Genomic DNA, 144,179 nt, shown 5'->3' on the forward strand with positions numbered 1-144,179 from the left:
TTCCATTTCCATGCAATTTCCCTCCTCTCTCCCTTTCCCTCCCACCTCTCATCCCAGTTTAATGTTAATCTTCTTCTCATGCTCTTCCTCCCTGCTCTGTTCTTAGTTGTTCTCCTTATATCAAAGAAGACATTTGGCATTTGTTTTTTAGGGATTGGCTAGCTTCACTTAGCATAATCTGCTCTAATGCCATCCATTTCCCTGCAAATTCCATGATTTTGTCATTTTAGTTCAGAGTAATAGTCCATTGTATATAAATGCCACATTTTTTAATCCATTCATCTATTGAAGGGCATCTAGGTTGGTTCCACAGTCTAGCTATTGTGAATTGCGCTGCTATAAACATCAATGTAGCAGTATCTCTGTAGTACGCTCTTTTAAGGTCTTTAGGGAATAGTCCGAGAAGGGCAATAGCTGGGTCAAATGGTAGTTCCATTCCCAGCTTTCCAAGGAATCTCCATACTGCTTTCCAAATTGGCCGCACCAATTTGCAGTCCCACCAGCAAAGTACAAGTGTACCCTTTTCCCCACATCCTTGCCAGCACACCCTTTTCCCCACATCCTTGCCAGCACTTGTTGTTGTTTGACTTCATAATGGCTGCCAATCTTACTGGAGTGAGATGGTATCTTAGGGTGGTTTTGATTTGCATTTCTCTGACTGCAAGAGATGGTGAGCATTTTTTTATGTACTTGTTGATTGATTGTATGTCCTCCTCTGAGAAGTGTCTGTTCAGGTCCTTGGCCCATTGGTTGATTGGGTTATTTGTTTTCTTATTGTTTAACTTAGGTTTGAAGTTGATTTTATTCGATATGAGTATGGCCACTCCTGCTTGCTTCCGAGGATCATGTGAGTGGTATGATTTTTCCCAATTTTTCACTTTCAACCTGTGTATGTCTTTTCCTATCATATGAGTCTCCTAAAGGCAGCATATTGTTGGATTTGTTTTTTTTTAATCCAGGTTACTAGCCTTTGTCTCTTGATTGGTGAATTTAAGCCATTAAAGTTTAAGGTTACTATTGATATATTGTTTGTACTTCTAGTCATGCTTATTTATTTATTTATTTTAATATGGCTCGTTTTTCCTTTTTGGTTATTTTTTTTCTTCCCTTTACTGAGTTACCTCCCAGTAACTGTTAGTTTGGGGTGCTGTTTTTCAATTCCTCTTCATGTAGTGTTTTGCTCAAAATGCCTTGCAGTGCTGGTTTTCTGGCTACGAATTCTTTTAACTTTTGTTTATCGTGAAATATTTTAATTTCATTGTCAAATCTGAAGCTTAATTTTGCTGGATACAGTATTCTTGGTTGGAATCCATTATTTTTCAGCATTTGAAATACATTGTTCCAGGATCTTCTTGCTTTCAATGTCTGTGATGAAAAATCAGCTGTTAACCTAATTGGTTTACCCCTGAATGTAATTTGCCTTCTTTCTCCCGTAGCTTTTAATATTCTCTCCTTGTTCTGTATGTTGGATATCTTAATAATTATGTGTTTTGGAGTTGGTCTATTATGGTTTTGTATGTTTGGGGTCCTGTAGGCTTTCAGGATTTGGCAATCCATTCCATCTTTCATATCTGGGTAGTTTTCTAGGATTATTTCATTCAGTAGATTGTTCATTCCTTTGGTTTGAACCTCTATACCTTCTTCTATCCCAATGACTCTCAAGTTTGGTTTTTTTTATGACATCCCATATCTCTTGGATAGATTGCTGGTGATTTCTTAGCATCCTTTCTGTGTTGACTATATTCTTTTCATGTTGATAAACTTTGTCTTCATTATCTGATGTTCTGACTTCTATTTGATCTAGTCTATTTGTAATATTCTCGTTTGAGTTTTTCATTTGGTTTATGGTTTCCTTCATTTCTAGGATTACTGTTTGATTTTTTTAAAAATCTCTATCTCCTGGTAGAGCTCATTCTTTGCCATTTGAATTTGCCTATTTAACTCGTTTCCAAAGTATTCTTTCATTGTTTGGACTTGCTGTCTAATGTCTTCTCTAAGATTCCGTTCCATCTGAGTTAGGTATGCCTTGAGTTCTTTCTCTGTCCATTTTTCTGATTCCTCTAGGTTCTCCTGTGAATTTAAGTTGCCCTGCATTGTTTATAATCCTTTTTTCCCTTGTTTTTTCATGGTGCTCATGTTACTTTCCAACTCTGTTTGACTGCTGTGTTTCTGTTTTCTTCTTTAAATTTGTTTTGGTTTTTATAGTTCCAATATCTCTCCTTTGTGTTGGGAGACAATGTATAGAAATATTGGATTTAATTGTTATTTAAAGTAAATTCATTAGTTTCATTAAAGGCCTACAGAATTTGATGGCATGTATAGAATTGAGGTTTGAACTTAGGATTTTATTTTGAGGTCGGGCGATTTGATGGTATGGAGGTTAGTATATGTTAGCTTCTTTGGGGGGTTGCTCAAATGCAGGCGGATATTAACAAGAGAATAGACAGGAGTACTTGGGAGTAGTTAAGGGCTTAGGCAGACTATGGACCAATTCGTAGTATTCATCTATTTGCATTTAGTAAGTTGTACGTAATCTGGGTGGTCATGCTTAAGAGGAAAGATGGGGAAAAGGTAAGGAAGCAAACCAAGAAAGAGAGAGGGAGAGAGGAAAGAAAAATAAAAGAATAGAAAAGAAAAAGAAATGATAATAAAAAAATAATAATAAAATGCAGTAAAATAAAAATTACATTTAAAAAATAATAATATAATTATAGAAAAAAAATTAAAATTAAAAATTTTTTTTAAAAAAATTTAAAAAAGAAAGAAAAAAGGGATACTGTTAGACTTCTATTTTCTTCGCTTCCAGTAGGTGGTGCTCTGCCCTCTGGGCCAAGATTTTGCCCTCCGGCTGTAGGAAACAATCCATGTGAGGCTGCTCCCTCCTCCCCTCCCATGGTGTCTCTCAAAACCTGTTAGCTTAGGTTTATTCCTGGTTTCTATTCCCCAGCTTCTCCTGTCAGCCAGGCCTTTCCCAGTGTGATACCTCTCAGCAGTTCAAGCTACACTCTGTGCCTGCAGTTTCCTGGACGTGGAGCTCGGCTTTGGGGAACCGGCACCTTATTGTTTTGATTCCCTCTGCTAGCCCCTCCTCTGAGAGCTGGCGCTACAGGTTTTGTTTTCGCTGCTGGTGGGAGGGGGGAGTTGGAGGTCAGCTGCCTTTACCTTTCCCCACGTGTCTATTCACGTTCACTCTGTTATTCATGCCCCCAGAAAGCTGGGGAGAGATTTTATGTAATTTCCCCGCTGTATGGGAGATTGTCTAAATGACACAGACCTGTTGTATCGCTGAATGAGCTGCAATCTGTCGAAAACTGGCGATGGTGACGTCAGCTCTCCAAGATGGTGGCCGCTGGCTTCCTCCATGGGCTGCCAGGTGTGGAGGACAGAACTGGACCGCTTCCTTCCCGTCTCAAACCCAGAACTCAGCCCAGAGCACAGTGAGGGCATAGCCGGCAGGAGCCCACAGAATCTGCAGCACCATTTCTCTGCAGTTGCTAGCTCCCCGTTTCTAGGGACACCGTTTCCCAGCACGCCCGCAGTCTCTAGCAGCGGGGTGGGCCACTGAATAAACAGCTTGAATCTCCGGACTGACAGTTCACTTGTGGTTGAGCCCCAGTAACCGATCCTCGGGTGATAGAAATCCTTCCTCTAGGTTTCGGTGCACTCCAATTTTGCTGGAAATTCCTAACAAGATAACTTTTGGCCGTTCTAACTCGTCATTCACCAGTGCAATGATGTGGTACACGGGGGGGTGATGCATTCCATTCGCCGCCATCTTCCACATTCTGATAAACAGTGGAAATTTAAATTTTGCCTTTCCTGTTATCCATTGTATTTCCCTCTTTTGCCATATTGTTCTGGCTAGAATTTCTAATTCTATATAGAATAGGAGTGGTAGGAGTGGATACCCTTAACTTATATTGAATTTTAAAGAAAATTATTTTGGCTTTTCCCCATTCACTATAAGGCTTTGGGTTTGTCATATATAGTCTATAGTATGTTATGGTAAGTTCCTCCTACCCCTCATTCCTTTAGTGTTTTTTCTCATGAAAGAAAGTTGAACATTGTTGAAGATTTGTCTACATTTATGGAGATGATTTGGGATTTATATCCTTAATCCTATTTATGAAGTGAATTACATTTAATTGAATTGCAAATGTTAAACCATCCTTGTAACCTTGGGTTGAAATCAACTTGGTCAAGATATCTAATCTTCTCAATATATTGTTGAATATGATTTGCTAATATTTTATTGCAGATTTTTAAATATAATTTAATCAGTGATTTTGGTCTATGAGTTTTCTTTCTTTGGTATGTCCTTACCTGGTTCTGGTATTAGGATTATACTAGCTACATAGAATAAATTTTATTTTTTTATATTTTATGGAATAACTTGAAGAGTGTTGGCATTCTTTTTTCTTTTTTCCTACTTTTTCTTGAATCAGTTTTATAATATAATATTTCCTAGTAATTTAACAATTTTAACTAAATTTAAAACATATTAAAAATAAGTTTTCAATAACATCTTTTGTTCTATTTTCTACTATATCTGTAGTTGAAGTTTCCTTTTTATTCATAGTATTATGTACTTGGGTCTTTTAACCTTTTTATTGTTCAGTTTTGTCACATATATTTTTAGGAATTTATTTCAACCTTTCAGAAATGGGACTTCTGATTATTTTAATATTTGTTATCTATGTTATCAATTGTTGCTCTTTATTATTTCATCTAATTTCTCTCATTTTATTCTTCTAATTTTTAAAAAAATTAGATGTTTAACTCATTTACTATAAGACTTTTTACTTTTTTTATATGAACATTTTTTAAAGCTATAAATATCTAAGTTCAGCATTATCTAAAGCTGCAAGTTTGACATGTAGTTTATTGACATATATTCACTACTACATATGAAAAAAATTATGATTTCTTTTTGAATATGTGAGTAATTTACAACTTTTTTAAAAAGAACTTTACTAAAGTATCTTTGAAAGCAGTATCTCATACTTGGTTTCCTCCACAATTACAGTAGATGTATGGTGCAAGCATCATGTCATCAACATCGTGGTGAGGGGACTATGGCGGAGTCATAACATAGTGGGGAAATGGACCTAGGTGTGTATAGAAAGGGCCAATGCAAGGACTGGCCTCACCTTATGACAACCATCACTCCTGAGGTAGCATCAGTCCATTCATGAATGGTGGACTCCCATGACTTTGTAGTTTGGATCTTGAATGACCACTGGGAGGTTCATGTATTCAAGACTTGGTCTCCAGACTGTGGTGCTATTGGGAGGGGTTGAATCTTCTGAAGATGAGGCCTAATGGAAAAAACATGATTTGGGGTATGCGCTTGAAGGAGTTATTGAGACCCTGGGCCCTCCCTCCCCCCCCCCCGTTTCTTTTTCACCATGATGTTAACAGGCCTCCTCTAACATGTATTCCTACCATGATGCATTGTTGTGTCACAGACCCAAAGCAACATGGATTAAATTCTCTGAAATTGTGAGCCAAAACAAACTTTCCTCCTTGAAAAACTGTTTTTCTTGGGTATGTTGTCATAGCAATAGAAAACTGACTAACACACCTTCTACTAGGCTCTATCTCTTAAACAAAATGGGACTAAGCCTAATACCATCATACTGAGGATCAAGATGTCAGCATATGAACTTTTGAGGAAAAAATCCATATCCAAACCACAGCAGAATTCTCCCCTAGAAGCAGCAGAGAGAACATGGCCCCACATGTCTATGCCTAAATTTCAACTTGTATCCTCTAAATGTATAAAGGATAAGTTGTCACTGTTTTTTTCCTTGTCATTTTGGAACTGGGGATCAAACCCAGGGCTTTAGGAATGTGAGGAAAGTGCTTTGCCACCGAGCTATATCCCGCCCAATTTCTACTGTTTTAAGCCACTCGGTTTTGTGGTACTAAGCTACAGAAATCCAAGGAAAATAATATTTTTGATAAAATATTTTCAATATATTCCATGGCTTTTAAACTCTTCCTGCTATTTTTCTATCCTTACTTCCATTTTGGCCATTCATATTTGCTAAGAAATAAAGGTTCATGTCATCAGTATATTATAGCTCAGTAAACAGGTATTTCAAAAGGTAGTCTCATTTAATCATCTCTGTAACTGTGGTCATATAGCATACTATTTCCTGTTTGTGTTTTTTCATTTTAATGAGCTTACCAGGTTTTGTTCTTCACTTTTTCAGAAAAACAGAAGAATATGGAACACTTGTATTTATTGTCATTCCAATTGTTAGGCCATTTTGAAAATATTACTTTTAGTTTTTATCTTTGTCAACATCATCCTCTTTTCCCATTTTCCAGCTTCCTCAGAAAAAAAATGCTTAGTTCATTGCTCCCATTATTACATGTAAAAACTTAAAAGTTGCACATTTTAATTGAAACCATTCACCAGCAGGTCTCTCTCAAGTTAGGACCAGAAAAATCGATATAAGATGTTGTTATTTCTCTATACTCAGAATAACCATGTTTTTTTTTCAGGCAAATATGCATTAATGGGTAGGACCCCAGTGGGAACCCAGGATGCTATAGGATCCAAGAAAGATTCCCACAGTCCCTTCCTCACTCAGTTCTCCCAGCAGCTCCACTCTTCTCTACTTCACATTTGATCCCATACCTGTTGGTTACCTGAAGATACCTAGATTCTCAGAAGTCTTAACTCCTTTTTTGCTCTACTGAGCTTTGAAAATTACCTTTCCTGAGTGCATATTCTACCCGTCCCTGTCTCCTAAAGACCTAACTTTTGTGCCCTTTAAAGTCCCTGTTAATTATCAATCAAATACTCTGTATGCTTTTGAAACATACCCTTATCTTTTTGTTCTGAGTCAACAGTCCACCTTTTCCCAGCTTCTGAAACCCTATCTCTTATCCCTTTGAAATCTATAGTCAATTATCAACCAAATATTATATAATATCTATGTCCTCTGGGAACCTATCCTTCATCTATTTGCTCTAACTTGGCCAAATTTCTACACTTCCCCTGCTTCTGAAGCCCTATCTCTTATGCCTTTTGAAATCATGGGCAACTATCAACCAAATACTCTTTAAAATCAGCAACCTTCTGGGAACCTGTCCTTCAACTTTTTATTATAGGAAACATTTATCTTCCCTATGAAAATAATGCTCTCCTTGTAGTATTTTTTTTTTCCAATTGTGGCCATTTTCTGTCTCATGAGTGGTGTTTGACAGTCCTTTTTTATTGCTAACTTCATATAATTAGCCCATTGTCCTTCATGAAAGACTCAACCCAGTGTCGAATGTTACATTATGTCCACATATCACCCATTATCCATTCTTACTATAGAAATCAACCAACTTGATTCAATTCTCTCATTCATTGACGATTCCACCTCCTTGATAGCTGAATTGTTATTCCTATTATTTACAACTAGAAACTGATCAAAGCAACTATCAGATGATGTTGAAAGATGGAGAAAAAAAAAGATGATTTCCCAGAGATTAAGGACTTCAGTAGCTACCCAGGGTTAAGTTCTATCTGTTCCCCCTTTTACATATCCAAACCTGGATACAAGGACAATATATACCCAGAAATTTCAATGGGCACATACTTTAAAAATTTCTGAGCCTGGCGCAGTGGCACACGTCTGTAATCCCAGCAGCTCAGGAGGCTGAGACAGGAGGATAGTGAATTCAAAGCCAGCCTCAGCAATAGCGAGGTACTAAGCAACTCAGTAAGACCCTGTCTCTTAATAAAATACAAAATGGAGCTGGAGATGTAGCTCAGTGATTGAGTGTACTTGAGTTCAATCCCTAGTACAAAAAAAAAAAAAAATTCTGAGACAGGTCTGCTCTACCACGCGGCCTGCGCAGTGGTTTCATTAATGAGGTTCTGGCATTCAGTTAGTTAGAAGAGATCAAAATAAAACACACAGACAGTACCTTATTTTAATGCTAGGTCCAAGACGGCTCGCCTCTTTTCCCTGCCTCCAGCCGCCCAGCAGGGCAGCGAGGATTACTCTGGGCTAGCAGGAGAGAGAGAGAGCGAACACGCCGGGGATCAGCCTTTTATTTGGGGGAAACAAGAGATTCAGGGGAGAATTCCATCCAATGAAGGTTGAGGGGGGGCTGCACTCCAAGGTCAGGGTCAGTGATTGGGTCTCCAGGGTCAGTGGTTACGCACACCCCCACACGGATGGGCTCTCTCATCAGGAAAGGGTCGGGATAACTCCGACACAGCCAGAGTGCCTCAGGCCCTTAACGGGAGTCACCCAATCACGTGTCAGAATGGCTCCCCACATATTCCCCCTTTCTATTCTTAACAATGAGGCGGCGGTTCACTCTCTGGAGTCCCCGGATTCTTGATTGGAAGACTCGCCATCCTATAGTTACAATACAAAAGAGAATTAACAGCAAGGAGAATAATCCAATAAGGTACCAAGCGGAGTGTTTAAGAATATTTCCAGGGTTGAATCCATTTAATTCCTTCAATATTTGGTTAGCCAAAGAAGAAGGATCTGAAAAATCAGCTCTATTATTCTGAATGTCTTGGATATGGTGATGAAGTTCCAGAATATCTAAGCTATTATTACTATTTTGCCAAATACCTAATAAATGGTTTTTAATCTTCTCCCAATCCCAGAGAGAAGCATTGTACTTGGCAGCTGTAACACATACATACTTATAATTAGCATGGCATTTAAGCCTTTCCTTAAATTTTAAGGCTGAAAGTTCATTACCAATGTTTATAACAGTCGCCTCTAAGGCGTTTAATTTAGTTTCAATCCTTTCATCAATATTTACTTGATTACGCAGAGCCTTGGAAGTATTTTGAGCTAAATTATTAAGAAATTTTGCATGCTGAATATTCTGAGACAATGTCAGAGATGCAGAGACGGTTGAGGCAATAAATGAGACCAGTGCTAAGACACCAACAATTATGACTCCAATAGCACGTTTAGGTCTTGTTAGCTGGGCATGAATCTGCTGTAAAACTTGTAAACCAGCATCAGCATACCATGGCTCTGAAATATTAGCAGGTAATAAAACAAAAGAGGGCTGATGAAGTATCAGCACTCCTTTTCCTCCATTATACCTAGAAATACAATTGGTTAGGTTGCACTTATTACAAGTAACAAAATATCTATCATCTATCCATCTAACTTTTACATTTCCAATAATTAAAACATAAGGAGATTGGACACAGGCTCTTAGGCCATAGCAAGATCCCTCTTTACAGTTCTTGCCGACAAATTTTGGTAAAGGTTTATCTGTAAAATGTAAATATTCTGAGGCAGCAATTAAACGCCAAATATCTCTTTGAATGCCTCCTTCACTATAAGTCAAAATATTACTAACAAATCCTGCAGGTGTCATAGCAGAATTTCTTCGTAATTGTCTCTTATCAATTTTTGGAGACCAGTCTAAAATATACCCACTAGCTTTAGACACCTTATGTTGTACAGGAAAGGTATTTACACAATCCATCCATTTAGGAAAGGTGCCAATTTCAATTATAGAACTATTTGGACAGTGGGGTACCGGTGGAGGTTTTGCAGAAATGACTGGCTTGTTATGGGAAAGTCCCATCTTAATTACTGATCTAGTATTAGGTTTTAAGTCTCCATAAATAGAATTATTTGTCAGTCTAGGTTTACCAATTGCTGTCTTTTCTTCAAATGATACTTTCAGACAGCCAGCATGTTTATCATGTGACCAACATAAAGGTAATTGGGCACTGTAGCCAGAATAATTAAATCTAGTCACATGATTGGGAGTAATATGAGTATCTGTAAATCCTCCCATCATGAATGAGTCATTAGTAAATACTGGAATAGATTCTCCAGTCCACACAGCTGGGTGTACCAGGGGTGGATCTGGGAAATATGTCCAATAAGTGTCTACTTGATTCCCTTTTACCTGACAGCCCAGTAGGGCAATTACTGTCGCTACCATCAAGACTGGGGTCCTGTTCTTTCCTAGGCGTTGAAGTATTTGGGAAGCCTGGGTTGTCAGTTTCTTCACATCTTTCCATGAAATTAGCTTCTCGGCTGGTTCAATCTGGTCTTTCTTCATCTTTTTCCGATATCTCCTCCTTCTGGGTTCTATCTCCTCCATGTCTGATGGCACGTTCAGGCACCCAAATAGGACGAAAAGCACCTTCTGGAAAAATACAAGCATGCCCTCGGCCCCATGATATTACCGGATCTGGGCCCTTCCACTGACCAGTCTGTAAATCTTTCCACAGAACTCTGCCTAAAGGGCCTGTCACCGAGGGAGACATTTGCCTCTCAGCAGCAGTGTGACCTTCTGTGTCACAGTTTAAAAAATTTAAAACAAATAAGGCATGATTAAGGCTATTTTGGGGAGTCACAATCTTATCCCCCCTTTTTAATTTTTGTAATTGAAGCTTAATAGATAAATGAGCTCGTTCTACAATGGCTTGACCTTGGGGGTTATAAGGAATTCCTGTTTTATGATTAATTTTAAACTCTTGGCAAAATTGTTGAAAAGAAGAGCTTACATAAGCTGGAGCATTATCTGTTTTAATCTGCATAGGACACCCTAAAACGGAAAAAGCTGCTAAGCAATGAGAAATTACATGTTGAGTATTTTCCTTAGTACGTGCTGTGGCAAAAATAAATCTAGAATAAGTGTCCACTATGACATGCACATAACATTGCTTACCAAATTGAGGAATATGAGTTACATCCATTTGCCATATCTGATTTGGTTTTAATCCACGGGGATTTACCCCTGATGGCAGAGATGGAGTGTGAATAACACACTTAGGGCATTGGCTTACAATCTGACGAGCCTGTTCTCTGGTAATACTAAATTTTTTACGTAAGCTAGAAGCATTTTGATGATGCAAGGAATGGGAAGCTAGGGCACAGTCATATGAAGACATCTGTTGACAAAAAGCTACTAATTTATCAATATTATCATTACCTGCAACCAAAGGTCCAGGGAGGTTAGCATGTGCACGGATGTGTGTAATAAAACATGGGTACTTCCTCATTAGCACTGTCTTTTGTAAATTATGAAATAATTCAAATAACTCCTGTGATGAAGTAAACCCATGAATCATGAAAAGGAATTAATGTTTTTTGAGGAGAATGGGATAAATAAATCCATTCTATAACTCCTAATCTTTGCCATATGGCTCCTGTTGGGGTATGCTCAGTTGGAAATATTAATAAATACATTATTTCTTTAGGATCTATTTTAGTAAGCTGTGCATTTTTAATTGCAATTTCCACTTTCCTTAGAGCTGTCTTGGCCTCCAAAGTTAGTTGACGTGGAGAGGTTGGAGAAGGATTTCCTTGTAATATCTGAAATAAAGGACTTAACTCAGAAGTAGTTAGTTTTAAGGATGGTCTTAGCCAGTTAATATCTCCTAATAGTTTTTGAAAATCATTAAGGGTACGTAACTCCTTAACTCTTATCTGAAGATTTTGAGGACGGACTATACTTCCTTGAATTATCTGACCTAGATATTGAAAAGGAGATACCTTTTGAAATTTTTGAGGAGCTATACATAAACCCATTGCTGTAAGTGAAGTCTCTAACTGAGTAAAAATTTTTGAAAGTACCTCTGGATTAGCATGAGCCAATAATATATCATCCATAAAATGGATAATATATGCATCAGGAAAACTATTTCTTATGGGATGTATTGCCTGATCAACATACTTTTGGCACAGTGTAGGACTATTACGCATTCCCTGGGGAAGTACCTTCTAGCAGTATCTTTTAACAGGTTCCTTAAAATTAATTGCTGAGACAGTGAAAGCAAATCTTTCACAATCTTCAGGATGTAACCTTATAGAGAAAAAACAGTCTTTTAAATCTATTACCATCAAGCTATATTCTAAAGGAATGGCTGTGGGGGAGGGAAGTCCTGGCTGTAATGATCTCATAGGCTGAATTGCCTGATTTATTGCCCTTAAATCCTGTAGTAATCTCCAATTTCCTGACTTTTTTCTAATAACAAAAATAGGTGTATTCCAAGGGCTAAGTGTTGGTTCAATATGACCAGCCTGAAGTTGTTCCTCAACTAATCTATGAATTATTTTAAGCTTTTCCCCTGAGATGGGCCACTGAGAAATCCAAATAGGCTCTTCTGTGAGCCACGTAATTTTTTCAGCTGTCTTAAGGATCGGGGAAGTACTCAGTGCCCCTAATAAAAATTTTGTCCTGAAGTATTTACTAATCCTTGCCGTGGAAACTGGCTTGTAAACAGATATTTTTCCTGAAAGGTTTCCCTATCATCTCCAGGAAAATACCTCTGATTAATTTCTTCAACTGACCTTATAGAATTTGGGGTGACTAGTAGTAGTCCCATTTTGGCTAAGATATCTCTTCCCCATAGATTAGCTGGTAAAGACTCTAACACATAAGGCTTAAATACTCCACTGTTTCCATCAGAATCTTCCCAACGGAGATAGTTGGCACTTTGAGCAGGCTGTGAAATTTTTCCTATTCCTTCTAGATTAGCTGAGGCGTATGCAGAGGCCATGTCCTGGGCCAAAACCGGCTGGACAATATTGAGCTATCAGCCCCTGTGTCAATTATTCCTAGGAAATTTTTATTATTAATTTTAAGTTTTAATAAAGGGCGTTCTTGTCGCACTAACTGGGACCAATATACTCTGTCTGGCGGTTTAGAAACTGAATCTGCCGGCAGGTGCCTTTCTGAGACACAAGGCAATAATATTAATTGAGCAAAAATATCCTTTGGGGTGAGTCTTAGGGCATAATTGGATCTTACAGTAACATATAATTGCCCTTTAAATTCTGAATCTATCACACCAGGTATTACTTCAATAGCTCCCTTTAAATTATTATGCCCCAAAATTAAACCTACAGTATTCTCAGGAAGCGGCCCGAAAATCCCAGTAGGGATTTGTGTTGGTCCCGTTTCAGGATCTAATTCAACTGTCTCTGAAGGTCCTAAGAAAACTGTCTGTGATCCATGTCTCTGTTCCGGTAAAAATCGCGGACTGTCCTGGTCGGCGCCGCTAGTGACGTCACACTGTGCGACGTCTCCCCATATTGTTTCTGGGCCCGGGGAGGGGCCGAACGGAAGTTTTTTGTCCCCTCGCTAGGAGGAAATACTTGTGGCGAGAAGGCGGGCTCATCCGCGCCACCCGAATCAACCACGTGGCGCCGAGTCCTGCAATATCTATTATCGCCAGTAGATGGAGCCCTAAACCTAAATTTGCGTTGGCGACATTCGTGGGCGAAATGACCGGGTTTTCCGCAAACGTAACACCTGCCGCGGGACTTCTGAACTGAATTTTGTGGCCCCAAAGTTTCCTTTAATACTGTTGCTAAGGCCACCGTTTGTAACTGAGTGGAATCTAAGTCAGAACACAAGCGAATATACTCAGAAATTGTTCCTTTTTTACGATGGGGGCGGAGAACATCCTGGCAAATTTTGTTTGCGTTCTCAAAAGCCAATTGTCTAACAATAAATTCGCTAGCTCCTGGGTCCCCGATGGACCTGTTCGCAGCCTGATATAGTCGGGCTACGAAATCTGAATAAGTCTCACTGGCACCTTGTCTGATTTTGGTAAGAACTAAATTGGACTGGTCCTTGGGGACAATTTGTCTCCAGGCACGTTTTGCACAATCAGTTATTTGATTGTACACTACAAAATCATAATTTAACTGTCTTTCTAAATCAGCAAAATCTTCAGTCCCTAAAAACATCGTTACTGGCGTTTCTATGCCCTGTCTCCTGTTCCTTTCTGCTTGTTCATTACAAAAATCAGTCCAGTAAGTTTTCCAAAGCAAGTAATCTCCCCCGCTCAGACAAGATCTGGCTAAAAAAATCCAATCACTAGGAGGAAGGGGTTGTGAGCAAATATTTTCTATTAGACTCTGAACAAAAGGCGAATTTGGGCCGTACGTTTCACATGCATTTTTCAATTCCTTGATAGTTTTAAAAGGGATTACAGCATGAACTCTAACTCTCTGATCTTGTTCATTAGTTTGCTCAAAAACTGGAAAGAGGTGAAAACCAGTAGTATCCTCTCCCATCTCTTGAGCCTTCTTAATACCTTGCTGAACTGGGGTAAGAAAAGTCATCTTTAATTCAGCACACCTGTAAAATTTGGTCCTTCTAGCAGGTATCGGCCGAATTTTAAAAGCTTGGGCAGGTGGTGCTAAATGCAATCTATTAAAATTTCTCTCTAAGTCCTGAGTTTCTATGTCTAATTCTTCTTCCTCAGACTGTGAGCTGCTATCAGACTCTGTACTATCGCCATTTGGAATTTGGGTTTCTAACTCACGTGGCTGAGAAGAAACCTGAGCCTCACTAGGAGTTTCCTTTGTATTTTCCTCTCCAGGAAGATTGGTTACCACTTCTGGAGGGCTCTCCAAGATTAGAGATGCTTCTTCTTTATCATGCTGTTCTGTACAATCTGTCTGCGGGCTAGCTTGCACAATTCTAACCTTTGTTTTAGCTCCTAGCGCTTTTGTTTTAAAACGGCTCAAAGGAAAGGAAATTAATTTAGCTTCAGGCTGATTTTCCATTTGAATAGACCTAATGGCTCTTTGAATACCTCTCAGAAGCTCTTCTGGTGGCCACGGACTCTGGTCCATGTATTCAAAGAGACAAATTTCTAGGGCTGTCCAAGTTTTCTGTATATTCTCTATGCCTCCAGGTATTTCAGTAGAAAGACAAACTCTCTGTAACTTTCTTCCTAATTTCTCCCAAGTAAGTAAATTTGGAGACTCTTGGTCACAAAACCAAGGACAATATTCACCTACAATCTTTAAGAATTGCAATAACTGAGTTTTCTTTATCTGTTTTCCTTTCTGATTAATTATACTGTCTAAAATAGTTAGATACATTTCCTTATCCGAAGAAGTAGAATTTCCCATTTTAAGTAAATTAACGTCTCTTTCCTTCAATATCTCCCGGTACTTTTGTGACTCAAATGTCACTTTTTCCTTTCTCTTATCTTATTTCTTATTTTCCTTATCCTCTTTATTACTTTTGTGACCCAAATGTCACCTCTTTCTTTTCTTTATTCTTTATTCCTTACTTTCCTTTATTTTCTCTTTATTTCTTTTCCTTATCTTCCTTTTTATTTTTTCCCTTAATCTTTTTAGCGCGCGCTCCCACTCAATCTAACTAATTCAGAATGCCCCCCTCTTGGGCGCCAATTCTACCACGCGGCCTGCGCAGTGGTTTCATTAATGAGGTTCTGGCATTCAGTTAGTTAGAAGAGATCAAAATAAAACACACAGACAGTACCTTATTTTAATGCTAGGTCCAAGACGGCTCGCCTCTTTTCCCTGCCTCCAGCCGCCCAGCAGGGCAGCGAGGATTACTCTGGGCTAGCAGGAGAGAGAGAGAGCGAACACGCCGGGGATCAGCCTTTTATTTGGGGGAAACAAGAGATTCAGGGGAGAATTCCATCCAATGAAGGTTGAGGGGGGGCTGCACTCCAAGGTCAGGGTCAGTGATTGGGTCTCCAGGGTCAGTGGTTACGCACACCCCCACACGGATGGGCTCTCTCATCAGGAAAGGGTCGGGATAACTCCGACACAGCCAGAGTGCCTCAGGCCCTTAACGGGAGTCACCCAATCACGTGTCAGAATGGCTCCCCACAGTCTGCTCTCTCAACAAGTGGATGGCAGTAAAGAGATCTTGCAGAACAGAATCCTTTTCCACCCTTTCCCAATCTCTTCCAGGCAAATACTAAGGAAAAGCCACAGTGGGTTCTGCAGAGTCAGTGGGTTTCAGCCTACTTAACTAGAACTTCCCCATGAGCATAAGCAGAGGTGAAATCTATTCCCAGCCCTATTGAGTGCTGCATTTGCAGAAACTGCAAGGTAGAGTTCTGTCAATCATCCCCACTTTACATTAATAGGAGCAGAGGCAATACCTCTTTCCCTCCTCCCCTATCAATACTGCAAGGAGGAGAGTGGAACTTTGTCAACTACGTTCAACGTTCAACCAGCATTAAGTGAACAGTGACAAAAGAGTGGCCTCTGACCCCTTCCAATTGTAGAATAGGGTGGAATATGGAAAGGAGTCTTAAAATGGGGAGGATTCATTAAATTTTTTATTAGTTTCTAAGCAAAACCCAAGTACCCATGTTTAAGATTAATAAAAACAAAACCAAATTGTGATGAATGAATTAAGTGAATACTGATCACAGTTTACATAGACCTCTTCAGAGAACATAGAAGGCATACCAGAATTTTACTCATAGGTTTTGAAAAATAAGTTGACTTTGAAACTAGAGTTTCCATATCAGATCTATACATATGTTATGAATTAAGAAGGCCTATTGAGGGCAGGGGTCGTGGCTCAAAGGTAGAGTGCTCGCCTACCATATGTGAGGCACTGGGTTTGATTCTCAACACCACATAAAAATAAAGATACTGAAAAAAAGAAAAAAGAAGGCTTATTGACTTCCAAAGTAGAAGTTTATTATAAGAATCAGAGTCTCAAAATATAAACATATTGTAGGATACAATCCAAAATTATTAGTCATTTCAAGAACTAGGAATCCTCAATTTGAATGACAAAAAGACAATGGATTCAAACAACATGATGGCACAGTGTTAGAATTCTCTGACAAGAATTTTAAAGAAGTCACCATGCAAATGCTTTTAAGTAGCAATTGATAACACCCCTGAAAAATAAAGAAAAAATAGAAAGCTTCAGCAAAGAAATAATTATGTCAAATGAACAGAATAGAAATTTTAGAAATGAAAATATAATAAATGAAATAAAAACTCACTGGATAGGCTAATGCACAATGGAAACAACAGAAGAAATAAACAATTATATTGAGGTATATCAGATGGTGTATAATTGAACAATATAAGGAAAATAGTCCAGAAAAAGAAAATTACTAGAAACTCCAGGATATGTGGAACAATAATAAGAGATGTAACATTTGTAATTGCTGCAAAAAGAGAATGAGTGCAGGTTGGGGAAAAACAAGTTTTTAAAGAAATAATAGCTGAAAAGTTCTCAAATGTTTGAAAAGCATAAACATACAGATTTAAGAAGCTGTATGTTTCTTAAATGAATGAATTAAAAAACCTAAAATCTAATATTAACATAACAATAGTTCACAGGGTGTTTTTTTTTTCCTCACAATTTTAGAAGTTTTAGATTGTTTGGTCCTGCTCTTTGGAGGCCTGTTATGAGGCAGAACATCTTGACTAAAGAGTGTACAGAGAAAATTCCCAAGAAATAAAATAAAGAAAGAAAACTGGGTCCCAAAATCCCCTTCAATAGAATACCCCCTATGACTTAAAGACCTGCCACTAGGCTCTACTTCTTAATGGTTCTACTACCTTCCAATAGCACTTCCTCAGGACCAACCCTTTAACATGAAAGCATTTAGGGGTTTTCCATCTCTGGGTTACAAAATTCACATTCCATTAAATGAAGGAAAAATGCATTCATTCAATCATTAGAGTCTCCAAATCCTAACTGTTCCAACATTGCTTGAAAGTCTAAATCCAGTGTCTCTTTCAAGACTCAAGGCAAATTTTATCTGAAAAAAATATATATATAACTTAAAAAAGAAAAAAGAAAAACCCTATATATTTCTAAGATAAATTGGTAGGGCATAATGAGAGTAAACATTTTATTCCAAAATTTTATTCTCATGAGCTAAAATCAGCCTACAATACTCATGCTGTAGCCTGAATGCTGTGCTGCCTTGAAATTTCCTCTCCCAGGTAAACCAGTCCATCATCTTTAAGCTCAACCTCCCACAAAGTCTCTCACAAAGACATGGACAAAATGTTTCCAGATTTTTTTTAAACCATCATATAACAAGAGTGCCTTTTAGTCCAAATTTTCAATGCAATCCTCATTTCCATCTGAAACCTCATCAACATAGCCTTTACTATCCACATTCTTGTCTTCTGAGCACTCACCAGAATTATCTATTAAGTTCTGCATATGTATTTTAGACTGTTTCTATCCCGGTTCTCCAAACATTTCCAAACTTCTCCCTTAAGCAAATTCCAAAGGTTCTTTGCATATCAAAGATATGGAAAAGCTAGTTCCACTTCTTGTTAGTATTCTGTCACTATAATAAATAACTGAGGTAATCAATCTGTAAAGGAGACTTTGGTCCATTATCAGTTGGGCCTGTTGCTTTTGGGTTTATGGTGAGGCAGCATATCATGTCAAGAGTGCACAGTAGAGCAAAACCATTCACCTCATGACCATGAAATGCAAGAAAGAGGAAGGGTTTAATGTACCACAATCCCTTTTGAGGGCACTAACCCAGTGGCATAAAGACCTGCCACTAAGTCCTACCTCTTAAAGATTTCACCATCTACCAACAACACCTCCCTGGGAACCAATACGTGGGCCTTTGGGGGAAATTTAAGATCTAATATAGTAGATTCATAAATAATTTATGGATTAAAGAGAAAATATCAAAAGAAATTCAAAAATATATATTGAACTGAACCAATAGGAAATAGAATATATCATAATCTGTGTAAATCAGCTAATGGAGTGGTTCATGGAAATACAGAGAAAACAATGTTGCTAATAGAAAACAAAAAAAATGATATCTCAATCAATGATCCAATCTTCCATCTCAAGATACTATCAAAAGGAGAGCCTAATAAAACCAAAGTAAGAAGAAGAAAAGAAACAACTAAGAACAGGAATCAATTGTATTGTCATGAGCAACTAATAAAAAAAAGAAAACAAAAAAATAGAAAATAATAAAACACAAGGCTAGTTTATAAAATATGCAGTAAAGTTGATAAACTTCCAATAAGTCCAAGAAAAAAGTAGAGAAATTGTCATTATCAAGAATGAAAAAGGAAATAGTACTTCAGACTTAACAAAGTTTAAAAGAATAAGAAGAGAGCACTACAAAGAACACAAAATAACCTGCATAGTGGTGCATGCCCATAATCTCAGCAGCTCTGGAGCCTGAAACAGAAGGATCAGAAGGTCAAGGCTAGCCTCATCAACTTAGCAAGAACTTGTCAAAAAAATAAAATAAAAAGAGCTGGGGATGTCTTTTAAAATCCCAAACTACCAATATACATCCAAGATAAAAGTGATATTTGAACAGTCCTATAAATATACTATAAAAGAAATTTAATTTGCAATTTAAAACCGTCTGAAATACACTGGGCCTGGTGGTCCACACCTGTAATTGCAGTGGGTGGGGAGGCTGAGGCAGGCAGATTACGAGTTCAAAACCAGCCTCAGTAAAAGTGAGGCACTAAGAAAATCAGTGAGACCTTGTCTCTAAATAAAATACAAAAAAGGACTGGGGATGTGGCTCAGTGGTTGAGTGCTTCTGAGTTCAATCCCTGGTACCAAAAAAAAAAAAAAAGGAAATAAAGGAATCCATCTGCAATAGAAATCTCCAAACACAGAGTTTCCCTATAAATTTTATTAAACATTTAAAGAAATGGTGCCCCTACACAATCCACTTCAGAGAATGGGAGGGAGTGGTTCTCCATTCATTTTATGAGTCCAGAATCTATGAGAATTGCTCAAGATGAAGCGGGGAAGGTAAACAGGCTAAGAACTTTGAACTTTATTCTAAGAATGATGAGAAACAACTTTGGGATTATTTAGAGTTAAAGTCCAGATAGAATTTGGGACTGAAGCAAGAATAATAATGGACATTTTCTTAGATTGTTCCTTTCATTTGCTCTTTACTCCTCAAGTGGAATGATAAGCAAGATCTAAGTGTTTCTTCGTGTTTCCTTTCTCCTGACTTTACCATCCTGCTCTGTCTTGTTTTTCAAAGGAAAAAACCTTCATCATCTCTTGCCAGCTCTAAGGGAGAAGAAAAAAGATCCATGCAGGAGTAAAAGACTTACTCCAAACCTTGCACCAATTACATAGAAACTGGTTTATAGTTCTAATTTATCTTAACCTTTGGTTTCATTTTTAAAATTCTAAATGTTCTAAATCTAGAGTATCTAACTTTAAGGAGTCCCTGAATCAGCAAGAATTATACAGAACATTTTTTAAGTGTGCTTTACTGTGTATTTTGAAGGCAGTGCAGATCCACAGGGGAAAAGATCCACAGATATATCAAATTATTGAAGGATTTTTGATTTCCCCTCTAAACTGGGGGTGGAGGAGTAAATATTATGTTCTTACATGATGGTAGAATTTATCATCATTGTGAAATAAAAGTCATGTCATTGTAAAACATTAAACACCAAGTACTGTTTGGTTTATAAAAAAGAGCAATGTAGAATTAAAACTATTAAATTAATGTATGGTTAATAGTCAAGACAGGACAGTACAAGATATGGTCCAATCTTGTACACCTTCTCCATGTTGAAGACTATATACAAATAGTCATAATCATGATCTAAAATCATTTGCAAAATTATGAGTTGGTATTTATATTATCAGGTAAAGATTTATTATGTTGACAGATTTTAGGGTTAATTTTAATTTCAATTATTAGGCAATAGGTAATCCATAAACTGTATTATATAGGGTGATTTTCTGCACTGCCTTCTCCTTGAAGATAACATTCTGTGAACTCACATGCAGATTCCTAATAAAACAAAAGAGCAAAACTCAAGCCTTCTTTGTTTGTTCTCCAAAAGTCTCCAGAGTTGCTTGGTTGGCACAATGAGTCATCTTCTATGAGTTACAAATGTGAGTCTCAGACGAGACATCCATGCAGTCTATGTCTTGGAATCCCTCCGTCTACACTGCAGGGTCTCATTGTCACTTGCACCTACAGGATTCCCAAAGGCCCTCCTACCTTTCCTTTCCTTCCTCCCTCCTTCTCTGCCCCCCTAATTTCCTACCTTTCTTCCGTTCTCAGTCTCTCTCACGCATCCCTACTTACAGACTAAATGCAAGGTCTCTCTGCTAAAGCCTGTTAACTCCTCACAGTTATCAAACTATCAGACCTTAAAACCCTCCTTCCTGCAGGGCACCTTCAATCCTTTCATTAAACAATCGAGACACAGACGCTGGAGTTCTCGGGTTTCCAAACAGAGTCCAGGTCGGATTGGCTGAGCTAGATAGAGGGGCAGGGACTCCATCAAATCACAAACCTAGGATTTTCATGTTTCTTGGGCTCCTCCCTAGAATCCTGGCAACTGACTTGTATTGTTTTTCTTAAGGAACCCTGCCTGGGGTTGCTATGGAGACAGGACGCTGCAACTTACAGAGCAGCTATGACCCAGAGATCACATAAGAGACCTCAGCAAACACCAGCCTTGCATTGCCTTCTTCCAAATCTTCACACCCATTTCATCCAAACCTTTTTTTCTCTTGTCTCCTTCCATGGAAGACTCGACTTCCCTGAAGCAAGAAAAAGAAAACCACGAATTGAAGGAAGTAGAGGGGCCAGGGGAAGAAAAGACAGCAGCTTCTCCCCAAGACCCTGACCCTCAGTCATCTGAGCCTTTGGAGGCAGAGCAGGTACCAGAAACTGGACCCCAGACCAGCAAAAGCCCTCCTTGGAGCCCCCGGTCCAGAGCCAGCATAGTTCTGGGAGACCTCACAGAACCAGGGGCATTACCTCCCCATTCCCCTCCTCAGCAGCCTTCTTCCACTCCTCCCTTGACTCTGGGAGAGCAGGATCTTGGAACCCCACTGCAGTCAGACAGGGCCACTAGTATAATTCCTAATGCTGGGACACCTCTTTCTGATCCTTTGGAACAACCATCTGACAAGAGAGAATCAACTTTTCATGGCACAAGACAATTGGAGGAAAACACCTTTCCACAGTCTCAGCACTCCAAATCTGAACTGTATGGGCCAAAGGACCCAAGCTATGATACCTCTAAACAAAAAGAGCTGAGATTTGACATTTTTCAGGAAGAAGATTCAAACAGTAATTGTGATCTTCTGCAGCTGGAGCCTGGGGCCTCAGAAGTGGCCCCCAGCATGCTTGAGATTGCCATTCAGAATGCTAAGGCTTACCTACTGAGGACCAGTAGCAAGTCTGGCCTCAATCTGTAAGTTTCCAAGAGGAAAAAAAAAAAAGTTTTTCAAAGCAAAAGTGGGTGTGAGTATCTCTGTGTGAGAGTGTGTTTCTGTGAGTGAATGGAAATATACTTGAGAAGATTTTATACTAAAAGGGAGTTAGTGACATAGCTTTGTATCACAGGACTCAGAACAGGTCACCTGTCAGGATTCTTCAAATTTCTTTGAAGAACCTAGGCACACAGAAATAAAATGTAGGATTGTTGGTCATGGGCTTTGTCCGAAACAAACAAACAAAAAAGCAATATAGTGAAGTCTAAGCATCTTTCCAGGATTATTGTAATAAATAAATGTCTGCAGAGATACAGAGAGAACATGTCTGCAATCTAAGCATTCTAGTGCTTGCAAGGCTTGGCTTTTAGTTCCTTCCCAACACAGTTTTCCTGGGACTGTCCTGATTTGAACACTGAAAGTTCTTCATCCTAAGAAACTGCTCAATCCTGGCCAACTAGGAAAATTGGTCACCATAGGAGACCTTTAGGGCACATGCTATTTATCCACTTTTATCTTAAAATGTGATGGCCAAATAAGTTCTGGGAATCCCACTGTAGTTTGAATTTCAGAATTCATGACAGCAAAGCTCTGTAGAGGATCTCTGTAGAGGGTTACAGAATAATAGCTGAATTTTATGGCTAGAAAGGAGGTTAGAAAACATCAAATGAACTTATCTGCTTTTAAGTGGAGGAAATGACTGTGAGAGAACAGAATTTTCTCGTTTCCACTGGCTCACATCTCTCATATCTACCTCTCTATCACTGTGCTCCAGTCACACAGCCTGGTGAGTTTCATGTTTTTCTCTCTGCACAGAAGTTTCCTTCCTTTAGTCTTCTGGCAGACTCTGACCCTTCAGAATTCAGCTTCCATACAATTTTGTTATAATAATCTATTCTTTTCCTTCATTGGACTTAATGCCCATTATAATTTCATATACATTTATAGGCTTATTTTTTAAAATATTTTTTAGTTGTAGATGGACACAGTGACTTTATTTTATTTATTTAGTGTTTTTTTTTTTTAATGTGATGCTGAGAATTGAACCCAGTGCCTCTCATGTGCTAGCGCTCTACCACTGAGCCACAACCCCAGCCTCATGGGCTTACATCTTAATGTCTTCCTCTTCTACTGGAATGGAAACCCTAAGAGTGAAGGGATCATGTGAGTCTTGTACATCACAGTGTACTTAGTGCCTAGCACAATGCTGTCAACTGATTATTGAATGAGGATGTGTGAATGAATGGCAGCTCAGGACTACAGTCCACGCCCTCTGAATCAATTTCAGTTCTCATCATAATCTGTTGAGATGCCTCCGGTTTTGCCTGTAAATTCTGAGTGCTTACTGAACATACAATATGACAAATATTTGCAGCTGTTACTAAGCTTTAGAAAATGTAAAATATGATTTTAAGGTCTAATGAAAAAAAGTATTTGCTCTGAGAAATCTTCCACTAAACTTGAGATTGAACACTTTAAAATATTATTTATAATCTATCATTTTAGATACAACTTACTTATAGAGAATGTAATTTTGCAATTTAGTAGAAGATTATACTTGAATACCTAGGATAAATTTGTCATAACCTGCCAGGTTAAATAACAAGCATGAGTTGATAAATGTTTTACAATCACAAAAGAGCTTCATAAAAATACTTGTGAGTTTACTAACATTTAAAATTGAATACAAAAAGTAAAGTAAGAAAATTCTCTTAATGAATTATTTTCTAGCTGATATTACTTAATATTTAAATTTATTTTATTTTCAAATGCTGTTTCTGCATTAATTGAATACTTTCCAAAGTATTCACCATTATCCTCTTTAGAGCCTGCAGTTAAAAACTGCTTAGTACTGGGCGCAGTGGCACACGCCTGTTATCCCAGCTACTCAGGAGGCTGAGACAGGAGGATCGTGAGTTGAAAGCTAGCCTCAGCAAAAGTGAGGGCTAAACAACTTAGTGAGCCTTGTCTCTAAATAAAATACAAAATAGGGCACTAGAGATGTGGGTCAGTGGTTAAGTGCCCCTGAGTTCATTCCCTGGTACAAAAAAAAAAAAAAAAAAAACTTAGTAAAGATGCTTTTAATCCCCATCTTTCATGTGCAGATCCAATTTGGCAATCATAAAAACTGTTTTTGTAGCAATGAAAATCTGTTATTAAATACAGAATCTAATAATTTTTTTTTGCTATTGAACAAAAAGCCTAGAGTAAAAATTATTTCCTTTTTCAATCATTCTATCAAAACAAATTATTAATACTGCTTAACTGAAAAAATGCTGACACATGCCTGTAATCTCAGCAACTCAGGAAGCTGAGGCAGGAGGATCACAAATTTGAAGGCAACTTCAGCAATTTAGCAATACCCTAAACAATTTAGTGAGACTCTGTCTCAAAAAAAATAAATAAAAATAAAAAGACTGGGGATGTAGCTCAGTGGTAAATACTCCCCTAGTTCAATTCTCAGTTCAAAAAATATATATTTATTATATATTTAGATTTAATAAAAGCTGGGCCTGGTGGTGCTCACTTGTAATACCAGTGACTTGGGAGGCTGAGTCAGGAGGACTACAAGTTCAAAGCTAGCCTCAGCAACTTAGGAAGACCCTGTTTCAAAATAAAACATGAAAAAGGCTCAGTGATTAGTGCCCTGGGTTCAGGCATATGGCTCAGTGGTTAAGCACCTTGGGTTCAACCCCTGGAACAACAACAACAACAAAAAAGATCTAATAAAAGTACATCAGATATGTACTTAAAAATTTTTTGTAATACCTGACTGGGGAAATATGAATAAAACACTTATGGACATTATATTAAAACTTAAAACATTATATCGAAAAATAAAATGAAAATTTTGACTTGGATTCTGATTTCCCTAGCCCCTACTGGAGCAAATCAAACACTCTAGTTAAAAACCTGCTATTGCCCGGTAACAACCATCTTTTTAGTCTAGAGAGTTCTCCATGAGTTTCAAGACTAAATGGAAATTAGGCAAGCTTGATGAAGTTTTAAAGAAACTCCTAGTCAAAACAATCTTGTTCACTTACAAGAACAGCAACATTTGAGCACAGAATAACATATTCTCCAAACATAATATTTGTGAATGGCCTTTCACATTGGTTGTGCATAGCATCTACATGTTTTCTTGTGACATTCTTAAGGTCTAAGATAAATACATTAACAAAGAAAACTCAAAAAATATATCAATTAATAGGAACTATACACTTCTCGATTTATTGTGTTTCTTTCTAGCAAGGGAGAAAATAAATAAAAAATAAAACTCCAATCTTGGCCATGGAAAAACCTAATGCAGTTTCTAGATAGGAAATATATAATGTACAGTATTTCATGGCAGCATTTCAGTGTTCTCATAAAAGGCTCAGTATTGTTTGGGGAAATGTCTTAAAGTGGTGTGTCCTTGAGCATGAAAGGGATTTTATATTATTTTTTAAGAGGAATGATGTACTGGGTACAAACAAAGGCTCTCAGCTGGGACTTAACCACGTATGAAAGTGATTTCTGTTAGATTTATCTCACTAGACAAAAGGTCAAGTAATTAGAAACAAAATTTGAGAGATACATCCAGCAGAGAGGCAATTTATGCACCTTTCCACATTGAACAGGAAATTTTCTTTCCAATATGAAAGCAGTTTTGATCAGTTTTTGTCTTCTTAAAAATAAAGCCACACTGCAAATCTGCTATTAGAAAATCATACTCTAACAGTTATGAATAAAATGCAAAGAATTCCTGAGGGTAGGGATAGCTTCATTAATTTGGTTGTGAAATAAAAAGCAGGGTTTTTGATATAACAAGATATTAGATATGTCACTTTTGAATTAAGGGGTAATACTTGATGACAGTTGTCTTTTAGTTGTGTCTGAATGGAGATTGCAATATGAAATGCATTTCTTGTAGATTTGAAAACACTGAAGTAGATAATTGGCTTTAAAAACAAGGTAGAATCATTAGGATTTAAAAATTGGATTTAGTGAGGGCAGAGGAAGGGGACATGGAAAATAATTTAAGGTAAATCAGTGAAAAATGTTTATCACTTCAAAGTATATAACCAAGAGATTTCAGTTTCAGAAATGAAATGTAAAAAATGTACCTGATATAGAATATGTATCTTGTTACAATGTTTTTCTTTAATAACTTAAGCATCCAAATTGTATCAGAAGCATTTTCTAAGAAAGTTGTAGGATAGGTTCTTTCATGGTGTAAATTATCTTCACTGAAAAAATCTTTGAAGACTTGAAGTTGTTGAAATTCCCTAAAATGCATGTAATTTGGAATCTTCTCTCTTTGGGCAGATACGATCATCTTTCTAATGTGCTAACCAAGATATTAGATGAGCGTCCCGAAAATGCTGTTGACATCATTGAAAATATTAGCCAAGATGTGAAAATGGCTCATTTTAGTAAAAAATTAGATACACTCCAAAATGAGAATGAGCTGCTTCCAATGTATGAAATAGCTGAGATGCAGAAGACTCTTTTTCTCCAGGGAAATTTAGAAGGAGCTGATCAGGAATTAGAAGATGAAATAGTGAGTCACTATTTAATTTTTTAAAAACTTGTTCTAATTAGTTATACATGACAGTAGAATGCACTTTGATACATCATTCACATATGGAGGATAATTTCTCATTCTTCTGGTTGTACATGATGTAGAATCCCTCTGGTTTTATATATATATATATATATATATATATATATATACATATATATATATATATAGAGAGAGAGAGAGAGAGAGAGAGAGAGAGAGAGGGTAACAATGTCTGATTCATTCTACTATCCTTCCTACTATTATAACTTTTGATACTTATTTGGATTGAGTGTGGTATGGTTTCAAGTTTTTTTTTTTTTACTAATTATCTATTTTATAGTATTCACACATTATTTTTTCTTAAATCTCTTCAAGCTTTCTCCAATCAACCCCACTTCTCACCATGTTCTTCCTGAGTCATTTTTTACAGTTTCATGTCATGTTTTAGTGCTTTTCAATCCTCACATTTTGCTAAATGTTTGTGGGATACGTTTCTGGAAAGCAGAGTATAAAATAATTTCCTCCTATTTTTTGTTCTCCAAGTTGCTGTTTCTTATTAAATATTTGTTGAATAATAATCAATTTCAGATAGAGTTATGCACCAGGTAATGACATTTCAGAAAATAATAGGCTACATATATGACAGTGGTCCTTTAAAATTATAATGAGATGGATAATCTCATTATAGGGGTTGGGGAGAAACACAAATAAGCCTGAGACCCTGAGGTAGGATTAGTTTTAGAACCTGGAAGAGTTAAATCATCAGGTGCAGATGGAAAGCTCCATCTCAGAGTGGAAAGACTCCCGGAGGAAAGTCTCTGAAGCAATGAAATCTGAGCAACTCTGTCCCACATAAATGTTACAGTACTCATGGTTTTATTCCTGTTTGGGACCACACCATGATTCCTGTTCTTAGTTCTCAACTTTGATTTGTTCATTCACTGATTCACTTACCAACTCTGTGACTGTCTATTGCCTTCCAGGTCCAGAGATATACATGTGAAAAAGACTTCTGATTTTGAGTTGCTTAAAGTTTAGTGAAGGAGACAACAAAAACTGGATGAGTGCAGTAGATAGTTTAATATGATGGAAAAACTTGGGCTTTGGAGTTCCATCTGTGTAGCAATGCTGTATCATTCACTTTGTAGTTGTGTGACTTCGGCAGGTAACTAAACTTCTAAGTGTCGGGGATAATCACTCAGCAGTAGAGGTAGTCAAAAGGTATAAAATAGGTATAAAGTTTGGCATATACTAGAAATGTATTATAGCAGTTATTATTATATTTTTTTGACAGCAAGCTACAGGGTCAGACAGAATGGAACAAGTAACTCTGGTGTTGGAAATTAGGCAAGACTTTGTAGCGCAGGTGATATTTCATTTGTAACATGAAGGATAAGTAGAAGATTACCAAAATGAAGACCAAAAGAAATAAAATTCTGAGGGAAAAAGGGACACTAGTAAAGTCAGGAAAGAGTATTTGTTATGGTTTGGATATGCAGTGTCTCGCAAAAGCTCATGTATGAGACAATGCAGAAATGTTCAGAGGTTATATGATTAGATTATATAGCTATAGCCCAATCAGTGGATTAATCCACTTGATGTATTAATAATTTGAAAGAACTACTGTACGGGGTGGTAACTGTATGCAGGTTGAGTGTAACAGGAAGTAGATCACTGGGACCGTGTCTTTGGGGTTATGTTTTGTCCCTGGCAAGAGGAGTTCTCTCTCTGTTTCCTGGCTGTCATGTCCTGAGCAGCTTTCCTGTCACACCTTTCAGCCTCACCTGGAGCCCAGAGCTTTGGAGTCAACCAAACATAAACTCCCTATGAAACCATAAGCCCAAATAAACTTTTCCTCCTCTAACCTGTTCTTGTCCAGTATTTTGATCACAGCAATGAGAAGCTGACTAAAACATTATTCACATTTCAAACAACCACATATCACTTGAGTTAGATGGGTGAACTCCTGCAAGCAAAAGGCAATGAGTGACACAAAATGACTAAAAGGAGATTTTGAGAATAATAAATGTAGGGCTCAATAAAGAAAATGGGAACCATGGCAATAGGCTAAGAAGAAATTATATTTTGACATAGAGTAATAATACAAACGAAAGTAGATCATTTGTAAGAACAGCAAGTGCTCTGGATTTCTCTATCTTATGAGTCAACATTTTGTCTTACAAGTTATATTGATCTCAGAAAATGCTCTTGCTCTTTCTAACTTTCCTAAATTTTAGTAAATGTTTTACTATAGTATACTTGATATTCTGCTTGTTCATTTTTCTGTATTTCTATAATAGAATTATTTATTTATGTTATCTTCATTATTTAAGTCCAAAAGTATGTGTCATAAGTAGGGGCAAGCATCTGACTATATTATGTCTTTAAGTATAGGCAATGTCTGAGCACTTATGATGTTTTCTTTTTACTTATCCTGATTGTTACCCTAAATAGGTTAATGTATTATTTTTATTTAACACACACATACGTAAAACCATGTATTTAACAAGTATTTTTATGGCAATATAAGCATATATGTATATATATATATATAACTATGTTGTTTCTAAACACATGGGCACATAAGTTATATATATCTTATTTTAGGGTAGTAAGAGTTGCTTAAATATGTTTTATAAAACAAGGGTGTTGCATTTTTATCATTGATAGTAGTTATTAATTTTTTCTGCCTAAAAGCACACACAAAACAGGGCCACTGTAATATATTAGTGAGTATAAGACACAATGAATGTCTTAAGAGGTTACACTTACAAGTAAGGAGAAAAGAATTTAAATTCAGAATTATCATAGTTTGAGTTAAGTATTTGAAGAAATGTTGAAGAAGTGGTGGAGACATAAAGTAGCACTAATATCAAGATGTATAAGGAAGAAAGAGAAGTGAACATTCCCTTATTGATAAAATTTTAACCCCAGCATTTGTTTCCCAGGCAGAAAGCTCTCTTCCAAATGTAATGGAGTCAGCTTTTTATTTTGAACAAGCCGGAGTTGGTCTGGGCACTGATGAGACTTACCGCATCTTTCTTGCCCTCAAACAACTTACTGAAACCCACCCAATCCAAAGATGCCGTTTCTGGGGCAAGATCCTGGGTATAGAAAGAAATTATATTGTGGCTGAAGTGGAATTTCGTGAGGGGGAAGATGAAGAGGAGGTGGAGGAGGAAGACGTAGCTGAAGAAAGGGACAATGAAGCAATTGAAGCTGATGAAGAGGAGGAAGATGAATTACCAAAGGCCTTTTACAAGCCCCCACCAACTATACCCAAAGAAGAAAATAGAACAGGCGCCAACAAATATGTCTATTTTGTTTGCAACGAACCAGGAAGACCTTGGGTGAAGTTACCATCAGTTATGCCTGCACAAATTGTGATTGCAAGAAAAATCAAGAAATTTTTCACTGGGAGATTAGATGCTCCCATCCTAAGCTACCCGCCTTTCCCAGGAAATGAGAGCAATTACTTGCGAGCACAAATTGCCAGAATTTCAGCAGGAACTCACGTCAGCCCTCTAGGATTCTTCCAGTTTGGTGAAGAGGAAGGAGAGGAGGAGGAAGAAGTGGAGGGTGGGAGAGATAGCTTTGAGGAAAACCCTGATTTTGAAGGCATTCAAGTGATGGATCTAGTGGAATCTCTCTCCAATTGGGTTCATCATGTACAGCATATTCTTCCACAGGTAGGGGTATTTGCCAGGTGATGTACAAATTCAATATAGCTATATGCATTCATTTTAAAAACAGTTCTTTTACTCTATCTCCAAAAAACTTGAATCTTTATCCCAAGAACACTATAGGATTATAACAAAAATCGGGGGGGGGGGGAAGCAAACAGTGATATAGGACACTATTACATAGAACCTATTGTGCCAGGTGCTACTAAGAGAAATATATCTGCCAAGTATGGTGGAACACACCTGTGATCCCAGCATCCCAGCAGCTTGGGAAGCTGAGGCAGGAGGATCATGAGTTCAAAGCCAGCCTAAGCAACAGCAAGGGGCTAAGCAACTTAGTGAGACCCTGTCTCTAAATAAAATACAAAATAGGGCTGGGGTTGTGGCTCAGTGGTTGAGTGACCCTGTATTCAATCCCCAATACCTGCTCCAAAAGCATTTTATATATAATAAAATATAATTAAGGGGCTATATATAATCTCATATACATATATAATTTAATCTTCATAAAAACTCTATGAAAGATTGAATATTACTATCTTTATTTTATAGATGAGGAAATTGAAGCAGAGGGTTTAGGAAACATGACAAAGTAATATAGCTAATACATTACAGTCAGATAGATGTGAAGCTGTGCAGAATAGACCCAGAGTCCCCCTTCTTAATTACTCTGCTATACTTCCTTGTTTGTGGGTAGAAAAATCTTCATTATACTTTTAACTAGATAAGAGATACACTTAGAGAGCTCTAGATAAATTGAGAAATTATAACTGCCTACCTACCTTATTACCTCACTTAAAATTTTGTTGTTTAATAATCATACCATATTAGCTTTACTTCATTTATATAAATCACATATGACAAACCAACAAAAAACATTATTACCTTTTCACTGATACTTTTAAAGCATACATAAACCTTCAAGTTCTGCAACTTCAAGAAGTGGACAAATTACTGGAATAAATAATACATTTTATTCTTGAAATGACCTAAATGGAAATAGCCTTTGATAAATAACTATAGAATGAATGAATGGATAATAGACTGATGTCCCACACAATGAAAACTCATTCTGATAATTGCTTTAATAGGAACAAATATTCTGAAATGTTAAGGTCCTCATGAGACTATTAAATAATGCAAAATTCATTTCCAGGGTCGCTGTAATTGGTTCAATCCTGTGCAAAAAGATGAGGAAGAAGAAGAGGAAGAAGATGAGGAAAAAGAAGAAAAAGGCGAAGATCCTGACTACATAGAACAGGAAGTGGGGCCCCCTCTTTTGACACCAATCTCTGAAGATTTAGGTAATTTAGATGACTGTTAACGTCATATAAACTGCATAACGTATACATTCTGTGGCAAATCTCTAAAAGTGAACTGGAGCCATGGTTTCCTCCCCTTCCCCTTCATGTGTTCCAGAATGGCAGGAGAGAAGAATGCCGTTGTCCATGCCAATGTGCTCTGACAGAAGCTGAAAGAATGATGTAGGGAGGGAACACAGTGGGCCGTAGCTCTTGCTAAAAATGTTCACAGGGTCTTATGCTTCATTCTTGTCTTGCTTTCTGCAAACTTGAACACTGGTGCTGCTGTCTTTACAATCACTCTTGTCCCATGTTCTTGTTTTTCTCATCTGCTTTGCTTGTGCTTGCAACCCTTAGTCTCTTCCACAGTAACAATTTGACCTTTCATTTGGTTATGAATAGTACTCCCTCTACCACAGAAATCCCTTCTCTGTTAATAAAGCCTGTGTTGCAAAAATGAATATGTGTGTGCATATATGTACATATATTTGAAATTTTATTATTCCAAAACATTCATAAATTCTCTCCTGATTTTGTTAAGCTGCTGTCTTAACTTTTCCTTCTCTATCAAGTGTGCCTGTATCTATGTGTATAAGACTTATAAAAATTACTTTGGTTATATAGTATCTTCTTGTCTGTTTAGGAGTTAAGTTTTCAAATCTCTCCTTGGGTTCCAGAGATTCAGAATATGCCTGCTTGGACAACACGGCTGTCCTCAAATCTCATCCCACAGTATGCTATCGCAGTCCTCCGATCCAACCTCTGGCCTGGAGCATATGCCTTTTCCAATGGCAAGTAAGTATCTGACCACTTTACAAACTCATTGTTGTGACTGTTTAACTCTGGAAATTATGTTCTCACTAGCATATTAATCTACTATTGCTTTAACTCAACTTTGACATATTAGGTACGTTTGGCCTAAGATTTATTCAAATAGCATCTCTATTAAACAGTAAAAGATATTAGAACAATTCAGGCTTTTGCCCTTTTATCTTAGTTATCTAATTAATTGAATTAAAATATGTTTTTTCATCTATGATTACTGGGGTAATTTACTTATACATTCACTTAGATAAATGGAGATAATTGTAAGCAGTGTTTAAATTAGTTTAAGACTCAGATCATTTTTATTGAACATCTCAGTAAAAGATAATTTTAAATATGTTTTATGTAGGCTGTCACTCTCAAAGAAATTAAGATATAGAGGATACTAAAAATCCTTTAATCCCTCACCAACACGTACACCTCCATTTGTCTCATACTTCCACTTCTTTCCTAATAACCTAGTGTTTAAAGCTCAACAGAGCAGGAGAGCACTGAGCTGCCAGGTGTCAGAGTAGCTCTTGTGGCAGCAAGCCAACATCAGAGCTGACTAAGCCTTTCATCGTTACTGTGCTAGCATGAGTAAGAGTCATTTTTGTCTTCTCCTTGTTCCATTTTCTCCCATGTGATGGCCGCCAGTGGAGAGTCAGATAGGAAGGTGCCACAGATGTGGGGTTCTGGCATCATCTCATTGACAAGGGAGTCTCTGAAGAAAAGGCTTCTGCAATATGGATGGAAGACGGGGTGGGGGAACTAGGAAGGGATGGAAAAGGATGCCTTCAGGACTCAGCTCGAATCCTAGAAACAAGCTACCTGGGCTAGGAATGTGAACATGTGAAGAGCAAGACCAGCCAGAGGGGTCAGAGTCCTTGGCCACAACTCCCTTAGACAAGGCAACACATTGGTTGAGCCCCTGTCTGCTATGGGAAAGGCAGTTGTCCAGTGAGGGCAACCAGGTGAAGCTTTTGCAATTGCCTATGGTGAAACCTAAAAACATGACACATGAGTTTTTAATGACAAGTCTGACTCCTTGCACAAGCCATGAGCTTGCTGGGTTAGCAATGTTTTGAACTTCTTTAACTTTATGCAGGGTATTAAGTGTTTTTCTGAATAATTAAATAAGGCCTTTACTTGGGGTCTGGGTATAGTGTACATTTTGACAGGGTCTGGCCCCAGGGTTTCCTTAACCAGCTTAAGCAGTTGGATCAAAACAATTCCTTGTAGTAGAATTACTGAAGGATATTTTACTTCTAGCATTTAAAATGTATTGTTTTTTAAAATTATGGGACCATGATACAATAATAGCACTTCATTGCTATAGAATGGTCATTTTCTTACTGAACAGAATATACAGACTTATTTATATGTTTTTTTTTTACTTACAGAAAGTTTGAGAATTTCTACATAGGGTGGGGTCATAAGTATAGTGTGGACAATTACACACCCCCAGTTCCACCACCTGTCTATCAAGAATACCCTAGTGGACCAGAAATTACAGAAATGGATGACCCTGGTGTGGAAGAGGAGAAGGCTTTCAGGGCTGCACAAGAAGCAACTGTATTTGCAGCTGAGGAAAATGAAGAAACTGAGGAAGATGAAGATGAAGACTAGTAAGAATAAAATTAGCTGACACCTATGTTTCATGAATATAGACAAACCCCTTATGTGAGACTGATTATATACATGTATGCACATATATACATATATATAAATTGGCCATTATCCGTGTGCATGTTATTCTTTAGAAATAGGAAACTTGACATTTCATGTGTAGAACTATTAATGGGTATATAAAAAGATACTCAATGGATCTTCCAGAAGCTAAATAATGTGATCATATTACTCTTCTGACAACCCTGGCTAATAGAATATATGCTTATGTATTCTTGTTTTTAAAAGGTCTGATTTAATTTCTAATACGATAAACATTAAAAGTCTAATCCACCAGGTTCCTTGGAAACTTCTATACTTTTGAGTGTCAAGGAGTAAGGAGAACAAAAGCACTAGTAATCAGTAAATTTGAGCATGTATTTCTAACCTTTGTAAAAACTGACTCAGGGCATGTATTCTTAAACATTTGTAATTGCTGGTGGTCAAGCCTGTGATATTGAGTACAAATACCATTTATGTTCATTTTCTTTTTGTAGGGGAATGTTCATAATTTCATGACCTGCTCAAAGACTATTGGAACATTTTGAGTTCTTTGTATATTCTGGAAATTAATGAGCCAATCCCCAAAATCCAAAGGTCAAATGTTCTCTCTGATATGTGAATGCTAACACACAACAAAGGGGGTGGAGAATAAAAGTTCAGTGGATTAGATAAAGGAGAATGAAGGGAAGGAGTGGTAGGAATAGGAAAGACAGTGAAATAAATTTGACATAACTTTCCTACGTACATATATGAATACACCACAGTCAATCTCAATAATGCATATATCCACAAGACTGGGATCCTAATTGGAATAAAATATGCTTCATGTTCGTATAAATATGTCAAAATACTGTATAATACTGTCATACAATATATAACTGAAAAGAACAAACAAAAAAGACTATTGGAGTGCTCATGCAATTGCCCCTCTCCACCCCGTTTTTTGCTACTGGTGATTGAACTCAGACACTTCACCACTGAGCTACATTACCAAACCCCAGCCTTTTTTTTTTCTTTCTTTTTTTTTTTTTTAATTTGGAAATGGAGTCTAAGTTGTCAAAGCCAACCTCAAACTTGTGATCCTCCTGCATCAGTCTCCCAAGTCTCTAGGAATGTAGGTATGTGCTACCTACCAAGCTCAGCAAGTCCCTTTTGAACTTCTCAATTTCCTCAATTGTAGTCCTTGTTCATCCTATAGAAATTGATTTAAATTTGGAAAATATGATTTGAAAATATGGTAAACTGGCAGATCCAGACATTTCAAACTTACATTCTCTACCCCTACATTTCTAAAATATTATAAATCAATTAAAAAGGGGGGATTTTTTAAGTCCATCTGTATAAGTTACCCTGAATTATGAATAAGAACTAGGTGCTACTCCTGAAATCATGGCTTTCACTGAAGCAGAAATATGAAAAGGTAAATATAAAGTTAGAATAGACTGTAATTTAGCAAGTAGTATAATGTGACCATTACAGAGTCCCATAGAATAGTGTCTCTCAAATTGTGGTAAAGGACCAATTAAAAAATTAATTCCACTATTAATGCTGATGTTTGTAAAATTTTAAAAAAATCACAGCAATCCTTAATTTCTAAATTTAACTTGTCATAGACTGGAAGTTTATGGATCACTCATCTACACTAAGTTACACTGCTTCGAGGACCTAGAAAGTGCACTTACTCTAGATTTGAGCAGATTAAGAAGTACCATTAAGAGCCACCAGGTAGAGCAGTGTGGGCGAAGGGTTCTAGGCAGAAAGAGCTGGATTTTGGCAATAGTCTTGAGTCTGAGTGAACTTGCCTTGAAGGGATGAGAGAGGAACCTGGAGAGGTAAGCTGAGGCCAGAGGGTAAAAAGGATGGATTTTTACCCATGAACAATAGGGAGGATTAAACTAGAAAGTCAAACAACTCATTTGTATTTTAGAACACTTTAGCTTCAGTTTGGAAAACAAATAATAAAAAATGCATACAGGGAAACTAGGAGGTTATCAGATTACCTTGGTTAGAAAAAGTGATGGCATGAACCAGGACAATTGCAAGAGGATATAAAATAGAAAACTGGTTACTAGTCTGCAGGACAGAACATTAGAAAGGGTGGCTCCAGAATTCTCTAATTGTCAATACTATTTCATCGTTAGAGCACAAATTTCAGTCTTTGCTGGAATACCTAAAATTCATAAATCTTTATTCAGTAGATTTCTGTTCATTGTATGGTACACATTTGCATTATTGTTGTTTCTGCTTAATCTCCACTTCTTCATCCACCTTCATTTCGTTCTGAGGACCTCTGTCCTGTTAGATAGTCTCCTGTCAATCAAATCAGTCCTGTCTAGAATCTGAATTCCGAGCAGACAATGTACTGTGGCTCCTCATCAGATTGTTCCTGCTATAAATTTCACCATGTTAGCCTTCAATTGACTGATTCCAGCCCAGTTCTCTAGTTAACCATGGATTCTGAGAACTTATGATAATCTCTTGAATTCCCTTCTGCTGATGTTGACCAATGCAGCATTCTTGCTTGGAATCATACAAGACATTCAACCAGAATTTGGAAGTCCCTTTCCTATAGGACACATTAAACATAGGACTTGGAGACAACCTGTGTTTATATCTTGGATCACGATAATTTTCTTGGGCAAACTACTAACCTCTCTGAGCTTCAGCTTCCTTGTGGGCATAATAATAGTACTGTCTCAAAGAACTATTCTGAAGACTAACTAATTAATAGATTCAAATACTAAGAGCACCTAACAGAAGTAAAGACCTAATACATATTAGCTTATAACGATAATACAAAGTAGATTTCTGAAACATACATAAGAAAAACAAAACTCATAATGCAAACGAGACATTTTATTGAAATAATTACTAAATAAGAAAGCACTACAGGTATAATTTAATAAAGGCATTTTAGAAATTAAATTATATGTTGAGTACTTAGAGAATTCAGATTCTTAAATTTTATTAAGGAGTTCAATATCTGAATTAGGAAAACGAAGTATAATTCCACAATCATTAAAATACTCAATTCTTCAAGGAATCTTCTCTGCTGTGAAGACTTGAGAAGCTTGTCTCCTGGCCTTGAAAGGGAATTTTAAAATGTATTAATTGTAAGCTAGAAATTAACTAATTATATTATATATTAAGTATTATTCTAAGATAAAAATAAAATCTGAATCTTTTTCAAGTAATGAAAATTCCTAAGGAAAATTCCAGCCTCGAACTTATAAAATTAATAATCAACAGTTTTTTAAAAAGCCAAGCCATAAAGGAATTAAAGAACATTCAAATAAAGACAAAACAGAATGAAATAAAAAGAAAATGTAATTATTTAAGGCATAATGAGTTAAAAGTAAAAGTGCTGGCTCACAGCGGAAAAAAAACAGGATGAGGAGAGGGGAAGAGAACAACAAAAGAGGAGAGCAATAGGGAGTTATAGAACCAAGAAACTTTAAGAAAACCATCTCCCTCTACCAGGGGTAGATGAAAACTAGTATAGGTCTGTAATTCCAGCTACTTGGGAGACTAAGGAAGAAGGAGTACAAATTCAATGATACCCTAGGCAACTTAGTGAGACCTTGTCTCAAAATAAAAAATACAAAGGGTTAGGGTTAGGGTTGTAGCTTGGTGGTTGAGCCCCCTGAGTTCAACCCCCAGTAAAAATAAACATATATATATATATATATATATATATATATATATATATATATATATGCATATAGTAAAATAGGAAATACAAGGGGGTTATGTTCTTCTATAGTTCTCTGTCTCCTTTGCCTTGAAAGTGAAGTAAAACAACGTAAAGTACTCAAATAGGAGCACGTTTCTTAAGATGTGGCAAGTCTAAATTCTAGAACTGTGTATCAACAACAAGCTCAAGTGCATAAAACAGAGCCTCAGGAATCCTGCAAGTCATATTTTACTAAAGAAGAATTATAAAACCACTATGAATTAGGTCTACATATTAAGATATATTTTTACCATATTTATTGTTATGTTCATAACTCATATATTAAAAATTAAGCTAAATATTATGAAATTAAATATTTTTATGAAGTTGTATAAAGCAATTGAAAGTTGCTTTTAAGTTTAAAAGAGGGACTGAAGTTATAGCGCAGTGCTGGAGCATATGCCTTGCATGTGTGGGGCACTGGGTTCGATCCTCAACATCACATAAAAATAAATAAGGATACTGTATGTTTATCTACAACAACAACAAAGTGTAAAAGATATCCATTCCAGAAACTCAGTGATATAGAAACAAATGCTTTGTCTACTTAATGAAACAGAATGAGATGTTAGGAGATACAAAGGGATAATACTAATTTTAACTAGAAATTTTAAAGTTTTGCCCATTCAAGCATCATACTTACAACTTTCTCCTCTGAAGAAAGAGTACCCTCTACTGCCACTATCTGGTATTGCTTATGCTTTAAATTTCCCACAAATTTCCGAAGTTGCTTGAGACTGCTAGCCTCTATGTCTTGCTGTAATAGTTTCTGCATTTCTCGAGAAGGACATCCAGGATCAAATATCAATAAACATAATGTTCTGTTTTTTCTCTCTTCAATTCCAACAATTGTCCGACTATGACCTATTAAAATATAAAATAACCAATATATGTCACATCCACCTTCTGCTATACACACACAGATATTAATGTATATATATTCCTGTTCTCTGTATATATGAATATTATATGGACATATATGTGTGTGTTTAGAATATAAATACGGTCAGTCATTAACGTGTCTATACCTGAGACCTCTCCTAATGCACAAAGTAATTAGTTCAACTTGCTTGTTCTTTAGGGGTTTTTTGTTCAATTTTAGTTTTCTAAAGGCTTCATTACAAAAAAATTGTGCTTCCACTCCACCAATTTTCCTTTCCCTTTCCTAGTCTCTTGATCCCCTTTGCTTTCCCTCTTCTTTAATCAAATTATCTTAAATAAAATGGCTTGAAATTGACTTTCCCAGAACAAAAATATAGTTCCTAAAGGGAAACAGAAGTAAATTTATATATACTAGATATCAATGAGGAGGGCTTAATCTCCTATGGTTTGTATTCCTATTCAATGATTATGTCTCTTTATTCTGTCAATTCAAATCATCCATTTAACAAACTTGATCAAGTATCTCTATGCCAGGCACTATTTCAGCAGCAAAGAACATAACAGCAAACAAAATTGACAAAAATGTCTTACATAATAATAGACACTGTAAACAAGGTAAAGAAGCGAAGGAAATACCAGTAGTGGGTAGTTGGGAAAAGGAGTTGCAGTTTTAAATAAGGTGGGGTAAGAAAATGCTTCACTTAAGTGACATAAGTGATGAACAATCAAAGAAGAGTGAAGCAAAGAAAATGACGAGCTGAGAATATGGCTCAGTGGTAGAGTACTTGCTTAGCATGCACCAGGCCTTGGTTTCTACCAATGATACCAAACAACAATAACAACAAAAAGAAAAAAGAAAGGAAAGAAAAGAAACATAACCCAAGAAATGATGAGTTCAAAAGACCCTTAAAATGCCAGGAATATGATCCTTCATTACCCAAAATGTACTGTAATGACCCAGTAGCTCTGTATTGTCACAATATTCCCCCTCTTCCCTATTATCGGAAACTTAAATTGTCCAAAAGTGATAGACAATGTGTTGTCTTCCAAAGAACATTGTTTTATGAGTCATACTAACCTTGATGCTGGAGATAGATAGGAGGTTTAGATGTCCATACTACCTTGGAATTCCCTTCCCTCTCTGAAGAATAATAGTTCAGGATCCATTCAAATAAACGAGGGTGTGTACCTGAAGGACCAGTTGACTTGTGAAAATCAATAATACGGCACCTAATAAAAAAATTGACAAAATGGACTTTCACTGATGTAATTATCAAATACAAAAAAATTTTTAGATCTGCTAATTCTTTCTAGGAAGGAAGAAAGAAGATGATAAATTTTTATTATTTAACTGGAAAATTATTATCTTTGTGGGAGAAACAATTATTTAAATAACTATTCACAATAAGATTATGTCTGACCTAAAGGTTACAATATTTGCTGACATAAAATCTCCTTGAATAGTAAATGAATATCATGCTTGATTTTTAAGTAATCAACACATAATCAGGACACAGTTTTTATTCTAAATTCTTTAACCCTGATGATCAGTTTAAAGCTGACTTCTGATTTTACTTCCTCAATAGCCATTTGTATACACTAAAAATATACAGAATACTTTTAATTTTCTCAAATTCTAATAACAGACAAGAATATACGTAAAGATCATAGGAACCTGTGTGTAAACCTACATCTGTCCTTTTATCTATCTCCTACTTGGCACCAGTTAATGGTGGTGTGCCTCCTTCAAGAAAAGTCACCCTTGAGTAAATACTGGTTATAATATTCAACAACTATTTTACAGAGATCAAGTATAACCCAAAGCATTAACAGAATATCACTTCAAACAACAGCACAAGACAGCCTGTTCTTGTCTCTCTAGGCAATAAATTTCCAAAATATCCAAATTGTACTGGTTGCTAACCTCTGTCACATTAAATTTAATGCTAAGAACTTGCAGCTAATTACTGAGTTTCGGGTGCTCAAATAAACTTCTGGATAAACTGTTTAGATGTAGGAACAGGGCTTTAGGGTCAGCAGTCTGATTTCATGTTTAGATTTAAAATAGTGAATAGTACCCTACAGAGTATAATTTTATACAGAAGAAGACATTTAAACAGAAATTCAGAATATATTAATAAAAAGGAATATTTAACTCAAATAGTAAAAGGGAAAAGGAAAGGCAATGATTAAGAAAAATTTCAGAAATCTTTTCAGGAAGGGAAGAAAATCAGCAATCAGTAATATTTATGCAATTATAATGTAAACTCTGTCTTTAATAGAAACCGACTAAGTCATGTTAGACTGAGGGTGAGCAGGTAGAACAATTTTTTAAAACGCAATCGATACTGTCTACAACTGATAAACCAAGAAAGAGCTACAAATGCATGTTATTTAAAAACAATGGGAGTAAAAATTGCCTGTGAAAAATTGGACTTGAGAATACAGAGAGCATGAGACCTGAAATAAGGTGCTGGTTTCCCCTACCTATATATATCTCTTGGATAAAAACAAAATTTGGGGAAAAAACAAAACAAAAAACAAACTACCAAAAAACTAAAAGATATAGCAATGGCATTAAACTGAAATTTTCAGGTACATACTTTACCCTCAGGGAGGTCAGGAGTGTATATACTTCACATGCTCCAATCCAGGCCTTTGTTCCCTGTAACTTGTTATTAAGTTGAGAGGCCCCATGAGGATCAAAACCTTCCTTCCATGCATCTTCAATCATAGACTGAATTTTTGGAATGCAAGGAACTGACATACCTAAAATTATTTTAGCAAATAAAGTACATGACAGTTAATAAAGTACTGAACAATATCACTTGGCAGTATGTCATATACTGTGAAGGAGTCCACAATATGGATTTTAAGACAGTTATTCCTAATATCCACTACATAATTCTCTCCCTCCAATCAGATTTCAAGTTTCTTATGTAATATCCACTAAAGTACTACTTTGTTAAAGCTATTAATTATGTATGTTACATTTTAATTCAGTCCATTTCATATGTGTATTATATCAGAGACAAGCTCAGAGTTCAGTATTTTCATACCTTTCAAGCATTCATCATAGGCATCATTTTGTAATAATGATGAAAGTAGCATTTGGAAATTTCTGTAACCACAACCCCAACCTTTGTCTCCTAAAGATGAATGAAAGTGATCCACTGCCGAAGAAAGCCACACATGCCTCACATCTGTGGCAGCATTCTGATAATATCTATGAAGGGCTTCAATAATTCCTAAGAAAAGAGAGAAGATACAGAAGGATTTGTTTCCACCATTATATGGCTCTATACCAACCCCATCCTCAAACTACATAGCTAAATCCTAACCATTCCATCTCTTTCTTTGTAGCCTTAATTACGGCTACAACTTTAGTTCATGACCTTGCTTATTACTACAATCCAAGTTTCCTGACACTAGAAAATTATTTGTTACACTGAACTAAAGTTGTTTATATTTCATACCTCCACATCTGCAGGACTCAACACATAAAAGTAGAACCGTTGTATGAAAGCTTTCCTTGCCTCTTCATTTTATAATATATACTGTTGGAGACCATTCGGTTCTCAACAATTTGCTCCCAATCAAAAATAATACCTCTCTATAACCTACAAAATAGTATTAGTGGATGGTACATGAAGCCTACTGCAAGCAATCCTTAAATTTACCTTTATTTCAGTATATTCTCCTTGTGTTTAGAATCACACAGATCCTTCAAGGATCAAATCGTACTGTTCTCAAGGATCCTTTTTCTGTCTTGTTTTTCTGAATAATCACTGCATTTATTTTTTGTGCCCTCTAGGTACTAGTCACATTTTGTCACAGAATACTACAGTCCTGTGCATATATTTTACATACTGTAAGGACTCTATAAAGTTTATGGGCAGGGATATCTTACTTACATAGCCTATACTTTCTTGTTTTTTTCCCCATACTTTCTTATAACATGTGGCACCAAAATGACAATAGCCAAATGCTTTTTATTTGAATGATGGATATCCTGAAAGAAGATGGAATTTTGTCTTTAAGAAGGTAGATCAAAGGTTTAAGTGGTATAGAATTCATATAAGGAATACTATACTGCTGCTAAAATTAATGGAGTACAGCTATAAGAATCAATATACTTGATTAAAGCAATTTGGAGCATGCATTTTATATCACATTATTATGAAGATTAAATGCATGTAAAATAGTATGTAATATTTATGGGGAAGTACATATTTAGTAAGAGTAGTAAAACATCCATCAGATTAATAAGCACAAAATTAATGATAATGATTCCTTTTGTTGGGAGTAGGAATTAAAATCAGTGAGGGGTACACCAGGATTTAAAATACAATGAAAGATTTAACAGCTTTAAAAATGTTCAAGAATGTGACAAAACATTCAGATTAAAAAAAAAAAACACTGAGGGGAATAGCTCATATAAATATATTTTTATATAAATTTTTTTACTACCCTAACATATATACAAAAAGGCAATTTAAATAACCACTTGTCAGGAGAAAGACATGCTTTAGAATAAGGCTGACCTAATTATGAATACTGGCTGGGCCAATAACAACTATATAACCTTGCTTTCAGAAAATTATTTAACCTAAGCGAAATAATCTCATGCAGAATATTTAACAATACACAAGAGGATGTTTGTTTCAAGGTAAGTGACATAATGTATAAAAAACTTTTAGAATCCAAAAAAAATGTACTGAACAGACTAGCTATTAGCTACATGTGACTACTAAGCATTTGAAATGTGGCTCTTCTAATACAGGTGTGCTATAAAATAAAAAACACATACTGGATTCAAAAGAATGTAAAAAGAATGTTAAATATCTCATTAATAGTTCTTAATATTGATTGCATGTTACAATAATATTTTTGATACACTGGGTTTAAACTCTTAAAATGATAGAATTATGATGGTGCAACACAACTTTTTGACTACCATAGTACACTTTGAATTTTACATAGTGTACTTTAAATTTTGGTCTTTCCCTGAGCTGTGGATGTGGAGTAAGATATTCTCTCCAGATGCTGGGTAACAGCTGTGAGCTACAGTTCATAGTCAGTCATGACATTACAAAGATAAACTACTGACATCCTACAGGGTACTGTTTGCTAAGCTATGATGTTCGGCAACTTAGGTGTATAAAATGCATTTTCAACATAAGATATTTTCAACTTACAATTAGTTTGTCAGGCCACAACCCCACTGCAGGTCTAGGAACCTGGGCTTCTATAATTTTACCTGTGTCTTTTTACTTTTTTTTAACGTGGCTCTGAAATATTTAACTCTGTATATGGCTCCTACTAGGTTTCTATTAGCATTAGTCTACTAGATGATTAGCATACTATTTGAACTTATTCTCACCTCATACCATATAAACCTTGGATTGTGAAAATCAAACAAAATTAAATGATTTTATTACCTCAGTGGTATATGCAATAATAAAACTATGATTTTGATGTAAAAGTACCCACCAGAAGTTTTTGTTTTTCCATCATCAGTACCAAGAGCTAGCGATTCCATCATTTCAGCTCTTCTTCTATGAAATTCAGATGGAAGCATCCTACCCTTATTTACTTCAATCTCCATATTTCGTAATTGCTGTTGTTTGTATCCTCCAGAATTATCTAAACCGTATTGTCGCTATTGAACATAAAAACAAAGGTCATAATTTTTATGTTCCTGTACATTAATGAGATGGAAACTTGCCAGTTTTATTTATTTGGAAATATATATCAAAACATTCTGGTTTACAGGTTTTTACATAAATCAACTTAAAGATTTTTATGAGAACTATATATCATGTTACATAGTAGTTATATAAGAAACCTTCATAAATACTGGAAGTTTTTTTTGTACTGATAATGTTGAAAAGGCATTTTGCATTTTATATTATCCCCAAAAGACTTAGGAAAAGCCATTTTCCTTCCTCCTCCAAATCCTGGTGGAAAAATGTTTTGTGAATAAATGAATCACTAGTAGAAACAAAATCTGAAATTAGATTTTTCCAAAGCACATTTCATGGAAAAATAGCCATGCATGAGATATTGCAGAAAAAAGACAAGAGGTCAACAAATCTGGGAAAATGATATTTATAATGCATACTGGTATATTAAAGGCTTTAAGAGGTGTAGTCAAACTAGTTTAATTGAATATTTTCAAAACTATTTGATTATAAACACTTATTATTTATACATTATTCTATAATACATAGGAAAAAAACTCTGTGAGCATTATTAGCCCAAATAAAACTATGGTTCACAAATTAGAAATTAAAAAAAAACTATGAAAAATATAAATCCATTAAAAATGTAACAGTCTAGCTCAACAAATGTTAAATTCACCTAAGGTAAACACAGTTTCAATATCATTAAACTGCACTTTGTATTACAAATGGTTCTTTCTAAATGCCTAAAATTGCAACCTATAAAAAAAAATCTAGAACTCAAGAGGCATTTTTTCTAAGTTACCATTCATGTCTAAGTATTTATACAAGTATTTAAATTCTAAGTCTCAAGTCTCATAATTTCTCTATTGACCTACACAGGTTTGAATCAAGACTTTACCTCCTAATAACTGTCTAACTCTGGGCAAATTACTCAATCACTCTATTTCCATTTTTTTTTTTAATCTGGAAAGAAAATTGTGGTACTGAGAATTGAACCCAGTGCCTCCCACATGCTGGGCAAGCGCTCTACCACTGAGCCACAATCCCAGCCCAAAAAATGTTTTTAATAAGGGCAAAAATAATAGAATGAAGTGTTGAAAGCATATTTTAGAAATAAGAACTCTACCAAATCAAAATATTATAATTGTTATTAATCTTTGCACCTGCAGTTTCTGAAATTCTTCCATTTCTTGTCTTGATTCTTCAGATCTCCTCTTACTGTCTTCTTCTCGTTGAAGTTGGTGAGCCAATTCTAGATCACCAGAACACTGGACTCTATCCATGCCTATTAGATATTTAGTAAAATAATGTTAAGAATAAAATAACTGGCAGCTCGGAAGGCTGTGGGAGGAGGATTACGAGTTCAAAGCTAGCCTCAGCAAAAGTGAGGAACTAAGCAATTCAGTGAGACAGGGTCTCACTATATTAAAATACAATATAGGGCTGAGGATGTGGCTCAGTGGTCAACTGCCCTTGAGTTCAATCTCCAGTACTCCCCCAAAAAATAAAATAAAAAAATTGCCAAAATCAAAGCTTACTATCAATTAAGTATTTTTTAAAAAATTACTGATATTGTTTATCATTTATTCATGACTGTTATATTGAACCATGGAGTACAATTCTGGCAGAACTCAGAACTGCTTTTGCTAAGGAAATAACCTCTATTTCATCAATACCTAATATTCATTGACTGTTTAAGCTGTTTGTAACAGGTGTTTTTCATTATCTTTATGACAACCATATGAAGTAGGTTATTATCTACTGAGGAAACCAAAATTTGAAGAAGTAATACTCTTCATTAATGCTCCTTAATATAAACAAGGCAGATTGATTTTTCAAAGAAATAGTAAGGATAGGGAGAGAGGCAGTAATAAAGAGCATAAAAATTTACATTTTCAAAGTATAAGTGCTAAATAATAACTTACAGTTTGGCCTCAAACAAATTATATAACTTTTCAACATCTTGCCCTGCCTTCCTCTCTCCTAGTTTCCTTCAGATGCCTTGGAGCCAGTATCTTGTCACCTTGACCCATGTTTTTAGTCAGGGTTCTTGAGAGAAATGTAACCGGGGGGGGGGGGAAGGGAGGGAGACAGAATGAGAATATGTATGTGTATGTGTACATGAAGGGATTGATTACAGGATTAATTCATATGATCACAGAAACTGAAAAGTTCCACAATAGTCTGTAATCTGGAAAACTAGAAAATCCAGTAGTGTGGCTCAGTCTAAGAAGCCAAGAGGCCACCTGTTATGGTTCAGATCTGAAATGTCCTCCTAAGGCCATGGGCTAAAGACTTGGTAATATTAGTTGTGGTATTTGGAGGTAGAGCATGTCCCAGTTGGAACAGTAAGGAGGTCAATGGAGGTGGATCTTTGAAGGGTATGTTTTTGTCTCTGGCCCTTCCTTTCATGCTTTCTTTCTTTCCACTTCCTGGCAGCCAGGAGGTGAGCAGTTCTGCTTTACCTCGTGCTCCCCACTATGATGTTCTGCCTCATCTGAACAATAAAGCCAAGTGACCATAAACTGGAACATCTAACACTGAGCCAAAATAAATCTTTCCTCCTTTAAGTTGACTTTATTAGGTATTTTGTCACAGTGACGGAAAGCCGAGTAACCCATCATCAAACCTGGGAGACTAAGGGTGCAAGGTCAAGTTCAAGGCCAAAGGCTCAAGAACTCTAGAAAGGCCACTGGTGCAAATCTGAAATATGATAAACAAGGGCAGCAGATGGACAACTGGCTCCAATGAAGAAGAAAAAGGCAGAAAATTCCCCTTCTCCAGCTTTCCTGGTCCATCCAGGCCCATGGTCAATTAGATGGTGCTTGCCCACTTAGGAGGCAGGTGTTCCCCACTCAATTCAGACACATGCCGATCTCCTCTGGAAATATTCTCACAGACACACCAGAAGAAATGCTTCACCACTTGTCTGTGCATTCCTCAATCCAGATAAGTTACCATATCCCAACTTGATGGTTTAATTATGTAGCTGAAAAATTCTTTCTTTTCAAACCTCTCAGCCACTGCTATATCTTCCTATTTGGTTCCTCTTTCCATTCTTGGAATATGCACTTGGTGATTAATTTTTAGTCTACCTTAACAAAAGATACAGTGATTTTCTTGAATCATATCTTTATTTTATTACCCACAACAGGCTTACATAATATACATAATCATAGAAAGCCCATCGTAAACTCAGTAAGAATTACCAGATAGTCAACTTCAAAAGGGTATTTTTTTCCCAGTATTCCCTTACAATCTTGTCAAAGGGAATACAGATCACCAACTGAAATAAGTGGTACAGAACCATCAGGATAGAAGACTATTCTATCTGTACTCAACTAACTTGCACCTGGGGGCTGGGCTGACTGAACAGATTTTGCTGTGCATGGAAATCATTGATTCTGGTACTAGACTCATGATACTGGTTACTAAGAAATCTTCCCATTACTGGGAATTATCTAAAATCCTTTAGAAACAGAAATAGAGTAGAATACAATTGATTTCTTTTAGGGTCTACTTTATGTTTTCCTTCAGCAGGTTTGAGAAACTTATATAAGATACCTTCATGTCTAAGGCACCATAATAATTACTTAATGTCACAATTAAAATTGACAGAGAACAGAAGAAAACTTTTATAGAGTCATTATTAACCACTAAATAATTTTAGAAGCTGGGGTGAGCAGCTGTAAATGTACTGAAAATGACTTTCAGGTTACACAGTTCATAAACATGTTGAAAATTATTATGTGCCATGTGGCAGCTTCCTAGTTGACAATTTCTGGTGGCCAAATGCTAAGTTTATTACTTCTAGCTGATAAAAGAATGCCATCAACTTGTAAATGAAACACTTTCTAAAAATAACAAAGTTTAATATTCATTCTCTCAAATGTCTGCACCTTCTAAATATTATTGGCCCTGAGCAAAATCTAGGATGCACAATCCTAGTTTGGATGTTGGTCACCATGGTTCATTCATCCTTTACAACATTTTGTGACATATTTCTAAGGGAAAAGTTACAGATAGATAAAAATTATATAAAGGAACAAATTTATTTTTAAATACTATGATTTCCCCTCACCCTATATAACTAATATGAAAATTAGATGTGTCCCAGGAGGCAGAAGTTAAATCAAGACATTTTTATTGTTAGCACATAAACATACCTTGTCGAATGCTGCTTTCTTCTAAATGCAGGTCAACATGTTCCTGGAGAATATTGTAATTTGTACAAATGAGCCCACACATAGGGCAGTCATAGAATGGCTGAACACAGTCTGTATGAGAGACATAATCCAGTTTCCTTTTTAAAACTTCAAGATTTTTCATTCCATGTTAAAGACTATATACCACTTACTAACCATATAAGTAAAAGCACTTTGTGGTTAGGTTAAACATGTTTAAGTCTATTCCCTACTACTCTCATTGTATAAATAAAAACCATTTGTAACTGGATTTAAAAGTTATTTTTCCGCTCGCAGGGTCAAGATGAAGAACTGAGCATAGTACAAACCTTTTATCACTCCAAAAAAAGAAAAACAGTAATTAGCTCTAAGATCTTTAGTCAAAAGAAGAAACACTGAAAGGAAAACCAAAGCTTAAAGTAGGGCCAGTCTAGACATGGAATTTGGGGATAAATTCTCAGCACCAAAAGGTGAGATGCTGAACTCAAGCATCCAGCAGAAGGCTGGAAAATGGGATCATACTATCTACTTTGGAGGAGATTAAAGAAAAGGATCCACCTGACAGCACTGGAGATAGATAGGTCTAGCTTGCCCAGAAGAGATGTAGAAGAAGTACCTCTGTAAGACTCAGACCTAGAAGATAATGGGCACAAAAGAGGAGATGGATTTGTGTATACATAGAAAGAAATCACTAGGCAATCCATAAATATAAGGCCTGGTTTGAAAGTGGTGATTGTGAAATACCAAGGTGAAAGAACCATGAAGCTGCTTCATGGGGAGGGGATCACATGAGGGAAAACCCTCATTAAGTTGAATAATTAAATGTGAATTACAAAATATATTCATAGGTCCAACGTTATTAAGGTTTGGATATGAAGTGTCCCCCAAAAGCTCCTGTGATAATGCAGAAATGTTCAGAGGGGAAATGATTGAATGGTGAGAGCCATAGCCTAATTAGTCCATCCTAATTTGAATGGACTAGTCAGTAACTATAGGCTGGTAGGATGTGGCTAGAGGAGGTGATCCTTGAAGAGTTCATCTTCTTTGTGGCTCCTTACCCCTGCCCCCTTCCTGCTTGTCATGAGGTGAGTAGACTTTCTCTGCCATCCTCTTTGGCCATGATGTTCTGCCTCCTCTTAGGCCCAGCTCAATGGAATCAGCCATCTGAGACCTCTGAAACTGAAAGTCAATATAAACTCCCTCCTCTATGTTATTCCTATCAGATATTTAAGTAGACAGTAAAAAGCTAACACACAAAGATATTGATATCAAGAAGTGGGGCTTTTGCTGTTGACTCCCCAGAAAATGTGATTCAGAAGCCTTTGGAGCTGGTTTGCAGAAGGAATTTGGAAAAGTTTATAGAGATGCAGGCTGAAAAGAGAAGCCTTAGAATTTGTAAGCAGAGCTTAATGACTAATTCTGGTAGGAGCTAACACCACCAGAATGCCCATAGGAATGTAGAGTATGTCCATGAGATTTCAAAGAAAAGTGAGGACTCTTTTGGGAACTAGACTAGAAATCATTCATATTATATTCTGTCAAAGAACTTGTCTACATCTTGCCATGTCCTGACACTTTGAGTAAGACTGAATTTAAAGGTGACAGCCTAATTAATACTGTAATGGCCGAAGAAAATTTCAAGGCAGCACCACATTCAGGCCACGATGTGGATACTGCTGACAACTTTTAGCCCCGTTTACTGTGAAAATTGGGAACAGAAAGCAGAGCTAAATGATTTTTAAAACTTGCAGTTCAGCTAGAAAAGTGCATGTAAAAGTGGGGCCAAAGAAGGTGTGATGCTTATAGAAATTACAACCACTAAGAGATGCTAATTACTTTGCACAAAAACAAAAGGAAAAATGGCTTGAGGGGAACTTCAGAAATTTGCAAGACCACATCCACTGGAAGCTCAAGGATATAAAAGGGACTAATCCTTTGAGAAGAATCACAGGAATGTTCTGCTTGTACAGGGGGGCCTAGGAAGTTGCTGCACTGTGTTCAACCACCTGGGAGCCAGGCAAAGTGTAGTAGGGTTGGTATCTCATGGACTTCCCCTGGGGATGATAATGTGAAAGTGTGAAGGTGAAGCCAAAACCATTATAGAGACCCTGAGAAATAGGAGATGTTTTTATCTGCAGAGAAAAGCTGCAGTTGAGGTGACATCCAGGCTAAAAGAGAGACTATGGTCACTAAAAAAACCAAAGGTCAAAGAGGCAAGACTGTCCAAGCCCTCTGAAGAGCACATTACATTGTCATGTGTCCTACATGCTATGCCAGAAGTTCTGGGATATTTGCCTGGTTGGGTTTGCATTCTGGTTTGTCCATATTCCTTTCTATGCCTTTTGGAATGAGAATATTTACTGTGTCACTGTATATTCAATATATGTAACTTTCTTTTGAATTTTACAGGGGCTCATAGCCAAGAGTTTACCTTGAGTCTCAGATGAGACTCTGGACTTGGACTTTTGGGCAATGCTGGAACTGTAAAGACTACGGACTTCTTGGAGATAAACTAAATATATTTTGCATTGTGAGATGTTCATAAGCTTTTGGAGTCCAGGGAAGTAATGTTATAGGTTGGATATGTGGTGTCCACCAAAAGCTTGTGTTAATGCTGTAATGTCCACAGGTGAAATGATTGGACTGTGAGAGCTATAGCCTAATTAGTCCATCCTATTTTGAATGAACTGCATGGTAACTCTAGGCAGGTGGGGCACTATTAAGAGGTGTGACACTGTGGTTATACACTAAAAGAAGGGTACATCTTCCCTGTGGGGTGAGTCTCTCTCTGTCTGCTTCCTTGCTGCCATAGGTAAGTGGTTTTCCTCTGCCATGCCCTTTGGCCATAATGTTCTGCCTCAAGAGTGTAAAACAATGGAGTCAGCTGTTTATGGACTAAGACCTCTGAAACTGTGAGGCGAAATAAACTTTCCCTTCTTTAAGCTGTTGATCAGGTACTTTGGTCTCGGTGATGAAAAGGTCACTAACACAAATGCCATGAAAAACAATTTGGAAATCTACAAATTCAAGAAATTATCTGTGAAGAAATAGAGATACTACAGAGCAAAAATCTAATATAAGTATGTTTAACAGGAGGAAAGTCAATCTTTGAAAATATTCTCCAAAACAGCACTAAGAAATAAAAGTATACAGTTTCCATAAAGGACATTAAAAAGGTTGTAGCTAGGACATAAAAAAACTTTTTCTTTCAGTCAGTTCTCTACGATAAAATGTCTCAGAACCAATGCCCAAAGGAAGCTTTTGCTCATTTTTTGGGCATCACACTCATTATGGCAAGCCAATCTCTCCATTTCTTCTAGTTTGAACTCATCATGAATTTTTCTCAATGTGCAAGCACTACACTTCATATCCCTGTATACTAAACCACTAAAAGTCCATGTCCCACAGGTTAGCTGTCATTGGCCATCCAGGGCTGATAATACCTCTGTCACTGTTCTAACAATTAATTATTCAAATTAGTCAGAGGCTGTGCCTTAAGGCTTTAACCATTCTTAGTACATCCACTCATTTTACTGAACTATTATCATTTTTATTCCCTCAAAGTTTCCTATTATACCCTCCAGAAATCACATTCTGTCATCAGTCAACCTCTTATATCCACAATTTTTCTCTGAATATTCATTTTACCTTCTTGCATTAACTGAAATCTAGTTGGTTCATTTCCCTGACAGCTCCTGAACACACACATAAGCAATTTTTCTTTCACAATTCAGGGTCCCAGAAGTAGAAACAGTGTCTCTTTTGTTCCCTTTCATTATTTTCAAACCAGTTTTCTTCCTTGTTTCTTCAAAATCTCCATCTTTCACTAACTCATGTCACTAGAATATAGAATTCCATACCCCTTCTTAGTAAATATTTTCTAAAATTTTAGACATGTCTTTTAGTTAAAGATTTCAGCCCTTGAATGACAATCATCTTTTTCTAGCCCCTATATTGTGATTATTCTTAGCAACTTCAATATCCATAGGAATGGTTCTTTACCTTCATTCCCAATAATCTTTTTCTTTACCCTGACTGAGCCATTGATTAATAAGAATAGACACTTCATTTGTATCTCCAATAACTGACCCACCTTTGAAATCTCTATTCTAAATATTTCTCCTCTCATCCTCCCACCTTTTTTTTTTTTTTTTTTTTTTTTTTTTTTTTTTTAGTTCTACCAGTCTAAAGTCTTTGGCTTAATTAAAACTGCTAAAAAGAAGTTACATGCGGCCCTATGTTTTTGTCACTCATCACCTCTCTCTTGACTTTTTATTTTTTAGCCTAGATTCCATGCCTCCTTATATGACTATTGCTCCTTTAAACCAACATCAAACTCCCTTGTTTCATTTATTGTACCTGAATATTAGTTAAATCCAACTATCTAATTTTGCAAATTTTGTACCTTTAATGACAATCAGCTTGTTTTTCACTCAACTACACGTTCAAACTCATAAGGCTACCATAAAACAAACTTGGCACTAGCTTGCTGAGAAACTTGTAGGAAACAGTATACAACAGAGTAGTATCAGGCACTTATCATCAGTGGAGTCCTTGTCCTAGTCCTTAATTCTTTCATTAGTAGATAATAAAAGCATTTACTTAGAACACTGGCAGGAATCAACAGACAACTATCAAAATTAGTAAGATTTGAACAAGACTAGATACCTTAGAAACTGATGGTGCTTCTATAAATGGGCAAGAGTTAATTAGATAAGAGAAAAACTCCAATTTACAAAAGCAAAGGAAATTGAACTACAGGATAAAGCTAGCACAAATATGCAATGAAAAAACAAACAAAAAACTTTATTAAGGGATATAAGATGACCTAAATTCATGTGGAAATGTACTTTGATATAATTTCAAATATTTCAACAGAATTTTCAAAGAATTTGACAAAAAGATTCTAAAACTCAAAAGTAATGAGAATGTCTAAGTTAATAATGAAAACAAAGAGAAGAACTATCTTATCTGATATCAATAACATGTTATAAAGCCATAGTTATGAAAACAGTGAGAAAGTGAGGTCATAACAGTTAAGCAAATAAATAAAATAGCACTAAAAGAACAGATACTGAGCCATACATATATGAAAATTTAATAAAAAAGACAAGATAAAATCAGTGTTAAACCTGGTTTCTATAAAAGGAAAAACTCAAAACTTAGATCCCAAATTCTCACAGCATATACAGTACACTTGATACCTACATACACAATCCAGATGAAGTTTTAAAAAGGTGGGAAAAAAGAACAAAGAATTAAGAGTTTTAGGAGAAAATATACAGAATACATTTACAAACTCAAGTCAAGAGCATGTTTTTAGACAATACATGTAAAGTGTACATAAATAAAAGTTAAATTCTGAGCAAAATTAAATCATAACCAATAGCCTATTGAATACAGCTGCAGTAAAGAACTAGTACTGAGAATATATTTTAAAAGCAACTAAAAAAGACAACAGATAATTGGACAAGAATATAACACAGTTGGAGAATGCACTTAACTCAATTGAAAAGTATACAAAAAATGTAACATTACCTTGTAATAGAGAAAATTAAAATATATATGTGAAAAAGATATTAATTTCACTGACAATTAGGGAACACATAAAAGAGAATCTAGACACTGACTATGCCATTTACAAAACTAATTCAAATGGATCAGCAATCTAACTGTAAAATGCAAAAACTCTAAAACATTTAGAAACTGGCATTGTGTTGTTAGATATAGCACCACAAGCATGAGTCATAAACAAATCTTAAGTTCTGCTTAACACTTCCTTCTGTGAAAAACAAGCTATTAAAATTAAAAGCATCACACTGGGAGAAATAATCGCAAAATACATATAAAGGACCTGTATCCAAATACACAAATAAATCCTAAAGCTTGACAATAAGAAAAATGCATAAATTAGTATGTAAAACTATACCGCATCAATAAAAATATATGGGGAAAAAAGACAAAAGATCCTAACTGTATATGCACCAATGATAAAGCCTCAAAATACATAAGTAAAACCTGACAGAGCTGAAAGGAAAAATAAGCAAATTTACAATTATAAATGTGGATTTCAACAATTCCTTCTCAAAAATTTGGTAGACAATACTAGACAGGAAATCAGCAAGAAAATAGATAATCTAAACACAAACAATAGGATCTTAAGTAACATGTATAGTAAAGAAAGCAGAATATACTTTTTTCCTCAACCACCCATGAAACATGAGCCATAAAATAAGCCTCAAAAACTTCAAAAGAGCTGATATCATAATGTATTCCCTGATGATAATGTAGTCAAAGAAGAAATTAATACAAAATCAGAATCTAAGACAGTCTAGATGCCAATGGGCTGGGGGAAGTAAAACACAATTTCCAAAACTAATCTCAATGGAACGTTATATATAAATCTGCATCAAAATCCTTTTTCATAACTGTATTTTTGTATTTCAATAATGGCAATACACATAATTTTATACACATAAACCTGATTGTTTTAAAAGTAGTCATCTCACAAACCAACTTTAAGACCCTTCATATTAAACTGAGACTACTGTTACTTATAATAATTTATAATAAAATGAACACTTTACCTTCTAATGGAGTGTCTAAAAGACTGGCATGCTTTGTTTTCACATGAGTTTCCATATCTTGACCACATTCCTCTATTTTTCCACAAAATGGACATTCAGGAGGACTATACATTGTTTCATAAATTGGTTCTTTTATTTCAGATAAGCCAGACTGTTTTCCCCTACTTTTCTGGAATTTTCTAGATTCACTTAAGTTCTCTGAATAAACTTCTTTACGTTTTAAAGTATCATCCTCAGGCAAGCTTTGAGCTGAACCTTTTGGATTAGATGCACAAGCTGAATGAATACTTGAATTGACTTCCACTGTACTCTGTAGACTGTTGTCCTTGTTATTTGAAGTTCCATTCTGCATTGTATCTATCCTCTCAAAGTTTCTTTCCTCTAGTGTATTCTGCTCAAAATGAGCAGTTTCAATATGAAAACACATTTCATCATAATTTACACCTGACAACTTGCAAAAAGGACATATAACTTCATTTTCCATGTGAACAACTAGCAGGTGAGCCTTCATATCCGGTTCTGAGGTTACTGTTTCACCACAAATGTCACAGGAAAGCATGGTATGACAGTAGCTAGAATAAAGAACACAATATTGTTTTAGTATCAAAGTAGGAGTTGAAAAAAAATGCCTTTCATAAAATGATTTAGGACAATTCTCTGGTAGTTAGTGCTGTATTATTATGATGAAGAAATTTTCAATGTACTTACTGTTCCTCAAATACACAAACTTATTGACATCTCAATCAAAATTTCTTCACAGGTTGAGCATCCCTAATTCAAAACCCCAAAATCCTACACAATTGAAAACTTTGAGCATTGACATGTTGCCTCAGTTGAAAATTCTGCACCTGACATCAAAGGATGGGTGGCAATTAAAATACAAGCACATTAAAAACTTTCAGACTAGGTATATAAGTTGTTTCCTTTCAGACTGTGTATGTATGTGTGTGTGTGTGTGTGTGTGTATATATATATATATATATATATATATATATATATATATACACACACACATAAGTTGTTTATGAAACATAAACAAAGGTACACATGAAACAAAAATGAATTTAATGGTTAGGTTTGGGTTCCTTCCTCAAGATATCAATCTCATTATGCATTTGTAAGTAGTCCAAAATCCTAAAAAATTCCCAAATCTACAACATTTCCAGACCCAAGCACTTCAGATAGGAGATGTTCAATACGTACTCTGTTTCAAGCTGTCAAAGGTAATAACAATGAAAACAAATAATTTTAAAAATAAAATATTTCAAAAGGTATATCTGGTCCAAGGCAGTAGAAAAAAGTATGTTTAAGAAATTGTCTGGGGGAAAGGCTCAGTATTAGCCTAGCATGTGTGAAGCCTCAGCATAAACAACAACAACAAAAAATTTCAATTAAAAATAAATTTAATTTCCAGGTAAAACAAGTCAGGTAAAAGACAACAAAGAGAAGTAACCTAGGGGCTGTGGATTTAGCCCAGTGGCAGAGGGCTTGCAAGGAGGAGGGAGGGGAAGTCACCTATTTATTGAATGATTGACCTAAATATAGAACTTTAAGGTAGGTTATAATGGGAAGGAGAACTAAACATATCTTAATGGCATTTCAACAACTTTAGATATATCACACTAATTGAAGTATTATTTAATATCTTTCTACACATAAAGAAACCCACGATAGGACAAGGTAGCCAGGAAAAGGTGGAAGCCAAAATGCTAACCTGGTCATGCTCCACAGCCTGTATTCAACCCAAAGGAGAAAAGCCAAGAAGTTCTAATAGAAGCTTATTTCCAAGTCTAGAAAACTGTCTTACAGCTTCGGGTTTCACCATTAAGTGGTGTCATCTCCTTGAGGTTCGGTCTGTAAAATGGGTTGTATTAACAGTTACTTTTGGATTTTATGAAGTAATAAAGTACTGACAACGAATCAGGTAGTGTTAATAAGTAATTTGTAAACAATCACGGCCACCACCCTGCTACTACAGGCCATTGTTCAGCTTAGAACTATTCTATAACAAACAGGAAAAGAAAAATAAGGACATTATTTCCTTCATTTATATATATTTACAGGCCTCCCTACCCAGTCCTCCTTTTCCTCATTTCTCTACATGCAAGTGAAAACAAGTCTCTGATTTTAGAAGGAAGTTCTCTTGGTTCCCTAGTGCTAGGAACACCACACTAGAGTTTATTCTACCGGCTAGGACATGGCACCGGATACACTTGATGTAACAAGGCTCAGAAGTGAGAGACTGAAGGCCAGGGGCAGGAGTCTCCCAGGGTACCAGGTCAGGTTGGGGGCGGGGCAAGGTGCCAGGTCAGGGAGGGGGTGGGGCAGGATTTCCGCAAGGCGGAGTCTGTCCAAGTTCTGCGCCAAGGTCCCGAGCTAGAACACGAAACCGATCCAGACCCTAACTGGGTCACAACTTGAAGCCGGAGGAGTCAGAACGGGGCCGTCAGTTCTTACCGACCCGGGGTCCAGCAAGTGCCACACTGCGCTCCGCTCGGCTTCCTCTTCGGGTCGGCGCTGCAGTCCGGCCGTCGGTCCCGCCGGCAGAGGAGCGAGCACCGGGAGTCCACTACCTCTCCCGGCCTGATAGACAACGGCCAGACTCTCCAAATCTTCAAATACCAGACATTCACAGCCGAGAAATAATCAGCGACACCCCAAAATCCTAGCCCCAATACTGCATTCAAGGAAAAAAATAAAAAAGAAAACAATTCCTCATTGCCCGGGACGGAAGGAATCCCAGTGTGCCCCGCTCCGTGCCGGTCTGCGTTGCAGTGCATTCTGGGAGTTGTAGGCTTTGGAGATTTTGTTTGTTTGTTTGTTTTCTGTTTCGTTTTTGGATTTTTTGCATCTTTCCTTATAGCAGATTTGATCCTGTCATTAAGAGTTGAACACCTGATCCACTAAGAAGAGAAATAAGACCTAAGGATTTTAATACCACATTCAAGCAAATATATTGGGTGGGTCTTAAAGCAAATAGGAGCCTAACTTATTGTCTAGAGTAGTCCTCTATTCTAGTATCAATAAACGGTGGGTGTAGGTGTCAAGCTAAAAAATGTGTACCACAGTTTTGGAGAATAAGATTTTTTTTTCCTCATTGTAAAATATCACCCATAGCTAATATTTGTCTTTCAGACCATATTCAACAAATATTAAAAAGCTGTACCTTAAAAAGTTGTTCTATACTAATTTAAAAAATATGGGGGGAAAGGCATTTTGAAAGTAGAGCTGCAGCAGTAACCAAAATACACAACATCCGGAACAATCAATGTTTACATTCTGGTGAGTCATAGAAGATAAATAAGTAATAAACTAATCTTGACAACTGCTATGAAGATAACTAAAATTGGCTTAAAGAGAAATTAATGTTAGGTCTCTGTGAGGAGGGGAGGGTGCAGATGAACAAACCCATCAACAACATGCGAACATTTCAGTCAGATAAAATGACAACAATGAAGTTTTAAGGCTACAGTCAAAACAAAACACTTTGGACTTAGAGCAAAATGTGCTATAGAAAAGAATAATTACAAGATAAATCCAGAGTTGTAGATAGTGATCAGATCATTGTAGGACCTTAAAAAAGTTACTGGGATATTTAAATAGGTGGATACATTATGTCATATCCAAAGCCTAGTTGTGCCAGGGCAGCAGGATAGGTTTGTAACAGTGGTCCATTTTATGCTTTGAATATAGCCTTATTGCTCTGCCACTGTGACTTATTTTTAAAAGAACATGTTTCTCTTCCTTTCTTCTACACCTCCTCAATCCCTTCCTCCTCCCTAATCTCAGAGGAAATAGGATTACCTTTCTTTCCCATCTGTCCTTGAGTATATACCACCTCAGGAATGCAGTAATTCATATTTTTGTGGGTGGCACCAAAAAAGCTCCCAAATTAACAAATGAATTACAACTCTGGACAGAACACGTGAAATGTAGTTTTTGAATCACCTCTTTAAAAGTCTCCTGCTCCCCTTGAGGGACAGAATCATAGCCTCTGGGACAGGAGTCCTCTGTGTTTCTCCATTGATACCAAATCAATAAAACTTCTTTTCCCTTTTTCTCAAAACTGTGTCCTCATTGTTAGGTTGGCATTGAGGACAAGGACTGAACTTTTAGTAAAAAATTTGGCAACCCAGATGGAACTCAACAGCAACCTCTGTTTCTTGGGCAGGCCTGACTCTCCAAGCAGCCCCACTTTCATGTGCTGAGGATGCAAGGTGGTTGGAGAACTTGTTGAGGGCCAATTGCAGGAATTAGGAAAGTCTGCCTCAGGTGAAATCAGAGGAACTATTCCTGTGAGTAAGGGGAGGGACTGAGAGACTCTCCCAGCAGTTGCCTGAGCTTTTTCTGCATCAGAAACCCCAGCCTTCCTTCTCTCCTGAATTGTAGGGTTGCTCCATCTTGGGCCACTTTGAAAAAAAGGAAACTGAACTTAGTAAAGTAGCCACATCTTTGGCCAACTGGTGAGTTCCTCAGGCATTGAGACCCTCGATTCCACACATCTGGTTCCTCTTCATGAGAACATCTGATCCCTCTCTGTGGGGACATCTGTGATGCCACAGGTGTAGGAGACATGGTCAAGCAGGACTTGAGAACCTAGAGATATTTACTTATTTCAGGTCTGTTCTAGGTTCTCATTGGTTTGTTGGTCTTAAATTTGGGAATTCCTTCTATATGTCTATGTTTTTGTTTGTGTCTGTTACTACCTGTTTTAAGACATGTTGATTTTATGAGTAGTCTCTTGGGAAAGTTCTTCGCTGGTCTTTAAAAGGTTCCCATCTGTCAGTCAGATCCTTTCTGGTTGTCTGTTTCTTTTTTGTACAATCTTGCAATTGGAGTTGGTCTGTCAGAGTAAAGTGAGGTGAAGAAAGGGCCACCTATACTTATAAGCCTAAGAAAAAGATAATGTTTTACTGTAACAATCTGGCTTTGAATAGCTTTCCAAATTATACAGTCTTGCAGTTGGAGTTGAGCTGTCATATGTACTGTAAGCGGAAGAAATTCTGTATGAGCAGATCTGTCTGTTTTAAAGGTTCCCGTCTGTCAGCCATGGTTTCAGGGTTCCTCTGGTTCACTGTTTCTGAGTTTCTTTTTCTAGTATCTGTTACTGGCCCTTTAAGTATGGGCCATACTACATTGATCTTACCACCAGTGTCTCTTAGGAAGAAAGATCGTCCTGAATGGGCCACCTATTGATAGATATAAGCCTAATACCGGAGGACACAGGCATAAGGCTTTATTGATAAATGCTTAAGGGGAAGATCCAGAAGTGACAGACTGAACAGATAGCACCTGTCCCTGAAGGTGCTTTGCCAAGCAGTGCCTCTTCTCCCTCAGTTTTTTGTTCGGTGGTGACCAGTGGGTCGAATGATATGTGTCCTTTCCACAGTGCCTTCAGTTCTACCTCAGTCACGACTGAAAAAGGGGTTTTATATGTTACTCTGTAGAAGCAGTAATATAATCAGTATTAACTTGTTTAGTTTGTTTGTGTGACCAGCTTCCCAAGGAGCAACAGTCCTGATGTTAAAACAAGAAAATAACTTTATACAGATAACATTAACTTGCCCTAGTTCTCAGGGTATAAGAGAAAGGGTGAGCCAGTGTTCTGTGTGATAATAGGCATTTAGACATATTTAGCCCAGGTACTGTCATTGTTTCCATAATTTGGGAAGGTTTGGGGGAATTGATAGGGGGGCATTCAGGGACATGGTGTTGTGTTGTTCATTTTTCTTTAAGGATGGATGCATGATCTGATGATGAACAGTTTCTTTTTAAAAAAAGCATTCTGAGGATTTTGTGGGTAAATGTGGTAGATTGAACATGTACATTTACATTTCACTGCCTCTCCAAATCTAAAATGACAAGAATTTGCAGATATAATTAAGTTATGGATCTTAAAGTGGGGAGATTATTCTACTGGGTGAAATGTAGTCACAACAGTTTTATGATGAGGCAATTACCAGGTCTGTGTATTTTGTTTCTCTGGAGGGAGCAGAAAAAGGAAATAGAAAAGGGGGAGAGTTGCTAAGAGATTAAGGTAGATATAATCCTATTAATACTTCAAAAGCCCTGCCCATGTTTCATTTGTCAATCAAGCAGCTCTCTTTGTTTCTCAGCCACACATAAGCACAGTTAAATAATTTGCTTATTTTTCAACTGTTGAACATAGTAAACCTAACAATTTGTCATGTTCCCCTTCACCCTCCTAAAATATTGCAAATGTCTTCAGGATAGGAATTATTCCTATGTATCTTGTGAATTTTGTGCCTAGCATCACATCTAGAATTTAGTCTGTTTTCAATACTGGTTTTTGATCTACAGGGTGGTTTAAAGGCTGTGTATTTGGGATAGATTTCTAGAGCATTTGATCTGGAATTACTATTCATTACATACATCAGTGACTACATATTTGTCAAAACCTTGCAGATATTATAGAACCCCAGATTATATATGAATGGCCAATTAAGAAGCTTGAAACAAATGAGCATATAGGGAGAAGTTCATGAAGGTGAAAGACAAGGTGTAAATTTCATGCAGCTGGAATTTTTGCCGTTTTGTTTTGTTTTTAGTACTGGATCCCCAATACCTAAAACAGTGGCTGGCACAGATTAGGCTTTCAATCAATACTAGGTTGAAGGATGGATAGGTGAATGAATGAATTAATGAATGAATCAGAGCTCGTCTCCTTAACACGTGTTAAGCTATGGACAATAGCGCACAACCTGGTCACCGCAAGCGTGAAGAACCCTAGGCTTCCGTCAGGCCGCTTCTCCTTGAGTGGGCGTGGCTGAGGCGTGCACTTCACCCCGCCCCTCTGCTAGTTTGTGCGGCCACGCCTCCACCGCCGCCGCCGCCGCCGCCGCCGCCGCCGCCGCCGCCGCCGAGCGCAAGGGCTTCTGGGAGCCGAGCCTCGGGGTCTCGGGGAAGGGGCTCAGGTGGCCGCCATCTTGGAATGCGAACCGGGTCGCTACGCTCGCGCTAGGTTAGGAACGACCACCACTCTGTTACCTGAAGCCGACCTTAATCTCCGCCCGCACTGGAGTCAGGGCACCGGAGAATATCACATTAATGGGTAAGTGGGAGTGACACAGGCCAGTTTGGGGAAATCCAGGCTTGGTCCTTTTGAATTCCATTAGTTCTTGTGGCCACTGTTTTTATTGACTCGTTTCCTTGCGAAGGGTTCTGGACCTGGCCTTAACAGGGTGTTTCTCAGATTTTCCAGAGGGTGACAGCAGTCGTGGGGGCGTGGCAGCCCGACTTTCCCTTGTAGATAAGAAGGCGCGGTGAGAGATTCTTTCTGACAGCTAGGCTGGTCCTTGGAAGGAGCTTTAGGCAGCGGATCTGATCCTCACACCTCAATCGCTCACCGTTTCTGGGTGGTTCTTCTCAGTACGTAGTCTTGCCAAAGGTTGCTGCTCACACCTGGTAACTAGTGGCTGGGAGTTTATGGAAATACCACAGTGCAAGAGACAGGATCCTGGGGTTACCTACGTGAAGCAGCTCTACCTCCTCCAGCTGCCCTTCTTCTACCTGCTGGCCTGAGAGCGCTCAGTCCAGGGTTCCACACGTCTCCGTTCCAAGATGAAAAATTTAATAGTGTTTAATCGATAATGCGTGTAAGGATTTGAAAGCATTAGACGCCGGTGGTACTTCAAAAATATGGAACTGACATTAACTCTTGACCTTTTTGAATACATCGAAGAAAGATAAAAGACTTCTGACTTCGTCTCGCAATTTCGGTACTCAGTAATGACTCGTGTTTTATAGGAAAGAGGATTTCCTGGTGAGCAAGGAACTAAGTGTCTTCAGAACTAAGTACTGCTTGTTTGGTTGTAGGGGCGTCAGGTGGGTGCTTAGCTCTTTGTACAGTTTTGTAATTTTTCTAGTGAGAAGGTCAGATACGTGGAAATGAAGTCTTTACTGGCAGGAAAAATTCAATTGGCAGATATCAGAAAAAAAGAAAATACTAAGTTCAGATTCTAATTATTTGCTTAACTTAAACATGATTTTTCTAAGAACTGGGTAAAAAATTAAGCTTATGAGTGAAAAAAATTTCTCTTGTTTTGCAAATTTAACGCGTGATTATACAGCTTTTTTATGTATTTAAAGTAACTTATAATGCCCCAGCTTTTTTTTTTAAAGAATGATTGTTTTAAGTTGTTGATGGACCTTTATTTTATTTATTTATATGTGTTGCTGAGATTCGAATCCAGGGCTTCACACATGCCAGGCAAGTGCTCTATCGCTGAGCCACAACCCCATCCTCAAATGCCCCCAGCTTTTGAATCAGGCTTTTAAATTGTATTTTCCTGTGAACAAAACAATTTCATTGGATGGGACATCTTTAGAGATTATTTTCCTTGGCCTTCACATCACCTTTAAAGCAAGACAGGAAAACGAACGCAGGCATTAAGTAAGAAGCATACTATAGAAGAAAAAGGGAAAAGTGATATATGAATTTGGGGGCTATATTTTATTTGGATAACAAATTTATATTGAAACATTTCTGTTAAATGTTTTAGTCTGGTTGCCTAGGTTAGCGGTCTCAGAAGTAGCATGTAGATTGCGTGTATGTGGTAGTACCAGTTTGGGGACACAAAATGATCCAATTAAATGTGGAAAGAAAACATTAGAGCCATCTTTTTAAAAATTTCCGTTTTGGGGAGGATACTGGAGATTAAACTTAGGGCAGTCGACCACTGAGCCATATCCCCAGCCCTATTTTGTATTTTATTTAGAGACAGGGTCTCACCAAGTTGCTTAGCGCCTCACTGTTGCTGGGGCTGGCTTTGAACTCCTCCTGCCTCAGCCTCCCAAGCCACTGGGATTGCAGGCGTTTGCTATGGCACCCGCTAAAAATGTCCTTTTTAAAAAAATAAATTTTTTTGTAATTTTATGATGGGGTAGCATATTAGCATAGTAATAGATGTTTAGAAATAAATATTGAGGATGAATACACACACATTTTACATATGTAAAGATGTGTGATCAAAAAAGTTTAGAGGTTGTCTAGAAAATGTGATACATATAGGTGCTAAATATCTTGAGAGATTTATTGCCATGAATATTCTCATTACAATATTTTCCACTTGTTGGTCATATTTCAGCAACTAATGTTGAGGCCTAGTTTGCTTTGTAATAAACTCTGATTTCTCTTTTTCCTTTTGGAGCTTAAGCTCTTAGTGAGATAGAGGATTTCTTTATATATAAGATAATAAGAGTAATACTAAACATTTTTAAAAAGTTAAGATTGAATAGTTTCTAATGATGATTACTTACAAGTGCATGCAATATTGCTAAAATCCATTAAATATTTTTAAAAGGAATTTTGGTCAAATATAAATGCATTTTAATTTCCAGAATACACAGGGTTAATTTCAAAGACACAAACTAGCTTCTTTTCTTGGGTGCTATGAATTGAACCCGGGGCGGGCTGGGGATGTGGCTCAAGTGGTAGCGTGCTCGCCTGGCATGCGTGCTGCCCGGGTTCGATCCTCAGCACCACATACCAACAAAAATGTTGTGTCCGCCGAGAACTAACTAACTAACTAACTAACTAACTAAATAAATATTAAAAATTCTCTCTCTCTCTCTCTCTCTCTCTCTCTCTCTCTCTCCTCTCTCACTCTCTCTTTAAAAAAAAAAAAAAAAAAAGAAAGTATTGAATTGAACCCGGGGCACTGGATATGCTAACACACACACTCTACCACTGATCTATACCCACAGCCCACATTCTCAAATCTTTAGTCCATTCCATTCTACCTCTAGCTCTATCACTACTGAAATTTGTCAAACTTTAGTGGTGACCTCAAGTTTTCTCTGTTTTTCTGCTAAAATGTGAGTTTCCTCAAGAGTTCTCCTTTGATGATTTTTTTTTATAACTCTCCATGATATTAGATGATCAGTAAGGACCTATGTACTAGAGTCAGTATATAATTATTACAATGGCTACAATTAACAACAATACCAACAGTCTTGACAATACCAAGTGGAGACAGAATGCAGAACATTTGGAACTCTTTCTCATATATTGCCAATGAGAAGGCAATATGGTATTGTAGCTTTGAAAAGCAGTTTGGCAGTTTCTTATAAAGTGAAATACACACTTACCATATTATCCTTCAGTTCTACTCCTAAATATTTACTTGAGAGGAATCAAAAAACTTATGTTTACAGAAACACTTGTATGTGAATTTTTGTAGCAGATTTATTTATAACCTCCTAAAACTGGAAACAAATCAAATGCCCTTCAGCTGAAAACCAAATAGGTACGTGATATATCCCAACAGTGAAATGCTCCTTGGCAATAGGAACGGACTAACAATAATGCCAATAGCAGGGATGACGCAAATAGAAGGTGGATTCAGAAGACTGAATGCTATACAATTCCATTTATGTATAATTCAGGGAAAAGTATAAGTATACAGCTACAGAACAAATCAGTGGTTCCCAAGTATGAAGCATGGGAGCTGGGCTAGGGAGAGGGTTAATAGGAAAGGCATGAGGCAATTTTTTTAGGGGTAAAGGAACTCTTTTGTGTCTTGACTATGATGGTTTTATGGCTATGCATTTGTTCAATTTAAAGAACTACAAACCAAAGTGATCTTTACTGAATGTAATTTTAAAAATGAACTTAAAATAACTGAATTCATCATTATTCTCTCAGAAACAAGCAGGCAGACAAAATAACCACTCCTCTGATCCTCTTGATCCTTCAAGTTTATTCCCTGTTTGGGGTTATTTTATCATAATACTGAAATGGCTCAAGCTTAAAAACTATGAAGTCATACTCCAATTCCTTTTAGTCCTTACTACATATCTGTTAAATTTGGCTTCTAAATCTTACTGAATCTGTTTCAGAAATATTTCTGGAATCTAACTTATCTTCTATATTTTTATTTTACTAATATAGTTTAGGTCTTCAGCATCTCTCTTTTCTCTCCCTGTACTATTTGAGACAACTTTTTCCTTAATCTCTTTGATTTTATTCTTTAGGATCAAATCTAAATTTCCGAACTGGATTGCAAGAACCACATGTGTTTTACCCTTAAAGCTTTGTTTCTTGTCCCTTTTCTCTTGCATCCTTTTGTTCAGGTACACTGGATTTCTTCCTGTTCTGAGGCTGTACAAGGCTTCTTTTTATTATCATTATTATTAATTGGTACTGGGGATATTTTATTATTTGTATTTATTTAATTTTAAATTTTGAAACAGGATCTCGATAAGTTGCCCAGGCTGGCCTCAAAATTGTAATCCTTCTGTCTCAGCCTCCTGAATTGCCGGGATTATAGGCAAGCATCACAGCACCTGGCTATGCCAGGGTTCTTCCGAAAACATTGCTTTTGTGTATAGTCCTGTTTGAAATGCTTGTTGCTTCTCTTTCCTTTCTATCCTCTTCCCTGGAGAATTTGTCTCATCAAGATAGAATAACAGTGAAGCCATTCAGAGTGCCTCAAGATGTTCTTATAGGATTTAATGCATATGTATTTTGTATTTTATTATACAATAAAATCTTCCCCTTTGTTAGTCTGTCTACTCTATCTGGGATGCCAGATAGAAGCCAGCCTCTCCTTTTGTGTTTACTTCATAAGCTGATTGATAATATCATCAGGTTAGGCTTAGTTGTTAGCCTCTGAATTCATCAGAGTAACATACTAGGTAGTAACTGTCTCTCATATTTAACTTAAGTGAGAACACTGCTTTAAACTGATTTTTCTTCATATGTAAATCCAGAATAGGATACAGTATCATTATTTTAGTATTCATATCAGATAAAGCAAACTATCAATGTAATGTTTACTTATGCAATTCATTTTTAAAAGTACAAGTAGTACATATACTTCAAACATGAAATTTTTTTTAATTTGTTTAAAAATTTGTTTTGTAGTTGGAGAGAGACAGAATACCTTGATTTTATTTATTTATTTTTATGTGATGCTGAGGAGCAAACCCAGTGCCTCATGCATGCTAGGCATGCTACAGCCCCAGCCCATTTCATAATAGTACATATACTTCAGATATAAAATTTTATATTATATTTTTATATATACTTAAGTATATATATTTTGAAATACAGTTGTAGCAAAACTTTAAAGATAGAATGTATAAATATTGAGAAAGAACTAATTATTACTGGAGGACTGAGAACTGACATTGTAGTTATAACTAAGGTTATGAAGCTTATGGCCTTAGTATTTAATTTAAGACAGTACCTTAAGTAAGTGAAAGAAGCCAGACCCCAGTAAATATTTGAGGTATGCTTATTGAATCCTGCTACTGTATTTCATTGAAAATAAGACTATTTAGTGCTGGCTATTTCTTGATTTTGTCAGAAGCTATAATTTAGAAGTGTTTTTTTTCTTTTTTGATTACCTAAATAGTTCATTATTATTTCCTGACTTAACAGCAATTATAAGATACATCCTACTTCAGAAAGGTCAAAGTACCATGGGAGGTAAGAGAGTAAGGAAGGTTGTTGAATCTTAATGAAATAAGGGTAGTAACTTTGTATTTAGATTAAAATTTATTATTTGTCTAATACTGTTATGATTTGTACATGATTTGTCCCTGTTAAAACTCAATTTGGAAATTTGCCAATGTAACAGTGTTCAGAGTTGGGCCCATTAAGACGGATTAATGTCTTTTTTTGGAAATGCATTAGTTCTCACAAATGTGGATCTTATGAGCTAGTCAACATCTTTGTTCCCTTCCCCTCTGCACATGTCTAACTTCTTGCCCTATCCACAAGCCAAGAAGATTCCTTCCCAGCCTCCATAATTTTGAACTAAATAAACCTCTTTTAAAATAAATTACTCTGACTTCAGGTGTTTTGGTAAAGTAACAGAAAACAAACTTATGACAAACATGTAATTCCTAAAATATTTGCTCATTTTGCTCCTTGGACATGAGTTTCAGAATGATCTTTGAGATCTGTGTAATCTGTGAGCCTGAATTTAGTTGCTCTAGAGGAATTATCTTATGTTGTTTTATGTTGTTTTGAGAGTTATCCATGTGTGTTTTTTTTCTTTCTTTCTTTAAGATTCCATGGCTAGTCCAGGGAAAGATAATTATAGAATGAAAAGTTATAAGAATAAAGCCCTAAATCCTCAAGAGATGCGTAGAAGAAGAGAAGAAGAAGGAATACAGCTTCGAAAACAAAAAAGGGAAGAACAGGTCGGTATTTTTAAATATTTATTTTTGTTTGAGAAAATTTTTACAGAGGTTGAAAAGTTTAATTATTGCTGATTTTTAGGTAACTTTAAGTGGAAACTTAAAAATTGATTATAAGTAAATCCACTTTTTAATTTATTAGATTCCAGGAATAATATTTGCAAATTTATGAATTTAAATCCCTGTGCAATTTTTAGTCACTTATAGAAAGGATTTTTCATTTTATGGATAAACTTTTCATGTTATCATATTTCTACCCCACTTTATTTTTACTCTTGACTCATTTAGATCACTGCCATTTTTCATTTAAAATGTGCTTCCTAGAAAACATTAATTATGTTTATTTACTGCTTTGTGGTTTTCATCTTTTAAGTTAATTATAGTAATCTTCCATATTATTCATTCATCTGTTCCTCCTATAGTTTCATCAACCAGATCTCTTTAAGTTTCCTTTGTTTATATTTTGCAGATGTGACATAAAGAATAGAAAATCATTTAGAGAGCACTTCTCAGCATTTTTCATTCCAAGATCTACTTAGATTTAGAAATACATACAAATAAATAGGAGGGTCTGGCCCTCATATTTACAAATTAAAACTAGTTTTTTAAAAGATTGGTGAAGAAAGTAGAAAAAAATGTCAGTTGATGATATACTCTGTAATCCAGGCAATTTGGAAGGCTGAGACTGGAGAATGTAAGTTTGAAAACGGCCTGGACAACTTAGCAAGACCCTGTCTCAAAAAAAGAGAGAAAAAGAGTGGGAATGTAACTTAGTGATAGAGCTCCTTTGTGTTTAACCCCCAATATCACAATCAGTTAATCAATTAATAATATGATCTATCATTTCTCACTCTGTGGTGTCTTTCACATCTTAATATTTATAGTAGGCACTTAAAAAAAAATCCTGTTGAAGTGTGTACAGATTGAAGAACAGCAGTACTAGTTAGGAACCACAAAGACTATAGCCAGATTTCTTTCTTATTTTTGATTTAAGAAATGTAGCTATAAATCTACGTTCATGGCTTCACCATGTTTCTTTCTTCCTTTCTCCCCCCCTTCATTTTTATTCCTCAATTAATAAACGTAGGGATATTAACTCAGTTAATATGCCATCTGTTATCTCCCTATGAAATGGATTTGTTTTTACATTGATTTCTCTTTATTGCAGTTGTTCAAACGCAGAAATGTCTCTTTGCCCAGAAATGACGACTCTATGTTAGAAAGTCCTATCCAGGATCCAGATATCAGTTCTACTGTACCCATTCCAGAGGTATATTTTGAAAAAAAAAATGTATTTTTAATTATACCTCAACGATATTTCATAAACAGTGTTTGCAAAAGATACTAGTCATGCAAAAAATTAAATTTTCTTTTGTGTGTTTTAGGAAGAAGTTATTACCACAGATATGGTTCAAATGATTTTTTCTAATAATGCTGAACAACAGCTAACAGCAACACAGAAATTTAGAAAGCTGCTTTCTAAAGGCAAGAATTATTTTCAGTATGCTTATTTGATATTATAGGATTTTGTGGTAGAATTTTGTTTTAGTGGTTTCATTTTTTTTTATTTAAGATACCTTTGCTGGATATAGTAGGTCTTCATTTCTCTGTAAAGTATCTTTCAAAATAATATCTATTTTTTAAAAATATTATGAAAGTAACATTGATTGTGGAAAAATTGCAAAATATGAAAGAATTTTAAAAAGCAAATATAAAGCTGGGTTCAGTGACACACACTTGTAATCCCAGCAGCTCGGGAGGCTGAGGCAGGAGGAGCCTGAGTTCAAAACCAGCCTCAGCAAAAGTGAGGCACTTAGCTACTCAGTGAGACCCTGTCTCTAAATAAAATACAAAATAAGGCTGGGGATGTGGCTCAGTGGTTGAGTGCCCCTGAGTTCAATCCCTGGTAGGGCGCCCCCCCCCCCACCAAATAAAAGCAAATATAAAAATGATCTTGGTAGGGGCTGGGGTCATGGCTCAATGGTAGAATGCTTGCCTAGCATGTGTGAGGCACTGGATTCTATTCTCTGCACCACATATAAACAAAGGTCCATCAAAAATTAATAAAATATTTTTTAAAAAAAGAAAAAAGATCTTGGTACCAAGAAATAAGGTTGTATATTCTTATAAAAGTGTTTTTCAGACATGACTTTTTAAATGGTAACAGGACATTATAGAGTGTGAATGTTAAGTAGTAATTTAATCAGTCAGGCCTTACATTTTCCCAAAGTTTTTGGTTATCATAAATACTGCTATAAAAATCATTATACGATCTAAAATTTTCTGAACATATATTTACAAAGTGAAATAGTGGATGAAAGGGAATAAAGATTATTAATTTGCACTCTCGTTTTCAGTTTGTACATGTATTCTTTTTAATTTACTTTTACCAACATAATTATTTTTTAAAAGATATGTTAATGTAATAGCATTTTGTATGGTCTTTTTCTGATAGAATATTTTGCCTTATTTATTGACCCTTCATAATTCACAATAGCCTATATATTATTTATGCAATTTTATATTGTTTATAAGAATTTATCATTAAATAAAGATATGTCTTAATCTCTTGTTTTATATATGGAATTTATACAATTAGTAATTCTAATTAGAAATTATAGTTCTATAAATTCCATATATGTTGATAAGACTTTGAAAATGCCCTTGGATCAGCTATTTTATCTTCCTAATAGAGACAGAATTGAAAAGAAATCTCATGGTGAGGTCTACATAGAATCCATGGCTTTTACTTGTGCTTTCTACATTTGAGTTTTGTTTTCCATTCTTCTTCCAAGCTTTAGCTTAGCGATATTAAGAAATCCTTATACAATCAAGATTGACTTCTTTCTTTTTATACTCTTATATTATAACAGATTAATGAAATTTTTATAGTTTTGTATTTTGCCACTTTTTGTTTGTTTTGGTACTAAGGATTGAATCCAGGAACACTGTATCACTGACCCACATCCTCAGCCCTTTTATGTTTTGAGAAGATCTTCTAATTTCCCAGGCTGGCCTTGAATTTACACTTCTCTTGTCTTGGCCTCCAGAGTCACTGTGATTACAGCTGTGCACCACCTTATTTTTATAGTCAGCCACCAGCATTTTTATGCTACAACTTCACCATTACTGAATTCTGTAGTTTGATTCATTAAGCTAGGGCGTGGTTTGAAGGATTTTTTTCTCTACACTCCCTATATGTTTGCTTTGGTAAAAAATTCTTTTAAGCCTTGTGTGCCTATGTAATACCTTTCTGATGTTATTGAGCAAGTTGTCTGGATTCAGAATTCCTTGGTCAGAGGATTCTATCCTCATTCGCTCTAATTACTCAAAGGGTTCTGTTTTTGTTAATCTGTATTATCTTTTCCTTAGTGGGAATCACTGTTTCTTCTTGGTAGTGGGATTTTACTTGCACAGATTGGGTATACATCAGGAATTATAGATATTTTCTTTTACTGATTTTCTGTCAGGGCTATTAAAGTATTAGATTTAATACAGTTTCACTTGATCCACCAAGTGTAGGAGAAATGGGAAAGTAGAATAACTAGAACAAAAAGAGGCAAAAACAAGTGGAAACTTTGCCTCTTTTGGAAGCATTTATTTATTGTAATGAGTATTCTTACTCTTGATCTTAGAGACATCTAAGTATGTCTCTGGCTAATCCATAGGCTACCCGTAGCTCAAGTTTGTACCCCTTTAATTAAAGTCATAATAATGATCTTTTGCTAAAATCACCTTTTCCCCTAGAATGACCAGTCTTGTAGATGTAAATCACAAATCATCCTTTTTTCAAATTCATTTTTGTAGAAATTTGCGGAAGCAGATAAGTCCTCTATTTTGCTTATGTTTATATTGCCATAATGAATAAAGGTCTTATAGAGTTCATTAACCTTTACAAGTATAGAAACCATTATTCTGTCGATTCATTTAATACTGGTAACAGTTCATAATATGTTAGATTAGCTGCTGATCCAAGTGCACTTAAATTGTTTTATTTTAGATGAAAGTAACCATAAATGTGTTGGTTTTAATTCTCCAGGAAGAGACCATATTTAGGTTCTTATCCATGTATATGTTATATATCTATGTCTGTATTTAACTGTAGAGAGAGAGATAGCTGATTGTCTGGTACCTACCTCTCTCTACTCTCTAATCAAAAAATCCTGTTTTCTATTGCTCGGTGACTCGCACCTAAAATCCCAGCAACTCAGGAGGTAAAAGGATGGCAAGTTTAAAGCCAGCTTCAGCAACTTAATGAAGCCTTAAGCAACTTAGTGAGACTCTGTCTCAAAACATAGAAAGGGTTCAGCAAGTTAGTAAGGCCCTAAGCAATTTAATAGACTATCTCAAAATAAAACATAAAAAGGGTTGGGGATGGAGCTCAGAGGTAAAGCCCCCCTAAATTCAATCCCTAGTACCAAAAAAACAAAACAAAAACTTAAAACACAATTCCTTTTTTTTTTCTCCTAATCTCATTTCCCATGTACCCTCAAAAAAAGCAAAGCAAATTTTCTCATAAATTTAGGGAAAAAAGGATAGTAAAATTAGAATTTTCTTTTGGAAAAAGAGAAAAAACAAGAAAGGTGAAGGTGTAAACTATAACTGTATAATTTAGTTTTGATTTTTTTAATGTGAAGGGTAAAAGGATTAAAAATACATATTATTGTTTTATCCTATTGATATAAGTATAAAAACAGTTTAAGCTAGGGTCTCAAATTAATAATTAGAAGAACATTGTAGTGGGATTGGAGATATAGCCCAGTGGTGGACTGCTGCCTGGTTGACTCCCCAGCACCTAAATCAATCAATCAATCAAATTGCAATTATGAGAAAATTTGTCCTCAGTTATATCCAGTTAAAGTTATTTTATGTGCCCTGATAATTGAAACAGGGACCAGATAAGTGGCTTCTTGTGTCTATATATTAACTGATTTCTTTTTTTTTGATATTTAGAACCTAATCCACCAATAGATCAAGTTATACAGAAACCAGGAGTTGTACAGAGATTTGTGAAATTCCTTGAAAGAAATGAAAATTGTACCTTACAAGTGAGTCTGAAGTTTTCTTTCTTAATCTCTTGTAGAAATGACTTTGAAGTTTCCATATTAAAATTCTTCAATACTGACTATATTATAAGCATTCAGAAAGTACTTGGCAATTAAAGGAAAACATTCTTCTCATCTGTCTTGCCCTGGGCATGAAGATAATGCTTGTTTCCTCTAGGAATTGTTATTTTATTAAGCAATATTTTAAAAATATATAAGATTTAATTAATGTTAATAAAAATTCTATGGTTGTTATCCTTCAAAAAATATTTTTTGTTTTAGGAAACCTCAAACTAAAATGTTAACCCAATGGTTAAGTTAATTTTGTTTCTTAGTTAACCACAGTTATAATTTTTTCCTTTTAAACATTTTAACTAATCAATTAGTTCCTTTTTTGAAACAAAGAATAAATTAGTATAATCTAGTAAAAATGTGACTAAAGTTTGTTTTTTCCCAAAGAGCATTACTTTTCAACCATGTATGATTTAAGATGTGTTCTATATAATTTGCTACTAGTGGAAAATTACCAAAGTTTGCAAATATTTTAATTTTTAAAAGAACCAAACAGTTTATCCTCCCTGACTTTATTGTTAAGTAAATTCTTAAGTAGGAGTACAGGGTGGAATTCTGTCAGTTTGAGGAATTCCCTAAACCTTTACCTAACTGTCAGGTTTCTGTTCTTAAGACCAAATGGCTCAGGGATTACTCCAGTTGAACGGGGCTGACTGGGTGCGCAAAATAACCACACAAGAGACACAAGTACCTTTTTGTTTGGAGTCACTGTGACATCTCCTCTGACCTTAAGGGTCCGCAGAAAGAGAGAACGAGAGCATGCACTGACCCCTTTTATTGAAGAAAAGCTATTCAAATGAGGCAAAGGGTCAGGTTTTAGAGGGCTGAGTCTATCTTCATGATGTATAGTGTCAGCAGGTTGACTGACACCTGGGTAGGCCACACCCAAGGGCACAGTAAGAGAAGGGGACACACACAAGGCACTTCCATGGAAGATTCTATCCTAAACAGGGCAAGGGGTTATATTACAAAGGAACAGGTGAGCATAGCTTCACCCATGGGGCTGTAGCAAGACACATCCATGCACTGATCCTCGAACCCGAGAAGGAGGGAGAAAGCTCTGCCACATTTCTGTGACTGAGCGCCTCAGCACCTAGCTGTTTTTGTCACTAATGAGGGAATGTTATTTGACAGTTGTTGGATTTACAACTTAATTACCTGAATAATTACTTACCTGAATAATTTGGGAAAAGCTTCACATAAGCAGAGGAATATATAGCACATGTGAATGTGAAAAATTGTTGAGAATGTGTATAATAAGGGTCTTTGAGGAAAAGGCTACTTTATTTTCTGGTTTGATTTTTTACTCTTATTTATTTTTGGATCAGAAATCATGAGATCTAGTCTAATGACTTTATACAAAAGCCCAGATTCCAGACACCTGAGTATTCTGATATCTATTTTATTATATAGCTCTTTAATTGTAAGGGAGTGAAATGAATAAATCATTGATTGTGCTGGGTGTGGTAGTGCACGCCTATAATCCCAACAGGTCGGGAGGCTGAGACGTTTAAAGTCAGCTTCAACAACTTAGCAAGGCCCTAAGCATCTTAGGGAAACCCTGTCTCAAAATAAAAGATAGAAACTTCTGGGATGTGGTTCAATGGTTAAGTACCCTGAGTCTAATCCCTGGTATCAAAAAAAAAAAAATGACTAGCTTGAGTCAAATATTATATGAGATTATAGTTCCAAAATATTATATGATATGATAGTTCTCAAACACTGTGAACTTGGCAACTTATCCTGTATGGGGGGAATCAAGGAAGACTTCCCAAAATAGTCTTGAAGGCGAAGGAGAGTTTGGTGAACTGAGAGTAGGAAAATAGTTTTAGGTTGAGAGAATAGCATAGTGTATTCAAGACTTAGGGAACTTGATATTTATTAGTTACTATAATTAATACCTAATGAAATACAATAGTGTAACCTTGGGATAGCACCATACTATGTATGTGAATATTAGTTCAGGCTATTAGTCTGTCTAAAACCTGTGTGTGGTGTATAATCCAGAATGACCTGCAAACATGTTTTGTTTGCCTGCACACGTTTTAAAACATGTGAATTAGACTTTTTAAAAATTGGGAAATTTCAAATGAATATCCAGATTTCTTTTTTATTTCTTTGACAAATCAGAAGAGTTAGCATTATTGCCACATAGTAAAAGTGAAATTGAACTGAATAGAAGTTCTTTTTTCCTTTTTAGAAAGTTCCCATTTCTTTCTTTAATCATACATATGCATTCTAGTTTTTCACAGTTCTTCAGTAGGTTTATGAATGGAGAATTTTGTGGAGTAATCTTTTGTCTTCTTAAAATATATGTGTAGTTTTTTTAGTAGTAGATGGATACAATACTTTTATTTTATGTATTTATTTTTATGTGGTGCTGAGGATCAAACCCAGTACCTCATATGTGCCAGGCAAGTGTTCTACCACTGAGCTACAACCCCAACCCCTTAATTGTCTTTTGTCTTTTATTTATTTCATTATTTACAATTTGTCACAACTATTGTCTCCACTACTTTTTAGTATAAATTTTTTCTTAGTCTTGTACATAACAATAACTATACTTTTCAGTATTTCAGTAATGGTTTTGTGTGCAATTTCTGTTAATGATGATATCTACCGTAATATGAAAGCTGTCTCTTCAATGTTTTAAGCTATAGTCATTGCTTAGTTTGCCTGTGAATTTGTATGTTGCTTTCTTAATTTACAGCTTTATTGTTTGGGAGCCATGGTTTCAATTTTTCTTAGTAGCTGCTGTTAAATTCTATCATAAATTTATCCAAATTCTAATTGAATTGATGTGAATAACTTCTTTGAAACTCTCCTGCTTAAAAGATCATCAGAAATCCTAGTACTATCTCTGCTAATAATGAAATCTTGATGTTGAACAAATACCTCTAAATTCCTAAAATTCCATTTTCTTATTTTTTATATAAGGAGGTTGGGGCTACTTGCTACCTACGGAAACAAGTTCCTTTTATGATTCTGTTGCTCTATAAAGTAGTGTTTCATTTATTTTTGAACTTTCTTCAGAATACTTCTCAAACATCAGCAATTTTATTAACTAAAGTGTGTTATATATTGTTTGTTTTGTAAATTACCATTTATCCCTTCTCAGTTCTTGTTTTTACAGATTGAAGAATACTTTTGTTTTTCTTAATTAAGAGTTTTCATCTATGAAATCTGACTTCACAAAATGGATCTTATTAATCATGTCAGTCTTTCTCTCAGACTTGTCCAGTTATGTTTTTACTCTTTCTCTTCTTCCTTTTTTCTCCTTTCTGACATTTTTTTCATGGTTTTATTTATTTTACTCTCTTACTTTAGTTTGAAGCAGCATGGGCACTAACTAATATAGCATCTGGAACTTTTCTGCATACCAAGGTAGTGATTGAAACTGGGGCTGTTCCAATTTTTATCAGACTTCTTAATTCAGAACATGAAGATGTTCAGGAACAGGTAAGTTAAGTTTCTAACTTATTATGTATTATGTAAGTTAAGTTTCTAACTTATTATGTATGTTAGGTATTAATTTTATCTTGAAAATGCCATTTGTAATTATGATTTGTAATTTTTGTGACTAATTTGTACATTGCACTTGTTAAAAACAGTAATTTCTTTTCAGTATCAGATTAGAAGGGTAAAAGAATGAATGTCTGGGGCATAATCCTAGATTCTTAGTAAGAGTGATATCAGCTAGCATAGGAAGCACTCTTTTTATTTACAAAACAATGTACTGAGACCCAGAAAAGTTAATAGTTTACTTGAAATCATGAATGGCTGGTAGGTTTTAAAGCTGGGTCAGTCTAACTAATTATTTTGTGTGTGGGGGGAGTAGTTATTATATTTTTCTGTTTTTAATTATTACATTACTTTGAATAGAACCATTTTTAATGTACTTCATGAATATATTTTCAAGATTTTCTTGTAAGAGGGAAAATTTGATCAAATATAATTGTACCATCCAAAGAAAATAAATTATTTTGGTATTTTTGTTTCACATCATTTTTATGCGTGTTGATCTATAGATCTCTCTACCATTCCATTCATCACCATTTAAAAAAAAATCTACTTAATATGAATATTGGGAGTTTTTTCTTATAACATTAATTATTCTTCCAAGAAAATTTTCCTGATTACTCAGTATAAACTCAGATATTTTCTATAATTTGCTATCAATTACTTGATTGTACATTTATTTCCAGTATTAAAATTTTTGTGATGAACATCACTATATGTAATTTTCTTATACCTCTCAATTTTTTATTAGAGAAAATGACTACTCTATCAACAGATCTAAAATTGCTAAGGGTCTTTTTACATATTTCAAAGTTGGTCTCTAAAAATAATATCTACATCAAGAGAATATAATAGGGCTGGGGATGTGGCTCAAGTGGTAGCGCGTTCGCCAGGCATGCGTGGGGCGCTGGGTTCGATCCTCAGCACCACATAAAAATAAAAAAATAAAGATGTTGTATCCATCGAAAACTAAAAAATAAATATTAAAAAGTTCTCTCTCTCTCTAAAAAAAAAGAGAGAATATTATACTTCCTAGGATGAGAAATACCTTTACTTTAAAGGATTTTTTGTTTGTTTGTTTGTTTTTTAACAATTTTTTTTAGTTGTAATTTAGTTGTAAATGGACGCAATACCTTTAAAATTATTTATCTATTTTTATATGGTGCTGAGGATCAAACCCTGTGCTTCGCATGTGCTAGGCAAGTACTCTATCACTAGCTTCAGCCCCAGCCCTGTTTATGTTTATTTTTTACAAGTTTTTCTTTCAAAAATTTAAAAAATATGTATATCTAAACTAGAAGTCAGAAGTCTTAGTTCATGTTTAAAATGTTAAGTTAAAATTTTCCCAATTGAAAAATAGTGTGTACTTTTGTATTTATAGGAAAAATTCAAAGTGAGAATATAATAAAATAATAATTTGTATTTGCATAATTTCTCTTCTAACTAAAATTTAATGAGTGAATAATTTGATCTTTGCCGCCATTTATCTTTACAGTGATAATAAAATCTGACTAATCTTAAGTTTATTTTCAGTGATTCATCTAATTCTCATGTTAGTTACTACTTTATTTTTCTATGCATTGTCTCTTTCTTTTTTTTTTTTTCCCCTTTGTGGTGCTGGGGATTGAACCCAAGGCCTTGTGCATGCAAGGCAAGCACTCTGCCAGCTGAGCTATATCCCCAGCCCTATGCATTGTCTCTTTCTTTTCCTGTTTTACAGATCCACTAGTTAGAAGGTTTCTTTTCATAGGAACAAGCCTCTAGTATAAATAATTGGAAAATTTCCTGAGTAGATATCTTTTGTCTTTCCATACAAGAACATTTAAAATTCCTTTATCTTATAATTAATTTGTTTAAAATTATAAACCTGAATTTCTAAAATGTTCATTTCTTTCTGACATTACTTTTCATTTTCACATGTTGTAGAAAATTGTGATTTTGTTCATTCTGTACTAAAGTATCATTCTTAAGGGTGTATTTTAATTAAGGTATTATCTTAAGAGTATAATTTTTTCTTGTTTTTTTTAAGGCTGTTTGGGCACTTGGTAATATTGCAGGAGATAATGCGGAATGCAGAGATTTTGTTTTGAATTGTGATATACTTCCACCTCTTTTAGAGTAAGTGCTTTGTTTAAACTTTTTCCAATTAAATTAATTCTACTTTAAGAAAACTATATCCTCTACTTTCTGTGTGTGTGTGTGTGTGGGGGAGGGTGCTGGATTGAACCAGGGCCTTGTGCACACAATGCAAGCACTCTACTGACTCCTCTACTATATTTACAATATACAATTAAGTTTTTCAACAGTGTTTTCTAATTTTGTTTAGTGATGCCCACAGTGGCTTGAAAGTAGGTAAAACCAGAAAAAAAAATTCAAATTGTATAATTTCTGTATCTCTTAGTTTCTCTTAAATCAACTTGCAAGGAGGAAACATTTATTAGACTCATGGTTTCAGAGATTTCAGTCCATAGTTATTTGGCCCTATTACTTTGAGCATGTGGCAAGACAGAACATCATAGCAGGGAGCATATGTTGGAGCAAAGCTGCTTAACTTATAGCTATTGGGAAACAAAAAGATCACCATCCACTTCAAGGGCATGCCCTCCACTGACCTAACTTCATCCACTAGACCCCATCTCCTAAAGGTCCAAGTACCTCCCAATAGCACCACAGGCTAGAAGCCAAACCTTTAGCACACAAACCTCAGTGGGCAATGTGGGGAGGATTTAAGGTTCAAACTACTAACAGTAGGTTAGGTGTATTATATGCATTTTCGCCTTACAATATTTTCAACTAATGATGATCTATCAGGATGTTACCCCATCATAAGTCAAAGAACATCTGAATTTTATTTGTTTTGATGCTATTGTAAATAAAATTGTTAATTTTTTTCACTTGGTAATGTAAAGAAATACTACTGATTTTTGGTGTCTATCTTACGCCTAGCAATTTGGTTGAATTCATTTATTGGCAATAATAATTTTTCATGTATAATATTTTAGAATTATTCATATAAGGTTTTATCATCTGAGAATAGATTTCACTTATTGCTTTTCAATTTGAATTTCTTTTTCTTTTGTAATTGCTCTGGCTAGAACTTTTAGTACCATGTTGCAAAGAAGTAGCAAAAACCCCTATCACTGTCTTGGTTCTTGTGTTGGAATAAAAACTTTTCACTAATTATCATCAAGTATAATAGTTCTGGGTTTTTCATAAATGTCCTTTATCATGTTGATGTAGTTTCCTTCTATTCCTAATGTTGATTTTTTTTAACAAAACTGAGTTCTTCTAAATATGTCATTTGAAATGATCAAGTGTTTGCCTTCATTTTATTAATGTGGGTTTATGTGTTAATTGATACTTATTAATTGAACCATCCTTGCATTCCTAGGATAAAACCCATGGGATAATATAGTATTTCATCTTTTTAATATGCTAGTGAGCTTAATTTCTTAGAAATTTGTTGAGGAATTTTGGATGTATATTCATAAAGAATTCAAAAATTCTAAAAATTTATAAAAATTTCAAAAGTCTGTGCTTTTATTGTACTGTCTTTGGCTTTAGTATCAGGGTAATGGTGTCCTCCTAAAATTAATTAGGAATTGTTATGTGTTTTGGAAGAATGAGAAGGATTTAATTCTTTGTAGAATTCACTAGTGAAACCATTCTAATGCTGAACTTTATTGGGAAGGTTTTAATTAGTGATTTAATATCTTTATCTATTTTAGGCCTATTCATATTTTTTATTTTTTCTTGAGTCATTTGATTGTTTCTAACCATTTTCTCATTTCTTTTTCATGACCCAGTTTGTTGCCTTTGATTGTTCACAATATTCTCAGATAATCAGATAATTCTTTTTATTTCTGAAAGGTCAATAGTAATATCCTCACTTTGATTTCTAATTGTAGTAATTTGAGTCTCTTTATTGGTCCAGACAGCAATTTGTCGATCCTTTTTTTTTTTTTTTTTTTTAAGAGTTTTGTGGCTTTGGATTTTTTTTTTAAACCTTTTTTTTAGTTATACATGGACACAATATCTTTATTTTGTTTATTTGTTTTTTTATGTGGTGCTGAGGATCAAACCCAGTGCCTCACATGTTCGAGGCAAGTGCTTTGCCACTGAGCCACAACCCCAGCCCTAGTAATTTTGGATTTTATTGACTCTAATTTTTCTAGTTTCTTTGCAGGGTGGGTACTGGGGATTGAACTTGGGTACTCGACCACCGAGCCACATCCCCAGCCCTAGTTTGTATTTTATTTACAGACAGGGTCTCACTGAGTTGTTTAGCGCCTCACTTTTTGCTGAAGCTGGCTTTGAACTTGTGATCCTACTGCCTCAGCCACCCAAGCCACTAGTATTACAGGCTTGTGCCATCACACCTGGCTCAGGAAACTTTTTTTTTTTTTAATAATTTTTAGTTGTTGATGGACCTTTATTTTAATTACTTATTTATATGTGGTGCTGAGAATCAAACCCAGTGCCCCACACTCACAAGACAAGTGCTCCACCACTAAGACTCCAGCCCCTCAGGGAACATTCTTTACATAACTGCTTTTCCACCCTGGCAGTTTCCAGGTAGGCAAAACAAAGACAAAAGATTCCCTATTTCAGGGAATCCTCACACAGGTCCAAGTGCAGATACAGAAGTCCAAGGAAACTAGTCTGCTCTGTTCCCTCTGGAATCAGGAACTCACAGTGGGAACAGACTGCCATGTTAAACTCTGCTGTCAAACTGAAGGGGGTTTGAGCTAGGGTAAATTAAAATGTCAGAAAGCTTTCCTGTTGTGAAACATATTTCAGCCCTTTCCTGAATAAAAGTTCTTTTAGTTACTATACTCTTTTGATTATCTTTCAGAGTTCAATTTGATTTTGACCATATTTGCAACTCTTTCAATATTCCCTTCTTTACTGTTTTTACTGATGTCACTCCAAAATGGGGATTTTTTTTCAATCTATAGTCTATATTTCTTTTCTTTCCTTTTTTTTTTTTTTTTTTTTTTTTTTTTTTGTGGTGCTGGGGATTGAACTCAGGGTCTTATGCATGCAAGGCAAGCACTCTACCAACTGGGCTATACCCCTAGCCCTAGAGTTTCTATATTTGTGTAGCAGGTTTGTGGAGGTCCTCAAGAGGTTAACAGACTCATGGAAAAGCAATCCAAATTTTGGTATGTGTGCTTTTATTGTAAGTTATAAGGATCTGTCATGGCCTTGGAGTTTACACCTTCCTAAAGTTTCAATGACTACTACTTTGTGGGATCTCCTATTTAAATATAAATAACTAGGATATATAAATAACTAAAAAGAACTTATTCTGTTTTTGTGGGGAGCTGTTATTGACTTTTTTTTTTTTTTTTTTTTTTTGGTACAGGGGTGCTCAGCCACAGCCACATCCCCAGCCCTTTTTTATATTTTACTTAGAGACAGGGTCTCACTAAGTTGCTGAGGCTGGCTTTGAACTGTCAATCCTCCTGCCTCTGCCTCCCAAACTGCTGGGATTACAAGTGTGCGCCACTGCACCTGGCCCCTGTTACTAACTTATTGGGAGGCTGAAAGGAAAAATTCTTGTTTTAAACACTCAGTTTCTTTAGTCATTGAAAATCAGATAAGAAATATTTAGAAGAGTAATCTATTAAAAACAAAACAAAGAATCCCCTTATCAATAAATGATCTTCATTTAATTTTACATTGTATTCCCTGCTTCCTGAATTTGTATAATGTAATATTTTCATGGTTAAAAGTAATCTAGTACTCTTTAAAATATATAGAAGTAATTAAGTTTCCCACAACATGTACTATTTTCAGAGTTATTTATGACTTAAGAATTTGTTCAGATCTTAGAGTCAAGATTTAAAATATGTAAGATATCATCTCCCTCTAGTCAGAATGGCATCTCTTATGAAGACAAATAACAGTAAGTGTTGGTGAGGATGTGGGGAAAAAGGTACATTCATATACTGCTGGTGGGACTGCAAATTGGTGCCGCCAATCTAGAAAGCAGTATGGAGATTCCTTGGAAAATTGGGAATGGAACCACATTTGACCCAGCTGTCCCTCTCCTCGATCTATACCCAAAGGACTTAAAACAGCGTACTACAGGGACACAGCCACATCGATGTTTATAGCAGCACAATTCACCATAGCTAAATTGTGAAACCAACCTAGATGCCCTTCAATAGGCATCAATAGATGAATGGTTAAAAAAAAATGTGGCATATATACACAATGGAATATTACTCAGCAATAAAAGAGAATAAAATCATGGCATTGCAGGTAAATGGATGGAGTTAGAGAAGATAATGCTAAGTGAAGTTAGCCAACCCCAAAAATCCAAATGCCGAATGTTTTCTTTGATATAAGGAGGCTGATTCATAGTGGGATAGGGAGAGGGAGCATGGGAGGAATAGAGGAACTCTAGATAGGGCAGAAGGGTTGAATGGGAAGGGAGGGGGCATGGAATTAGAAATGATGGTGGAATGTGATGAGATATGAAAAATTATGCTCTATATGTGTAATAAGAATTATAATGCATTCCACTGTCATAAAATAAAATAAAAAAAGATTTAAAATATAGAGCTGTTTATTTTTGCTTTTGAAAATATAATGAAGGGGCTGGGGATATGGCTCAAGCGGTAGCGCGCTCGCCTGGCATGCGTGCGGCCCGGGTTCGATCCTCAGCACCACATACCAACAAAGATGTTGTGTCCACCGAGAACTAAAATAAATAAATAAATTCTCTCTTTCTCTCTCTCTCTCTCCCTCCCCCTCTCCTCTCTCTTTAAAAAAAAAAAAAAAGAAAATATAATGAATATCTTAAAATGTATTGCAAAGAGTTTGTATATCATGATAGAAAATAGCTAAAGTGAAAAAAAAATGACCATAAAGTGACAGTTCCTTTTTTCCTTTTTTTGACAGGTTATTAACAAACTCAAACAGACTTACTACAACCAGAAATGCTGTATGGGCTCTTTCAAATTTATGTAGAGGCAAAAACCCTCCTCCAAACTTTAGTAAGGTATGAAGAAAATACACAAATTAAGAAATCTGTCTCCATAAACTTTTAAGTTTCTATTGGTAGATTTTTTTGAGGTTAGAATACTAATTTTTATTAGTATTTATGTTCATTATTGACTAGACAATATTTTCACATTCACAAAATTCAAAAGATTTACCATAAAAGGGAAATTTCCCTTCTTTTCTTTCCATTCATTTAACTCATTTGCCCATAGGCAACCACTATAACTAGATATTTAGGTATCTTGGAGTTGAATTTAGAAATCTTTTTGGAGCTAAAGCTTCCAAAAAAGATTAAAGTTATTCTCCTACTATTGGTTATGAAATTGGGAATGTAAAATAGCATAAATACTTTGGTATTAATTGAGTAGCATTCTGATTCTCTGGTACTTACCCAAGAGATATGAAACAGTATGTCTTTAAAAAAAAGTCCTATATGCAAATCTTAATGCAGTTTTATTCATGATCACCAAAAACTGGAAATGGTCTAAATTTATATCATTTGGTGTATGGATAGTACAATGCATTCATGTGATGGAATACAACTCAACAATAAGAAGCAACAAACTACTGACTCATACAACAACATAGATTAATCTCAAAAGCATTAAGCTAGATGAAGGAAGCCATGCACAAATGCTGCACTGTGCATGATTACATTTAGTATTTTGGAAACAGAATCTTTATGAATGAAAATCAGATAGGTAACCAGGCATTGTGGCACCAATCATCAAGGCAACTCAGAAGACCAAGGCAGGAGGATTGCCTGAACAACTTAGTGAGACCCTATCTCAAAATAAAAAAAAAATTAAAAAATTTAAAAAGTAAATAAATAAATAAATAAAAAGATGCTGGACATACAGATCAGTGGTAGAATACACTGGGTTCAATCCCCAGGAAAAATGTTGGGGGTTGGGGTGGAATGAGACTGGTGATTACCTGAGGAAAGGAAATTGACTTTACAAGTAGACAAAAGAGAACTTTTCAGAATAATGAATATTCTGAATCGTTATTGAATATTGGTTATACTGATATATACATTTGTTAATATTAGTTTACAAAAAGACATACTGAAATTGTATAGCTAAAAAGTGTGTAATTATGTTCTATATAACTACTTTAATAAACCAGATTTTTTAAAAAATATATCTCTTAAAGAAACAATAAATGAAATGTTTAATCCCTGATTAATTCATGGATCACAATAAATTTTTAGCTTAAAAAATTTGACTGTGATTCCTACCTTAGATATTGTGACAATGTTAAAACCTGGGTGTGATAATCATATTGTAATATAAGAATGTTGGATGACCATTTTCTTAGGAGATAACATGTTAAAGTATTTAGAGGTGACGTATCATGATAATGTTTGCAGTTGGTTCTCACATGATCCAGTAAAAAAACAAGAAAAAACACATGTGCTCATGTATGAATATGGAGAAAGTGCAAAGTTGATAATGGCTAGAGTTGGGGATGTGGCTCAAACGGTAGCGCGCTCGCCTGGCATGCGTGCGGCCCGGGTTCAATCCTCAGCACCACATACAAACAAAGATATTGTGTCTGCCGAAAAACTAAAAAAAAAGATAAATATTAAAATTCTCTCTCTCTCTCTCTCAAAAAAAAGTTGATAATGGCTAGATCTAGGTGAATAGCATGTGGGTATTGATTGTACTTTTTTTAAAACCAATTTTCTGTACACTTGAAGTTTTTCAAAATTATTTATTTAAAAAGGGAATATATCATCTCCCTTGATACCACCTAGTCTGTATTACTGTTTGTCTCTTGGGTTAGTAGTTGGTTAGTAGTATCTCAACAAATTTTGTTTGTCTTCTTACCCACCCATCATTTTCTTTTTTTTTTCAGGAGGGTGGGTACTGGGGATTGAACTCATGGTCATTCAACTATTGAGCCACATTCCTAGCTATTCCAGAAATAAAAAAAAAATCATGAGTTTTACATTGTAAGTCTTTTGAGAACCATCCTGAAATCTTGGATCATACTGCTCTGGATGTGAATCTTTTCTTTGTCTAGTATATCCATGCTGTGTGCTTGAGGTATTGTAGTGCTTGTATTCCGGAACCCTTATTTTACTTAATGATAGCTTCAGAATTCAGTTTGAATTCTAGCACTTCAGATATGCCAAAGAGAAGCTGTAAATTGCTTCTTTTAGTGAAGAGATGAAAAGTGTTTACCTTAATAAGGAAGGGGAAAAAATGTGTTTTGACATTGCAAAGATCTATAACAAGAACAGATCTTCTATCCATAGAATATGAAGAAGGAAAAAGAAATTTGTGCTAGTTTTGCTGATGCGCCTTACGCTACAAAACAAAAGTTACAGGCACAGTGCTTGGTGAATGCTTAGTTAAGTAGAAAAAGACATTAAATTTGTGTCTTTACAGAAAAAAAAAAGCATAGAATATATTAGATTTGGTACTATTACATGATTTTATGCTTCAACTGAGAGTCTTGGAATTTATCTCCTATCTGTAAGGAGTGGGGGAGACTGCTATAGTCCTTAGGAAAGACACTAAGAGATACATTCGATTGCCAATTAAAAAAAAAAATCAACCTTAAGGAATATAGAATCAGTACCTATCAAGAGAATAAAAAGAGCTGATAGTCAAGCAGTTACTGGATGGAAGGTATTGTTCTCATATGCTACATGCATTCTTAAAAATTTAATTGTATGTACCACTTACTTGTTTTACAAAGAATTTGAGGTTTAGAGATATTAGGTAATTTTTTCCACGGACACTCAGCTAGTAAGCCATGTTTTGACCCCAGATCTGTCTGACAAAGAGGAAGAAGGGCCATAGAATTTATTTAATCTTTTAAACCCTTTTCCCCACAGATTTGTAAACTGAATCTCAGAGAGATGAAGTAGCTTGCTACTCTGTACAACTAATTGTAGTGTTAGTGCTAAAGGGATTAAGAATCTGTTATTGTTTGTTTAGTTTTCTTAGTTGAAGATCTTATGTCTATATACATACATACACACACACATATATACTTATATTTTCTACTCCTTTGTATCTCAAATGATTATTAGATTTATTCCCAGTAAAGCACCTGTGATGAAAAAGGCAAAGTTCATGTAAGTTAGACCATCTTCCATGTTCATTATAACAAACACTGAACTGAAGCGTTTAGACTTCTCTCAGTTTTACACAGACAGGAGATACCAAATACATATTTATTATTTTTTAAAAATATCTTCACTTCTTATTGAATATAAGTTTAATAGCAACCATTAGTTTCATATTCTTAAATCTGATCATAATTTTAAAACAATAGGATATTTTGATTTCTCTGGTATTATTATAGGATTAGTTTTTTGTTTTAAAATAAATTTAAAAGAAACTTGGTTTTAGATAAATAAAAAATTAAAATTTGATTCTTTCTTCCCTTCCAGGTTTCACCTTGCTTAAATGTCCTGTCACGATTATTGTTTAGCAGTGACCCGGATGTCTTAGCAGATGTGTGCTGGGCCCTTTCTTATCTCTCTGATGGACCCAATGATAAAATTCAAGCAGTCATAGATTCTGGAGTCTGTCGAAGATTGGTGGAACTTTTGATGTAACTATAATTTATGCTTTAGAATTGTATGATTATGTATTAAGAGTAGCAATTGAAATAATGGCCTTGTAAACATCTTAAGAGTCACTGTCTTCAGGAAGAATTTAAAAGCTACCAACCCTATACTTTACAAAGTACCAATAGTCCTAAAAAATTGATCCTTAACTCATGTCTTATATCCTGAAATATTTCATAAATGAATTTCTTTTGTTTTATCTGATTTTTTTTATGAATGAGTGCTCATGGCTATTAACTTCTGTGGTGGTGCATGATACATTATTAATGAACTAAGAACATAGTTCCCGCTCTTCAAATAACCAGTAATCTTGTTTATTATTCATTATAGTAAATAATTGTTATAAAAAGCCATGTAGTGAAAATCCTTTATTATTTTACTTGTATTAAAATAATGTTTCTCTTTGCTGGGTTCTTATAATTGCTGTCTTTAAAAAGAGCAGCTTTTCCATTCAAAGATGTTAAAACTTTTTCTTTTAAAGAGATAGCTTCTTCATCCTCCTACCTCCTTGAAAAAATGTCATCTTCCTTCCTTCCTTTTATAAAAAAGCCATAAGTAAGCTCAAACAGGGCACAGGTACCACAAAGAATAGAGGTCTAATAAGGGGTTGAGGCCCCAACATGAGTACAGCATCAGAGGGGAATGAACAGGCAAGTCTAATAGGGAGATCAGGGCCTAGGTTTGAGAATGGCATTCACCATACTGAAAAGGCAAGCAGGCTAAAGCAGGGCTTGGAGCCAACACATCATGAGTTAGCAGCCTATCTGGGTCAGAAGATTGGCCATATATAGGAAAATTAATATCAAAAGAAGCTGGTTTCTTGTTATCAGAGAATGGAGATATAAAAATTAAACAGGGGAAAGTCTGAATAACCCTTATGGTGGTAGATTGGAACTGGAGCTATCGATGTAAGCTCATGGCTTTCAACATAAAAAAGACAATTGTGTGTGTGTGTGTGTGTGTGTGTGTGTGTGTCTGTCAAAGGTCCTAGGAGGAATGACACTCCTATACTTATAAACTGAGCACAGTGAATGGTCAGATCTTGGTTTCTCAATAACACTCTCCATTCCAAGGAATCAGGATTCTTAGAGAAATGATTAGTTCCAGAACTGGCACTGAGAAAAAAAAATAAGGTGAACACAGAAGGTAGTTAGTGCTCAAAGAATGGAGAAATTTCAAAGATACAGAATCCCACTAGAAGGGGGCTCCCACTGTCCAAAACTGAGACAGTATGAATTTCAAAGATAAATTATAGTAATAATGTATTATAACTTATTGAATAAAATAGAAAATCCACAAGTCCACACTAACATAAGTAGATTAATATATAGATAAGGCATATAGTTGGATAATAGTAGTAGAAAATCACCATCTGTAAAAATACTGATAGTTACTCATTACTTCAGAAAATAAGCATCAAGAGATGCTAAAACTAGTGGTAAAAGTATCTTAAAGAATAAGATTTTTAGCCATGCACAGTGGCGCACATCTGTAATCCCAGCAGCTGGGGAGGCTAAGGCAAGTGGATGCAAGTTCAAAGCCAGCCTCAGCAGAACTGAGGTGCTAAGCAACTCAGTGAGACCCTGTCTCTAAATAAAATACAAAATAGGGCTCGGGTGTGGCTCAGTGGTCAAGTGCCCCTGAGTTCAATCCCTGGTACAAAAAAAAATATATATATAGGATTTTTACAGACTCTTGGAGTATTTCCTCATGAAATTCTAATTATAAAGGGGGGATCAATAATGGTAAAGTAGAAAAATCTGGTAGATACTGTTTACAGAATTCAGTGCCACTATAATGGGACAAAAGAGATACCATATGCCACCCCATAGAATATAATGAAAAAATTATAGCATTTGTGGTATCTAGCTGAAAATATATAACCTGAGACTTAATCACAAGGAAACACTGGATTAAAAAAAATGGCTAATGATCTTCAAAAATGTTAAAATCATGAACATCAAGGGAAGGCTGAAGAACTGTTCCAGATTGAAAGAGACCAAAGACACATGGCAACTGGGTCACACTAGATGTCATTATAAATATATTACTGGGAAAATTAGTGAAATATAATGGGATTTGTGGTGTGTAGTATATAAGAAAATGGAAGGTTTTTGTGCTGTTTTTTGCAACTTTCTGTAAATTTTAAATTCTTAGTATGTAAGTTCCTATTTTTATTTTTAGGCACAATGATTATAAAGTTGTATCACCTGCACTAAGAGCAGTTGGTAATGTTGTGACTGGTGATGATATTCAAACACAGGTAAGTTCAGACTTATTAATATGACAGATTGTTAATGTAATGGATTATAGGTTTATTGTGTTTCATATCACAATTACATATTAATCAAAATTTTAGCATTAGTATAATTGTACAAGCATCCATGACAGTGTGCATATTCCTGATAACATGTAATTAACTCAGATATCTATTTAGGAAAGTATTATCTTAGACCTGTATCAATGCAAAGAAGTATATGATGTGGATTCTGCTTTTGGGGGATTTATAATAAAAATATGGAGAAAATAAATATTAAAACAAATTATTTAAGGTAGTAAATATATGCTATTAACTGTCATATAATAGATGGTATAATCAGGCATGATGGCACACATCTGTAACCCCAGTAACTTGGGAGGCTGAGATAGGAGGATCATTGGGTTTAAAGCCAGCCTTAGCACAGTGAGGCATTAAGCAACTCAGTGAGACCCTATCTTTAAATAAAATACAAAATAGGGCTGGGGATGTGACTCAGTGGTTGAGTGTCCCGAAGTTCAATCCCCAGTACCCTCCCATAAATGAATGAGCAAATAAATGTTATAAAAGTTTGAAAAAGAGATCAGAGTGCTAAGAATCTGTTCAGTTTCCGTAAAACGTTAGAACTAAAGCTAGATCTTAAAAATTAAAAAAGTACTTATGAGACTAGAAGAGAGCTATGTAATCCTAGATATAGAGGTATAGAGACCTCTGTGAGATATGTTTAAGAGGCATTGAACTTAACTTGAATAGAAACTTTTAGTGAACAGGTGATTGATTTTAAATAGGTTAGAAATGGGGTTATAAATGGGAGGGGGTTTTATACTAGATTACAGACACAAATTATGAGACCACAGGAAGGATGGTAAGGAATAACTGTATATATGCGTGTGTATCTTTTTGAGAATTGTGAAATGTCAAATAAGATATGAGATCAAGGTTGACTCCAGATTTAGGGTGGAGTTTTTTTTGTTTTTTAAACTCTCTAACACATTAAATTCTCCTTCTTTTACTACCTTTTCAGTAGGTTTTTTTCTAACCTACAGGATTTTTTAATTTTACTCTTCTCAAGTCTATTTAGATAACTACAAAAGTTATTAAACAGTTGATAGTTCATTTAAAGTAACTCTCTAAATGAAAATGTCTATCTAAACATACACTGTATTTTTTAGCCAAAATTTTAGTGCACTGTTTTGTACATTCTTCCTCAAGTAAATTTAATGTGAATCATTGGGAATGATTTTGATATAGGAAAATAATTAATATTACCATGGAATAAAGAAATACAGAGAATATACTTATTTACAAAAGAAAAATGGAACAGTAAAAATTTTAATGAAATAGCCTTATTCCATACATTGAGATTTCTTATTATAAAATTAAATGCTTTCAGACTGGTAAATATTTTTTTCACTAATTTCATTTTGAAAACTAGAGGTTGGATCCTGACCTCAGTCACTAAATCTTTAAGGAGTTATTTCAGTTGAACTCTGAACATATTCCCCCAAATTGTGACTTTTTAAAAAAAACATTGAGTTTGAATGAAGACTCCTATACTTGGTTATATTTTGAAAACAGCATTTTCATTAATAATGCTACAAATTAACTTGCTTTAACTTGTGAACTCGCTTTAATTTATAAACTTGAAGGATGAGCCTCTGATTTGCATTTTTGTAGATTGAGAACATGGCACTTCCTTACACTGGCTTTAGACAAGTTGTGGCAACAGCAGGAAGGAAGAAGATAGCAAGTACCTAAGTTTTACTTTGAGAGGAATTTCTCTGTTTTGATTTTGTTTATTGGAATGATTTTTATACTTAAAAGTAATCCATTAGATTTTTGTATGGGTTAATTATTAAGAAACTTTTTGTTTCTATTTCTTACTTGTTTTAGGTAATTTTGAATTGTTCTGCATTACCCTGTCTCTTACACTTGTTGAGTAGCCCAAAGGAGTCAATTAGAAAAGAAGCCTGCTGGACTATTTCTAACATCACTGCTGGAAACAGAGCTCAGATTCAGGTAAATACTTTGTAGATCTGAGATTAGAGCAGGAAGGTCTAAGGTACCAGTATGGACAAAAGTCAGCATTTTATCAGTGATGTGTGTGTGTGTATGTGTGTGTGTGTGTGTGTGTGTTGCTGGGGATTGAACCTAGGGCTATGTGCATGTGAGGCAAGCACTCTACCAACTGAGTTATATCCCCAGCCCATCAGTGATGTATTTTAGTGAGTTACTAAAAGAATGTTAAAAAAAAAAAAAAAAAAGATTTCTGAAAAGCAGTTTAAAGAATTTGACATGTCCTCCTCTAAAATGTTAATATTTATTTTTCATTATCTAGTGAGAAATGTGCATTTGTATACATAAAAATATCTAATATTGTGCCTGACACACAGTGGTTAGTTTCTAAAACAGGGATTTTTTTTTTAATGTTTTAAATAAGTTAGACAGTGATCCATCTTCCTCTTATAGCTTTTAGTGGTTTATTAGAATTCTATTAAGCTCAAGTCAGTGATTCATCCATTTTGATGAATCATATGCTAGTGCTTTATCATTTATATTCTGCTGAAAGCTTCTCTATTCTTTTAAAAGCTTATTTCCTTCTAGAAGAAGAAAGTACCTGAAAGTTTATTGACAGATGAGAAAAAAAAATATTTCCAAAACTTTGACCATTGAGTTTCTTTACTCCTCTACTTGGTAATATTTTAAAAGTATTTTGCAATAATTATAGTATATCATTTTTTCTCCTCCCAGGCTGTTATAGATGCAAGTATTTTTCCTGTTTTGATTGAGGTTCTTCAGAAAGCAGAGTTTCGCACCAGAAAAGAAGCAGCTTGGGCTATAACTAATGCAACATCAGGAGGCACTCCAGAGCAAATAAGGTATGATTCAGATATTTACAAATTGCTTTTTAAGTGTAAGTCAGAATTCGAAAAACACATTTTTTATTTGTCAATGAAACTAACTTAGTATGTCAGTTTGTTAACATGAAATGGCAGCATTTGCTGTATCTTTTCATTCACATTGTTTTTTTGTTTTTTGGGGTTTTTTGTACTAGGGATTGAATCCAAGGGTGTTTTTTTGTTTGTTTGTTTGTTTTGTTTTGTTTTTTTTACCACTGAGTCACATCTCCAGTCCTTTTTTTAAAAATTTTTTATTTTGAAACAGGGTTTTGCTAAGTTGCTGAGGCAGATCTTGCTAAGTTGCTGAAACTGCCTAAGTTGCTGAGATCCTCCTGTCTCAACCTCTAAGTTGCTATGTTACTGGCACAATGGTTGTTTTGTTTGTTTAATTTAATTAACACCATATTTCTTGACAGGCTGGAGATTAAGAATCTGAACAGGAACAGTTTACGTTAATTTGCAAAATACAGTGTCATGGGCATTAGAAAAACATAAAATCACAAAAATTTAAGTTATCAACTTATTTAGAGTAAAATAAAAATTGAAAGAGTCATTTATTTAGTGATGTTCTATTCTGTATCAGTTGTTTGCCTTGCCAAAAGATAGTATTATTCTTTTATTTATTTATTGGTATCAGGAATTCAATCCAGGGGTGCTTAAGCACTGAGTCACATCCACAGCCCTATATTAAATTTTTTATTTTGAGCCAGGGACTCACTAAGTTGCTTAGGGCCTCACTCACTAAGTTGCTAAGACTGGGTTTGAACTTGGCATCCTCCTGCCTCAGCTTTCTGTGCCACTGGGATTACAGTCATGTACCACTGTAGAGCTATTTTTCTACACTAGTTATCTTTTTAAAATGCACACTTTTAAAAATCTAGATCTTTATTTATTTTACTGACAGTAAAATGGTTGGTACAAAGGGCTGTTAAGTCAGTCTGATTTCAAGTTCTGCTCCTTCAGTAAAAGTTATGTGACCTTTACAGTCATTTAGCCTTTTTAATCTAGTTTCATTTTTTTTAAATGAATTCAATAACTGTACCTTAAGTTAAATTTATGCATTTAAAGTGATCAGCACAGTGTCTAATTATTAGCTTCTCAACAAACTACTATTGTTATTTAATCATTAGTTTTGTCAATATTGATTCCTAAATCTCTTTTTATCATGTACTTTCAATTTTTATCTCCTATAGCAAAGCTCCACTTTGTTCCTTTAATAAAAGCCTACCTTCCTGCAGAATCTGCTTACTCTGAGGATTCCTTCATGAAATTCAAGACATCTTAGATTTCTTATAAGTGGCTATTTAGGGAATATTTTCTAGTGAATGTTTGCTTTGTTTTTTTAAATTTATAAAACAGGAGTTAATTGGATGCTGTTTTATAAAATAGAGGATTTTCAAACTACCTATTGTGAGATCTTTATCTTTCAGTGCTTTCATTATACTATGGTCTTGTTCTCTCAGATTCATACTTATGTACAGTGATAACATGTCTCTGCTTTTTATATTTCATTACACCTCATTGCTTTAGTATTCAGTAGTAGTAAAGCAAGATTATTTCATTGTTCTACCTTGTATTTTTTAAATGTTAGTGTTATTTTTAGCTGCTTTGGTCTGTAAGTTTGTTCATCTCCAAACAGTTATATATTTTTTCCAATTTATTTTCATTATTATATCCATTCTGGATAGTATTCCTTAAATTTATTAGTATGGTTTAAGTGCCCAATGAGATCATTATTTCTCTAACCAATTTCACCATTTCATTAACTCTACATGTATGGGAAGAGAAATTCAGGATCTCAGATTAGGTTTAGCATGTATACGTTCCACTAGCACTTGTTGAGTGCCTACTATTGCCAATTGTTGCACTAAGTCATTTAGTTACTCTACCAGCAAAATGTCAGGTGCTTTTTATGCAATGCTTTCTCTTCTTCATTTTTTTAATATTTATTTTTTAGTTGTAGGTGGACTCAATATCTGTATTTCATTTTTATGCGGTGCTGAGGTTTGAACCCAGTGCCTCATGTGTGCTAGGTGAGCACTCTACCACTGAGCCACAACCCCAGCCCCCCCATAATGTTATCTCTTCTAACCTCATAACTGTGAGATAATCATTCATTCAACAAATATTTCTGATAAGTTACAATATAGTATTATGGCAAGTGAGTGCTCCAGTGAAGGTATACACATTTTTTTTTTTTTTAAGAGACAGGCACTTTGATTAAATACCATACTGTTCTCATAACTTTCTAAGGTTGGTACTATTATTAGCCCCATTTTAAGATGGAGAAACAGAGGTATAGAGCAACAACTAAAGGTCACACAGTTAATAAAGAATAGAACTGGGACTTGAACTCATGAAGTCTGGCTTCAGAGCCTGTTTTTAACTTCTGTGCTTAATATGAAGTTTTTGCCAAGTAAACAAATCAGTTACTTCATTCTAGAGAATGGAAAAACAGCTAACAACAAGGAAAGATCAAAGCATTAGGAAGTGAGTGGAATTTTTTTGACTATTATTTATAAATATTATTTATACGATGACTTCTTGTATTCCTAGAGGTCTTCTATAGTTCTGAAACATAGTATGAATACGTATAAATACTATGTATATATACTGTGTTTTAGAAGATTAGCTAGGATACTTTTTGTGAGAAAAGATTTTTCTAAAATTTAATTTAGATGACCCTTCTCCCTCTCCCTATCTGTCTCTCTCACCAAATGACCCCTATGTGTACACGTAGACTTGCCCTTTTGAAAAACAGGTTGAACGTATGATTCTTAGTGCTCATATGCCATGCAAAAAGAGATGTAAGTGCCAGTATTCCCATGTGTATACTTTGTAATTTGCAAAGCCATTTACTGCTAATTATAGTAAATTAAAGACTAGAAGAATAAAGGTTTTTAGATTCATTTGTAGATAAAAATTTAAATGTTTGTAATATTTGAGTTTGCACAGGAATATGTTTTTTAATTGCTTATATACCATTTCATTATGAAGAATATTTTTGTGTTATTACAGTAAACAGTGTTTATTTAAATCTTTTGAATCTTCCCTCCATTTCTCTTTTTTAAATTATTCTGAAGGTATTTGGTAGCCTTAGGCTGCATTAAACCACTTTGTGACCTTTTGACTGTTATGGACTCCAAAATAGTTCAAGTGGCTTTAAATGGACTTGAAAATATTTTACGTCTTGGAGAACAAGAATCTAAGCAGAATGGCGTAGGCATTAATTCATACTGTGCTCTCATTGAAGAAGCATATGGTAAGCGATTAGTTAAAAATTTTCAATTGCAGTTAATTCTTAATTGTCTGTCATAGGCAATTTTCCCCTCTACTTGCATACATGTTTTTTGTTGTAAGACCAGTATATTTTTAAAAATGTTACCCATAATTCTATTTTCTTAACAACTTATTTCACTGTGTACCTCTTTTTTACATTGTCCTATGCACAAATACTTTAGATCAATTTAATTACAGTGTGTAGTTTTGTATTCTGCTTGTTAATATTTTAGAGAAAGTTTATACTTCTCCATAATTTTTACAATTATAATTGCAATATAATATTATACGAGTGAACAGTGTGTGCAGTTTCGGTCATACTCTTGCAGTTGACCTTTAGTTTGCTTCTGATTATGCCAATATAAGCATTTTTCTGCATATAAATTTGTGTCTTCTGTTGAATTAGTTTCTTGGGATAAATTTTCAGGAGTACATTTATGGAATCATAGATAGAAATTTTGATTTAGCTTTTGATATGTCTTTTCATTTTGCTTTCCAAAAGCCTATTACTTGAGAGTGTCACTAGCTCTTTGTGAATGTATTCATTAATCTGATGCTTATTTTATATATTTGTTGATTTAACAGATGCAAAATGTATCACTAAGTTGTTTTCATTGGTATTTCTTGGCCTATTTCATCAGTAGTCTTGTCCATATGTATTTTCTTTTCAAAATGGCATCTTTATAGCACTTTGTCCAGTTTACCAATTTGGCTCTTCTTCTGTAAAACTTTGAATTAATTTTATATTATAGTTGTTTATTTTGAAATGGCTTTCTCCCAGTCTTTATTTTTTTATTTTAATAAAGCAGACTGTGTTGATTTATATTTAATGAATGATTCAACTTAATCTCCTATTTTTTTTAAGTTTACAAAATTATTGCCCCTTCTTGGAGGTTTGTTAAAAATTAATTTTTTGTTGACCAGACTTTTCTGATTGGATTCTTAAAATATTTAACTCATTGGAATTTATTTTATAATAGATATGAATCCAAATTGTTTTTTAAAAATTTATTTGTATTAATATTCCCTTGCCTTTATTAAGTCTCTTTATTTTATGCTGATTCAAGTTTTTATTTAGGATTCTTAAATGAAGCTAGAGATGTCACGTTGCCTTTATGTCAAATTACATAATGTTGCTGGTGAAGACATTACATCAATACGAGATAGTAACCACTGATTTACAAGAATATTTCCTTACTACAGTCATTATTTTGACCTTAAGTTATGAGTTTGGGCTATTCCATTACAATAGTATTATTATGATATTAGAAAGAGTATGCAAAATAGGCATAAGTTTTGGCTATCATTATGTGCAAAAATTAAGTAAAAATAGCAGCCCTGTTGCCAGTGGAGTTATGTGTGTTATTGGTTTATTGTTTTGTATAAATATATACTGAAACTTTAAAAATGATTTGTTTTTATATATGTGTTTTATATAATAGGTCTGGATAAAATTGAGTTTCTGCAAAGCCATGAAAATCAAGAAATTTACCAAAAGGCCTTTGATCTGATTGAACATTATTTTGGTGTAGAAGAAGATGACCCCAGCATTGTACCTCAGGTGGATGAAAACCAACAACAGTTTGTATTTCAGCAGCAGGAAGCACCAATGGAAGGGTTTCAACTTTAACTTGGTGGAGAAAAAAATTAATGGCCAAGAAGGGTAGCTTCAGATATTTCCTCTTTGTTGCCAGTGTCAGGAGGAATGTTTCTTGTTTGTTTGTTTGTTTCTTTCTTTTTTACATAGAACAGAAAAGTAAGAATTTGACACACTTTTAAAAAGAAAAATCTAACAAAAATGTCTATTCAGATGTAGTCTTTTGTTGTAAGTATTTTTTTGTTGTTTGTTTTGGTGTGACTATATATGTTTTTGTTATTTGAATTTTTGTATCTGTGAACAATTAAATACATTATGCAGTTATTTAACTGAAGCTTGAAAAGGAGAACTTTGATGAAGTATTACATAGTGATTCTGAATTTTTTCAAGTATTCTTGGAAACTGCACAATAGCAGTATAGCTATTGATAATTGCATTTTGGCAGTAAGTCTGACACATCCAATCTACTAAATCTACCTCTGTCTTGAAGCAAAAATAAAAACAAAAAAGCTTCAGAAGCATGAAATCATGTAAAAGCTAAATTAGAATGTGAAAATATTTATTACCTTACCTTAAGTTATTAATCACTGTGCTGTAGGTTATACTTTGCAAGTATAAATTGCAACAGAAAACCTGTAAAATTTATTTATAAAACAGAAGAAATATTGTACTGATAATCAATTAAGATGTCACAATTGTGAAGAGAGAAGCAGTTCTTCATGTTGTGCACATTAAAAAGATTACAGAACACTTAAATATTTGTTTTTAACATATAAATGCTATTATACTAGTATATTTTATATTTTAACCAAATGTGCTACCATTTTAGAAATAGTGTTTTATTATGTTTTCACTGTTCATTTTAAAGAGCATCATGACAGTGATGCCATCATGAATCTAAAGTTGTGCTGCATACCTAAAATGATACTGTATTATTTCTCTAACTTTTCAGAGCAGTAATTGAAAAGTTTTATTCTCTTTGTGATGATGAACTTAAGTACTTGAATGACAAAAGTATCCTGAAGAAATCACCTTGTTACGTATTACATTATATTAAGTGCATTTAATATTTGGGCAGTAAGTGATGATATTAAGGAAAATTGGTAAGGATTCTTTAATATGGTTGGAATCTATATTAGAACTTTTTTGTTTTGGTAATAGTCATACTGCTGCTTATTATGAATTATGTATTAGATTACATTTGTATCAGATTGGTCACTATAATGTGTGTGTTTGCTAAATTAACAGCAAAAACCTCTTTAAACTCTGAAAATTTAAAAGACAGGTTTCACTAGAAAAATTACATATATATTATATATATATATATATATATATATATATATATATATATATATATATATATTATATGTGTGTGTGTGTGCGTGTCTATTACTCTCCCAGTCCAGTGCATGGAAGAATTTTCTAAGCAGTTGTGGTACTGTTGAATTATCTTTTAATTTATTGTTATATGCAGTCTATTTAGATTTCCAATTATATACCTAGAAAAATCATTTAAAACGTAATTTGCAACTCTTTTAAGATGGGAACTAAAGCAATTTTGATATGATTCATAGTCTATTCTATAAAGAGAAAGATTTCATTTATGATAGCATTTATAATGTTTCTGCTGGAAATCAGAGGCATGTTACAAAAGGAAGATGTATATAGGAGTACTTTTAAGTAGTATAATACTTTGTAAATTATATATCATGAAACTAAGCTTTTGGCAAAGATACTTAAAACCTACAGCTATAAAAATCCAGGTTTAAATGGTGTCCATAATGCTAACTTCATCTGCCAATCCTGTTTTATACTGTTAAGTAGGTTGTATCTGTGCCATTTTTATTATGGTGGATGTTATGTAGTTGCATATAAAGTTTCTTTTGCATTATGTGTATTCAAAAACAGGGTAGTTATATCAGATATTGCCAAATTGATGATGAATTTATCAGATAAAAACTGTTTTGTGGTGCCAATGGTTCTAAGCATCAGGTGACAGGGTATTCTGCTCTTTCTATTCAATTGAACTTGATAATGCAGCATAATTTATAAACTAACCAGCTGTGCCTGCTTTTGAGGACCCCATAGTCAATATAATAAATCTCTGAGCCAAATCTTCCAAAAAGACTTTTTTCCTTATAGAAAGAAAAATAATATATGTGTGTGTATGCACATTTAGGCACACATTGAATGGCCTATCAAGGGAGATTTAAAATGTTTTGCCAATAAAACAAATGTTATATCTCTAGGAACAGAATATGACATATGTTAACCATTTAAATATAAACTTATATTTAGTTTCTTGGATATATTACTTGGCTAATAATTTGTTTATATTTGAATGCAAAGACATTTAACTAAATTTAGACCTGGTGGTGAGTTTATTAGATCAAAACTGAACAAGAGTTTGTTTTTAAAGTTTGTTAAAAATATTACCACTCAGACTGTCTTAAAATAAAACATAAAAAGGGCTGGAGATGTAGCTCAGTGGTAAAGTACTCCTAGGTTAAGTCCAAAAGAAAAAAAGACAAAAAAAAATGTGAAAAAAATAGGACCACTCTTTTCAAGTGTATCATTTAAAATGCTCCAAAATGTATTTCCATTAATTTTCACTCTCCCTTGTGAAAAAAAAAAATTTAAATTTGCTTTTGTAAGATTCATTACATTTACATCCCAGAGAAACTGTGCCAAATGAAATTCAATGAAATAAAAATGTGTTTTAGGGGAATGTATACAACATTAGCACATATATCAAGAAGATACTTTTGAAAGAGTTCATTTTATTAAATTTGAATTAAATATGGTCTTTTATTTTGTCTGAATTTAAATTTCTACTAGTTAATCTATGCAATCATGCTTACTTATTTTGTAAGTATTTGACTCACTACCAGTTTTATTCTGAAAGGTTATTCTAACTTTTGGTGTCCTTAATTTCAATGTCATTTGTTCAATGATTGGTAGTACCAGAACAAGAAAGAAAGCGGGGGAAAAGGAATAAAATCTGCTGGCACAGAAATAAACATGTAATTTAGTAACTGTAAAACCTGTCTGCAGTTAAAGCTTGATTTACTGGGTAAAAGAAGAATTTATTATCTTTGCCTTTGTATTTTTTTCTTAAGAGGGAGCATTATAGAAAAAAGTAAATATAAAAAAGCATTATTGGATTTTTTGTTGGTATTCTAAATTTGGCAATCTATTGGTTGCTTAATTGTGAAACTGAAATCAAATTCTTGCTAACTTTTATTTATTTTAATTAATAGTATTGTTTTATGAAATGTGGACATGTTAGGAGCCAATATAATAGGATTCTAAAAGAATAATATATCTTTAAATTCTGATTGGGGGTCAGTTGAGGGGGAGGATATTCTTACTTAAATAAATAAACCAACATATGAGCAGTATGCAATATTATGAAATGTTACAACACTATATTAAAAATAATAAAATGCTATTTTACAATTGCATTTATGTAAATGTGTCTCAATTATTTGTTCTCATGATTGTTTATTCCTAACAGGAACAAAACCAGATGCCATTATTGGTTAATATTCCATCTGCTTTATACTACCATCAAAGAAGATAAAAATGGAATAAAAAACATTCTTGATTAATCCAAAATTAGGCGGAAGAAGAGGAAAAAGGAGACCAAGAAAAATTATCAAGATGGTAGATCTAAATTCAGTTACATCAGTAATCACAGTGATTTTTTAAATGATTTAAAGATTTCAGTTAAAGAGCAAAGATTGTCAGAATAAAATAGTAAGAGCCATATGGTAAATTTGTTTTCAGTTTTTTGAGAAACTTCCGTATTGTCTTCTCCACATCCCTAACAGCATTTGTGATTTTTTTTTGTCTTTTTGATAATAGCCATTATAACTGGGGTAAAATGGTATCTCATTGTGATTTTGATTTCCATTTCCCTGATGGCGAATGATATTGAGCCCATTTCTAGTTACATATCCAAGAGAAATGAAGTCATACCAAAGAGATTACCTACACAACCATATTTTGCAGTACTGTTCATAATAACTAAGGTACAGAATCAGCCTAGTTGTTTTGTTCTTGAACTTTTTTATGGGATACAGTTAAGTCACTTAGGAAATACTTGATTTTTTTATAGGTTTCCTTTTAAACTTTGTGAGGCAGACACAGGACAGCCTTTATTTTACTTCTGAAGCAGTTGCATTCTGAATACTGAGATACTCCATGAATTACAGGTAATTTGTTTCTCCATATCCTTTCAGATGGTTATTTTGATGGTCTTGGGTAGGTAGTGGTCACACGTGATTAACTAAACAAACACTCAAGGACCTTCTGCATATCTCCACTAGTCTGTGTAGCTCTGTCACCTTGGGGATAGCATTCTGAGAACTCTGTTTGTCCTGGCCTCCCAACTCTGCCCAAAGCTCATCCTGGGTCTCCCTTCCATGTCCTGTAGTCTCCTCTTAGAAGTAAAATGGCAAGTAAAAAGAACTCAGCTAATTTTTCTTTATTTCACTCACTGCTCACTATCTGATATCTGCTCTTGGTTTCATATTTTTGTCTCATGTTTTAGTTGTTTTCAGGCTAGAGGTAAATCTAGTCCTTATTACTCCATTTTGGCCAAAAACACATAATAGCATAGTAATGCATAATGTTATTTTTTAAAATGAAAAGTGGGCTTTAATCCCTTTTATCATTTCATTTCTAATATTATTATGGGGGTTTTGTATCTAAATAATTTGCCAGATTTAGTTACATTGTTCTTCTGTAACCTTTAACTTATTTCATTAGTTTCTGCCCTTAATTTTGTGATTATCAATCTTTATTCCCTTTGGATTTTTAAAAATATTTACTTTTTAGTTGCAGTTGGACACAATACCTGTATTTTTATTTATTTTTATGTGTTGCTGAGGATCGAACCCAGGGCCTCACACGTGTCAGGTGAGCACTCTACCACTGAGCCACAACCCCAGCCCCCTTTTGAATTTTTTATAGTTTTTTTTTTTCTTTAGGATATTTAAGACCTTCATTCTAAATATTTTCTAAGAAAAGTACCTTGTGAGGATAAAAATTTATATTCATGATTTTAAAATGTAGATGCCAAATTAAGAAAGTATAGGGATGATATATATAATTTAAAAAGTTAATGGGCTGAGGTTGTGGCTTAGTGGTAGAGCACTTGCCTAGCATTTGTGAGGCACTGGGTTCGATTCTCAGCACCACATAAAAAATAAACAAAATAAAGGCATTGTGTCCATCTATAACTAATAAAAATATTAGAAAAAAAGTTAAATTAGTGTTATTCAAACAAGTTTAAAGATCACTGACATTTTGATTTTAGAGAGCCCTTAATGGTTTAGTTTAAAGCTAATTTTAACGACACAAAGTGATCATTTTAACATTCTCCGGTAACCAAAAACTGGACCAAGTATCCAGGTAAACTGGCATATTCATATAGTTGAAGAGTATAAAGCAAATAACAGGAATGAACTATATACTATTTGTGTATGAACACAACATAATGTTAAGAATCCACAAAGGTGTATACTTTGTGACTCCATCTATATAAAGTTCAAAAACAGGCAAAACCAATGTATGGTGGTAAAAATCATTGTTACCTTTGGGAGTGACGACTTGAGAAAGAGCACAGAGCCTTCAGAGGAACTATTAATATTCTACTTTTTGACCTGGGAGTGATTATACAAGTGTGTTCTCTGAGACTTTTATCAAACTATATATAGTTTTTTGTGCACTACTTTTTCAATAAAATTTACTTTAAAATATGAATAAAAAGGACTTTGTGTTTCTTGCTGCAAAAATAAAACCCATGACATATTTTTAACATGTTCTATTTGACCTATCTTTTATTGTTTCTGATAATAATGATGGTATTCAAGTGAACGCTCTGTCAGAATGTCATTTAGCTTTATCCTGTGCAGCCAATGCAGCTTCTTCACGCCACTTCGCTTTCTTTGCCAGGTTCCAACTTGTTAAGGATTCATGCCGTTCTGCAGCCTGCACAAAAACCAAAACAAAGCATTGTCACTCTCTGGAGTACTTCGTGTTTTAGTAAAACATATAGAAGAGACTTTGTAAAAAGAAAAAGAGGAAAATAACCTAGAATGTCTGTCACGAATAATATTTAGGAACAATGTTTCTTTGGTATGAAAAAAAAAAAACAAGTTGCTAAACTTGTAGTGGACAGAGGAGCTGATGTCAGAAATCTTTCCCCATCCTCTCACTACACACAGACAGATTTGTTGGATAAAATATAACAAAGACATTTTCAGATAGTTAACCTCCAAATCAGTAAAGGGAATTCCTCAGGTATCAGAAATGAAAGTAACTCAAAGGATGAATTGGTGGGGAATGGGAGAGGCTGAAACCACAATGGAAGGAAATGGTTTTAATCAGAGGCATTGGGGGAAAATATTGGCCTTGACAACTGTGGGCTGGAAATTTAATCCAGGATTTGGATTCTGAGCATGGAGCTGAGCTACTTCTACAAAGCTGAAGAAATCAGGAAGAGGGAAGATATGACTAAAACTCCTTTCACTATCCCAGGAACAGGTAGGAAAAGTAAGCATTTATGTGAAGGGAGTAAAAAATGAAAGCAGTGTTTGTCTTTTCATTATAGAAGTCTCAGTGTTCTAACAATGTAAAGATTTGTGGAAACTAGAAAATCAATTTAGCAGGCTGTCATTTATGAAGAGTAGGTTGAAAACGAGATAGTTGCATTTCTTTGTATTAGTGTTCAGTCCAAGTTTCCCATTTGATAAGAAAGAAATGTTTTTTTTCCAAGCTAACAGGAATGACTGGATAGTTACATAAAAGTATGTTTATGGGCCCTAGTTCCTATATGAAGTGTGGGCTCAGATTCACTTGAGAACCTGAAAGGTAAAGGATGGAACCATAGGATTGGGCAGATTGGCTAAATGTATCCAGAGTACACATAGGGAATAGTAATAGTAAGATTGGCTAAATATACCCAGATTTAGGTATCCAGGAAAGCTATTCCTTGTGGTGTGGCTGCATGACTGAAATGCAGTGTGGATAACTGGTGGAGCCATCATCTGTCCCCTGGGTTCAGTTTCAGGTGACAATGCAAAGGGATTCTAGGATGGTAAGTTAGAGTCCAAAGAGAGCTCCTACATGGAGACTGGCAAAGAGAGAAGTTAAGACTGGAGAAGGGAGACTCAGCAGTGTTACACATCTCCCAATATTTTGGGGACTACTCTTGATGGTAAAAAGTGACCAGCAGATGGAAAGATTTGTGAAGGCAGAGAACAAAATTCTAAAGTTGTCAGCTCCTAACTTCTCTCTAACCGTATCAAAAATACACCATACATTGAAATTGGCAAGCTGGCACTCACGAAGAGGACACAAACAATCTAGATGACCTTGGCAATCACTTCGACTTGTATAGTTCTTTTTTTTAATTCTATGCAATAGCTAATAGAGTTCATAATGTAAGAAACCTTCTATCTAGTCTGTATAATTTTCACACGACAAAGTTCTTGTGCAGATTTTCAACTAGGTTATAAACTGTCCTGGTTTTGTTTCCGCTTATTTTACAAGTGGAAAAAAAAGTCCCCACCCCTGTCTTGGCCATATAGTTAAATTGCTGGCCCAAATTTCTATGCATAAATTTGTTCCTAGTATGATAGATACAAGTGGATGGCACCAGATTTCAAAAGACAAATTTGTCTTAAAGTAATGAATGGCCATAATCCTGGAATTGAAAATATGTCATAACATTCCTTAAAATTCAGTCTTTTTTCTTTTTCTGTAGTGCAGAAGTTGAACCAGGGCCTCACATTTGCCTAGCATGCATTCAACCACTGAGCCACATCCCAGCACACAACAGATCTGTCTTTAAGCAGGCACTCACCCTTTTGGCTGATGCTATCACTGCAAAGCAGGCAATAATTGTGAGTCCTATCATTATGTAACAAGCTTTCACTCGGGCTTTGTTTCTTGCAGCATCTATCATTTCAGGCCTAAACCAAGATATGAATTTTGTTAATTATGTTAATGTAATACAGTTTTCTGATAGTCATGATAAATAATTATTTGTTAAAGGGATATTCAAAAAATATCCCCGAATGCAAAACAGACATGAAAATCTTTCAAATGCTAGTCCATTAGTATTACCAATTTTAAATTAGCAGTTATTTATTCAGATCTTAGAATAATTAACCACTATGAGATCACTGTCTAGTATATTTAGTTTCTAATTGCTCAAAATATAAATACAAGAGATTATGGTCCAACTGTGGTTTTTATTCACCAAAAGGAATAAGGGTTACAGCCTGTGTATGTTTATGATTCATATTAATTTAGCTTATATGTTAAATAGGCCTTGGGTTTTCATTTTAAATGGGTTAGTCTTTAAAACTCACTTTCAACACTTTGCTTTTTTCACTAGCCTTCCAATCAAAATCTCTCTCTCTCTCTCTCTCTCTCTGTGTGTGTGTGTGTGTGTGTGTGTGTGTGTGTGTGTACTGGGGATTGAACCCAGGGATGCTTAACCTCTAAGCCACATCCCCAGCCCTTCTTATATTTTATGTGCATACAGGGTCTTGTTAAGTTGCTGAGGCTTACTTTGAATTTATGATCCTTCTGCCTCATCCTCCCTAGTCACTGGGATTACAAGTGTGCACCACCACCACAGTACCCAGCTCCAATCTCTTCTTGCCCCCTCCCATCCTATTACCCAAAGACACTATTATATTATGAATGACTATTAGAGAAAGGGTGTTTCCTTCATGGCTTTTGCAGGAAGTTTAAAAGAAGTGACCCAAATTATAATAATTTGTTAAAGAAAAACACAGAGGCACCTTCATTTTTTATTATTCTGAAGTTTGATATACTCATTAAAGTACTGGGCTATCTTATTAATAGTTACATTCTAGTTGTCCAGGATTTTAGCAACACTAATTACAAAGTAATGTTACAAGAAGAATCATGGATAGAGAACTTTTATATTGAAATTAACTGTAAACTTTGAAATTTGCAATAATATGAAGTGGCAGTTTATAAATATGCATAATCAAAGTACTTGATTCTTGAGAATATGTTCAATGACATTCTTTTCTACCTAATGTCAAATTTAAATACAGTGCAGTTACATTAAAATTTCTCCAGGAAGACAAGTTACAATTTTTCTTAAAAATGAAAAACTAACTTTTCTACTAATTGAAAGGTTACAGAAAGCAATATAAAGCTTATTTTCCTTAGATTTGTGGGCAGAATAACATAAATTTTAAGATGTTAGTTGTGAACAGGTTCTATTAGTGTCTATGGAGACATTATTAGATTTTATTTCCTGCTACCTTTTGTTCCAGATGGAACTTAAAAGATCTTATCTTTTTGACCTATCCATCTGGCTTTGATCTATTATATCAAATTAGTTTAACACAGCCAAAATTAAAAAAAAAATAGCATGGTAATTAAATAGAATTAGTGTATGGTACAAAAATTATAGGTCACTTAATTACATGTCCATTAAGAGCATAAAAAAGGGAAAGTTGTTTATATTTCAGAACTAACAGCAGGAATATCCCTCCTAAATAGCAAGACTTTAAAAATTTGTTTAAAACTACAAACATCTACAACTACAAACATGGCACCTTGTTCATTGATAAATGCTCCTGTTCATAATATGTCTTTTGACTGTAATCCTTAGGAAATTAAATTATTTTGGTAAAATGGGTCTCTTCCCATATTTAGCTATGTTAATACTGAATTAAGCAAAGGATCTCTTAATAAGCATTAATTTACAGTGGGCTGCTTTTTTACAATCTTCATACCAAGCAAAACAAGATTTGTTTTATAATAACAGCAAATGTCTCTACCGTTGAATGAATACAGAAATAGGCTCCAAAAGCCACGTTATTTCAATTTCATGTTCATTTCCTATTTAAAAAACTCTGAATCCAAAAAGGAATAAAAATGCTTCAGAATTCATTGTTGAGAATACATTTTTCCACCAGATGTTTTTTTTTCTCCCCCATTTATTTGAGGTGCTTTGAGTAACTGGTAAACTAAGGAGCAACAAAAGTGTGAAGAACAAGACACAGGCCCTGTTTCCATCATCTATGTATTCTAATGAACATTCTAATGAGTAAAATACAATAATATAGAATATCTCTAATTCTTTTCAGCATTGTCGCTTCAGACTTCCTATTTTTTAATGATCAGTTTTAAATCTAGCAGATTGATTTTATTCTTAGTTTCCTTCTCTTTTGTACCCCTTCTCTTGTAAAAGTCCTGTAAATTTGGCGGGGGTAGGGTGGAGTGGTGGTGGCATTACTTGAAATGATGTAATGATGGGTTTTTGCAAGTTACATGTACTTATTTTTCAGAGGTTACATTACCCTGGCTGGGAAATTTCTAGTTTTGAGTTTTATCATTTAGCCACCGTCTTGATGGGCTTAGGACAATGAGGATACTTCTATGTGTCCCAACTCCAGTAAACCTGGTACCCAGAGGGCTGCAGAATCATGTTCACCAAGGCAGCTCCTCCGCAGAGGAGGAGGCTGCCTGGATGAGGATTCTTCCCAGAGACCCTCCAGCAACCCCACAAGCCATGATCAGGGAACTTTTTCCTTGATTTAGCGGCGACTCCACAAGCTCAGGGCCCCTTCTCGCTCTCCGGCGCCCCCGAAGTCACCAGGGTGCTGGCGAGAACCGTGCCTTGTGTTTGGCTTACATGATCTGGGGCTCTGGGTACGTGGGCATAATAGAAGTGTCCAGTGGTTTTCCGAAATATGCGACTTCTGCAATCTCCCTATAAATTTAGCTGCCCACTGTCCAGTCAAGGGATTTGATGCATCGGAGGTGGGGGTAGTAATTTTCTTAAGGTGGCGGGTGTGAGTGTGAAAAACTGGCCCTGCTCCTTGGCCCCAGGGTATGGCCTCCCGAAACCTGGGCCGCGACACCCGCCACACTTACGGAACCCGAGGCGGGATCTCCTCTATCGATTTGAAACGGCCGGTCCACACCAGGATTTTCTTGTCGAATTGTGTGGGCTTGTGCTGGGCGAGGACCCTGTGAACCTTCCCTGCAGCAAAAGCGACAAAGAAGGACAGAGGTAATGACGGCCCCAAGGCACGGAGGATAAGCGCGATCAAGCCTCGACCCTCAGCCCTGGGCCCCTCGCCCAGCCTCCCTTAGTCCCCTTTTCCCCAGGACAGTCCCTCCCTTTCACTGGCTCACCTTGACTTTGGGCATCAGGATCGCTGCGAGTCTCACCACTGAAGTAGCGAGGGAGACCACAGAGCTGGAGAGCGGTTACCCGCAGCTGAGCGGCTGCTGGAGACGCCCCTGGGGCGCAGCGGACCGCGCACCCCGAGCCCAAGCGCAGGAGGCTCCCGACGGCCGAGAGCATGCTGCGAGCTTTTCCCGTACCGCCAGCCGCACCCGCACCCACTGATTCACCAGAGCGATCTCCCTCCAGCCGGTCCCGCTCCACCCCACCCCACCCCGACCTAGGGAACCCGGGATCTGCAGCTGGGACTGACGACTTGAGCTCCCTCTGGCTTGCTGTCCCCGCCCCGCGGGTGACCCAGGACCAGGGGGCCAGGGGAACTGATTCCCCAGGGAGCGGCCTGGTTGGGTTTGAAAACTCTGAAGTGTGCAGGCTCACAACCTCCTGAGACAGCTTGTGCTGTTCATTTATTAAATATCTCTTCGTATCAAGATTTGTGTTTCTATCAGGTTTTTGGTTTTTGCTTCCACCGTTTATGCAAAAAGCTTAAATCCATCTAAACCCTGTCCTCAAGGAAGAGAAGTCAGTTCTTCAAGTGCAGGAAAGTTGAAATATTTTCCAAGGAAGAGTAGGGGCACTCACCAAACTTCGACTTTCCCCATAGGGAAGCTGTTTGAAATTAGAACTTCCCACCCCGACCTCCACGTTTTTTCTTTTTTGGGCAAAACTATCTCAGTTCCTACAACAGTTTTTCTCTATGTTTTCACTTCTTGGTAAGCCCATAAACCTTCTAACTCCCTCCCTAACGTGCCTTTCTTCTGTTACTTTCCACTATCTCCCCTCTGCTCAAAGTGGGGAAAATTACTCTACTTTAGCACTAAATGGGAAGAGGGACTCCGACTCAAAGGCTGGAGAGAGGGATGTAGATAGTCCTATACTTTGAAGAAATATTTATTGTATTCCTCAAACAACAGACTCCGCCAAGAGAAAGCGTTCCTCAGCATTCCCTTCTTCCCACTTATCGCCCCTGAGTTTCCTTCCACACTTAGATGCTGCTTGGTGCTTGTCACTGGATTTCCAGAAATTTTCTTCCTAAATAGATTAGGCTCTTGAGGGTAAGAACTTCTCTGTAACTCTGAGCTGAATGCCTTTCACTATCAGTGTTTATCAAGAAAGACTGATTAGTAACTCTGTAAAGATATATGCATCTATAGGACTGCCTGTAGAAAAAACTTCAACATTGCCGTCACACCTAAATTTAAATCTCATATTTGTGGCTTAAGAGTTACAAAATCATGGACAAATTATTTAAGTTATAAATCTTGGTCTCATTTAGTAAAATCAGAATTCCTACCTGTCATTCATTCATGCAATGACTACTCCAAACCTACTCTGTGCCTGCTACTACTCAGAGCTGGGGCTAGAGCAATGACAAGGTCAGGTGGGGCTTAGTGGATTAAGAAAAATGAAGCATGATGGGGGAGGAAAAGTGAGCAAGGGTGTGATAAGGGGCAGGAATGGATGCTATTTAGAAAGAATAGATAGGGATGCCCTTCTAAATGTGTCTGGCACATAATAACTTGTCAAAATACATAGTTTCTCAGGGCATGGTGGCACATGCCTATAATCCCAGAGGCTAAGACTGAGGCAGGAGGATCTCAAGTTCAAAGACAGCCTCAGCAATTTAGCAAGGCCCTAAGTAACTCAGTGAGACCCTGTCTCTAAATAAAAGAGAAAAAAGAGACTGGGCATGTGGCTCAGTGGTTAAGCACCCCTGGGTTCAATATCTGGTACAAAACAAAAACAAAAGCATTTAGTTTCTTTCCTTCACATAGTCCCAGAACTCAAGGGCATTTTAATTCTCTGACCTGAAGGAAGTGTTATTTATTATATTCTCAGAATATATCTGAAAAATTGACACTTAGTAACTATTTAATAAGTATTTAAGTAATGATGAGATAAATGCAATCTTCACAAACTAACTCCATCCACACTTTAAGCAAAGACTGAAGTACTTGACAATCTATGTCCCTTTCAACTTTGTATCTCCAGTGACTATTATGTTGCTTAGCACATAGCAGTCTCTAAGTAAATATTTATGGAACAGAACTGAATCAATTTCTGTTTTAGAAAGTATGTTGCCATCAGTGATATCTGATTGTTCTACCATTATGCTAACTTACTATTCAAATATGGGTCTTTCTCTTTTTGATATTTTACTTGTCTTTACATCACTGGGAATATTCATAGTTAGAGAAAACTATCTCTGAGAAACAACTAGTTATTAATAGTTCACCAAGAAGTATTAAATTAGCTAAATACATTTGTTTCTGTGGAGACAGCCAGATGTCCTGTGGATACATCCAGGCATGTCTAGCACCAGAGACCTACAGGGCTAGTGAACAAGGCCTCAAGTCATGAGAAAGAGAACTATTTGCATTCTGTTCTCTATCCCTAATGGGATTAAAATATCATGTTTTGGCAGTGCTCTGCATAAAATAAATTACTTACAGCTGCATAAGAGATGTTTTCTTTAGTGCTACAATTAGAACAAGTTAAAAAGAACTCGAATCAACTTCTAATAGAAGAAAAAGATAATTGTATTCTTTTATTTCTTTTTCTAACAGGACAGCACATTTATTCATTTAATAAGTATCTATGTTCTGGACAATGTTGAAGACTGTGAGGTTGGAGCAGATAATCAAAGGAAATTCTCTGCCCCTCCAAGAGCTTCTGATTAATCCAAGGCAGTTTCAGTTTGCTCATAGTGTTCTGTGTTCTTTTTCAATCCAAATCTCCATGCAATTTGTTTGAATATACTATTTTTAGTATTGTTCCTTCAAGACCTGATTTTTGGTATGGTTTATATTTCCAATTCCTTCAGCTACTGTAGTTACTTTTAAGATACACTTTCCTAACTAGGAATAGATTTGATGCGAATAGTTTTTACTTTTTTTTTTCTTTTAAAATTATTATTCAAAAGCTGGTGTATTCTTTGCTTCTGATTTGAGTATCTAACTTACTGTATCTAATTGTCATTTGTTAGTCTGTAGTTGATGTTAAAAGTTAATTTATGAATTCATGAACATCCCATACTACACCAAAGGCAGTCATAAGAGAATTGCAACGCTCTGGAGCATTTATTGTAAGGAGGCTCTTTTGTGTGCAGTGGGTATAGTTGTCTTCATTGTCATGTTACTTTTTAATATTAAACACCTAAGCTGCCATGTATTTTTTTCCCACAGTTTTCAAGGAAGAGCACAGAACAATTTCCCATTTCATATTCATAGTATGAAAGTGAATTCTATTTTGAAAAAAAAAAAAAAGCTGGTGTAATCTGTGCTGGGATAAGGTGGGGAATGCAAAGAGTGAGGGGCCCAGCTGCCCCTAAGGAGCTGTCAGTCTGGCTAGAATGATGTTCCCTCATCAGCAAATGTTCTACTGCCAACAGGGGATTTAGAAGGAACCTTAAATAACTTGTTTTCCTATTTTCTACTGGTCCTTTCATTGGAGAAGGTTCTAGAGAGACAGTTTACCTGCAGAGCCAGCTTACAGTGGTCCCCAGTGCTTTGGACATCCTTGTCAAGTTTGGGCCTGATAACCCACTAGGCACCAAGCGTGTACTAGCAACAGAAGGAGAAAGAAAGAAAGGAGGGAGGGAATGAATGAATGAATGAATAAGGGAGAGAGAAAGATGGGTGAGGAGGGAAGAAGAGAGAAAGAAAAAAAAGAAGAAAAGAAAAAGAGGGAAAAATTTGGAATTATTCTGAAATTTAAATTATTCTTTTTAAAAAAATTATGGAATTATTCTTTTTTAAAAAAAAAAGTTAAGGAAATATCAGAAGTTTCTTGAAGGTCCTTATACTTACATCTTAAATATATATTAGCTTACAAATTGGGGAAGACCATACCATTGCAGCACCTGAGGATGCCAAAGGTCTTAATTTGACCAAAGCTGATAACATCAAAACCTGATTATGATCTAAGGAAAAATCCAAATCTATCCAGGTAAAACCTTCCAGTGGTTCCATATCATACTTAGGACAAAATTAGAACTCTTTATTAACATCTAAATGACCTCTCCAAGTTCAGTTCTGACCACTGTCTCCATTTTCCACCTGTTCCAGTCACACTAGGCCCAGCACACTAGAGTTTCACAAACAGGACTAACTTACTTGCATCTCAGGGCCTTTGCTTTTGCCTCATGTGTTTGCCTCCTTGTCAATTTTTAGGTCTCATTGCAGCTGTCATTACTTCATAGAGGCCTTTCCTTACAAATGTAGCTCCCCTCCCCACCTCCCTTTCATAGAGCTCAGAGTTGTTCTCTATTGCATTACCTTGTTTCTGTGTGGGAGTTGCCATTCTTTGTACCTTACTGTGTATTATCTGTCTGCTACCAGAAGGCTATCTCCATGACCAGCATAGTGATATAGCATAGTGCCTACCACATCTGGAGGTTCTCAGATACACATTGGATAAAGGAATGCCATAGCCACAGCCCTAAGGAATGCATACATGAATGACACCCGCTGCTGCTTAATCTCATTCCATTAAGATTCTCAAAAGAGGGGCTGGGGCTGTGCCTCAGTGGTAGAGCACTTGCCTCATATATGGAAGGCACTGGGTTCGGTACTCAGCACCACATAAAAATAAATAAATAAAATAAAGATATTGGGTCCATCTACAACTAAAAAAAAAAAATTCTCAAAAGAGTGCTGGGGTCGTGGCTCAGCAGTAGAGCGCTTGCCTACATGTGTGACTCCCTGGGTTTGATCCTCAGCACCACATAAATAACTAGATAAGATAAAGGTATTGTGGCCTACAACTAAAATAGTTAAAAAAAAAAAAAAAAGATTCTCAAGGAGGAGGAGGAGGAGGAGGAGGAGGAGGAGGAGGAGGTTGTCCAAATATCAGTCTGACAAATACATTCCAAAGAAAACAGATCGGATTATCTGCTTCTGCAGATAAAAATTGTTCCAAGTCTTTTATATTTTCTGTAATATGTAGTTTTTATTTGTTCTAGAAATAGAAAACGTGAAATTATTGCACATTTATGAAATACAATCTATGCAAACAGGCCACCAGACAGTAAAAAGTCATACATCCATCTGCAATGACCATGTTCTTCACCTTCGTTAGGTGAAGAACCTTCACCTTCTAGCCAAATGATTGTGTTTGTAGTCTGGTTTGATGGTTATGGACACTCTTTTTTTAAATTTTTTTATTTTTTAATTTGTTTTAATTAGTTACACATGACAGTACAATGATCTTGACATATCGTACATGTGAATCAGATGGGGTATAATTTCTCATTTTTCTGAGTGTACAGGTTGCAGAATCACATTGGTCATGCAGTCATATATATACACACAGCAATAGTAAAGTCTATTTTATTCTGCTAATGGTTATGGACACTCTTTACATGTCAGATTGTATACAATCATCTAATTACTATGATGAAACAGTTTCTATCTCTAAGCCCCAAAGCTCTTAGTAACAACCTTGTATGACCAAGTTGGCATTTTATGGTTCCAATTTCCAGTATGAAGTGTAATAATGTCTAGGCATAGCTGATTAAAAGGGCAGAGACTAAAGTTTTTTATTTGTTTCTTTTTTGTCTTTGCATGTTACCATTACACCACTATCTACAAAACAGAAACCTTATCATTACTTATGATCACAACAATGAAGATTTATAACAAAATTTATTAAAGATAATTGACAGAGCACTGTTTGCAAAAATCATCTAATTATGGGTGCTCTCAAATAAGAGGTCTAGGTTGAGCTAACAAATCAAAATCTAGGGAAGATTTTTAGGGTTGAAACTGGATAACCTATGGTATAGAATGTTATCGAAGTTAAAAATCAGTTATTTCATTTTTTCACTTATTTTCTCTTTCATTCACTTGAAAAGCATTGAATAAGCATTTATACACAGAGGCACAGCATAACTAGATCTTTAAGGACTATCCATATTATGCTATCCAAAATTCAAATCGTAAAACTCTAGAAAACATCTGTCTCCTTAAACATATACTTAATTGTTACTTTGATTAAATACTAACTCTAAAAAGAACAGGATGTGATGTATAGGTTTAATAACAAGGTTCTGTTGAGATCTCTCACACACACATACACACTCACCAAAAATAGGGATGGAGACTTATGCATGTCTATGAAATAGTCTCTTTACTTCTGTTGTGAAGGTTATGTTATGAATTTCAAGTGTTTCCTAGCTTCCTCTGGTACTCATCTATAATGCTCAAAGATGGTTCATAAAAAGCTGGATTATTCTAAAAGAGCATTAAAGAAGTGCTTGGAGAGGTTGCTATTTGTATAAGTGTTTCATTTAAAAATTGAATTGTAAGGTCACTTTAATATATGTTATAATTGCATTGAGGGCTGGGGTTACAGCTCAATGGTAGAGTGCTTGCCTAGCATGTGTGAAGCACTGGGTTCAATCCTCAGCATCACATAAAAATAAACAAATAAAATAAATCCATTATGCCCATCTACAACTACAAAAAAAAACATTTAAAAATAATAATTGTGTTAATGTTTAGTTACATATAAGTGAAAAATATCCTGCCTCATATAGTAATTGACTACAATTAAGCACAACATGAATATTTATTACAACGTATAAAAGGCACAAAAAAGTACACAAAGAAGAATAATATGAAACTTTAAATCAACAATAAAATATGTAAAAGGAAAATGTTAAAGTCAGTAGCAGATTCCTAAAAACATGCTTATGGCTAACTACTATCAACGGTGTAGGATTTGGGTATGTGAAGAGATATAATAAATTACATATCTATTTCTTGCCAATTTTTAAATCAATTGAGAAATAAAATAAGCCTGCTGACAGGAGACCATGGTTTTACCTATGTTATTCATGAATTTGATTGGAGGATGTCGCATCCACCTGTAGGCAAGTTGGCTTCCTGATAGTGAATACTAAAGTTAAATAAACAGACCCATCAAGTCCCAAACCACCTGGTCTCACCTTGTGCCAGTCTGCCTGTGAAATGGATGGTGTGGGAAACAGACCAGAGTGTGTTTACTGAAGGCAGCAAGATACATAGAAGAAGGAGTAAGATTGGGCAGATTCAGTCCTCTACCCCGACAACCTCCCCACTAACTGAGGAGCTTCTCCTGAGGTGAGATCACATAGTACATGATCTAACAGATATTTGCATTACTCAACCATGTCCTTGAAATGCCTCTATCTGTTACACTAGTTCATTCTTTTTTCCTTTGCTATAGTCTTATTTTTTTATCCATTGTTGATCAATTCTATAGTTATCCACATTTTAATTCTTTTTCTTTTTTTTTGAGAGAGAGAGAGAGAGAGAGAGAGAGAATTTTTAATATTTATTTTTTAGTTCTCGGCGGACACAACATCTTTGTTTGTATGTGGTGCTAAGGATCGAACCCAGGCCGCACGCATGCCAGGCGAGCGCGCTACCGCTTGAGCCACATCCCCAGCCCACATTTTAATTCTTATATATTATGCTTCATTGAACATTCTTGAGATATTTTGTTGGGTATATGGGCAATATTTTGTCTGGAGGTATTTATCTAGGAGTGGAATTTCCAAATCAAAATGAATATAAATCTTTACTGTATCCATTTTAGGTAAACTTGATGGAACCCAATATTAAATTAAGTTCATTCTCCTACTTTCCTTGCATTCGACCCCTATGCTCTCCTTTAAAGCCACCTGTGGACTATTTGTTCTCTGCCCCTTGTATAAAATCTTTTTATACAAAAACATTTTTGGAGATGACTACTCATTTTATTGCTAAAAATAATGCCACTTTTAGAAATTAAATGTCTAGATCAATGTAATAATAAATATTATGAGCTTTATTTAAAATTAAACTTGGCTTCTTCTGAACATAATCTCTTTCAAAGTGGAAGCTTGACATGGGAGAGTGGATGTATGCTCAATTTCTTTTCTGTCATCTCCCCACTTTATGCTCCTCTGATTCACTCTGGCCTCTGCACCTTCAATAGGTCATCTCTGGTTCTCTTAAATTAGGAAGAGAGATGGGGCCAGAGAAGAGAAAAGGGGCAAGAAGTTTTACTTGACTGATTTCTTTGTATTCTGGAGTTGCCCTCTCTGTCTTTGGTAGTTTGGAGATGCTAATTCTTTCTTGGGGACTTTTTGTGGGTTCGGAGCTTCCTTCCTGAAGCTTCTTATATTCTCTGCTGCTGGTTGGCTGGTTTTGTTCACAGTCTTTTGGTTTTAAATTGCTGGGTCAGGGGTCAACCTCCTTAGGAAAAGTGCCAAATTCTCTACATAGATCTTTCAAAGCTTCTCTCCTTTGGTTCCAGGTAAATGAAAAGAATCTTTTCTCTCCCTCAGCCAACCCAAATCCCAGAATGGCTATGACAGACATTTCAAAATGCTTCTGTAGTTTTCTCCAAAAATGTTTCTTTTAAGCCATCCTTCTCTACTGGCCTTTCCAACATCTTAAATATTCATATAGTTGTCGTTAAGTGAGGTGGGCAAGACTGTAGAATGCAAAGGATTTTGGCTGCAAGACTATAATTGAGTTTGGGGTATTTTGAGTTTGAGATATTGTCTGGGTTCTCCAGAAGAAAAGGTGTGTGTGTGTGTGTGTGTGTGTGTGTGTGTGTGTGAGAGAGAGAGAGAGAGAGAGAGAGAGAGAGAGAGAGAGAGAGAGAGTGTTGAGGAGAGAAAAAGAGAGACACAGAGAGAGAAAAATATGTCTGCAGGTAGGACTGACTCCCTTTTTCTCAAGGAACCTTGGTTTTTTCACTTACAGTGTTTAATGGATAAGATGAAGCCCATCCACATTAGAGAGGACAATCACTTCACTTGAAACCTACTGATCCAAATGTTAATCTTGTCTTTTAAAAAATCTCTTCACAAAAACATCTAGACTGCTATTTAGACAAATATCTGGGTATCATAGCCTAGCTAATAGTGTTTTGCTATAGCAAAATACCAAAAATTGCATGGTTTAAATATCAGAAATTGATATCTCACAGTTCTGGAGGCTGAGAAGAGCATGACCAAGGTGCCAGCTGATTTATCTCCTGTGAAAACTCTCTTCCTGTTCTGCAGATGGAAGTCTTCTTGCTGCATCTTCTTATGGTGGATAGAATTCTAGTGTCTTTTCCTCTTCTTATAAGGCAACCAGCACCATAGGATTAGCACCCAGCTTTATTATCTAATTTGATCTTTTTTGGAGGGCGGGTACCAGGGGTTCAACTCAGGAGCACTCTACCACTGAGCCACATCCCCAGCCCTATTTTATATTTTATTTAGAGAAAGGGTCTCCCTGAGTTGCTTAGTGACTCACTTTTGCTGAAGCTGCCTTTGAACTTGAGATCTTCCTGCCTCAGCCTCCGGAGCCTCTGGGAATACAGGTGGCGCACCACCATGCCAGCTCATTTGATCATTTGATCTTAATTATCTCTCAAAGACCTATATCTCAAAATACAGTCACAATGGGGATTAGGAATGTAACATATAAACTTTGAGTGGACATTATATGATTTAGTCCATAGCACCATATTGATAAAAAGCATTAACCATGACAGATGTCTATTGGACATCCAAGATGTGAAGTAGGTTTTGAATATAAAACATGGAATTTAGGAGATGAGGGAGAGAACTTTCATCCACGAATGGTATCAAATTCAAGGGTTCTATGAGATCACCAAAGGAGTGAATACAGAGAAGAAGAGGACCAAAGACTGAGTCCTGAGCTCAAGGATTAGAGGAGGAACCAGCAAAGGAGAGGAAATAAATACCTATTTCAACTGTGGGAAGAGGGAAAGGGAGTGTGGTGTTTTAGTCAACTTTCTTTAGAAAGTATCTTCAGGAAGGTGATCAACTATATTCAATACTGCTGTAGGTCAGATAAAATTAAGACAAAATATTGATGACTGTATTTAACAATGTGAACCCAGCCTAATTCCATCTTAAGATTGGGAGCCATCTCTCACAAAGTCATGAAAAATTCATTTCTGTTTTACTATAAAATTCTGAGATTTCTAAACTTGTTTGGAATTCCTCCCTGTGCTCTGAGCTCACCCATGCCTGGCTCTCCTTGACCAGATCACAACCCTCCCTAAAACCTTAGTGGCACCTCATAAATCCTGGCTGTCCATGACCAGATAACAAACCTCTCTGAGACCTCAGCGGTACCTCATAAATTCTGATGTTGGGATCTGAACTTACTCCCTATCTTGAAATATCAAGTTATATAAATCATAAATCTGCTAACTTCCCTTGTATTATCTTTTCCAGAACCCTGCTAGCTGTAAGTTCCCAAGACACCCGCCCCCCCCCCCACCTTTGTAACTTTTGTTCTATACAAAACTTTTCTTCCTTGAGAGCTGGGCTGTTCTCTGGCCTGGCTTTGGGTGAGACAGCTGCTGGCCAGCTCTCATTGTGTACACAGTATAATCTTGCTTTAATTTTGCTTAAAATTGGAGTTGGTGGTCTTTTCTTTGCATTGTGGTTTAACCATATCTTAGCAAGAATATTTTTGGTGCAGTGTTAGAGGATAAAACCTCGCTATTTTATCCTGAAGTGGGTCCAGAGAAAAGGGGAGGAAGGTGAGAGTTCTAGAATTACCAAAGGCTTAATATGCTGACTATCCTTATAGTTATATTATTATATAATAGTGATACTACTGTTATAGAGTGGTGATGTAATAATAACTTATTGTTTTGAGAGCACTCTTACTCTCAAAAAGTTCCTATTTGGATGATACAAAATGTGTTTATCCAAAGGACCGGAACTGGAGACAGAAAAGATAGATCTCTCTCTCTCTCTCTCTCTCTCTCTCTCTCTCTCTCTCTCTCTTTCTCTCTCTCTCTCTCTCTCTTTAATTTTTTTTAGTTATAAATGGACACAATACCTTTATTTTACTTATTTATTTTTGTGTGGTGCTGAGGATTGAACCCAGTGCCTAACACATGCTAGGTTAACGCTCTATCACTGAGCTACAACCCTAGTCTTGATAAATAAATGTCTCTTTAGAGGAAATTTGAAAAACAGGGGACAAGGCAGAAAGTTCTTTAAATATTAAAGAAACAACTGCCAATTTTTTATTTTAAACTTTAGTACATAACAAGAAGTGGATGCTTGGTTTAGTTTTTTTTCCTTCTCTTTTTTAGCCTGAGAAAAATTCTAAGGTATATTTATTTGTTCATTAAGAACCCAGCTATAAATCAGTTGAGAATATATACTTCAAATACCTCTGTTTTTCCATTTGTTTATGTCCCATACTCCTGTCTCTATCATCTTTTAATACTCCAGAAAGGGTGGAGTTTGCATTTGGGGAAATGGAATCTACCCTGTGCCCACAGCATCTTCCACTTTCCTGTTCAAAACTTACAAGGAGAGCCATACTCAGATTCAGTGACTTAGCCTAGCCTCTGTAGCATATTTCTGACTTGATATTAAGTAAATCTCTTTTCCATCTAACTCTTCTGAAAGACTAGATGTGATTTGTCTCTGAAATCCTAGCAGTTCATGTGATTTTCTAGAAACTATGAAAGCCAGAGATAGCTATGGTCAGCATGTGGCAATTAAGGCTTTGCCCCAGAAAATCAAATTTACAGGATGCATACATTTCCAACAAAGATTTTTTAAAACTTTACAATTTAAATTTTTATTTCATTTATGTTTACAACACAAGTGCTCTGTTAGCATCAAACCTCTCCCACTTCCCCACTAGTTTAGCACAGAGTTAAGCTAGGAATGACAGGTGATATTCAATATTTTTGTCATCATCAGTGAGCAAGATACAAATTACAGAAAACATTTGTGTTAGGCTTCTCTAGAGGAACAGAAACAATAGAATACATATGATTATAAGGGTGTTTATTAAATTGGTTTACATGAGTAAATGTTGAGTGGTCCTACAATGGCTGGAGAGGCCAGGGAAAGAACCAGGGCAGCTGGGCACGGTGTGAACACCTGTAATTCCAGTGGTTCAGGAGGCTGAGGAAGGAGGATCTCGAGTTCAAAGTCAGCCTCAGCAAAAGTGAGGCACTAAGCAACACAGTGAGACCTCGTCTCTAAATAAAATACAAAATAGGGCTGGAGATGTGGCTCAGTGATTGAGTGCTCCTGAGTTCAATTCCAGGTATCACCCCCTCCGCAAAAACAACAACAACAACAACAACAAAACAGCCAGGGCAGACAGTAGCTGCTCAGTCCAAGAAGTTGGAGCTCCAGAGTTAGAGGGACCAACAGTGCACCCTGGTCTGAGCCTTCAGGGCTTAAGACACTTTGGAGAGCCACTGGTGCAAGTTTGTGCTCAAAGTGATACCGTGGGTAACAGTGAGGAGTCCTTGCTTCACTGAATGCTGAAGTATAACACCAGAGAAGCATGCAAAGCAAGTGTAGAGTGGAAAGTAGAAGGTTTATTAAAGGACCGCAGAGGAAGAAGGGGACCCGAAAGGTGGAATCTGTGGGACTGGGAGATCTTATCCCTTTTATATCTAAGGTCTTCTTTTGTCCTCCTACATTTCTGTCCTTTATCTTGCTTGTCTCCCTCTATTCTGCATGTGATGGGGGATGCAGGTGGGAAGGCCAAAAGATGGAAAACAGGTGGCCCTATGGGTCAGGGGAGGAGTGATCTGGGTACAAGGGCCTAGGGTGTTTTGATTAGCACCTCCCTATTTGCTGGGAGCTGCTACATTAACTGTTTTTTAGGATGAGCGTGGGTCATGGGGACATTAACATTTCAATCTCCCAGGTGTAGTTCTGATTCCCTGGCTCTGATTGGACTCCATTTTCTTTATTAGACTCAATATCAGGCCCAATTTACCTAGCTACACTACCTGACTTTAAATCTGGCTTCAAAAATCTGAAGAATTTGGAGTCTGATATCAATTGGAACAGCAAGCAACGGCCAAAAACCACGGAGCTTAAGAAAAGTCAAGTGTCTGTGGCACAAGTGAGCTTCCCCCTTCTTTCACCTTTGAGTTCAGCCCAGGCCCCCAGCCTATTGAATAGTGCTGCCCACCAGGGGATGAATACTGTAAGCATTGTAAAATGTTGAATGAATGATAAAATGGTGAAAAATTAAAAAAAAAAAAATACTTGGGCTGGGGATGTGGCTCAAGCGGTAGCGCGCTCACCTGGCATGCGTGCGGCCCGGGTTCGATCCTCAGCACCACATACCAACAAAGATGTTGTGTCCGCCGAGAACTAAAAAATAAATATTAAAAATTCTCTCTCTCTCTCTCTCTCTCTCTCTCTCTCTCTCTCCTCTCTCACTCTCTCTTTAAAAAATAAATAAAAATAAAATACTTAATGAAGATTATATTATAATTAGATTTGGAAGAAATTATGATTTCTATAATTACTTTTCCTTAAGGAAGCAAAATGTATTAAAATTTAAAATAAAGAAATATTATTGTCCCTTGTTTTCTCTCCAAAAGATCTAAAAGCAAATAAATATATTTTTAGCTTTATGATTTGTATTTATAGATATTGCAGTAAACTTAAACATCATTTTTAGTGTTTATTATGAAATTATTCTAGAAGTAATTCATGAGGGTCTTCCAGTTGTATTGTCTATAAATATTAAGCAAGAATAAAACTGTCCACCAGGTGGCAGTAGTATCTTCAACTTGCTTTACAAACTACAGACAAGGGGCATTTTATTGGAATGTGAGGAGTTTTCTCTCTGCCTTCAAATTACTCCCAGTCTGTGTTCTGTAGCTCGTGAACAGGTATTTTATCTTTGTTGTTGTTGTTGTTGTTGTTATTTAAAAAATCTTAACGAGGACTATTCTTAGAAAAAGAAAGAAAGAAAAGTGAAGCTTACTTTAGCTGTTTTGCCATCGGAGATGTGCCTGGAATTGAATTATGAGTTTAATGGCACCTTCCACCACAGAAATAGTCAATCTGGTAGGCATTCAGAAGTAGTGTTTCTACTAAAAATATGTATGGTTTTGAGTATGTGGTTTTGCATAATGGTTTTCAGCTCCAGAAATTGAAGCTGCTTTTTATTTTTTAAATTAAAAAGTGATTGTGCTAACTGGGTCAAATGGTGGTTCCAGTCAAAGTTTTCTAAGGAATCTCCATACTGCTTTACAGAGTGGTTGCACCAATTTGCAGTCCCACCAGCAATGTGTAAGTGAACCTTTTCCCCCACATCCTTCCCAACATTGTTACTTGTATTCTTGATAGTTGACATTCTGACTGGAGTGAGATGGAATCTCAGTATAGTTTTGATTTGCATTTCTTGAATTGCTAGAGATGTTGAACATTTTTTCATATATTTGTTGACCATTCACATTTCTTCTTCTGTGAAGTGCTGGTTCCGTTTCTCAGCTGACTTATTGATTGGGTTATGTGTAGGTTTTTTTTTTTTTTGATGTTGTTTTTTTAGAGGGGTGGTGGTGTTACTAGGTATTGAATTCAGCCACATCCCCAGCCCTATTTTGAATTTTATTTAGAGACAGGGTCTCACTGAGTCACTTAGTGCCTTACTTTGGCTGAAGCTGGCTTTGAACTCGAGATCCTCCTGTCTCAACCTCCTGTGTCACTGGGGTTATAGACATGCACCACTGTGCCCAGATTGGTGTTAAGTTTTATGATTCACCATTTCACCCAGTTATCCTGCTCCTCAATTTCTCCCCAAAGGCATTAAAATCAACATACTATAGTGATGCAGCAACTTCATTGTTTATAGCAGTTCAATTCACAATAGGTAAGCTATGGAACAACCTAAGTGCCCTTCAATAGATGAATGGATAAAGAAAATGTGGTAAATATACACAATTGAATATTACTCAGCCATAAAAAGAGAATGAAATTATGGCATTTGCCAGTAAATGAATGGAACACAATATCATGCTAAGTGAAATAAGCCACTCCCCAAAAGCCAAAAGCAGAATGTTCTCTCTGATATATGGATGCTAACCCACAAAAAGGGAGGGAAAGAGTAGAAATTCATTGGATTCAACAAAGGGGAATGAAAGGAAGGGAGGGGAGATGAGAATAGGAAAGACAGTAGAATGAATTGGACATAACTTGCCTGTGCTCATATATGAATACAGGACCAGTGTAACTCCACATCATATTCAATGGCAAAAATTAGATCCTAACTGGAACAAGTTATAATTATTCTATATATGTATAATATGTCAAAATACACTCTACTATCATGATAATCTAGAAAGAATGAAAGAAAGAGGGAAAGAAAGAAAAGTAAATTGTGTTTCTAGGTCATCTAATTCACATCTACCATATTTATATTATAGTCTGTTTTCTTACCAATTGGTGGCAATCAAGCTACAAGTTGATGGGAGTCTTACTCTTATCATTTACATTTTAATATGAACCACCAGGTTATTTAAATATATGTAAATAACATTAAAGGTAACATAAAATTGTCATCTATTCCCACATCTGCAAACAAAATGTTTTCTATGCTTTTTTTTGGAGATTTATTTAATTGAAGTGTCTATACATGTTTAAATTTTTTGTTTTATTTATTCTTTCATAAACCATCTCCATTTTACAGCATAATCTTCATGTTCATCTTTTTTATGTAGCATCTTAATATTAAGTCAAAAAGGTAAATTTTAATTTATTGTATTACTAAGGTGGACACTTAGGATTATTTCTAACTTTATCTGTTCTAATTAATTACAGGATGTTCTAGATAGGTTGAGTTTAGATATTTTGTTTAATTCTGTGTATCAATACTCATATTTTCCAATATAGATGTTTTGAGTGTGATTCGCAACAACTGCCAAGAACCATGTATGTTGGGGGAAGGCGACAGTGGAAGGGAACCAACAGTTTTACTCTGGAAAATTGACTGAACAAAATAGTTCAAAAAAGAAACAATGAATAATCTGATGTTTCCTCATACCTCACATAATTTCTAGAAATATTTGCATTTCTTCATTTTTTGTAACTTCGCTTTTTTTCCCCTTAACATTTCTATGTCCAAAAAGTAGACATAGCATTCATTTGGTGTATAAGTTTTAAATCAAAATCAATTTCCTCTATATTGCACTGTAATGTCTTACACTATTGATCAACAAGTGTTAATTTCCCTATAATTATGTGATTATTATTTCATCAAACATTTATATAAAGTATTTAAAAGAGCTTGATTTTTAAAAAAATTATACTTTATGGTTATTTTTGCATCAATATTGCATCATTTAATTATTGTTATTTTATCTGAACAAACAGTCCCACGGGGACTTCTGTCACCTTTATTATTTTTATTTTAGAATATTCCTTAGCATTTATTTTTCTATTTTTATTATATAAATGCCATTTTATGGATTTCATCATGAGTGCACTGTTAGTAAATGGGCAGGCTGAGAAATTACATTTTATTTACATTTATATTCTGAAGTAGAATATGCTTTTTGTAATGAAAATTGAAATACTACTAAAATATAGAAAGTAAGTCTATTCAATCATTTGATCTTTGGGGAAAATCAATATTATCCCTTAGATACATGTCTTTCCAATCTTTATATGTATTATATATACAAAAATTATGCTATTCTGCAACTGTTTTTTTCTACTCATAATTCAGGGTTTTTAATACCTATTCATATTAACTTATTTTACTTTTTAAAATGGTTGAACACTCTTTCATTAAAAAAAGTGTTATCATAATTTATTTTATTTGTTAATGGGTATTTGATTGTCTGAAGTTTTAACATTTTCATTATTTTGAGGATATCACAAAGAATATCTTGTAAATAAGTATATATCTGTATAATAGAGAATTTAGGGGCTTGGGTTATGGTTCAAATGGTAGAGCTCTCATGTAGCATGTGTGGGGCAGTGGGTTTGATCCTCAGTGGGTTTGATCCTCAGTATCACATAAAAATAAAATAAAGTATTGTGTCCACTGACAAATAAAAATATATATGTTTAAAAAATAGAGAATTTATTTCTGAGATCTAAATTCTTAGCAGTGGAATTGCTGAGTCAGAGATTATGTGTTTCTTCATAATAGCTATTGATAAAGTTGCCTCCAAAAAAATTGTTCTGACTTATCCTTGCACCTCTAATATATGAGAATTCCTATTTTCAAGATAGCAAATTTAACTTACTTGGAAGGTCAGAGCACAGCTGTCTCTCTATAGTTGGGTAAACATTCTCTGGAATCTACCCTTAACTTTTTTCATATCTTTGTTTTGATTGATTCACTGGAGAAACAGGTTTACAATTCTAATCTGATCTTTTGACTTGGATGTCTGTAAGATAATTTAATCCCTCTCTGTCTCTGTCTCTATCACAAGTTTAAACAATGTAGGTCAGGGATATGAAGAAAAGTGTTGATAGAAAATCCTGGAATCTCTTCTTTTCCTGATTTTCATTTCATTACATATGATCTGGCGTTGTTCTAGTGGCAAGCTGGGGTGTCTGAATTTATTTTAGATTGGCCACTAAATAGATGTACAACTTTAAGTAGGACAGTTAGTGTTATAATTCCTTAATTTCCTCCTTAGTAATGCTTATTAACACACCTCACAAGATTGTTGTGAAAGCAAATACTAACAGTGCTGGGGAGAGTAATAATATTTTGAATTGTGATTTATAGCTTTCAATGTACTTTAATGTGCAATATCTCTCTTGATCGTTATATTTACCTCACACAGTAGACTGGGTGAACATTTTTAATGTTAAAAAAACAAAACAAAACAAAACACAATTAAGTTCTGGTAGCAACATCAAAAAAAGATTCTTTGAGAAGCTGGAAATACTGCATAAATATAATACCAAGGACAAGAAGTTCATGTTTGCCTAGCCAGGAAGTTTCGGTAATAATGGGTGTGAACAGCATTTCTACACTATTTCTTAGGACATTTACTGTGAGAAGATAGTTCTGTGACCAACTTCTTTCTCTCACTTTCCCATGATATAGCTTTTTTTATATGGTTATAGAGAAAATTTTAATCAACAGAAAATAGTAGACCTGAGGAAGCATATACAGCATATGTCATGCTGAGAATTATATATAAATACTGAGAATTCACTGCCTTTATATAGCAATTCATTCCACCCCGGGGTCCACTGACAGTATAACAGACTTTTCTTGCCCCTGTCGCCTCTGCACCCTTTGGCTATGATCTAGCTTCCAACTTCTGTTTTCTCAACTTCGCCTAGAGCTTTATTATAAACACCAATTTGAAATCTTGAAAAAAGCCCTTTCTGGGTGAGTCTTACTCTGTCCTATAAGGGCTAACCCTAACACAGGGCATACTGTGTCTTAGAGGAGAACAGGAAAGAACGGTCTCCTGTGTGTCTTAGCAGAGTGACTTACTTATCTTTTCCCACATCCTCGGGGGACAAATGAGAGAGAGAGAGAGAGAGAGAGAGAGAGAGAGAGAGAGAGAGAGAGAGAGAGAGCGAGAGCGAGCACATGTTCATTTCTTGGAAGAAGGATGCTCAGAAGAAAAGAAAATCCCAATATTAATGGAAGCATGAGCTTAAAGTTCCGAACTTTAGCTTATGCTTCTTTTAGCTATTGAACCAGAACATGTTCTTCTATTTTTCCTGCTTTCCACAAACAGAAAGCAAAAAAGATCAAATCTTAAGGTTCATTATGAGTGGAATGATTAATAATTTTTCTCTCTGCCTTAGATTATATCAATAATAACTTTTTTGGATTATCATATTTTCCATGGTATTGGATCAAGAGTACAGCATGCATTCCTTCTCACTTGAGGAACAATCATATTTGTTAACTTAATCAACATTATTTAACTCTCTTCCCAAGAATGGGAAACCTGGGAATATGTGCCTAACACTGTACTTTACTGGGGGATACAGGGGAGGAGGGGATGAGATCACTTCTGTGATCAATTTATAAAGGGATAGATTTAGAGTTTTTTTTTTAATTGTAATACAAAAAAAATAACTATTGAGAGTTTACTAATTGCCAGAACTTCAGGATATCAAAATAGGTGAGATTATGCCTCAGTCACAATTAATCTAGAACTATAGAATTTTATGTTTGGAGGGAAATTTGAAATAATTTAGTGTATGCCTGTCATTTTCTAAATGGAAAAATATAGCAGTCATGTGAAGCATAAATATTTTTGTCATGATTTTTTAGTGTCAAATCCTAAAAATCTTGGAGGGTTGGGAATGGTGGGGTGGAGCTAAAGGCAGTTCAGCTTCAGGCACAGCTGGATATAAGTGGTTAAGTGATTGATCCCACTCCACCCTCCACTCATCACTTGCCTCTGTTTCACTTTTCTTTTTGACTTCATTATCTCCTGCTTCAAACAGATTCCTTTCATGTGAAGGAAAGATGATAGTCAAGGGCACTACAGTTTACCAACCAAGCTCAAGGGGAGTTTTTCTGCTAGCCTCCAAGGGCAGAAAAATCCCCAAAGGACTATGGCCCAGTGGTGAGCCTCTTTCTCACCACTCTGGTTTGAAGACCTTTCAGTGGCACATGGAATGGGGGAGATTCCTCACAGGATTGTCAAACGGGATGGAGACTTGGAAGGTTATGGAGTTACTGGGACCAGAAAATCAATCTCTTAGACAATAAGATTTTCTACTTCTATGTTGCCCTCAGCTAAGTTTAGTACAAGATCAACTCCTATTCCTAGACTAGATTTCAATTGTTGTCTGCCTTGTTCCATTGTATATTTGACTTTTTAAATATTTACTTTAAGGTAGAATGCTACCACTTCTTGGGATACCAGGATACCAGTTATGATACCCTTCTCCCTCCCAAGAGAAGTCTATGTTACCCTTTTTAAATAACCTGCTTTATAATATATATATATATATATATATATATATATATATATATATATATATATACATACTTTGCAATATGTATATATTTACTCTAAGAATTTTATTAAATACGTTCTTTTGGGCTGGGGATGTGGCTCAAGCGGTAGCGCGCTCGCCTGGCATGCGTGCGGCCCGGGTTCGATCCTCAGCACCACATACCAACAAAGATGTTGTGTCCGCCGAGAACTGAAAATAAATATTTTTTAAAAAAAGAATTTTATTAAATACGTTCTTTATAAAATTCATTTCAAATCTTTCTTGAAATAGATTGTTGTAAATGTAGAAAGTTCTACACTTCAACATTTCACTTTTCCTTTGGTGTTTGCCAACAGAGCGATCTCTTACTAGTGGCTCTCACTTCATTTTGTTGTTGTTCTTTTTAGATATACATGACTCTAGAGTTTATTTTGACATATTATACATACATTGAGTACAACTCATGCTAGTTAGCATTCTTGTGATTATACATGATGTGGAATTTCACTGTTCCTGTATTCATATATGAACATAGGAAAGTTATGTCCAGTTCATACTACTGTCTTTCCTATTCCCATCCCCCGCTCCCTTCCCTTCTTTCCCTTTTATCTAATCCAATGAACTTCTATCCCCCACCCCCCTCATTGTGTGTTAGCATCTGTATGTCAGAGAAAACATTTGGCCTTTGGTTTTTTGGGATTGGTTTATTGTACTCAGCATGATAGTCTCAGTTCCATCCATTTATTGGAAAATGCCATAATTTCATTCTTCATATGACCGAGTAATATTCCATTGTGTATATTTTCCACATTTTCTTTATCCATTCATCTGTTGAAGGCCACCTATGTTGTTCCATAGCTTACCTATTGTGAATTGAGTTGCTATAAACATTGATGTTGTTGCATCAGTGTAGTATGCTGATTTTAAGTCCTTTGGATATATGCCACTGAGTGGGATAACGGGGTCAAATGGTGGTTCCATTCAAAATTTTCTGAGCTATCTCCATACTGATGATTCCCATCTTGGAAAACAGTATCTGGTCCTCATCCCCTGCCCCCTGCCCCCCGCCCATGTTGAAGAGTAAACACCTGAGAAACACCAAGGCAAGCATAGGAAATAAGTTTTATTTAAGAGACAAAAGATAGATAGTAGACTTCTCTAGAGAGGAGGAGGACCAAGAGCCCATAAGAGTGGGTATATCTTGCATTTATTTATTTATTTATTGTATGCATAAAGGAAGGAAAGAGTGTTGAAAAGTGCAAATCTTTTCCCTACTTCAGGTGTTAGCAGCTGGAGTGAGGTGGGGAATGCAATCCAGAGGTTAGCTCTTAGCAACCCATTTCCTTTTCTTTGATAATCAGTTACCTGTACTTTTTCCCTTGGATTCCATTGATTTCATACTGGAATTCCCAAAATTTGGTTCCCACATTTTCTGTTTGTCTGTATATGTATAATGGATGAAATGTTCCAATATAGACCCACTGGTTAATTGTAGATTGGATTGCACACTTTTAGTGTTTTGTTTCTCTCTTTTTCTCTTTTTTCTTCATATTGTCCACCCTTCTTTCACCCAAGTTTTAAAGATTGTACAAATGATTGTTTTCTACTCTCACTTTCTGGAAGTCTTATATGGAGACTTTAATATCATTTGGGAAGTTTGGAAAAAAGTCATTGAGTTATTGTGTTGACCAAAGTTTTAAGAAGATTCAGGAAAATGTTAGTTGCTCATTCATCATTTACTGAATATCAATTTTAGGGTGTTCTTGTACAAAACCCAGGCACACAGAAGATTCTTACACTTCAACCTTCCTACTGAGATCTTTACAACCTAAATTGACCAGCTTTCAATTCATCCTGCCAATATAAAGCTGTGGGTGCATTGTGTATTCTCTCCCTGCCCCCATTTTAGCAATTAAATATTTTAAATGTATGTCTCTGTGGGCAGGGCAAGGGGATAAACATATGAGTTTATCTGACACTGAATTCTAAATGCTTTTCCCCCTCAATTAGTTTGTCTTGACTAATAGGAAAAGACCCAGAATAGCAAAAACAATTCTAAGCAGGAAGTGTGAATCAGGCGGTATAGTGATACCAGACTTCAAACTATACTACAGAGCAATAGTAACAAAAACAGCATGGTACTGGTACCAAAACAGGAGGGTGGACCAATGGTACAGAATAGAGAACACAGAGACCAATCCACAAAATTACAACTATCTTATATATTTGATAAAGGTGCTAAAAGCATGCAATGGAGGAAGGATAGCATCTTCAACAAATGGTGCTGGGAAAACTGGAAATCCATATGCAACAAAATGAAACTGAATCCCTTTCTCTCGCCATGCACAAAAGTTAACTCAAAATGGATCAAGGAGCTTGATATCAAATCAGAGACTCTGCATCTGATAGAAGAAAAAGTTGGCTCAGATCTACATATTGTGGGGTTGGGCTCCAAATTCCTTAATAGGACACCCATAGCACAAGAGTTAATAACAAGAATCAACAAATGGGACTTACTCAAACTAAAAAGTTTTTTCTCAGCAAGAGAAACAATAAGAGAGGTAAATAGGGAGCCTACATCCTGGGAACAAATTTTTACCCCTCACACTTCAGATAGAGCCCTAATATCCAGAGTATACAAAGAACTCAAAAAATTAAACAATAAGAAAACAAATAACCCAATCAACCAATGGGCCAAGGACCTGAACAGACACTTCTCAGAGGAGGACATACAATCAATCAACAACTACATGAAAAAATGCTCACCATTGCTAGCAGTCAGAGAAATGCAAATCAAAACCACCCTAAGATACCACCTCACCCCAGTAAGATTGGCAGCCATTATGAAGTCAAACAACAATAAGTGCTAGCGAGGATGTGGGGGAAAGGGTACACTTGTACATTGTTGGTGGGACTGCAAATTGGTGCGGCCAATTTGGAAAGCAGTATGGAGATTCCTTGGAAAGCTGGGAATGGAACCACCATTTGACCCAGCTATTGCCCTTCTCGGACTATTCCCTGAAGACCTTAAAAGAGCATACTACAGGGATACTGCCACATCGATGTTCATAGCAGCACAATTCACAATAGCTAGACTGTGGAACCAACCTAGATGCCCTTCAATCGATGAATGAATAAAAAAAATGTGGCATTTATAAACAATGGAGTATTACTCTGCACTAAAAAATGACAAAATCATGGCATTTGCAGGGAAATGGATGGCATTAGAGCAGATTATGCTAAGTGAAGCTAGCCAATCCCTAAAAAACAAATGCCAAATGTCTTCTTTGATATAAGGAGAACAACTAAGAACAGAGCAGGGAGGAAGAGCATGAGGAAAAGATTAACATTAAACAGGGACGAGAAGTGAGAGGGAAAGGGAGAGAGAAGGGAAATTGCATGGAAATGGAAGGAGACCCTCATTGTTATACAAAATTACTTATAAGAGGAAGTGAGGGGAAAGGGAAAAAAACAAGGGGGAGAAATGAATTACAGTAGATGGGGTAGAGAGAGAAGATGGGAGGGGAAGAGAGGGGAGGGGGGATAGTAGAGGATAGGAAAGACAGCAGAATACAACAGACACTAGTATGGCATGTAAAACAGTGGATGTGTAACCGATGTGATTCTGCAATCTGTATACAGGGTAAAAATGGGAGTTCATAACCCACTTGAATCAAATGTATGAAATATGATATGTCAAGAGCTTTGTAATGTTTTGAACAACTAATAATAAAAATTAAAAAAAAATAAAAAACATTCAATAAAAAAAGAATTAAAATGTTAAAAAAATAATAATAATGCTTTGAACTTTACAACGACAACCTGTAAAGATTTGATTATTTCATAGTGAAAGATTGCTGGTTGTTTGGAATTATAGATACTTTTTTATGTTAATTTTTCCTTATTTTAAAAAGAATATTCATGCACTTCCTTTTTAATAAAAAAGAAACTATTCAAAAAAGAGTAAAAAAATTATCTTATACCCAATTGAATTAAAGAGGCTCAAAAGTTAAAAAGAAACATGAAAAGTAAAATAATTATTATCTTACTTGCTTGTTTTACATAATGGCAAGGAGGTAGTTGTGGCTTTGAATAATTTAGAACTTAATTTCTTACAGTGAACAGCATTTTTTGCCTCTGGAATAATGGCGGAAAGCTATGTAACTGTAGTAAAACTCACAACCCTCATGAAACAATGTTTCTTTTGTTATTCTATTGGCACAGCAATGCTGGGGTTTTTGTTTTGTGTGACCATATTCAAGAATCTGGAAGCTCTCCTGCAGCTTTGCTCTCCTGTCAATAGGAGACTGTTTTCATATCAACAGAGCAATGAATCACTGAAGTCACACACACACACACACACAAAATACTCATTTCTTATGTTTTCATGTGGATCAGAATATTTCATCCTCCTAAAGTTTTTATGAGATATTATCACTATGTTTATGTGAATAAGTTTAGAATTCCTCTCATAGTTTTTTTTTAAATTTAAAAAACGTAAGACAGTGAGTAAGACAGTGGAAGGTCTTGCTTAGATAGGTAGAAGAATTTAACGTAATTTTGAAGGAAATGGAGGTTATCAAATTTTCCTGATTAGGGGAATAGTAGTATTGGGACTACTTCGTGAAGGATTGATGCATGATGATGTATTCTGTGTGTTAGGGTGAGAATGCTGAGGTAGGCAGCTAGCATGGAAACTCAACAGCAGAGATGTGAAGTCCTAAGACACACTAAGAGGTGTCAGTGGTGGGGTTAGTACTGATAGTAGAGAGGAGGGAGCAGTTGAGAGAGGTGGAACTAAAGAATTGACTACTGCAAGATGTTGGGAACCCTGGAATGTAAACTCCTGGAAAGCAGAAAACCTGCCTGTGTTTTATCTTTTGCATGTTCCTTGCACATAGAATGATGCCTCGTACATATAGGCACTCCATAGGTGTTAGCTGAATAAATTAAGACAAAAGCACATAAATGCAATGGGTGCTATGGGCAAAGGCAGAAAGAAAAGCTGCCTAGCAGAGGAGGTACTTGAATTATGTCCAGTGGATTTAGCTAGTTTCAGAAGCACCCTGGAGAGAACATGAAGACAGAGAGAAGAGCGCGGGCTTTGAGGCATGAAAAAGCAAGATATGGGGACAACCACCAGCAATTTACAATTTCTGAATGATACCCCACCAGGTTGAAATGAGTACAAATTATGCCGGACTTGAAGAGACTGAACATCAGGATAAGGACTTTTGACTTATTGCAGGTGTTAAAATAATTGGGTAACATGAGTTTGTTTTTTTTTTAAACTATAGCCATTGAGCTAGTGGGAATGAGTGGAAAGCTTACCAGGAGCTCCTCTACATTTAGAGCAAAATATTTGAGAACAGAGTCAAAATTGGAAGCTGTTGCAACAGTCCATAAACCAGGAGATGAAGGCCTGGATGGTGGAAGTGATGACAGGGAGAGGTCGTGGCACTTTTGGGACTATATAAGTTAGTAAACAAATGATATGTTACAAATTAAAGGTAGGAGAGGGTGAAGCAGAATGAATCTCAGGATGCCAGTTATCCCAAAGGTAGTGCAGCATGAGGAGCAATGGAAATAGAGGGAGGAAATTAGGAGAAATAAGACATGGATTACATTTTGCATGCATTGACTTTGAACGAAAGGTGCATGAGCAGGTGGGTTGGTTGTAGAGTGACCTGGGCCTGAGGGGTAGTTTTTGGAGTTGTTTGGGCTAAAGTTAAGCCACAGAGATGGGCAATATTTTAGTGAGTGTGTATTGAGAAGAACAAGATGTTGGCTGAAGATGACCCTGGGGAATACTCACACTTGAGAGTGAAGAGGAGGGAGACAACCCAGAAGAGGAGACTGATGCTGAATGGTCAGGGTATCAGGGTTGAACCAGAAGAGGATTTGTATCACATGAAGAGGTTTGATTCATGATGGGGTGAGGAGTGGGACAGAGAAGTGGCATTTCAATGAAGAAGAATTAGACTAACATGTCAATTCAGCTTTAAGGGAGATGAACACTTTATACTGATCATTAGATTTGAGAGATGAAAGGTAACATTCCTGTGAATCATTTCAGTGAAGCGGTCCAACAAGACGGCAGATTTGAGTGGGTTCATCACTGATCTATTGGTAACCAAGTGATGATTATGACATTATTTCCTTAAACGCTTAATTGTTAAAGGGAGGAAGAAAGACAGTGACAACTAAAATGAAAGTTGAGATTAGGATAATGTTATTTTGTAATGTTTGCCTATTTTGAAATGATGGGAACAACATGAACATGGTGTCCAAATCTTTTCACCAATCTGAGATCCCCTGAGCTCAAAGCCTTATGTTCCTATGAATGTATAACATGTTCTGAAATTATTTCAAACATCTCAAATTCAGTATTCTACCATCTACTGCAAATGAAATCTTCCTGTATTCCATGTCATCTTTCAATAAATCTAACTAGATGCCTATAATTCATCCTTCACTGACCACTTCAAATGAAAGACCACTTCTTATACAGCTTGAGTATATATACACGTCTTCAATTCCCTGATACATAGTAATCCTCTCTTAATGAGACTCCATCCTCCACCTTGTAACAGAGTGATCTTTCAAAGATGGGACTTTAAGCCACTCCCACCTGTAACCTTGCTGCCAGACAGTTGGATGGCAACCTGCTGACCACAAGGTAGAGAGACCTAAGCTCCTTAGCAAGGCCCTCCAACCTTTAGCATTCATTCATGACCCAGTCTCTACATGTCAGGGAGGACTCCTCTCCAGTAACACCTAATGACCGCTGTTCCTGAGCACATCTTCTTGTCACCTTCTGCAATAGCTTCTGCTTTACTCCTTTCTCTAGAACACCTTTCTGTACTTTCTTTGATTAGCTAAAGCCTACTTATCTTTCACAGCTTCACCTAAACCCTTTATTCTTTATTTTACTTTATTCTAAACCCTCCCTTCACCCCAGGGGCAGCTAAGTGCCAGTTTGCTGTTGTCATGCCCTTCTGCACATTATAGTCATAGAATCCCCACACTATACTGATGATGTCTATACGTAACTGTCTCTCCCTGGAATTTGTGCTCCTTAAGGTCAGGAATTATTCTTTGCTGCTTCTTGTGCGTCTGGGTTCAGCATATCACTGGGCACATGATAATTGCAAAAATCCTAGTTCAATTGCACTGAGCAGTAGAATGGGGAGGGTAAAGATGCTTAAGAGAGGAGGAGAGCTCATGTGAAGAGGTTTGAGAAGAAGTGGCAGAGGATGGAACAAGGATGATATATTATGGGTTAAACTTGGAATAGAAGTGATACTTTAGCCATGTGCCTAGTAGGAAGGAGCAGTAAGATAAAGCCCAATGGAAGTGCTAAGAATGAAGGCAGTTTCAGATTAGAGACTTTATGTTCTTTATTGATAGCTGATTGTACAGAATGGGTATTTAGCTCAAATTTGGTGAAGATGACAGCAGTGAAGAAAATACATGACACATATTTGCTGGGGAAATAAATGCACATCTTAGACACAAAGACCCTTGAAACATTTTATTCCAAAATGTGACATCTTCTATTGACTCGTTTATATACTTGAAATTCTTTTCCGAGGAAAAGGTTTTGAAACCTTTGTCCCATTGTCTCTGCATGTCTGTGCAAATGGTTGTACCTGAAGATCTTTGCTTTTCTGCCAGGCTTCAGAGTTTCCACGAGGACTGGGATGGGTCGTTGTGATATTGCTACTAGTGGAGTCCAGTGAAGCATGACTCATGGCAAGGTTCCCGGCACTGTGAGAAGAATAACTGTAAATCAACTCAAGAAAGGCTGATTTTGTGTTAGTCTCTTGCTTGCACAGAATAATATAACATTTGGGGAAGAATGTACAACATAGGATCCCATAGTTGGATATTAAAATGACGATGATCTCTACAGCTGGCAAATACTTGCCAAATGTGGTAGCATAGACAGGGATGAATGTGATCCAAGCTATGAAGTAAATAAGCATGCCGAATGTCATGAATTTGGCTTCATTGTAATTCTCAGGTAATTTCCTGCCTTTGAAGGCAAATATGAAGCAAATGAAGGCCAGGATGGCAATATAACCCAGCATGGTGCCAAATGCAAGTGTGGATCCCTCCTCACATTCCAGGATAATGACTCTGGGCAAGGACACATTCTCCTCCACAGTAGGTGCTGCAAAGATGAGCCAGAGTATACAAATGATAACCTGAATACCTGTGCAAGTGAAAATGATGGGGATAGGTTTATAGAGGCACTTCAAGAAGTTCTGCAAGTTGGGATCAAAGCTGAAAGCTAGCAAAATTTTCAGAGACTTCATCAAAATGCAGGAGATGCAGAGGGTAAAGCTCACTCCAAACAGCGTCTGTCTGGTTTTGCATGTGAAGTCTTGTGGCTCTCCGATGAAAAAGCCCGTGCTGGCAAAGTTGAGAAAATGACAAAGCAGGATCACGTAGCAGACCACTAATCCCCCGGATGATTTCACAACAGGCGTGTTCAGGTTTCTTGTAAATATTATGCCAATGGCCAAAACAAATATGATTCCCAGGAGGGAGAGGGCCACCAGCAGAAGAGCCAGGGAGTCATTCCAGTTGAGATATTCCACTTCCTTTTCCAAGCACATAGTGCTCCTAACAGGGGCCCAGTGAGTTTCGTTGTTGCATAATACGCAGTGATCCATATCTAAAAGGCAGAGGAGATTCAGTTACACTGCAAACAATTAAACTAGGTGATTATCCACAACTGTCCATGGTGATTGTCCACAGAACCAGTCCTGACTAGAAAACCCAAACAGGTAATTGTCACATTAGTTCTTTAGTAAAATAAAACACACATAGGACCCCCCCACACACACACCAAAAAAAAAAAAAAAAAAGAGAAAGAGTAAAGGTGAGGCAAGGAGAAAAGGAAAAAAAAGAGAAAGTTATCAGAGATATGAGTTTTTAGGAAATTTATATTTCAGGATAGATGCTAGCATTATATGATATTATTGGAGGCAGTTCAGGAACCTTAATAAAGGGTTTGAAACCAGACATAGCTTAAGTCCCTTTCATCTCTCTACCACCTATAATTCCTTGAACAAGCTAACTGAATTTCCTGAGCCTATTTTAAAATCTCTCTCTCTTTCTCTCTCTCTCTCAAAAAAAAACAAAAAACAAAAAAACAAAAAAACAAAAAAACCCGACTCTGCCCATTGTGGTACCACACTCAGAGCATTTGTTGCACAAATTAGACTCCATGCTGGGCCATAACAGGTGGGAATGCTGTTATAAATAAGAATGCAGATCCTTCAAAACCTGAGGCTTTATGGCTGAGTTACCCAAAAGCCTTAAGCTTCTTCCTCAAAGTGAGATAACATGAGATTATAATCAACAACAGATGAGGAAGAATTGAAGTTTATCCCCAACCCCGGAGATTAATTACTTTGAGCCTCTCACATTGTCAGTGATGAACTTGAACAGTATTTATGTTGATTCTGACAGCAGGGAAACACGAATAATTAATAATTGATGTCAGATGGAGTCTGTGGGAATGGTCTCGCATTTGCTCTCCATAACCACAACATTAAGATGATGGGTTCCAACTGCTTCCTAAAAGCTTTCCCCCAGAGCATCCATCTGGTTACACGCCACAAAAGTAGAAAGTGCCCAGCGTTTTAAACTTTCTGTTTTCTTTTCTATATTAACCTTAAAGTGTTTTTGTTTATAAACTTCCTGACCTTTTTTTTTTTTAAAGAGAGAGGAGAGAGAGAGAGAGAATTTTTAATATTTATTTTTTAGTTCTCGGCGGACACAACATTTTTGTTGGTATGTGGTGCTGAGGATCGAACCCAGGCCGCATGCATGCCAGGCGAGCGCGCTACCGCTTGAGCCACATCCCCAGTCTCACTTCCTGACCTTTCTAACCTCCTGCTCTTTAAAAATTCTATTTTATTACAAACATACTCTTTGGTTTCTTCTTAACCACAGCTAGTAGAGCCTGCCCTTTCATTTGTTCAGGGAAAGGTCTTGTCCATGCATGAGAGCTGTGTGTTAGAGATGAAGAGACCATGTCCTTTCAGGCTACTCTAACTTCTTGCTTTTCCTCAGTCTTCTACACTTGTGTTTAGAAGCAACTTGCTTTGGTTATCAAAAGATAGCATCCAGATTGGACTCCTGCACCTCTTTATGAGAAATAAATGTTACTTTCTTTAAAAAAGAAAAAAATTCTTTCACTTGAAAAATAGCTCTGAGGTTGAGATAAATGGCATTTTTTAAGGCTATGACAGAACATAAATATTGTAATATTTCTATTGGCATATTCCTCCCTTGAAGGTGATTAAAAAATGAATACATATCTGGGAACTATTCCAGCTCTGGGGTTCTTAGTTTTCATATATGACAATTAGGAATGCTGCAATTAACCAAAGGATGATTTTTTTTTTAAAGTAAGTTTAATGCTGCCGAAAGTGCCGATAGTTCTTTTTAGGGCTCGTAAGGCTTCTGATTTTACTCTTGCATTTTAATAGGTGTATTCTTCTCTGATCCTGTCCAATTGATAAAAATAAGGTTGGCAAACAATCAGTGATTAGCACCTTATCTCTGTTAATAGTGGGCCCTCTTGTTTCTTAGATTTAGCTTCTTTTCTCTTGTTAAGACTATTAAGATTTCCAGGTTATGCTCAGCTATTTCTTAACTCTAAGAGCCTTTGGGTTTCTATCATGTTCAATTTAGTTAATCTAATATTTATTTATTTGTACTTTCTGTGCCCCATTTACAAATCAAGCATGTCTATATAAGGATGGGTACACAGACAAAAACTGACAGAGAACTTGCATTGTTTTAAGAGTTATTGATAATGAAGTCTGAATGAGGAAATAATATTCTCTCTTAGAAGTAAAATTATTTTTACAACTCTACTATTTATTAGTCATATGCATCTGATGACATAATAGAGCAAATACCAAGATAAAATGAAATTTCACAGGAATTTATTCTAGCAGGAACACAGGAAGCTTTTTTTATCTTTTCAAGTGAAGAAACAAACAAAAATAAAATTCATGTAAAGAAAAATCAGCTTAAGGGAAATAACTCAGATGTGTCACTGTTTGCAGTGACTGCTATTACCTGTCTGATTACTGTAGTGATTTTCAGGACAGCTCACACATTCATAACAGCAGATATGTTGACTTCTTGTAGTTTTCTTCATTTCTCCAGGACTGCATTCCTTGGAGCATTTAGATAATGTTTGCTACAATCAAAGTGAAAAGAAATCTCAAATATATTTTTGTAAAAGAATTAACCTTGGCTTAAAGACACATTTACTACGGAAAAATATTCATCTTTTTCATAGCATTAAGTAATTTCTTTTGCTATCATCAGGTATTTGAACAAGCTCAAAATATATGAAATCCTTCAGATGGAGAAAGAACACAATTTTTGTCCTATTAGTAGTTTCTGTAAGCAAATTATGGAAATTGGCTCTTTCGGACAGTTTCCAAAGAGAGAGAAACACAGTAGTGAAACAGAGGTGAGAAGTCTTTTGTGATGAGAAAGAAAGCTGAAAACCCAGACCCTGCCCCTGCAGGTGCCACGGAGGCTAAAACTGACACTGTGATTGGGACAGCCTTTCTAAATGTACATATATGTATCTCCTGGCTTTTGTTTTTGTAAACTGTAACCAGTCCTGCAGGACCTGAAGAGAAGCAATCTAGCTTCTTCTCCCCAGTTTGATCAAACTGCATAAAATCCATCTTTCCTTTTCACATTTTTTGCTTATTTATTAGGTCAGTTGGTGGCTAAATTGGCCCAGCCATAATCCAGCAGACTCCCTGGCTTGGCTATGGCAAACAGTCATAGAACTGAAGCAAGAAATGATGGTGTGGAAATTTCCAGTCTCATGTTGAATAATTAGCTCTACTATATAAGAAAATAGTAAATTATTAGACTTATACTCTTTAGAAAATATTCTTATAATACTGTCCAAGGGACATATCCAGTCTCACTCTAAAAATGAAATAAAACAAGAAAAAATAAACCCAAACAATAGAATATTTTGTGCTTAAAACTATTGTATGTTAGTTAAAAAGACAAGCTAAAGTAAATAAAGAGTATTTAAATCATACTGATAATTTAGGTTATAATTCTGCATGTTGCAACATGAATCATAAGCAGCATTCTAGTCTTATGGAATCCTTTACTTCTGATCCAATCATTCTTTGCCCTTCAGATTATGATAGAATTTTCCATCCAAAATCCTTTTCTCATGGCACATCTTGTGACATACATATGTGTCATCATTTAACTTTTCCCTTGGGAAGTCAAGCAGAATGGTTAACTGAGGTTTTCTCAAGATTCTCTAAAGGGTTATTGCTGAGTCTGAAACACCGTCAGAATATTAAATGAACCAGTCTTTTCTCTGGAAGGTGAATAAAATCTGGGACTGAGAAAAGCAGGCAAGATACAGTAACCCTGTGTCTACAAGCACTGGCTTTCTTTTTCTCAATAAATTTATCCCAGGAGAGTTTTCATCTGGAAATAGATATGCCTTGAGGATTTCCCAGGGCAAACTTTTTAATCTGAGCTGTCCACTCTCCTGGAGGATGCTCAGAGAAAACAATGGAATTTAAGTATTAGATAAGGCCAGGCATCATTTGAGGATAAAAGTGCCATCTCCCTCCCTAGCAACATAGTCCTTTCTCTCCCTCCACATCAAGAGACAGCAAAGACATTGCAAAGTCTGATAGGATAGCTCTCGGATAACAGTAGATTTAAATTGTCTGATAATTTGAACTATGAATTTTGGTGAATTATCAGAAATTTTGATTCACCATCTAACCTGGAAATTGACAAGTAGATCTTGAAACTGGACCAAATGATCTAAGGTATTGTTGGGTTTTGTTATGTCCTTGAGATATGATGGGTGTCTTCATCAGCAAGGAAGGTGTGTCCCTCTCCTCACAGTGGTCAGCCCTTCAATTTAGTCACTAAAATCCTCTCCCAGTTTCCTGCATTCTACCACTTCCCCCTTAATGTGTATCTTGCTTATAGAGTCTGGAAATAAGTCTTGGTGACAATCAAAATCAGTGCTTCTTGCAAAAATTGTTAGAGAATCCTCTTTATTCAATAAGAAAGTGAGTTATAAAGGTTTTGAGGATTCTGTATGAGTTCCAGTGTTTAGCAGAGGGCTGAGTTCATGATGTAGCTGCAAGAATGACGGCCGTGATAATGAAGATGACATTTGAACAGTAAAACAAGAGTTATATTTCTGACTTCCAAGGAAAAAGTATTTTGCTTTATTGAAACTTCTGGTAGTAGAAATTTGATTAAGGGAAAAGATTTACAGCATTATTCAACTAATTCTTTCATCTACTAAACATTTGTTAAGTGCCTATTTTATGTCAGGAACTGTTTTAATTGTTGGAGCCACAGTATGGAATGAGACAGAAATCCCTTCTCTTATAGACTTTTGGTCCTAGTCAACAAGGACAATAAACAAGATTAAAAATATAAGCAAAATGTACAGAATGAGACAGTGATAAGTGCTAAGTTGGCATTGCGATTTCTTTTGTGGTACTGGGAATCAAACTGAGGATATGTACATTCTGGGTGTGTGTTCTACTACTTAGCTATATCCCCAGCTCAGAAGGTGCAATTTTAAATAGGGTGTCCAGGAAAGGCCTTAATGAGAAGGTGACTTTTCAGAAAAGAGAAAGGAAGTGAAATAGTTAACCACATGGATGTCAGAGAAAATTATCAGAGGCAAAGGAAAAAGCAAGTACAAAGCCCTTGTACTAGGAGAAGGAAACAGGGCAGGAGTTCTGTGGAACTGTACAAGGGGTCCAGACCAAGGGGAGGGTAACAGGAGATGAGGTTGGGTTGGGGAGGACTTGGGGCAGGGTCATGTAGTATTTTTATAGAGACTAGCTTTTACCTTCAGAGAAATGCAATTCCATGAAAGTGTTCTAAGCAAAGTACTGTGTGTGTGTGTGTGTGTGTATGTGTGTGTGTGTGTGTGTTTCTGGGAATCAAACTCAGGACCTGTGCTGACTGGGCAAGTGCACTACTGCTGGGCCATATCCCCAAACCCGAAGCATTATCATTTACAGAATCACCATGTTTTAAGAACAGACTGAAGCAGGTCAGAGTGAAGACAGACAGCAGTGAGAAACTTTGCTACAAAAACCTGGGTGAGAAATGGTTGTAGCTTAGAGCAAGGTATCAGCAGCAACAGAATTAGGAGTCAAATGTGGTTATATTCTAGACACGTTCTGATCCATCAAAACGGTTTCTGTCTAGTTCACATCATACTCCTTGGTTTTCTTCTATGTCTCTGGCTCACTACTTCTTAGACTCCTTTGCCGGTTCCTCATCCTTCCTACTCAACACTAGAGTGACCAGGGCTCAGAATTACTCTTCTCTGTTGATACTTTTCCTTAGTGATCTGACTAGCTTGTGGCCAAAAATAATGACATTATATTGAAGACTGATGACTCCTAGATTTTAGTTTTCTGACTTTTGACCCAAATAAATGCCCAACTGCCTAATTGACACCTTTAACTGGATCTTTATTGTTCATTTTAGCTTTAATATCTCTAAAACAGAACTCTTAATATTATTTTCCAAATCTACCTCATCTCAGTAAATGGCAACTCTCTTTTATTAAGTTGCTTAAGCAAAAGAACGGGAGGACAGAATTTGGCCAGTGAATATATTAATTGCTTCAAGGAATTTTGATGAAAGAGAAATCCAGGAATGGGTAGTGTGTAGAGGAGAACATGGCGGGGGGGGGGGATCTATGCAGTTTGTTTCTTCTTTTAATATGGGAGAAAAACATAATGGCATATTTATATCATCATGGAAATAACCCTGAGGAAAGAATAATTGAGGATGCAGGAGACAATACAAAATTATCAGAGCAAGATGTGGCAATAAGTGAAGGGGATGAGGCCTAGATATGAAGTGAAGAGTTGGCTTCAGCTAGGAGCCCTAGGTCCTACCATAATGCCAGGTAGAAGGTGGGGATATGGTCACAGATGAGCTACAGGGGAATATGGAACACTTTTCCAATAGGCTCGGTTTTGTTGGTAGAATAGAAAGAAGGAATAATTGAAAATGAGAATGAAAAGGGTCTATTGATGTCAGAGGAAAGAAGAAAAAACAAAATCGCTATCCAACAAGGCAGGTGAGTTAACCAACGAGGCCGCAGTGTGAATGCTGTCAGCAGTAAGGCCCCTTTGGAGGTTGGATATCATGAATTTAAATTGAAGACCTGTGAACAAACATGTCTTTTTTCCTTCTCTTTCTGCTTTCATTGTTTGTGCCAAGCTCAGCCACATAGGAGCAACTCTGATTAGGCAGAATAGTTGGATTTAATTTGTTTTTTAAAAAAAATTGCATTTTGATCTAATCAGTATGATAAGACAGAGGGGTAAGGAGATTGAGAGTATGTACAAGAAAGCATTACACTAGATGACCTCAGAATTTAAGGGGGGAATGAGGGGACAATGAACAGATAGGAGGGTCATGGGAGGTCCTGGTGGGGCCAAGGGCTTTTCAGGTTGAGGTACCAATTGATTGGAATGCTACAAAGCAGTCTAAAGTAAAATTACCTTAAGATTCCTGAATTCATTTTTTGCTTCCTGGTTTGGGATGATGAAGACATCATTCTGTAGGTCATATTCTGCCATCTTGGCGATGGTCATGTGGCCATTGATCTCTTTCCAGAG

The 144,179-nt window shown here is 35.8% G+C and overlaps 5 protein-coding genes across 15 annotated transcripts in view; 2 read left to right on the forward strand and 3 right to left on the reverse strand.

Moving 5' to 3' along the window:
* Positions 1 to 21,279: 21,279 nt before the first annotated feature.
* On the forward strand, positions 21,280 to 34,276 carry RSPH4A (radial spoke head component 4A; the record flags this gene model as incomplete). The annotated part of the gene is made up of 6 exons (XM_081296349.1): positions 21,280 to 21,956; positions 26,284 to 26,518; positions 29,470 to 30,210; positions 31,361 to 31,508; positions 32,183 to 32,300; positions 33,713 to 34,276. The coding sequence occupies 6 exons, from the start codon at positions 21,280 to 21,282 to the stop codon at positions 33,936 to 33,938; spliced, it is 2,145 nt and encodes a 714-aa protein (XP_081152475.1). The 3' UTR covers positions 33,939 to 34,276.
* A 2,547-nt stretch (positions 34,277 to 36,823) lies between these two features.
* On the reverse strand, positions 36,824 to 58,014 carry ZUP1 (zinc finger containing ubiquitin peptidase 1). 5 transcript variants are annotated; one of them, XM_081296350.1, is made up of 10 exons: positions 57,511 to 57,993; positions 55,054 to 55,625; positions 48,449 to 48,559; positions 45,446 to 45,567; positions 44,089 to 44,257; positions 41,655 to 41,843; positions 41,199 to 41,364; positions 39,674 to 39,825; positions 38,357 to 38,577; positions 36,824 to 37,063 (listed from the first exon to the last, which is right to left on the reverse strand). In XM_081296350.1, the coding sequence occupies exons 1-10, from the start codon at positions 57,831 to 57,833 to the stop codon at positions 37,016 to 37,018; spliced, it is 2,073 nt and encodes a 690-aa protein (XP_081152476.1). In that variant the 5' UTR covers positions 57,834 to 57,993; the 3' UTR covers positions 36,824 to 37,015. The 5 variants fall into 5 exon arrangements, 4 of the variants coding, with proteins under 4 accessions (XP_081152476.1, XP_081152479.1, XP_081152477.1 ...); XM_081296353.1 differs by having other exon boundaries at positions 57,515 to 57,692; XM_081296351.1 differs by having other exon boundaries at positions 56,768 to 57,652.
* A 3,905-nt stretch (positions 58,015 to 61,919) lies between these two features.
* On the forward strand, positions 61,920 to 103,177 carry KPNA5 (karyopherin subunit alpha 5). 5 transcript variants are annotated; one of them, XM_081296126.1, is made up of 16 exons: positions 61,920 to 62,125; positions 68,093 to 68,226; positions 69,392 to 69,493; positions 69,609 to 69,708; positions 73,177 to 73,271; positions 76,668 to 76,799; positions 78,889 to 78,977; positions 83,772 to 83,871; positions 87,283 to 87,446; positions 89,647 to 89,725; positions 91,613 to 91,738; positions 92,471 to 92,598; positions 95,703 to 95,881; positions 97,341 to 97,459; positions 98,448 to 98,598; positions 101,013 to 103,177. In XM_081296126.1, exons 1-15 carry the CDS (start codon positions 62,122 to 62,124, stop codon positions 98,457 to 98,459), a joined length of 1,563 nt encoding a protein of 520 aa, XP_081152252.1. In that variant the 5' UTR covers positions 61,920 to 62,121; the 3' UTR covers positions 98,460 to 98,598; positions 101,013 to 103,177. The 5 variants fall into 5 exon arrangements, with proteins under 5 accessions (XP_081152252.1, XP_081152250.1, XP_081152251.1 ...); XM_081296124.1 differs by having other exon boundaries at positions 61,921 to 62,125; positions 97,341 to 97,723; XM_081296125.1 differs by having other exon boundaries at positions 61,921 to 62,125; positions 97,341 to 97,561.
* Positions 103,178 to 103,310: 133 nt separating this feature from the next.
* Positions 103,311 to 108,964, reverse strand: FAM162B (family with sequence similarity 162 member B). Its single transcript, XM_081296127.1, has 4 exons — positions 108,698 to 108,964; positions 108,434 to 108,542; positions 105,369 to 105,477; positions 103,311 to 103,492 (listed from the first exon to the last, which is right to left on the reverse strand). The coding sequence occupies exons 1-4, from the start codon at positions 108,867 to 108,869 to the stop codon at positions 103,394 to 103,396; spliced, it is 489 nt and encodes a 162-aa protein (XP_081152253.1). The 5' UTR covers positions 108,870 to 108,964; the 3' UTR covers positions 103,311 to 103,393.
* A 27,015-nt stretch (positions 108,965 to 135,979) lies between these two features.
* The window catches only part of GPRC6A (G protein-coupled receptor class C group 6 member A), a gene marked incomplete at its 5' end in the record, with an annotated part of 20,282 nt that continues 12,082 nt past the window's right edge, over positions 135,980 to 144,179 (reverse strand). For 2 of the 3 annotated variants that reach the window (XM_081295454.1, XM_081295452.1), the window contains 3 exons: positions 135,980 to 137,155; positions 139,579 to 139,702; positions 144,063 to 144,179. The exon at positions 144,063 to 144,179 is cut by the window's right edge and continues 96 nt beyond it. In XM_081295454.1, the coding sequence (XP_081151580.1) occupies positions 136,041 to 137,155; positions 139,579 to 139,702; positions 144,063 to 144,179 (1,356 nt within the window). In that variant the 3' untranslated portion in view covers positions 135,980 to 136,040. The remainder of the gene's footprint in view (positions 137,156 to 139,578; positions 139,703 to 144,062) is intronic. The other variant, XM_081295453.1, reaches the window with a different exon arrangement.

The sequence above is a fragment of the Spermophilus citellus genome, assembly GCF_964194105.1.
Source record: "Spermophilus citellus genome assembly, chromosome: 5".
NCBI lineage: Eukaryota > Metazoa > Chordata > Mammalia > Rodentia > Sciuridae > Spermophilus > Spermophilus citellus.

Bases quoted from the DNA above. Each gene is read 5' to 3' on its own strand.
- KPNA5 (XM_081296122.1), top strand. The intron at 69,709-73,176 runs GCAAGAATTATT...TTTGATATTTAG, and splicing joins TAGAAAGCTGCTTTCTAAAG to AACCTAATCCACCAATAGAT. The intron at 87,447-89,646 runs GTAACTATAATT...TTTTATTTTTAG, and splicing joins AGATTGGTGGAACTTTTGAT to GCACAATGATTATAAAGTTG.
- ZUP1 (XM_081296350.1), bottom strand. From the start codon at position 57,833: ATGCACTGCAACGCAGACCGGCACGGAGCGGGGCACACTGGGATTCCT. The intron at 48,560-55,053 runs GTAAAGTGTTCA...TCTCTCATACAG, and splicing joins TTTAGACACTCCATTAGAAG to ACTGTGTTCAGCCATTCTAT. The intron at 38,578-39,673 runs GTTAGTATGACT...ATATTTTAATAG, and splicing joins TATCTATCTCCAGCATCAAG to GTCATAGTCGGACAATTGTT.
- FAM162B (XM_081296127.1), bottom strand. From the start codon at position 108,869: ATGCTCTCGGCCGTCGGGAGCCTCCTGCGCTTGGGCTCGGGGTGCGCG. The intron at 108,543-108,697 runs GTGAGCCAGTGA...CTTTTGCTGCAG, and splicing joins TCCTGATGCCCAAAGTCAAG to GGAAGGTTCACAGGGTCCTC. The intron at 105,478-108,433 runs GTAAGTGTGGCG...ATCTTGGTTTAG, and splicing joins GAGATCCCGCCTCGGGTTCC to GCCTGAAATGATAGATGCTG.